The 134,254-nt window shown below is 44.8% G+C and overlaps 2 protein-coding genes and 2 long non-coding RNA genes across 12 annotated transcripts; 2 read left to right on the top strand and 2 right to left on the bottom strand.

Moving 5' to 3' along the window:
- Positions 1 to 28,661: 28,661 nt before the first annotated feature.
- LOC146395150 (uncharacterized) lies at positions 28,662 to 32,646 on the bottom strand. Its single transcript, XR_014832764.1, has 2 exons — positions 32,187 to 32,646; positions 28,662 to 31,468 (listed from the first exon to the last, which is right to left on the bottom strand). It is a non-coding gene; the product is annotated as an uncharacterized LOC146395150 (long non-coding RNA).
- A 3-nt stretch (positions 32,647 to 32,649) lies between these two features.
- On the top strand, positions 32,650 to 77,776 carry INTS10 (integrator complex subunit 10). Of its 7 annotated transcripts, none has more exons than XM_005672659.4 (18): positions 32,650 to 32,850; positions 33,487 to 33,554; positions 34,800 to 34,903; positions 35,726 to 35,865; positions 38,235 to 38,316; positions 39,320 to 39,460; positions 40,168 to 40,339; positions 41,312 to 41,481; positions 42,397 to 42,530; positions 52,235 to 52,388; positions 53,760 to 53,842; positions 55,541 to 55,693; positions 58,485 to 58,593; positions 69,871 to 69,950; positions 71,061 to 71,223; positions 72,441 to 72,534; positions 75,372 to 75,449; positions 77,453 to 77,776. In XM_005672659.4, exons 1-18 carry the CDS (start codon positions 32,722 to 32,724, stop codon positions 77,607 to 77,609), a joined length of 2,211 nt encoding a protein of 736 aa, XP_005672716.3. In that variant the 5' UTR covers positions 32,650 to 32,721; the 3' UTR covers positions 77,610 to 77,776. The 7 variants fall into 7 exon arrangements, 4 of the variants coding, with proteins under 4 accessions (XP_005672716.3, XP_013840464.3, XP_003134249.3 ...); XM_013985010.3 differs by having other exon boundaries at positions 52,232 to 52,388; XM_003134201.5 differs by lacking the exon at positions 75,372 to 75,449.
- Positions 77,777 to 81,018: 3,242 nt separating this feature from the next.
- Positions 81,019 to 88,156, top strand: LOC146395149 (uncharacterized). Its single transcript, XR_014832760.1, has 4 exons — positions 81,019 to 81,101; positions 81,219 to 81,486; positions 84,300 to 85,007; positions 85,220 to 88,156. It is a non-coding gene; the product is annotated as an uncharacterized LOC146395149 (long non-coding RNA).
- On the bottom strand, positions 84,287 to 131,856 carry HGSNAT (heparan-alpha-glucosaminide N-acetyltransferase). Of its 3 annotated transcripts, none has more exons than XM_085004378.1 (18): positions 131,617 to 131,856; positions 124,404 to 124,519; positions 119,730 to 119,866; positions 119,152 to 119,273; positions 114,060 to 114,129; positions 108,593 to 108,662; positions 107,165 to 107,262; positions 104,455 to 104,531; positions 103,431 to 103,461; positions 102,168 to 102,328; positions 100,739 to 100,854; positions 98,680 to 98,801; positions 98,190 to 98,316; positions 96,634 to 96,720; positions 89,135 to 89,212; positions 88,160 to 88,230; positions 87,958 to 88,070; positions 84,287 to 87,124 (listed from the first exon to the last, which is right to left on the bottom strand). In XM_085004378.1, exons 1-18 carry the CDS (start codon positions 131,831 to 131,833, stop codon positions 86,943 to 86,945), a joined length of 1,995 nt encoding a protein of 664 aa, XP_084860504.1. In that variant the 5' UTR covers positions 131,834 to 131,856; the 3' UTR covers positions 84,287 to 86,942. The 3 variants fall into 3 exon arrangements, 2 of the variants coding, with proteins under 2 accessions (XP_084860504.1, XP_084860505.1); XM_085004379.1 differs by lacking the exon at positions 131,617 to 131,856 and adding an exon at positions 130,961 to 131,493; XR_014832740.1 differs by lacking the exon at positions 88,160 to 88,230 and having other exon boundaries at positions 87,958 to 88,155.
- Between the last annotated feature and the right edge of the window lie 2,398 nt (positions 131,857 to 134,254).

Raw genomic sequence — 134,254 nt, 5'->3', positions numbered from 1 at the left:
CTACTGTAGAGCACAGAGAACTGTGTTTAATATCCAGTGATAAACCATAATGGAAAAGAACATGAAAAAGAATATATATACACCTATATATGTATAACTGAATCACTTTGCTGAAGAGCAGAAATTAACACAACATTGTAAATCAACTATACTTCAATAAATTTTTTTAAAATTCTATATCACAACATATAATTCACAAAAAAGAAAATAATACTGTTAAACATGGGTAAATGATTAAACTCGGTCATAATCAAAGAAAAACTGATTAAATACATCTATCATTTTGGTTCTGTCAAACTAGAAAAGAACAAGAAACATCCAGTATTGTTATATAATGATGATGGCAATTTAGTTAGCAGAACCTTTTGTTTTTTGTTTTTTGGGTTTTTTTTTTTTGTCTTTTTGCCTTTTCTAGGGCCGCTCCCACAGCATATGGAGGTTCCCAGTTGAGGGGTCTAATCAGAGCCGTAGCCACCGGCCTACGCCAGAGCCACAGCAACGCGGGATCCGAGCCGCGTCTTCTACCTACACCACAGCTCATGGCAATGCCAGATTCTTAACCCACTGAGCAAGGGCAGGGATCGAACCTGCAACCTCATGGTTCATAGTCAGGTTCGTTAACCACTGCACCACGACGGGAACTCCTAATAGCAAGTGATTTTTTTTTTTGAGCAGAACCTTTTGGCAAAGCAGTTTGAAAACATTCAATCAACTATAATTTAAAAAAAACACATTAAAACTCTAAAACTATTCATTATCTTGAGCCAATAATTTCATTTCTGATAGATCCATTCTAAGATATAATCTATTTTATGAAATTAGATATAAAGAGCTTTATGTGAAAAAGAAGATATAGGGAGTTCCTGTTGTGGCTCAGTGGTAACGAACCCCGAATGAGGATTTGGGTTTGATCCCTGACCTTGCTCAGCTCATTGCCATGAGCTGTGGTGTAAGTCACAGTTGCAGCATGGATCTGGCATTGTTGTGGCTGTGGGGTAGGCCAGAAGTTGCAGTTCCAATTTGACTCCTAGCCTGGGAACCTCTGTATGCCATGGGTGCGGCTCTAGAAAAGGCAAAAAGAAAAAAAAAAGAAAGGGAAAAAAAGGAAAGAAAAAGAAGAAATAATAAATGTCCAACAATACGGAAATGGATAATGAATTATACACATGCATTCAATGAAATATTATACAACCAGTAAAAGGATACTTTTAAAAGACTTTCTGATAACATACTATAAAAGTGACATCAAAGAATACAGAACTGCACAGAAAATTTTTTTATGAAAAATAGAATTCAAAACTATACACTACTATTATAACTACATACTTTTTCATATTTATTTATTTTTGGCCATACCCATGGCATGTGGAAGTTCTGGACCAGAGACTGAACCCATTGCACAGCAATGAACTGAGCCACTGTAGTGACAACGCTGAGTCCTTAACCTGCTGCACCACAAGGAACTCTTACATACTTTTTAAAATGTCTATACACAGAAGGAAAGAATCACAAACTAATATTCCAAATATTACCCAAAAATGGTTGTATTTTCCCCCACATAACTCTACCACAGGCTGGTTCACAGAGAATGTTCAGTAAAAGATAGCTGATATTATTGTTCTTATTATCATTAATGAAACCAAGTATTTTTCTACTTAATGAATGTGTATTACTTAAAATAAAAACTAGCTCTTTGAAAAGCATTAAAAACTGGAGTTCCCATCGTGGCTCAGTAGTAACGAATCTGATTATTATTCATGAGGATGCAGGTCTGACCCCTGGCCCCGCTCAGTGGGTCAGGGAATCAGCATTGCTGTGAGCTGTGGTGTAGGTCACAGACGTGGCTTGGATCCTGCATTGGTGTGGCTGTGGTGTAGGCCGGCAGCTACAGCTCTGATGTGACCCCTAGCCTGGGAACGTCCGTTTGCCACATGTGCAGCTCTAAAAGACAAAGAAAGAGAGAAAGAAAGAGAGAGAGAGAGAAAGAAAGAAAGAAAGAAAGAAAGAAAGAAAGAAAGAAAGGAGGGAGGGAGGGAGGGGAGGGAGGGAGGGAGGGAAGGAAGGAAGAAAAGAAAGAAAAAGAGAAAGAAAGAAAGAAAGGAAGGAAGGAAGGAAGGAAGAAAAGAAAGAAAGAAAGAAAGAAAGGAAGGAAGGAAGGAAGGAAGGAAGAAAAGAAAGAAAGAAAGAAAGAAAGAAAGAAAGAAAGAAAGAAAGAAAGAAGGAAGGAAGGAAGGAAGGAAGGAAGGAAGGAAGGAAGGAAAGAAAGAAAGAAAGAAAGAAAGAAAGAAAGAAAGAAAGAAAGAAAGAAAGAAAGAAAGAAAGAAGGAAAGAAAGAAAGAAAGAAAGAAAAAGTAAAAAAAGAAAAGCATTAAAAACTAGATATTATTGGTGGTGACTTCTGGGTAGTGGAATTATCTGTTTTTTTCCGAATTTCAAACAAGAAGCACATATGGATTACATACATTTTAAAGAGTTTTAATTTTTTAACACATTTAACATGTTTTTTACTAATCCGAACATGCTACTGTCCTCAGATTCACTCAGAGCCAATATATTGAATCATATTCATTTGCTATGTTGATAATGGTCAAGATAAGTGTCCTGGAAACTGGGACTTACACTTTGTACCCAGTAGACATCTGTAAAATTTTACATTTCAAAACTGAATATGTATACATGTATTACCTGCGTAATTTTAAAAATAAAACGAAGAAAAAACAAAAACTGTTTCGTTTTCAGACTATAAGCAGGACGCATAGTACTCTGTCAAAAAATTAATCCAGGACTTCCCCCTGTGGCACAGTAGAAACAAACCCGACTAGCATCCATGAGGATGCAGGTTCAATCCCTGGCCTCGCTCAGTGAGTCAAGAATCCGGTGTTGCCTTGAGCTGTGGTGTAAATCGCAGACATAGCTTGGATCCCTTGTTACTGTGGCTGTGGTGTAGGCCCATAGCTGTAGCTCTAATTTGACCCGTAGCCTGGGAACATCCGTTTGCCGTGGGAACGGCCCTAAAAAGAAAAAAAAATTAATTCAGTAACCACTCAAGTAGTAATCCCAAACAGATACATAGATTTTAGGAAGGAGATTACTGTATTTGGAGGGCAGTTCAGAAAAAAAGAGAGAAAAGCCAGTTATTTCTTCAGTTTGTTTTCTTGGTAACTAGGGCAGCTCTATGAACTGTTTTCTATTATTTTCCAATCCCATCACAGAAAGAGAATTTTCAAATGGGAAAGCAGATGCGCCAAGGGTATAATTAATCTCCCTGAAAAATGTCCCATTAAAAATAACGTCAGGGACATAAGGATAAAATTGAATCCCAACAAAAGCACTAGAAAAATATAAGCCTAAAGCCAGAGTGTTACATATTTTGGTTCCCTTTTCACAGTAATAGGAAAGATTTTGCAATGGACCAAAAATCTCTACAGCTGGAATCTAAAGAGGCCCAGGCAAGCTTGCTCAGAAACCAGTCAGAGTGGGAAAAAGCTTCCCGGGGCCAAAATCACTAATGCGAAGGAATAAGAGTCCCACTGGTGAAAGCTCCAAAGAGGAAAGAGTATGACCTCATGGGATAAATCCTGCTAAATGGAGTCTGTTTTCAACAGCCATGTGTAAAATGAGAAATAGGAGTTCCTGCTGTGGCTCAGCAGTGATGGACCTGACCAGCATCCATGAGGCAGGTTCGATCCCGGGTTAAGGAACCGGCATTGCCGTGAGCTGTGATGTAGGTCCCAGATGCAGCTTAGGTTTGATGTTGTGGCTGTAGTGCAGGCTGGAAGCTGCAGCTCTGATTCAACCCCTAGCCTGGGAACTTACAGAGGCTGCTGGTGTGACCCTAAAAAGACCAAAAAAAAAAAAAATTTCTTTTTAAAGAAAAAGAAATTAATTCTACCAGAAGTAACTCAAGGAAACAAACCTCTGGACAACTGAATGCCGCTAACATTACACATTAACCAAAATGTCTTGTGTTGGCAGCGTTCAGAGCTGCGTTGCTAGCAAGACACATCACGAAGCACCTGAAACAAATCAATCACAGTCAACCATGCAGACTCCACCAGCATCTGTGAAGTGGAAATTTAAACAGAGATAGATTGCTCTTCGTTGGGTTTGATTTGGGGCTCCTTTCGAGTCAGTTGAACTTGATGCAATTGGAAATGTTAACAATTTTTTACTAGACTTTGAGAGCGTAAAAAAGATCAAGGATCTTATTTTCTTACTTTTTTTCCCCTCTCTACACTGCCTAGCATAGATGGATGATGTCTCTTTTAGTGAATCAATAAACCAACTGGGAACATGTCAGCAATCTCAGCAATTGGAAGAGAGAGATCCTCAGACTCAAGCAAATAACAGATCAAATAAGCTGCCCTGATATCTGGATGGGCTAGCTTCAAAAAAAATTTTTTTTTAAGTTAAAAAAAAAAAAAACAGGAGTTCCCGTCGTGGCGCAGTGGTTAACGAATCCGACTAGGAACCATGAGGTTGCGGGTTCGATCCCTGCCCTTGCTCAGTGGGTTAACGATCTGGCGTTGCCGTGAGCTGTGGTGTAGGTTGCAGACGCGGCTCGGACCCCGCGTTGCTGTGGCTCTGGTGTAGGCCGGTGGCTACAGCTCCAATTCAACCCCTAGCCTGGGAATCTCCATATGCCGCAGGAGCGGCCCAAGAAACAGCAACAACAACAACAACAAAAGACAAAAAGACAAAAAAAAAAAGACAAAAAAAAAACAGAACCCTTAGGTGATCCCTAAGAACCATACTTTTTGAGTTACTCTCTACTCAGGAAGAAAAAATTTTGTATTTAATTACAGGGTTTTGTTTTTTTTTTTTCTTTTTTCTTTTTGGCTACACAGCAGCATGTAGAAGTTCCCAGGCCAGGGAATGAACCCATGCCACAGCTGAGACTTGTGCCATAGCTGTGGCAACCCTGGATCCTTAACCCACTGTGCCACAGGGGAACTTTCTAATTAGAGGCTTCGGAAAAAATGTTTAGAAATAAAGGTTCCAGAGGATGTTGACTAGACTTATTGTGGTGATTGTTTTGCAATATATACAAATGTTGAATCATTATGTTGTATGTCTGAAACTGATGTAGTCTCAGAAGTCAATTATACCTCAATAAAAAATAATAAATTAATTTTAAACATTGGCGTTCCCATTGTAGCTCAACAGGTTAAGAACCTGACATAGTGTCCATGAGGATAAGGGTTCAATCCCAGGCCTTGCTCAGTGGGTTAAGGATCCAGTGTGGCCATGAGCTGCAGTGCAGGTCAAAGACACAGCGTGGATCCCACGTTGCTGTGGCTGTGGTATAGGCCGGCAGCTGCATCTCCTACGTGACCCTAGCCTGGGAAATTCCACATGCTGTGGGTGCAGCGTGGCTGGAAAAAAAAAAAAATGTCTTTTGTGTTTTCCTCTTCTCCTTCTCCTTCTCCCTGTTGAAACAATGTGGGCTCTGAGTCATTAGATCATTATGTGGGGCTGAACAAGACGGCATGGCTGTGGTTGGGTGTGCGGGTGGGGCAGGGTGTTGGGTTTGCCCAGCGAGGAGGGGATGGGCCATGAGGAATGATACTGGCAGCCCCACGGGAAGGGCCAGAAGCCACGCGGGGAGGAGACGTCAGCAGGGGGGTCAGCCTGATGCACGATGGCCGATGGCCGGGGCAGGGAGTTGGAGTCCCAGAGGAGCAGAAGGGCGTCTGCCATGGGGGCGGCAGTGGTAGGAAAGGAGATTCAGCGAACAAAACAATGTGCTGAGGATAGTGGGAACCAGGCTGCTCCCTGTCGAGGAAGAGAGGGCCTGCTGGGGAAAGAGAGAAGAGTGGAGGGGAACTTGTGGTTGTGGACTGAAACGGGCAATATCAGTGTGAATTTCTGGGTTTTAAAATAGATAATTATTTAGGAGTTCCTATTGTGGCTCAGTGGGTTAAGGACCCAGCGTTGTCTCTGGGAGGATGCAGTTTCAATCCCTGGCCTCACTCAGTGGGTTAAGGATCTGGCATTGCCACAAGCTACGGTGCAGTTCGAGGAGGCAGCTCAGATCTGGTGGTGTTGTGTCTGTGGTGTAGGCCGGCAGCTGCAGCTCCAATTCAATCCCTACCTTAGAAATTTCCATATGCACAGATGTAGCCCTAAAAAGACCAAAAAAAAAAGTGTATATGTTTATAGCTATGAATGTGTGTGTGAATTTGTATATCAATCAGCTCCAGGAGCAGGCGACTCCCAGTTATGGTGAGCACACCTAGCTCACAGATCTTGATTCTACACTCAAAGGAGCCAGGGCTCAGAGTTCCCATTGTGGCTCAGTGGTTAATGAATCCGACTAGGAACCATGAGGTCTCGGGTTCAATCCTTGGCCTTGCTCAGTGGGTTAAGGATCCGGTGTTACCATGAGCTGTGGTGTAGGTCGCAGACGTGGTTCGGATCTGGCGTTGCTGTGGCTCTGGCGTAGGCTGGAGGCTACAGCTCCGATTAGACCCCTAGCCTGGGAACCTCCATATGCCGGGGGTGTGGCCCTAGAAAAGGCAAAAAGACAAAGGAGCCAGGGCTCCTCGAGAAATGGGTAATTGTAGGCCATTCCCAGAGCAAGGAAAGGACCTTGTGTTAGTCATGAGGCTGCTGTTACAAATGACCACAAACCTGGTGGTTTCAAACAACAGAAATATGTCCTCCCGTAGCCCCAGGGCTGGAAGCCCAAAATCAAGGTGTGGTAGGACCATCCTCCCTCTGGGGGCTCCAGGTGAGAACCTTCCTGGCCCCTCCACCCCTGCTGGCTCCAGCCTTTCCTTTTGGCTCCTTCATTCCCGTCTCTGCCTCTTTCTTCACAGGGGCTTCTCTGTCTGTTTCCTCCTCTTCTGTCTCCTATAAGGACACCTGCCTTTGGGTTTAGTGCCCACTGGATGATCCAGGATGATCTCCTTATCACAAGATCTTTGGCATAATCTCATCTGCAAAAATCATTTTTCCAAAAAGGTAACAGTCACCAGTTCTGGGGATCTGGGCATAGACATATCTTTGGAGGGGGCTCCATTCAACCTGGTGGATGGATGATCCTGGAATATATATGGGGCCAGAAAGTAAAGAAGAGCCCAAAGAATGATGAGCACATGTCAAAAGAACATAGAAGATAGCTTGAAAAGCCTCCCACTGGTCAAATACGGACACATTGAATGTTAAATAAATAATGACAGAGAAGATGGGATTATAAAAAAAGGAATAAAATAGGAATCCATGTGTCCACAAAGATAGAAATAAACAAATTGAGAGTTTGATGAAGAAAGTTTACATGATCTCAGTGGACCTCATCACACAATACTTATCCTTTACAAAGCGAAAGAAGGGTAACTTCACAGTGGAAAAGGCTGAGAAGATCAAGCGAATGTCCCAGGAAGGAGACAAATGGAAGCTGTGCCCCTTCCCAGCTGATTCCGAATGCCATGAGAAGCATCACTTCTGAGACTTTCTTGCCAAACATGCACAACTTAATCTAATTGTACAAACCCCAATTGAGGAATATTCCACAAAACGTCTACAAAGGTGTCATGAGACGAAGAACGGCTGAGGAGTTCTTCCTGATTGAAGGGAACTAGAGAGACAATGAGAGCAATATGCTGCCCTAACCTGGATCTTTTTGCCAGAAAGGACCATTATTGGGACAATCACAAAATCCTGAATGTGATCTAAGGATCAGACAATAGTAAAATATTATAATGGCTAATTTTATGTGTCAGCTTAGCTAGACCACAGTGCCCAGATATCTGGTCAAACATTATTCTGGATGTTTCTGTGAGGGTGTTTTTGGATGAGGTTAACATTTAACTAAGTGGACTTTTTTTTTTTTTTTTTTTTGTCTTTTTGCCATTTCTTGGGCCGATACTGCGGCACATGGAGGTTCCCAGGCTAGGGGTCCAATCGGAGCTGTAGCTGCCAGCCTACACCAGAGTCACAGCAACGCGGGATCCGAGCTGCGTCTGCAACCTACACCACAGCTCACGGCAATGCCGGATCGTTAACCCACTGAGCAAGGGCAGGGATCGAACCCGAAACCTCATGGTTCCTAGTCGGATTCATTAACCACGGCGCCACGACGGGAACTCCAGGTGGACTTTGAGTAAAGCAGATTGCCCTCCATTATTTGGGTGGGCCTTATCCAACCAGTTGAAGACCTTCATAGAACAAAGACTGATCTTTCCTGAACAAAAAGGAATTCTACCAGAAGAAAGACTTCATACATCGCCAGCCATTTTTCTCTGGGTTTCCAGCCAGCTGGCCCACCCTGCACAGTTGTGTGAGCCAATTTCTTAAAATAAAATTCTATCTATCTATACATATCCTGTAGGTTTTATTTCTCTGGAGAACTCTGACTAATGTGGATATCAACATTAATTTCTTGATTTTGATGGCTATATTGTGGTTACATAGGAGAATGACCCATAACCAGGCACAGTAAACAAGTATTCAGGGGTCAAGGAACATTATACTGACAACTTACTTTAAAATAGTTAAGGAGGAGTTCCCATAGTGGCTCAGCAGTTAAAGAACCTGACTAGCAACCATGAGGATGTGGGTTCGATCCCTGGTCTCAGTGGGTTAAGGATCCGGCGTTGCACCTAGCTGTGGTGTAGATCACAGAGGCAGCTAGGATCCTGTGTTGCTGTGGCTGTGGTGTAGGCTGGTGGCTACAGCTCTGATTGGGCCCCTAGGCTGGGAACCTCATGTGCCATGGGTGCAGCCCTGAAAAGACAAAAAAATAAAAAATAAAATAATTAAGGAGGAAAATGTTGACTGTTCTTATCTTTGCTGTAAGTTTGAAATTATTTCCAAATGAAAAAAATTTTAATTCATAAGTGCACTTTTAAAAAGTGTGTTCAAGTACATTTCACCTCTGCAGATACATACAGGTAAATGGTTTTATATACTGGATGTATACAGCATTGCTTATTTACCCAAAACTTCTCTGTTAGACATTTACATTCTTTCCAGCTTTACATTATTCCAAATAGTGGTTCATTGAACATTATTGTAGTGATATACCTGAGTATATTCTCTTGTTTATCTTTTCACAGCTGCACCTGCAGCATATGGACATTCCCGAGCTAGGGGTCAAATCAGAGCTGCAGCTGCCAGCCTACACCACAGCCACAGCCATACCTGTATCTGCAGTCTATGCCGCAGCTCACAGCAATGCCAGATCCTTAGCCCACTGAGTGAGGCCACGGATTGAACCCACATCCTCACAGAGACCACACTATAGGTGTGACCATAAAAAGAAATAAACAAATAAAAATAAAATAATATAAAAATAATGGAGTTGAGTTGTAGGGCACCCAGCTGCCACTGTAAACTTATTGGCTGGTGTGAGGAAACCCCTCATCCCTACACCCCCTACTGCCCAAGCCTCCAACCCCCCACCAGCCACCCTGCTGAAATGGGTGCAGAGCCCTGTACTCAGCCACACTCAGCCACCAGCTTGGAGCAGTGGTGGATGTCAGAGCACAGCCCTGGCCCTTGCCCTGTTTGGTCCCCGAAGTCAGAGGACAGAGAGGCCCAGGCTCACGGCCACCACACCTCACACACTCCCTGTCCTTGCAGGTTTCCAGCATTTAACCTCCTTTGGGGAGTAGCAGCTCATACTTTTGAACCAGTCCTGCCTCTTGGGAAAAGGAGCTAAATGATGATATTAGTCTAATCGGGAAGAATGAGTAGGACCTACAGGAAGGTACTGACAGAACTTAACTGAGGACGCAAGAAAAGACTAGGAGAAAGAAAGAAATATGTTTTCTCCCGAATGAAAACGTTCTAGATTATGAAAACATAATTTCTTCCAAATTATATGATACTCCAGTCGAAACACCCGTGGGATTGATGAAATTACTGTAATATTCATCTTCAAGAATCAATGGGAAGGACTTAAGTAAGGAATGTTGAGCAGGATAAATAACAAAGGAAGGGTCTGCACTTAACAGATACAAAAAGCTGCAAAGTTTGGTCATTAAGAGGGTGATGTGGTCACAGAAACAGACACATGGAAATCATTAAAGGGCTTAGTAACAGACCAAAGTACAGAGAATATATAGTCTGTGATGAATGAAGCCTTTTAAATCAGCACGGAGATAAGTGAGTGACTGGTTTTGAAATGACTACTATTTGTAAGAATAAAACCAGGTCCCCAAATCACAGGAAACACCAAAAGAATTACAGTTGGATTTTCAATGTACAGAAAGAAAGGAAATAATAAATACTAAAAAACAAAAAACAAAAACAAGAGATTGCTTACCTGAGGGGTTTTTTGTTTTGTTTTGTTTTTCATTTGTTTGTTTGCTTGCTTTTTAGGGCTGCACCCGGGGCATATGGAAGTTCCCAGGTTAAGGGTCGAATTGGAGCTGCAGCTGCAGGCCTACATCACAACCACAGCAGTGCAGGATCGGAGCCGCCTCTGTGATCTACACCACAGTTCACGGCAATGCTGGATCCTTAACCCACTGAACAAGGCCAGGGATCGAACCCATGTCCCCTTGGATACTAGTCGGGTTCATTACGGCTGAGCCAGCAAGGGAACTCCCTTACCTGAGTTTAGAATGGAGGAAGCCCTCCCAGGCACACGAGCATAAGGGTAAATCACAGCAGTGCAGTAAAAAGCGATGAATTTGACTCCATTCAAAGGAAGACTTCGGCAAGTCAGGAAAAAAACATAAAAGATTTTGGGAAGATCGTGGCAAAAGAGATGACATAATTTGGGGGACTTCTTGAATCCCCGTGTCATAATAGAAAGAGAAACTAGTCAAAATCATGGCCATCATTTGCAACAAATGTGGGTGACAAGGTATTCCCACAAATCCCTGCCAACTAAAAATTGTCACTTGATATCCGCTTCTACAAGGATGAGGTAAAAGGTCCCTGCAGTGGCTGACCTTCGGCGCACCCTGAAATGAGTTCACGGTGGAGACCAGGAGTGAGGCACTCCATGCTCTGGGGGAAAAACTGGCAGAACAGACCTTCAGATAGATATTTTCAGGAGAGTTCATGAGCCAAATTTCTTGCATCTTCTCATATCTAGAAAGGCACTAAAATCATTAACAGAGACGTCTGCTCCTCATGACTCACAGTAACCTTCTTGTGCTTCTCAGCAGCAACCTTCTACCCAAATATGTGCTTCATTGCACATATCCCCCTCCACCAGAATCATCTCTATACTGACCTGTCCTTCTGCCTTCTGGGAGCAGTTCCTCAGAGCTACCTGAGAGCCTGTCTCCCAGGCTATAGTGCTCATGCTGTCCTCACTGCCCCAAAGAAAATCTTAACTCACAACTCTCACATTATGGGGTTTTTTTTCTTTTTTTTTTTTTCCGGTTAACAATGCAGATACCAGCAGAGAAGGGCAGCCACCAATAGCCACAATATCTGCACGATATTAACACCTTTGCAGGAGGAAGCAGAGGCATCCGTGAGGCATCCAACAGATCTGTGAACGGCAACACCATAAAATAACCCATGGATATTCACTATCAACTACAGCTGGTTACCTTGAAAGCAAAAGCTGAAACTGAAGGGATTTCATTCAATCCTATAGCAGGTAAGCCTAAGAATCCATGTTTAAGTCTGAAAGCCTCAGCCTTTCAGACCCTCTGCACTGTCAAAACTGACCAGCTAGGAGTTCCTGTCGTGGCTCAGTGGTAACAAACCCACCTAGTATTCATGAGGATGCAGGTTTGATCCCTGGCCTCACTCAGTGGATTAAGGATCTGGCATTGCCATGAGCTGTGGTGTAGGTCATAGACATGGCTCAGACCCCATGTTGCTGTGGCTCTGATTAGACCCCTAGCCTGGGAACTTCCATATGCTGTGGGTGTGGCCCTAAAAAGAGGGGAAAAAAAAGAAAGAAACAAACAAACAAACCAACCAACTGACCAGCTAGTACTCCCTTCCAGAACTGGACTCCTGCAAAAAAATAAATAAATTATTAGAAATGGAATCAAGATTGAGTAGAATAAGGACAACAGAGGCAAAGAAAAAACAAGGCACACAAAACTGGGAGAGAGATCTAAGCCAGGAAATTTCAGAAAGCAAACCACCATGGTTTTTTGACACTACACAAAAGCAACAGAAGAGGGAGCCCAGTGAAGTTCTAAAACTTGACTGAAGCACTCTTCCTTCAAAAAGTTCAGGAAAACTAATTTCACATGAAAATGAGCAGCTGACAATGGTCAAGGTTAAATCCCATATAAAACCCAAGTGAATATAAGGAACAGAATAACATCTCGGCCATCAAGGAACACACACCAGAAAGATATGCCCACAAAACACGCCAGGGCTTTTACCTATTATTTCATAATAAACTAAAATTGTAAAAACTCTTTGGAAATCAGGCAACTGAGCAGTTAACTAACCAGGATATGGAAGTTAGACTGTCATCACATTTTTTTGTGATTTTTACCTTTAAATTTTTTTTATTAAAGTGTTGTTGATTTATAATGTTGTTCCAATTTCTGCTATAAAGCAAATGACTCAGTCATACATATATATAAACATTCTTTTTCTCAGATCTTCCATCATAGTCTATTCCAAGAGACTGGATACAGTTCTCTGTGGTGTATAGTAGGACCTCATTACTTACATTCTAATTTTAATAATTTGCATCTATCTTCTCCTCCACAAGTCTGTTCTCCATATCTGCCATCACATTTTTTGAAAGCAACACTTTATACTAGAAGTAAATATAAGATACTCAAGCAAAGAAAATGTGAATGAAGGATTTTATACCTAGTAAACTTTTTTTTTTTTTTCTTGCTTTTTAGGGCTGCATCTGAGGCACATGGAGATTTCCCAGGCTAGGGGTCTAACTGGAGCTAGAGCTGCAGGCCAACGCCACAGCCACAGCAATGCCAGATCCAAGCCACGCATACAACCTACACCACAGCTCACGGCAATGCCGGATCCTTAACACACTGAGCGAGGCCGGGGATTGAACCTGAAACCTCATGGTTCCTAATCAGATTCATTTCCGCTGCACCACAACAGGAATTTCTATACCTAGTAAACTTTTAAGTACAAAAAGTTAGAAAGTCTATTATCAAAACATACAAGAAATCAGGGAATAATTTTCTCATGAGAACTTCCAGAAATATTTATTGGAAAAGAAGCTACAAACAACCAAAAGTATTAGAGAGACATTGACATAAGGATTGGTCATGAGCATTAAATATATGGTTTCTTTAACACTAAGTCTAAATGAGGGTAAAAGACAAAGTTTTAGTACTAAATGGCTATACGCCTAAAAAGGTAAATAATATATAACCACTAAAAATGGGGAGGAGTTCCCATCATGGCACAGCAGAAACAAATCCGACTAAGAACCATGCAGTTTCGGGTTCCATCCCTGGCCTCCCTCAGTGGGTTAAAGATCTGGCATTGCCTTGAGCTGCGGTGTAGGTCACAGACATGGCTAGGATCTGACATTGCTGCGGCTGTGGCTGTGGTGTTGGCCGGCAGCTGTAGCTCCAATTGGACTCCTAGCCTGGGAACCTCCATATGCCATGGGTACGGCCTTAAAAAGTTAAAAAAAAAAAGAGAGAGAGAGAGGAAAGACTGGAAATAGCATAAGTAAAATTTAAAATATATATTCAGTAATCATTTTAGTGATAGTAGTATTAACAGTGCTGGTTTCAGATTATCATGAAATAAGGCAAACATATAATGTAAGATATTCTAATTCCATCATTTCCTGTGTCTTTGAGAACCAGGATATCCAATATGGAAGAAAGAAAATACAGGAATATGGATGAGACTAAGTGAAAATTCTAATTTTATAAATGCCAAATTTCTTTTTTTAAACTCAATTTTATTTATAGTTGTACAACCATCAGCACAACCCAGTTTTACAACCTTTCCATCCCAAATGGCCAGCCCATCCCTCCCCCCTGCTCCGTAAATGCTAAATTTCAAGTGGAACGTGTTTTATAGATGACAGATGGATGTAATTCCTAGACTTGTCCACTGAAAGGGCTTATAAGCAATAACCATCCAAGTGGCAATGGGAATCCATCAAACCCAGATTGTCATCTTGAAACACCACTTCCCGCTAAATCACCACATGAAACAAAACAAATAAATAAAAAGGTTTCTTGAAGTCATGGCTGAAGATGTAGAAGATAAACCTGGAACGTCTTATCACACCAGGTAAAAAAGAAGCTATCACGACATTAAGAAGATTGTACAGGAAGGGTCCATCCAAGACGGCGGCTCAGGAAGCTCCTGAACTCACCTGCTCCTAGGGACACACCTACAACTACTTATGGGAAAACCCCCCCCCCTGGAAGAAATCCGGAGGCTGAGTGGATGAGAAAATAACCACGTTGGAGTTCCTGTTGCAGCTCAGTGGGTTAAAAACCTGACCAGTGTCCATAGGATGTGGGTTCAATCCCTAGCCAAGCTCAGTGGGTTAAGGATCTAGCGTTGCTGTGAGCTGTGATGTAGGTTACAGATGCAGCTCAGATCTGGCTGCTGGGGCTGCGGGGTATGTAGGCCAGCAGCTGCAGCTCTGATTCGACCCCTAGCCTGGGAACTTCCACATGCCACAAGTGTGGCCCTAAAAAGTGAAAAAGAAAAGAACCACATCAAAATGGGTAGAGAGGCGAGGCTAAGACACGATCCCTGCCATAAGCCCCAACCCCTGCATGACAACATAGAATTAGGAGGAAACTCACAACTCTCTTTAAAGACAATGTTTTTATTTTCTGTGTTTTTTAGGGCTGCATCTGAGGCATATGGAAGTTCCCAGGGTAGGGGTCGAGTCTGAGCTGTAGCCACCAGCCTACACCACAGCCACAGCAACTCGGGATCCTTAACCCACAGAGCCAGGGATCGAACCCACATCCTCATGGATACTAGTCCAGTTTGTTTCTGCTGCGCCACAATGAGAATTCCCGAGAAAACATTTTTAAAGTTCTTGTGATGAGTCCCAGCTCTCCCCTCAGGCCTTGGAGCAGAGACAGCCCAGTCTTCCCCTGAAAGAGGACTCTTTGTATATCTTGAAAGCTGAAGGCTGAGGATCAGGCCTCTGATTTAGCACAAATTAAGGGGCTGACTGTGGTCTTCTCCAGAGAGAGGGAGGCCAACAGGTACCATCTTCGTGCTCTCTCTCTGCCTTGATCTCCATCTCGAGTCTCCCTGAAAGGAGCTGGTGCACATGTCTGGTCCCCAGCCTGTGTGGCTGCCACCCAGGGACACACCCCATGACTGACTATCTCTGGGGGCCAGTGGAACATATGCTCCCAGATCCCACAGGACTATAAGATATAGAAAAAGAGTTCTTACTGATTATCCCCCCAAGGCTCAGTGCAGAGACATGAGTCAAAAACACCAAACTCCCAGAATTCCCGCTGTGGCACAGTGGTACTGGCAGCATCTTGAGAGCACTGGGACACAGGTTTGGTCCCCGGACCCACACACTAGGTTAAGGATCCCGCATTGCTGCAGCTGCTTCTTAAGTTGCAACTGTGGCTCACATCTGATCCCTGGCCTGGGAACTCCATAAGCCGCAGGGCAGCCAAAACAAACAAACAAATAGAAAAAGAAACACCAAACTTCCATCTTTCTCTAAAAAGGCCTATTCGAGGAGTTCTCACTGTGGCACAGTGGGTTAAGAATCTGAGCACAGTGGCTCGGATTGCTGCAGCAGCTTGGGTTTCATTCCTGGCCTGGAGCAGAGGGTTGAAGGATCTGGCACTGCCACAGCTGTGGTTCAGATTCAATCCCTGGCCCAGGAACTGCCACATGCCTCAGGTGCAGCTATTAAAAACAAACAAACAAACAAACAAAAAAACTCCTATATGTTTATCTGAAATGCTACAGCCTGAGAGTCAAACTTCTAAATTAAAACACATCGAGGGGGCAAGAACAACACTCTCCAAGATTGAGGAGGCCAGCAGGAACATTTTCACTCTCTCTCTCTCTCTGCCCCTTTCCAAGTTGCCACTAGAAGAGCTGCTGCACCCTGGGTTTTGTGGCTGCCATCCAAAGGACCCATCCCTCGATAGCCTGGCTCTGATGGCCAGTTAGACTTGTGTTCACAGGTTCAATGGGACTATAGCAAACAAAGAAACAGTTCTCAACTGGCTACGCCCCCAGAGCTCAGTGCAGAGGGAGCAGAAAGAAACTTTCTTCCAGTCTTTTTCTTGAAAGAGGTCTATTTCCATACTTGAAAAGCTGCTGCCTGGGAGTTCCCACTGTGGCACAGTGGGATAGATGGCATCTCTGCAGCGCCAGGACACAGGTTTGATCCCCAGCCTGGCACAGTGTATTAAAGGACCCAGCATTGCCACAACTGTGGCATAGGTTGAAACTGCAGCTCAGATCTGATGCCTGGCCCAGGAACTCCATTTGCAGTTGGGCAGCCCAAAAGAGGGGGCAGGGGGGAAGCTGCTGCCTGAAGGTCCAGCCTCCCATCAGCCTGAATCTAGATATGGACTGAAATCCTCCCCTCTTGGACACTGACAGGTCTTGACACAGCCTCAACTCCTGGGAGGCACTAAGAACAAGGTAGCCTGCTTAGACAATCACAAAGATTTGGGAGACAGCCAAGAGTAAGGACAGGGTTGAGCAGTAAGTTTCATTTCCTATAGGAGGCCCCTTTTTCAAGGCAGGAAGAGGTGGCTATTTTATTTAATGCATAGAAACCAACACAGAGAGTCAAGGAAAAAGAAGAAACAGAGGAATATGTTCCAAATGAAAGAACAAGATAAAACCCCAGAGACAGGTCTTAATGAAATGGAAATAACTTACTTTCCTGATAAAGAGTTCAAAATAATGGTCCTAAGGATTCCAACCAAGGTCAGGAAAATAATGCATGAATAAAGTGAGGATTTCAATAAAGAAATAAAAAATATAAGAAAGTACCAAAGCAGGGAGTTCCCATTGTGGCTCAGTGGGTTACAAACTCAACTAGTATCCACCAGGATGTGGGTTCAGTCCCTGGCCTCGATCAGTGGGTTAAGGATCCAGTGCTGCTGTAAGATGCAGTGTAGGTTGCAGATGCAACACATATCTGGCATTGCTGTGGCTTTGATGTAGGCCGATAGCTGCAGTTCTGATTTCCTCCCTAGCCTGGGAACTTCCATATGCTGCAGGTGTGGCTATAAAAAGGAAAAAAAAAAATTTTTTTTTTGGGAAAAGAAAGTACCAAACAGAAATCACAGAGCTGATGGACACAATAGCTGAACTGAAAATTTTAATAGCAGAGTAGGTGACGCGAAGAAAAGATCGGCAAACTTGAAGACATCGGTGGAATTCATTCCATAAGAAGAGCAAAAATAAAAAGAATTAAAAAGTGTGAAAATAGCTTAAGGGACTTATTGGACACCATCAAGTGGACGCAAAATGGCATAGAGGTCCCAGAAGGAAAAGAGAAAGGGGCAAAACGCTTATTCAAAGAAATAATGGCTAAGAACTTCTTTTACCTGGGGAAACAGACATCCAGATCCAGGAAACCCAGAGAATTCTAAAGATGAATCCAAAGGGACTGTACCAAGACACACTATAATTCAATTGTCAAGAGTTAAAGACAGAGAATCTTAAAAGCAGCATCAAAGAAAAACAACTTGCTATATTTCAAGGAACCCCCATGTCCAGATTTTCAGAGAAACTCTGCAGGCCACAGAGAATAATAAAATATATTCAAAGTGCTAAAAGGAAAAAAAAACTGCCACCAAGAGTACTCTACCTGGAAAACTTGTTCTTCAGAATTGAAGCAGAGATAAAAGAGTTTTCCAAACAAGCAGAAGCTACATACGAAAGAAACCAGTGTTGAGCATGAAAAGCTACCTGATGTCACTGATCATCAGGGAAATTTAAATCAAAACCACGTGAGATATCGCCTCTTAACTGTCAGAATGGCTGTCATCAAAAAGATAAGAGAGGACGTGTTCCCATTGTAGCTCAGTGGTAATGAGCCTGACTGGTATCCATGACGATTCGATTCCTGGCCTGGCTGCTTAGGTTAAGGATCTGGTGTTGCCAGTGAGCTGTGGTGTAGGTTACAGATGAGGCTAGATCCCGGGTTGCTGTGGCTGTGCTGTAGGCCAGAAGCTACAGCTCCGATTCAACCCCTAGGCTGAGAACTTCCATATGCTGCACCTGCAGCCCTAAAAAGGCAAAAAAAAAAAAAAAAAAAAAAAAAAGAAAGAAAAAAAAAGAAAAAGACAAGAAATAACTGTTGGCGAGGACATGGAAAAAAGGGAACACTTGTGGGGTGTTGGTGGGAATGTAAATTGATACAGCTACTCTGGAAACAGTATGGAGATTTCTTCAAGAAATTAAAAATAGAGCCACCATACGATCCAGCAATCTTCTGAATATTTTCTGAGGAAATGAAAACATTAACCTGAAGAGATATCCGCACTCTTAGGTTCAATTGCAGCATTATTTACAACAGCCAACACATGGAAACATTTGAAGTGTTCACCCGTGGATGAGTGGTTAAAGCTGTGGTACATATGCGTGCATGGCACACACACACACATACAATGTGTATACACTCAATGTGTGTATATATATATACGCACAATGTATATGTGTTATATGCATGCACACAATGGAATATTGTTGAGCTACAAGCATGGAAGAACACGGATATAACTTGAGGGAATTATGCTAAGTGAATAAGCAAGTCTAGGAAGACAAATACTATATGGTACCATTTATATGCGGAACCTAAAAAAAAAGTCAAACTTACAGAAACAGTAGAAAAGTGGTTTGCGGGAGCTGGGGATGGAGGAAATAAGGAGAGGTTGGTAAAGGCTTCAAACTTGCTGCTATAAGATGGATATGATGAAAAAATGTATAAGATTTGAAATTAAGCTGTAACAGTGATTATATTAAACTATAATATAGTTACTACAGTGACTAACACTATTGTATAACTGAAATATGTGTGTATATACAAGTCTGAGGATTTCTTTCACACTGTATCAAATCATCACTAAGTACATTTTATTTTTTTAACTTTTTATTAAAGTATAGTTGATTTACAATGTTCTGTCAATTTCTGTTGTACGATAAAGTGACACAGTCATATGTGTATATATATGTGTGTGTGTGTGTATATATATATATATATATATATATGCATTCTTTTTCTCATATTATCTTCCATTGTGTTCTATCCCAGGAGATTGGATATAGTTCCCTGTGCTGTATAGCAGGACTTCATAGGTTATCCATTCTAAATGTAGTAATTTGCATCTGCTAACCCCAAAGCCCCAATCCATCCACTATGTACACTTTAAATGCCCTAAAATTTTTGAATTAGACCTCTGTAAAGCTAAAAAATAATAAAACATAACTGATTAAAAAAAACCCTCATAGATGAGGTGGCTTTTATATGTATATATAAAACACCTCCTGGATGAGGTGGCTTATAAACAACAGCCATTTATTTCTTACAGTTCTGGAGGCTGGAAGACCAAGGCAGAGGCACCAGCAGATTCGGCATCTGGTGACAGCTGGCTTCCTGGTCCACAAGCACCTTACAAAGGCCCCCACCTTTGAGGCTCATCACCTTGGGAATTAGGTTTCGATACATTAATCTATGGGGACACAAACATCCCATCTATGGCAGTTATGCGTGGAAGTGATTTTATAAAATCAACACAGTGGTTCTTTGTTGGGGAGGGGAGAGAGCTGAGGCTGGGCGAATGGGGCTCTGGGGAGACCAAAGCTCTGTGTCTTCACCTCATTTAGACATTACAAGGAGGTTTGCCTTAGAACAATTCACAAAACTACATGTTTGTTTTGTGTGGTCTTCTATATCCATCTTCTACTTTACAAGGAAATTACTATTTTTTAGGAGTTCTCTTGTGACGCAGCAGGTTAAGGATCTGGCATTGTCACTGCAGCAGCCCAGGTCGCTGCTGTGGCACAGGTTCAATTCCTGGCCCAGGAACTTCAGCATGCCTCTGGCTCAGCCAAAAAAAAACTATTTTTTAAAAACATCATAAGCACAATGAAAAGGCACACTGGGAAAAGTGTATGCGTATGTATACACACACATATGTATATATATGGAAGCAAAATATTATACTCATTGTATAATAATTTTTTTAACTAATAAGGGAAAAGTTAACATTCCAATTAAAAAATGAGCAACGATGATTCGTAGGAAATCTGCAATGGGCAGTAAACATATCTGTAAATGTTTGATCTTTCTAAAAACAACAATGTGAATGATCAAATTGGAAAAGTTAATAAAATGACAATACTTAATGTTGGGGGTGGAGAAAATTAGCATGCTCCCACAATGCTGACAGGTTTTTTTTTTTTTTTTTTTTTTTTGTCTTTTGTCTTTTGTTGTTGTTGCTATTTCTTGGGCCGCTCCCGCGGCATATGGAGGTTCCCAGGCTAGGGGTCTAATTGGAGCTGTAGCCACCGGCCTACGCCAGAGCCACAGCAACGCGGGATCCGAGCCGCGTCTGCAACCTACACCACAGCTCACGGCAACGCCGGATCATTAACCCACTGAGCAAGGGCAGGGACCGAACCCGCAACCTCATGGTTCCTAGTCGGATTCGTTAACCACTGCACCACGACGGGAACTCCCTGACAGGTTTGTTATAACATTTTTGGAGAGTAGTTGACAACATTTAACCTTTTGAAAAAACTTTAAAATGTGTTCACTTTATTTGAATAATTCCAGGTTTAAGGATATATCCAAGAAGTTTACTGGTGTTCTAAGTGGTTGGGATTCAGCACTTTCACTGCTGCAGGCTGGGTTCAACCCCTGGTCTGGGAACTGAGATCCCACATCAAGCTGCTTCACGCTGTGGCAAAAAACAATAATAATTAATAAAAATGTGTACAAAAGAAACTATCATGAACATCTGAAAGGGTATATTTTACAAAGATGCATCACAAACCATTATTTGTATTTAAAAATCTGGAAACAAGTAAAATGTCCAATTATAAAGAACATAAAGAATTCAAGGAGTACTGTGCAGTCATGAAAAGTAGAAGACTTAATGGCATTGAAAAAGCAAATTTCAAAGCAGTGCCTAGTGCAATACTTTTGTTTCCCTTTATACATTTTTATTGTTCAATATAACACATGAGGAAGAAGGCACAAAAGAAACCGGTATAGTTGATTTACTGCAAAGTGCGTATCTTGTAACCATCACCTGGGTCCAGAATAGAACAGTTCAAGCATCCAGGGTGTCCTCCTGCCACCCTCCTTCCCCAAATGACCCACACTCTGGACGTGCATGTAATGATTCCCTTTTCTTTATAGTTTCACCACTTGTATATATCAGGAAACACTTTGGTTTAGTTTTGTCTGTTTTCAAACTTTATTCAGTGGAACCATAAAGTATGGGCACTTCATGTCTGGCCTCTTCCACTCCCTGACTTTGCACAGAGTGGTGGTTTGTCATTGTTGTGATTTGGAATGGGGACAGCCTTTCTGAGTACTTGCGTGAATAGAGCGCAATACACTTTATTCTGCTCTTGAAGGATACTTGGGGCTGTTACTGATGATGCTCCAATGAACAAGCTTCTACCTGCATTTTCCTGCACGGGCGCACACATTCTGTTGTGTAAATATTTAGGCGTAGGATTGCTAATGGAGGTTCCCAGGCTAGGGGTCGAATCGGAGCTGTAGCCACTGGCCTATGCCAGAGCCACAGCAACGCAGGATCCAAGCTGCGTCTGCAACCTACACCACAGCTCACGGCAACGCCGGATCGTCAACCCACTGAGCAGGGGCAGGGACCGAACCCGCAACCTCATGGTTCCTAGTCGGATTCGTTAACCACTGCACCACGACGGGAACTCCCCAGCTGTCACTTTTAACAGCAGTCTGAGAGTTTCCATTGTTCCACATCCTTAATAATCCTGGGTATTGTCGGTCTTTCTTGATTTAAATTGTTGTATGGTTATAGAGCAGTATCTTGCAATTATAATTTATATTTCTTGATTTCTAATGGATTTATTGGCCATTTTATGAGTGGCCTATTCGAATCTCTCGCCCATTTTTTCTGTTGGATTGTTTATCTGTTTCTTTAAAAGAATAAAATATAAGTGGAAAAAATTTTTAATGACTCCATAGATCATGGTAATAACAGTTATTTCTGAGTGATGGAAATAGTAATTTGTATTTTCTTCCTTGTACTTCTCTGCTCTTTTCTAATTTCCTATAATAATTACATCTTATTTTCAGAACATTAAGTTTTCACAATTCTAATGAACAAAAGCAATGGATTTTATGAAAGATACTACCTAGGGAAAAAGTTTGAATACTTAACTGTTAAATTTATGGGATATTTGGATGATTTATGGTAGTGATTCTCAAACTCTTCCAAGGTGTTCGAGAGCTAAAATTGAAAAATGTGCCCTCTTCCAATGTGAAGTAGTTTCATTTATTTTGTTTAAAGCCTACAACCAAATTTAATATATCAAGCTATCAACCTATATACACATCCGTGAATTATTAATATGCCAAATAGAATCCAGCAGAAACAGATATTATGAGAGAAGTTTGAGCCAAAATTAGGAAATCATACTCCTATATCAAGAATTTCTGGAGTTCCCATTGTGGCTCAGCAGGTTAAGAACCCAACACAGTGTCCATGAGGATTTGGGTTCAATCCCTGGCCTTGCTCAGTGGGTTAAGGATCTGGCATTGCCACAAGCTTCGGTTTAGGTTAGAGATGTGACTTGGATCTGGTGTGGCTGTGGCTGTGGCTGTGGCAAAGTCCTGTAGCTGCAGTTTCCGATATGGGAAACTTCCAAATGCTGCAGGTGCACTGTAAGAAGGAAAAAAAATAATTTCTGCTTTCACTTCCATCAAAACTCCTATTAATGCGGTAGCTTCTAAAATAAAAGTATTCACATCCTGACAAAGTACAGGTTAAAAGGTCTTAGATTTCTCATGCTCTGAAAAATTAATCACAAAATATTAATCGAATAACAACTGTTCCCAATCGTGTGTAGCTTTAGAAAGAATTAAAACATAATGCTTGACCTCAGAGAGCTTGCCATCTGGAGAAATAAATCAAGCCCTTATGAAAATAACAGAATGCATGATGTTGGGAGTCAAAGAAAACAGATTTAACAGTAGAATGGGAGTAGCTGCTGTGGCACAGTAGGTTAAGAATCCAACCAGAGTTGCGGGTTCAATCCCCAGCCCGATGCAGTGCGCTAAAATTTTTTTAATGATGAAATGGTCATAGCAATTTTCTAAAGTAACTCCTGCCTCTGGCCTTGATGGATAGTATAAGTCACATTTATAGTCCCACTATAAATAGCTAAAAAACTAGAAAACATATAAAACAACTATCTTCAAGCACAGGGCTGCAATCCTGGAAGAAAAGAAACCAAGGCCAAGTGAGCTCAAGATCCACCAGGCCTTCTTCACTGGAGGTAGTTTCCAAAACTAGTGCAGGGAAATGGAGGCTGAGCAGGGAACTCTCACTGGAGGAACAAACAAATGAACAAACAAAACAAAACAAAAACAGAGACTGGAATTCAGAGCTGCTAAGGCAGCTGAAATTTGGGGAGCAGTTTATCAGAAAGGAAGGAGCTACAGAGAAAGAATCCCAAAAGTCTGCATAGGGGTTCCCCTGGAGACTTTTGTTTGTTTGTTTGTTTGTTTGTTTAAGGCTGCACTTATGGCATATGGACGTTCCTTTGCCAGGGGTCCAATTGGAGCTGCAGCTGCCAGCTGCAGCCACAGCCACAGCAACACCAGATCCAAGCCATGTCTGCCACCTACACCACAGCTCACCACAATGCCAGATCCTTAACCCACTGATCAGGGCCAGGGGTTGAACCCTCATGGATTCTACTCGGGTTCTTTATGTATTTATTTATTGCCTTTTCTAGGGCTGCACCCACGGCATATGGAAGTTCCCAGGCTAGGGGTCTAATCAGAGCTGTAGCTGCCAGCCTACACCACAGCCACAGCAACTCCAGATCCAAGCCGCATCTATGTCCTACACCTCAGCTCACAGCAACACCGCATCCTTAACCCACTGAGTGAAGCCAGGGATCGAAACCCGCAACCCTATGGTTCCTAGTCAGATTCATTAACCACTGAGCCACGATGGGAACTCCACTACTTAGGTTCTTAACGTGCTAAGCCACAATGGGAACTCTCTCTCTCTCTCTTTTTTTTTTTTTTTTTTTTTTCCCAGCTGTGTCCTAGCATTCGGAAATTTCCAGGCCAGGGATCTTGCCACAGCAGTGACCAGAGCCACAGCAGTAACAACACTGGATTTTTAACCGCTAGGCCACCGAGAACTCCTTCCCTGGGTGTCCTTTTACAAATTCGAAGCTATGTATGTGCAGATGAGGCTCTGAAAAGCCTGAGAAGCAGAGGAGAACTGCTGAGGGACAAGAATCTGCAGAGGAATGTCAGGGGTTTCACAGCCCTGGGGAGACGCTGACTGGGCCAGAAAGGAGAGACTCTGGAACACTCATCTGTAGAAGCAAAGATCATGCCCTAAAATTGAGGGCAAGATGAAACAGACCAGCCTTTAACAAGCCTAGAACTAAAAATACAATACAATACAATACAATACAATACAATACAATACAATACAATACAATACAATAAGGAGTTTCCATCGTGGTACAGCGGAAATGAATCTGACTAGGAACCATGATGTTGTCAGTTCGATCCCTGGCCTCACTCGGTGGGTTAAGGATCCAGCATTGCCATGAGCTGTTGTGTAGGTCACAGATGTGGCTCGGATATGGCATTGCTGTGGCTGTGGTATAGGCCGGCAGCAACAGCTCCAATTAGACCCCTAGCCTGGGAATCTTCATGTGCCGCGGGTGCAGCCCTAAAAAGAGAAAAGACGAAAAAAGAATAATAATAAAAATAAAATAAAATGTTAAGATAAACAAAAAGGTGGCGTTCCCACTGTGGCTCAGTAGGTTAAGGACCTCCATATCGTCTCTGTGAATACGTGAGTTTACCCAGTGGATTAAGGATCTGAAGTTGCTGTGACCGTGGTGCAGGCCGGCAGCTGCAGCTCCAATTCGACCTCTGGCCCAGGAAATTTTTATGCTGCAGGTGCAACTGTAAAAAAAAAAATTAATTAAAAGCCTATAACTAAGTCTTAATAAGATCAAAGTGGTCCACATTAATTTATGCATCTGCAGAAATTAAAATTCAAAACCCTTTTGAAGAAAATAACAAAATCTAGAACCTCTAAAATAAATCATCAAATGTCCAGCGTATGATTGAAAATTACTAGAAACGTCAAGAAAGAAAACATGTAGAGTAAAAAGTAGAATCTGTCAATAGGAACAGATGCAAAATACTATGCCTCAAACACACAATAATATGTAAAAGAATCTAGAAAAGAGGGTGGATAAATGGTGGAAAGAGATAAAGAATTTTGGAAGAATTATAAAAATTATATATATAGTTTCCAGATGAAACTCTAAACCTGAAAAAAAAAAAAAAAACAGAAATAAATATTTGCTGGATGAGATTAACTGAAGACTGGACACCACAGAAGAGAGGATTAGTAAACTTGAAATAGCTCAAAATAAATCACTGAAACAGAAGAAGTAAACTATTAGGAGAAAAAAGAACCAAGCCTCAGTGACCTGTGGGACAGTCTCCTATGGTCTAGCATATGAGTAGTTAGCACATAACCGAGCAGGATCTTCTGGGCCTTCCTGGGGCAGGCCCTTCCCCCCGATCCTCTGCTTTAGCTCCTCTCTGAAGTATAACATGTGTCTTGTTGGAGGTTTACAGAAACATCAGTGACCTGACCTCTGTGCCCAGCTGCAAGAACAAAAGATTTCTGCACCAAGGAGTTTGCAAGAACGACCATGCCCCTCCCCTCACCCCTCCTTCACATTGCCTTTAAAAATGCTTTACAATTGGTTTGGGGAGTTCCAGTTATTTGGGGGCCACAAGGCCCCTATCCGCTTGCACGGCCCTTCACTAAAGCTTTATCTGCTCCAAACGCCAACATTTCAATTTGTTTGGTCTCACTGTGTGTCAGGCACAGGGACTTGGGCTAGAGTTCTAGAAGGATGGAGACAGAAAATGAAGTAGGAATAATATTTGAGGCAGTTTTTTTGTTGTTGTTGTTGTTGTTATTTGTTTGTTTGTTTTTGTCTTTTTAGGGCAACACCTTCGGCATATGGAAGTTCCCAGGATAGGGGTTGAATCAGAGCTGTAACCTCTGGCCTCTACCACAGTCACAGCAATGCCAGATCCAAGCCGCCTCTGTGACCTACACCACAATTCACCACAAGGCTGGATCCTTCACCCACTGAGTGAAGCCAGGGATTGAATCTGTGTCTTCATGGATACTAGTCAGATTCATTTTTGCTGAACCATGATGGGAACTCCTTGAAGAAATTTTAATCAAAATTCCAAATCTGATCAGGGAAGAAACCCACAGACAGGAAAATCAATGAACCCCAACCGGAAAAGAAAATACATCTAGAAAGAAACACACCTAACAAAGAAAACCACACCTACACAGATCACTGTCAAATGGCTGAAAACCTGATAAAGATAAAATCTTAAAGGCAAGCAGAGGCAGGGTCTTGAAGAGATATGGGTCCATAGCTGCATTCTGTACATTCACTAATGGGCGAATTAATAAGCAAAATGTGGCATACACACAGTGGAATATTATTCAGCCTTAAAAAGCAAGGGGATTATGACATGTGATACACCATGGATAAGCCTTAAAGATGTTATGCTAAGTGAAATAAGCCATCACAGAAAGATACAATATGATACCACTTACAGGAGTTACCTAGAGTAGTGAAACTCATAAAAACAGAAAGTAAAGCATTGGTTGCCAGAGGCTGGGGAAATGGAAACAGAAAATTCTTTAGTGGACGCAAAATTTCAGTTTTGCAAGATGAGAATGGAGACTGGTTATATAATGGGACTATACTTGAAACTCTACATTTAAAATTGTTAAAATTGGGAGTTCCTCAGCAGAAACGAATCTGACTAGCATCCATGAGGATGCAGGTTTGATCCCTGGCCTTGCTCAGTGGTTTAAGGATCTGGCATTGCCACAAGCTTCGGTTTAGGTTAGAGATGTGACTTGGATCTGGTGTGGCTGTGGCTGTGGCATAGGCCAGCTCCGATTCAACAGCCTGGGAACCTTCATGTGCCACGAGTGTGGCCCTAAAAAGACACACACACACAAAAAATTGTTAAATCTTATATCGTGTATTTTACCACCATTAAAGTTTTTTTGAGACAAATTTTAAAGAGCAAATATACGATAAAAGATACAGTATGTGCAGACACAATAATAAAAATAAAGCTGACATCTCATTAGTACTAATGAAAGCCAGAAGATAAGGGTAACTTTATTTAGTCTTTTTAGGGCCACACCCACAGCATCTGAAAGTTCCCAGGCTAGGGGCTGAATTGGAGCTACAGCTGCCAGCCTTTGCCACAGCCTCAGCAATGCCACATCCGAGCCGCGTCTGCAACCTACACCACAGCTCACGACAACGCCAGATCTTTAACCCACTGAGCGAGGCCAGGAATCAAACCTGCAACCTCATGTCTCCTAGTCGGATTCATTTCCACTGCACCACAACAGGAACTCCTGTTTTTAAAATTTTTTATTTATTTTTTGTTTTCTTTTGTTTTTTGCCTGCACCTGCAGCATGCACAAGTTCCCAGGACAGGGATCAAACCTGAGCCACAGCAGCCACTGCAGTGACAGCATCTGATCCTTAAGCTGCTGCACCACAGGAGAACTCCCAAGGGTAACTTTAAAGTGCTAAAAACAAATAAAAAGTATCAATTATCGAACTAAAATTCTATATTGAGTGAAAATATCCTTCAAAAATAAAGGCAAAATAGAGGAATGTTCATTATCTCTTTGCTGCCAGGCTGTAACGGCTAAGGAGGGATGCCTGTTCTGCAAGATTCACCCCGTTATCCCTGTCTCCAGGATTTAACAAGAGTAAAATTCCAGAATGGCCATGTATCTACCTGGCCTTAAATAGTCTCTCTGTTTGCCTATTGCTGCAGTGGAGAAATCAGAAACACCTTGAATGAGTGATCAAAATGAACATCACCAGAGAGGGGCAAGTGGACACTGTACGCCCCTAGGCATGATGCCCAGAGAAGGGTAGATCAGGGGTGTAGTGTCCCACCTGGGAATGCACAGCTGAATCTAGTTGTAGGAAGGAACAGAGGAGCCCAGAATGAGGAAGTTTCTATTTAAAAGCAAACAGAGGAGTTCCAGTTGTGGCTCAGTGGTTAGCAAACCCAACTAGCATCCATGAGGACATGGGTTCGATCCCTGGCCTCACTCAGTGGGTTAAGGATCTGGTGTTGCCGTGCGCTGTAGTATAGGTCACAGATGCTGCTCAGATCCTGCGTTGCTGTGGCTGTGGGATTAGGCCAGCGGCTACAGCTCCTGAGAATCTCCAAAGGCCATGGGTGTGGCCCTGAACAGACAAAAAGACCAAAAATAAAAGTAAATGGAGAAGAGCCCTATTCCTCAAAAATGTCAAAGTCATAAAACACAAAGTAAGGCTGTGGAAAATATTTCAGATTCAAGAACACTAGGTAAAAAGTGAACACAATACCTGATCCAAGAGTGGCTCCTTTACTAGAGGAAGAATGCTGTATAAGACATTATTGGGTCAATTAAAAAATTGGAACATAGATATAGAGTAAATGAAACGATTTTATTAAGGTTAAATGTACTGAAGTTATCACTGCACTGTGTCTACATAAGAGAATATCCTTATTCTTAGAAAACATACCCTGAAATATTTAGGAATAAAGGGTCACAACATATACAATTTACTCATAAATTGCTCAGTAAAATATATATTATGCACATATTTATTGAGAGAAAATCCACGCAAGTGATATAAAATGTTAACAATTAACGAACGTGGGTAAGCAGTATGCATTAGCTTGCTAAGGCTGCCAACAAAGTACTACACACTTGGCATGGCTTAAACCTCAGAAATGTACTGTCTCCCAGCCCTGGAGGCTAGAAGTCCAAGATCAAGGTTCCTCCTGAGGCTGTGATGGGAAAATTGTTCCAGGGCTCTCGCCTGCAAAAGCTGCTGGCGCTTTGCTGTAAACCTTTCATTCCTTGGCTTTTAGACGTAGACACATCACTCATCTCCATTTTCATGTTCCCGTGCCATTTTCCCTGTGTGTGTCTCTGTGCTCACATTTCCCCTTTGCATTAAGGACACCAGTCATATTGGATTAGGGCCTAAGCTAAAGACCTTAAGCGAAAAACCTGATCACCTCTGTAAAGACCCTATTTCGAAATAAGGTTCCATTCCGTGGTATCAAGGTTATGATTTCAACATATCTATTTTGGGGATACAATTCAACCCCTAACAGGTGTATGGATAATTTTTATCCTATTTTTATTCCTGTAATGTTTCTGTGTGTTTGAAATTATTTCCAAGTAAAACTTTTTTTTTTTTTTTTAGGAAAAGAAATTCCTATACAACCTAAAGAGTGAATCACAAAACCCAATTCAGGAAGAGAAAAAGTATATTCCAAAGGAGTTGCAGGATTCTACCAACTCACAGCCACAAGATCCTTGGAATGGACAATAAAGGCATTGACCAAATAGGATGGATTATAAAATTAGAGAGGACGAAACTGATCAATATGAGTGCACTTGCCAAGAATTCTAGATTCAACATGTCCAGTAGCAGCCAAGGAACTGCCTGTCAAATGGATATGTTTTGCTCCAATAGGCGTTGTTAGGGGCTGCATACAATATCCCTATTCATCACAGACATTTTGGATGCAATTGGATCTGTTACCATAGCTGCAGCTCTCTCTTTTGCTTTGGTCCTGAAATGGCTGTTAGGGTACCAAATGGTGCTAAGGGTTTGCTTGTACAGCTGATTGAAACCTGGTTCCTAGACGGCCCAGGTTGAGATGCTGAAACTTTCCTAGCATATGTTAGAGGAGTTTGATGGCTTAGTGAGATGGGATGCTGGTGTTAATTCACTATGTGCACCCAGCCCAGCCAACCCCTACTGTACAACCCAGGAGGCCCAGGAATGCTTTAGTGAAGGGAGCACCAGCATCCATAAAAATCATCTGACTGCCCTCTGTAGGCCAGAGATGTTACTGGGAGATACTGCCATTGAATTGGGTATCCTGATTTCAGTGGGAATAATGGGTCCCCTGTGTGGTAGAGGTCAGGTGGTGGCACCTGACCAGCAAGGACCAGCAGGGACAAAGTGGGCACAATTAACATAATAAAGCACAGGGCAGAATGGCCATTGGAGCATTTAGCCTCTCAGGGTCTCTGGCAATTTCTAGTTGATCATAAAGTTCCCAAGAATAAAATAGATGGACAGCTTCCACCAAGGTATGGCTTTATCTAAAAAATTGGAGAGAGTTCCCACTGTGGCTCTGTGGAAATGAACCTGACTAGTATCTGTGAGGATGCAGGTTTGACCCTGGCCTCGCTCAGTGGTTTAAGGATCCAGCGCTGCTGTGAGCTGTGGTGTAGGTCAGATGTAGCTTGGGTCTGGTATTGCTATGGCTGTGGCGTACGCTGGCAGCTCTGGCTCTGATTGGACCCGTAGCTCGAGAACTTCCACATGCTGAGGGAGTGGCCCTAAAAAGACCAAAAAAAAAAAAAAATCAGAGAAAGTCTAGGAGTTCCCTGGTGGCCTAGCAGTTAAAGGATCCAGCATTGTAACTTCTGTGGTGTGTGTTCTATCTCTAGACTGGGAATTTCTGCACACCACAGGTGTGACCAAAAACAAACAAAAAAATCAGAGAAAATCTAAGCCAGGTAAGCAGAAATCTTAGTTGAATGACTATACAGAAAGTATCCAACACCCAGACTCCTGTCAGTTCATAGATCCAGAGTTCCTAACTGGAAGAAGGGAGGTGAAAGAAGCTGAGAACCCAAACTGATACTAAAACCAAGAATTTATTACAGCATCAATCTGTGCTGTTATTACATATCAATCTGTGCTATTCTCCAACAGAACAGCCTCCTTAGTGTTCATTGAATATATATTGTACCTGTTTCAAGCCAGTCACAACATCCAATCCAAGAAAATATACCACAGGATGGATCCAGGGTTGTTAATTTGAACAGTGGATACAGTGGTGGGTAAGAAGCAAAGATGTTGAACATGCTGAGTGTCCAAGCAAGGCATTAGCATGAGTAGGAAGGATATAAGCCCAGGAGGAGGCAGCTACTCTAAGAGGAAAATGCAGGTTTCAAGGTCTGCAAGCTAAAAATCAGGGAGAAGAGGGAGTTCCATTGTGGCTCAGTGGTAACAAATCCAACTAGTATCCATGAGGACTCTGGTTTGACCCCCGGCCTCATTCAGTGGGTTAAGGATCCAGCATTGTTGCCATGAGCTGTGGTGTAGATGGCAGACATGGCTTGGATCTGGCCTTGCTGTGGCTGTGGTACAGGCTGGCAGCTGCAGCTCCCACTCAACTTCCTATGCCCCCGGTGGGGCCCTTAAAAAAAAAAAAAGAAAAGAAATTACTCCTTAGATATGCATCTTAACTAGCGCCTGGATCCTGTTTTTCTCCATCCTGAACTCCCCTCATGAGGCAACATCAGGAACTGAGGGGGTCGTGCTACAGTGGCTGATGGCTTGATAGCAGGCAACACTTTTGGTACACAATGTATATACTGTGCAACGTATACATTCATATTTAACATGTGTACAATTTTTCGATGTATAGAAGTATATAGTAATTTTTTCTTTCTTCTTTCCTTCCTTCTTTCTACAAACAAATCAGCTTTGAATCTCTAATCTTGGATCCAAATAGAAGCTATCAGTGGTACTAGAACTTGCTAAAATTCTTGTGTATAGACTTTGGATTGGAAACTCCAATGAAATGTTTAGAACCCACGTTTTGGCACATTCTTCCTACTAGGCAAATAAACGCCTCTGGCTCCTGAGTGCGGCCTCCCTTCACGAGAGCAGGGAGATTATTTTATTTGGTGAAAAGGACACTGATTTCGATTGGAGGAGATGATTAAACAGCTGTTTTCTGTAGGTCAGCCATCCCCAACGATGTAAACTCCGGCTGGACCAGGATAATCAACTCTGGAGTTCCCCAGCACGCAGCAAAGCACTCTCCAAGGACTATCACCGCAACCGCTCGATAAATGTTTGTTGAAGAAACCAGGGAATAAAGGCGCAACAACAGTGGGACAGGGCGGTACCGAGGCTCCATGGCACCGGCGTTCCCACCGAACTCAAACTGGCGCAGGCTTTTCTGTCCATTCGAACCAGCAGCGACTCCGCGTCAACCTCCGCCCTCCAGCTTCTGCCCCGCCCCAGCGGTGGCTTCAGGGCGCCGGGACGCGCCGGCCACTGGGGGCGGCACCAACCGCCCGCCTCCCGGCGCCGAGGAACCAGGCTCTGCGCATGCTCCCTGGAGGTACCAGGGTCACACCCCAGTCCGCAAGATTGAGAATCCGATTCTCCACGTCTTGGAGGCGACCTGGAAGAGTCTGGACCAACACCCAAGCTCCTCAAAAGAGGAAGGGGCTGGGCGGAGGCGGAGAACCGACACGAAAAGGCTGCTTACAAAACCCGGAAGCCCTTCCGGATCCACGTGCGGACGTCCTCCCGACTCCACTCATGCGCAGTAGCGGCGGCGGCGGCGGCGGCGGCGGCGTCGGCGGCACTAGTTAGTGGTGGTGTCTCCTAGCCGGAAGGTCCGGTTGCCTCTGGGCGCCCGACGCCGCCGGGGTCATGTCAGCCCAGGGCGACTGCGAGTTCCTGGTGCAGCGAGCTCGGGAGCTGGTGCAGCAGGACCTGTGGGCCGCCAAGGCTTGGCTAATCACGGCCCGCAGCCTCTACCCCACCGACTTCAACATCCAGGTGAGGCAGGGCCGCGCGCTCAGGTGGGAGCGCCCTCCCAGCCCCCCTCCGCCCTGCCCGGGGCCGCCCCGCGGGGCGGCACCCAGGACCCCGGGGCCCTTCCCCAGGCCAGGCCGGCGCGGGAGAGGGGAGCGTTAGCATCCTGCGGCCCGGACCGCGCCTCGTGCGGCCGGGGAAAGCTGCCAGCCGGCCCCTGGGTCCGGACCGCGGCGGTGGGGTTGGGGCGGGATGGGGGCGGGGCGGTGTTTGAGGTTCCCACGGGTTAGAGCTCCTGCGCTGTGTAGTGAGCACCAGCGATAACTCTGGGCTGTAGCTATGGAAGGGGATGGAACGCCGCCACATCTGCAGCCAATCAAAGTGTATACGTGTATCAGGGGAACGAGAAGCGCCTAAGCTTACAGTGTTAGACGCCAGGTGCCTTCAGTAATTCTGATCTTAGTGGCCACCTGCTATCTCTGAGCCGTTCCTGCACCCATCTGGGAACCGGGGCTGGGAGTGAGCCTGTTAGCCCTGTGGTAGTGTCTCCAAGTGATGCCTGACTCTGGGACCTCCAGGGGTCGGGGTGGGGGCCGAAGGGGGTGAGCAGGGCTGGCCCGGGGCCAAGGGCCTGACCCCTGGCTCTAACTTGTGTTGCAGTATGAAATGTACACGATTGAGCGGAACGCAGAGCGGACGGCCACCGCCGGGAGGCTGCTCTACGACATGTGAGTGGGGACGCCGCTGGGTCTCTCAGGAGGTTTTGTTCCTGTCCTTGGAAGTAGGAGCTGAGGGAAGATCTTCAAGTTCACCTGCATATGGGGTGCCTAAAGCTTACCCAGTCACGGATCCAGGCCTTGCATTAATTGCTGCCATATCTAATGCAAAGAGGTCTTCTTAGGTTTTATTCGTGTTAAAACTCTACTATCCAGTTTATTTTATTTTGGAAAATTTAACTTTGCAGAAGTTCAGACAGTACTGGAGTGTAGAGAACAATAGGTGGGAGTCCATCCTAACCTTAACCAGAGTTAAGTGTGTGTATATATGTGTCTGTAGACATACAGTACTCATCAGTAAATGGGGGGAGGGTTGTGACAGTTCATACTATTCCCACTTTGCTGCAGCTTTCTTTCTTGGCCCACATGTAGGCATATAGAGATCTATGTCATTCTTTTTCAGATCTGAAAAACATTTCTTCCTTTTTTTTTTCTTTTCGTTTTATGGCTACACTGTGGCATATGGAAGTTCCTGGTCCAGGGATTAAATCCAAGCCACAGCTGCAACCTATGCCTCAGCACCAGATCATTTAACCCACTGTGCTGGGCCAGAGTTCCAACCTAAACCTCCCACAGTTATCCAACTCGCTACAGCTGGATACTTAACCCACTGTGCCACAGGGAGAACTCCTGCATAGCATTTTTTTTAACCACTCTTATTGTTGGACATTTGGATAGTTTTCACCTACTTGAGATAATATTCAGCGTTTCAGTAAGCAGTTTTATAGTCACATTTTGGTGGTTTTTTTTTTTTTTCCCCTGTAAAACTATATTCTTAGATCTTCATGGTCAAAGGGTAGATTTTAAATTTTGATGCACTATGGAATATGGAAGTTCCCGGACTAGGGGTTGAATTGGAGACAGCTGTCGGCCTACACCACAGCCACAGCAAACTGGAATCCAAGCCATGTCTGCGACCTACACCACAGCTCACGGCCACGCCAGATCCTTAACCCACTGACTGAGACCAGGGATTGAACCCACTGATGCTGGTTGGTCTTGTTACTGCTGAGCCACAACAGGAATGTCCCTTAGTTTTTATTTTTATATCTTTATCTTGGTTTGTTTTGGTACGTGATTGTATTCATGTGGAATAAGGTAAAATGTATTTTTCTCCAATGCTAATGTTTTATTTTCTTTTTTTGGATGCTGTATGGAATCTGACATTTTAATTTAATGCATTCATTTTAAAAATAGGTTTGTGAATTTCCCAGATCAGCCGGTGGTGTGGAGAGAAATCAGCCTTATTACATCAGCATTAAGAAACGATTCACAGGATAAACAAACCCAGTTTTTAAGAAGTAAGAATGAAGTGATAATGATGTATAAATTACCATTTCTGGAATACCACATTCTGTGTAGTAATTTCCCCCAAAAAGGTCACATCTGTGTTATTGGTACCCTTGTGTATGTTTTGTTCTTGGCAACTCAAGCTTGTACAAAAGATGCCACTTGGACCCTTGAGCGTTTGCTTAGAACCCTTTACAATTCCTTAAAGGATGTAGATTTATCACTTTGCCTGGGGAACTGAATATATATATATATATATATATATATATATATATATATATTTTTTTTTTTTTTTTTTGGTCTTTTTGCCATTTCTCGGGCCGCTCTCGTGGCATATGGAGGTTCCCAGGCTAAGGGTCCATTCGGAGCTGTAGCCACCGGCCTACACCAGAGCCACAGCAACGCAGGATCTGAGCTGCGTCTGCAACCTACACCACAGCTCACGGCAACGCCGGATCGTTAACCCACTGAGCAAGGGCAGGGATTGAACCCGCAACCTCATGGTTCCTAGTTGGATTCGTTAACCACTGCGCCACGACAGGAACTCCTGAATATGTTTTTAATAAGTTCCACAGTAATCAGAAAGCCTCTGTAGATTAGGCAGATCCCCACGGTACAGGAGAGAAAGTTCTAGTAATTTGTTTTATGGTCATTTAGTGAACATGCCCCGTATGTTCTGACCCAAAAGCCTTCCAGAGTGTAGATGAAGTACAATGATAGTGATTTTTCACTTAGCATATCTCATCCTATGCACAACAGTGTCTTAGTTCCACTTTTGCTTCCATGTTTTCTTTCTGAAAGAAACTTTTAAAAGTGAAATGTGTCATATACAGGTTTATTTGAAACTCTTCCTGGCCGGGTCCAGTGTGAAATGTTACTAAAGGTTACAGAACAATGCTTCAACACTTTGGAACGATCAGAGATGTTGCTTCTCCTGTTGAGACGCTTCCCTGAAACAGTGGTGCAACATGGGGTAAGATTTGATCCTTTCCTTTTTCTCAAAAGAAAAATTGACCGGTGGATTCATTATATGTTTAAGAGCTGTAGTGTGTATTATTTTAAAGAAGAAATTCTGAGGAGCACTGGATAAGATTGAACTCACAGCGAGGAAGTTGTCGTAAAGTTTAAAAGGACGTCCCTGTTACCAAGCTATGAATTTCGAGTTGAAGTTGTCTTACCAGTATAAGGAAACAGTCACCAGGCTTTGACAGTGCTTCTTGTCTGCAATTTGTGGAATACAGTAAAGTTGGAAAAAAGTAATCCATTCCAGAGTTCCCCTAGTGGCTCAGCAGTAACGAACCCAAGTAGTATCCATGAGGACTCAGTTCGATCCCTGGCCTCCGTCAGTGGGTTCCAGTGGGATCCAGTGTTGCCATGAGCTGCGGTGTAGGTCAAAGACATGACTGGGACCTGGCATGGCTGTGGCTATGGTATAGGGCAGCAGCTGCAGCTCTGATTCAACCCCTAGTCTAGGAACCTAGATTTTCTGCGGGTGCAGCCCTAAAAAGACCAAAAAAAAACAAAAAAAAAGTAATCCATTCCATTGTATTCAAGTAGTCCTAAGATGCGTTTTTCACATGCTTTTGCTGTATGAACACTGACTTTCCTCTACTCTGCCCATTCATAGGTCACTGAATGTAGTTCTATGTGCTGTACTGTAGGAGCTTGTTGTGTTTTTTTGTTTGTTTGTTTTTTGTCTTTTTGCCATTTCTAGGGCCGCTCCTGCGGCATATGGAAGTTCCCAGGCTAGGGGTCTAATCGGATCTGTAGCTGCCAGCCTCCACCAGAGCCACAGCAATGCGGGATCCGAGCCGCGTTTGTGACCTACACTACAGCTCACAGCAATGCCAGATCCTTAACCCACTGAGCAAGGCCAGGGATCAAACCCACGACCTTGCAGCTCCTTGTCAGATTCGTTAACCACTGAGCCACGACGGGAACTCCAGGACCTTGTCGTTTATTCCCTCCATGTATAATAATAATAGCTTACATCTAGTAACCCCCACCTCCCAGTTCATCCCTCTTCCAAACCCCTCCGCCACGGCAACCACACGTCTGTTCTCATCCATGAGTCTGTTTCTATTTTGTAGGTAAATTCATTTGTGTCATATTTTAGATTCCACTTATAAGTGATTTCACGTGATGTTTGTGTTTCTCTGTCTGACTTACTTCATTTAGTATGATCATCTGGTTGCATCCGTGTTGCTGTGGGATTCAAATCATTAACTCTCTTAATTCAAACTTTTCTGCTTATTCTCTCCCTCTCCACCCTTCTGGCTGCTGGCCCCCCGTTAACCCTCTCTCTTCCTTCGTGTATTTGTTTCAAAGGCTGCTCTAACAAAGTACCAGAAGCTGGGTGTCTTAACACAGCAAGCTTATTTTCTCATAGTTCTGGAAGCTGGAAGTTCAAAAGCAAGTTATGGGTAGGGCCGTGCTCCCAGTTAGGGCTCTGGAGCAGATGCCTGCCCGCCTCGCCCTGGCTTCTGGTGGGTGCCAGCAGGCCCTGCCATTCCTTGTCTTCATCACTCCAGTTTCTGTCTCTCTTGTCACCTGGCCTTTTTTGTGTGTCTACATCCCAGTATCTTTACATGACTTTCTAATAAAGATGCTAGTCGCTGGATTTAAAGCCCCCCAATCCATTCTGACTTCATCTTAACCAACTGCATCTACGAAGACATTTCTTGTAAGATAAAAAATAGATAAAGTCATGTTCTGAGATTGTGCATGGACATGAATTTGGGGGGACACTATTCAACCTCTTATATACTCCCTGCTCATTACTCTTTTAACTTCCTGTCTCAGGTCATCTTTCACATCGTTCTCCCGCTCCCACCCCCTGCATCCTCAGGTGCTTTGCATGGAAGAGGTTGCAGACATCTTGTTGGATTTTGACAAGCCAGCTTTCTACTGTAGTAGGGCGTCAGTAATGGAGAGGTGGTATTTCCAGGCTGATGGCTGGCTACTCCTGGCAGCTCTTGAAAGTGCTAAGCTTTGTCTACATAACACACCTTGACGTGAAGAGTAAAGTTAGTTTCCACATTTCTTAGAAAAACATCTACGTCTCTATTACCATTCTAACTCATTCCAGTCCTTCCTTTAATCCTTCCTTTAAGTTTCTAGACATCTTGTTAGCATTTTAATTTTATTAGTTCAGAGGAGAATAACTGAGTCTAGTCAGGTGAATGTCGCCGATGGGTGCTTTTGTTTTCATCTTTAAAACGAGAATTTCTTCGGGAAGTTTGAATGTACAAATTATGTGGTAAATAAAATACGCTTTTTTTCATGTAATTCCAACATCTGAAACTGTAACACATTTAAATGATAAATTGTATTTTCATACAGGTTGGCCTTGGGGAAGCACTATTAGAGGCTGAAACTATTGAAGAGCAAGAATCTCCTGTTAACTGCTTTAGAAAATTATTTGGTAAGAAAAATCACATTTTGTATTAATTCCTTAAGGTAAGTAGAATATACTGGAGTGAGTGCCATTTTAGAAATAAGGTTGTTTGTGGAAAGCAGAGGAACTTTTCGCGTTATAGAGTTTAAATCCTTGGATTTTTTTTTTGTTTTTCCTTCAGTCCGGAAAGCATTTTAAGCAACGTCTAAATATTTTTTTTTAATGGCCTCATCCACAGCATGTGGAAGTTCCTAAGCCTGGAATTGAATCCGAGCCACAGCTGTGGCAGTGCCAGATCCTTTAACCCGCCGCGCCGGGCCGGGGATCAGACCTGCACCTTCACAGGGACCCGAGCCGTTGCAGTCAGGTTCTTAACCCACTGTGCCACGGTGGGAACACTTAAACTTTTATTATGTAATAGTTGATACCTCTGAAAGAATATGTGTAACCTTGTACTTAAATATGAAGCACGATAACAAACACCTGAATTTCCACCCGAACATCATCCACAATGTAGAATCTGCCTGAGGGTTTCCTTGCTAATAACTCCATCCACTGATGTCGTTCTGTACTGCGGCTTTTTTTTTTTTTTTTTTTTTTTCTTTTTTCTTTTTAGGGCTGCATTGCGGCATATGGAGGTTCCCAGGCTAAGAGTCCAGTCGGAGCTACAGCTGATGGTCTATGCCACAGCCACAGCAACGCAGGATCTGAGCTACGTCTGTGACCTACACCACAGCTCATGGCAACACCAGATCCTTAGCCTGCTGCACAAGGCCAGGGATCAAACCCTCAACCTCATGGTTACTAGTTGGATTTGTTTCTGCTGCGCCACAACGGGAACTCCTTATTTGGTTAAACTTTTTTTTTTCTTTTTTTTTGGACTGTGGCTTTTAGATAAATGTGCTAGAAGAGTTTTTCCCCCCGCCATATGTTAGATACTACATGAGTGAATTTGAAAGGAAATTTTGTTGCCAGAACCCTAGAAGAGACAAACAACTGAATCAGTTTTTTCTCACTATCCTTTCAACAGTTTGTGATGTCCTTCCTCTGATAATTAACAACCATGATGTCCGGTTGCCTGCCAACTTGCTATACAAGTACTTGAACAAAGCAGCTGAATTTTATATCAATTATGTCACTAGGTCTACTCAGATAGAGAATCAGCATCAAGGTAAGTAGGAGTATCCTGCAATTTATTTTGTTTTCTAAAATGTCAAGCTCAGAAATGCCTAAGCATTCTGATTATTCTCCTGGATGCATGCCAATTTGATAGTCTTTCTAAAAAATGATCCCTAGGAGTTTCTGTTGTGACACAGCAGAAATGAATCCAACTGGTATCCATGAGGATGCAGGTTGGATCCCTGGCCTTGCTCAGTGGGTTAAGGACTGCATTTCTGTGAGCTGTGGTGTAGGTCACAGGCGCGGCTTGGATCCCGTGTGGCTGTGGCTGTGGCTGTGGCGTAGGCTGGCAGCTGTAGCTCCAGTTTGATCCCTAGCCTGGGAACTTCAATATCCTGCGAGTGAGGCCCTGAAAAAAAACAAAAAACAAAAACAAAATAAAATGTAAAAGACAATCCCTAGGAGAAAATACCACAGGTAGGAGATGAGACTTTTCTGAAACCAGTTTTACTCCTCCATTGCAACAGCAAACCTGCCGAACAGAATCGTTTGCTCCGTACGCGTGCCACAGGTCAGAAGTCACCTCCTGCTATACCACCAGCTGGTTGTGGGTCATTAAACAAAGTACACAACACATTGAGATTCTGCGCTCTTGCTTTTTGAGTGTGGGGAGGTTCAGGCATTTTTTTTCTTTAGAAGTAGCGCATAAGTAGTAAGTGGTTATTATTGATTGTCAGCTACTTTTTCCTCACATCTCAGGTGCCCAAGAAACATCTGACTTAATGTCGCCCAGCAAACGTAGCTCTCAGAAGTACATCATAGAAGGGCTGACTGAAAAATCGTCCCAGATCGTGGATCCCTGGGAGAGATTGTTTAAGATTTTGAATGTTGTTGGAGCAAGATGTGAATGGCAGATGGATAAAGGAAGACGGTAAAACAGTATTCATTTCGGGATTGCCTAACAAATTTTCTCATAATGTCTAAAGCACAAAACATGAGTTCCCATTGTGGCGCAGTGGAAATGAATCCGACTAGGAACCATGAGGTCACGGGTTCAGTCCCTGGCCTCGCTCAGTGGGTTAAGGATCCGGCGTTGTAGGCCGCACATGCAGCTTGGATCCCTAGTTGCTCTGGCTCTGGTGTAGGCCGTTGGCAACAGCTCCAATTCGACCCTAGGCTGGGAACCTCTATATGCTGTGGACGTAGCCCTAAAAAGACAAAAGACAAAAAAGAAAAAAAGAAAACACAAAAACACTTTTTTCTTTCTTTTTTTGGGTCTTTTTAGGACTGCACTGGCAGCATATGGACGTTCCCAGGCTGGAGGTCAAATCAGAGCTACAGCTGTCAGCCTACACTGCAGCCACAGCAATGTGGGATCCAAGCTGCATCTGTGACCTGTACCATAGCTCACAGCAGCACCAGATCCTTAACCCACTGAGAGAGGCTAGGGATCGAACCTGCATCCACATGGATACTAGTTGGTTTCGTTACCACTAAGCCATGATAGGCACACCCCCAAAACACTTTTTTTCTAAAAGCATGCAATGTATAGGTACACTTCTCTCTGGGCAAATTCTATATTACTCAGTGTTTACACAAAAGAGTATGGTTTTTCAGTTTATTCCCAGTGGAAGCGTGAACTCTCAAGAGGCTGTTGAGTTTGAAGCACTCCTTGGTGTTCAGAAGGGAGAGAAGCTACTTGGCATGTTTGTGTCACAAACTTGTGGCCTGATCCCTGCTCTAATTCAGAAAGGGATTTGCACGCCTAAGCAGACCGTGAAGGGTAATTTTACATGCCTAGAGCCACATTTGGTAAATGTAAGCATTCCGTTGGGGCTTTTCTCTGGGCATTTTGCTGACGAAGCTGGAGTGATTTTAATGATTTTTATCCTTCCTCTTTCAGAAGCTACAGTGATATTTTGCATAGAATGAAGGATCTCTGCAGATACATGAACAACTTTGATAGTGAAGCTCATGCAAAATATAAGAACCAAGTGGTTTATTCCACCATGTTGGTCTTCTTTAAGAATGCATTCCAGTACGTCAACAGCATACAACCATCTCTATTCCAAGGTTGGTTGAAGAGTTTGAAGAGTGGCCTCATTGGGGACAGTGAGGAAGATGAAAATGTTTACCTTAATGTTGTTCTTGGATCCAAATAACTGCGAGGGTGATGATAGTGCTTTTATTAGTTGGCGGTGGGTTTTTTTTTTTTTTTTTGTCTCTTAGGGCTGTATCTGCAGCATATGGAGGTTCCCAGGCTCTGGGTCAAATTGGCCTGCACTACAGCCACAACAATGCCAGATCCAAGCCGTGGCTGTGACCTACACCTCAGCTCACAGCAACACCAGATCCTTAACCTGTTGAATGAGGCCAGGGATCGAACCTGTGTCCTCATGGATGCTAGTCAGATCCCTTTACGCTGAGACACAGTGGGAACTCTTTTTGGTGGTTTTTAGGTAAGGTCATTTGCGTTAAAAACTCTATCAAAGGATGAAATGGTACTGCGAAACTAAACACAGATACCAAGTGCCTCTATTTTGAAAAAACAGCAGCTATAGCAAAGTATTGATGATTTCACACTTGGCAGTAAACAAAGATTTTTAAAATAATCATGCATATAGAGTGTAGAAAATGTGAAAAGTAGAAAAGAGGGTAAGATCACCTACAATACTTCCAGTGTAGCCTGTGGTATTTCATACATTTGTTTGGAATTTCTAACCATAACTTTGTAGACTTACTTTTTTGGGTAATTTTATGGCTCCAGATACAAAGAAGGTGCTTTCACTTGTAATCCACAGAACCGTTATCATCAGCTTGGGGTATATCTGTGCAGTCTTTTATTTCTGTGTGTCCGTACTGACTTACCCAATTGGGATCAATGACTTACATTTTCATGTGACGGTTGAGTGTACTTCCAGCTGATATCAAGTCCTCCCTTGATTTTTGCGGCCGTCTTCAGTGTTGCTGTTTTCCCTCCCTCCACAGGTCCTAATGCCCCGAGCCAAGTTCCGCTGGTTCTTCTCGAGGACGTGGCGAATGTGTATGGTGATGTAGAAGTGGATCGCAATAAACACATTCATAAAAAGAGGAAACTAGCCGAGGGAAGAGAGAAAACCATGGTAATCCTCTCAGATGCATGTGTTAACAGATTACATGTTTATGGTTTGCTAGAAATGAAATTCATAAAATAGGGCTTTGGAGCTAAATTAATAAAGCTTAGGTCTTTTCATTGTGAGATAGAATTCATGGATAAATTGGTGGTTCTCAGCGGAGAGGTGGTTCTGCTCCCTGGCATATTTGGCAACGACCGAGGACATTTTTGATGGGCATGGCTCAGTGGGGAGGGGTTGCCTTTAGCATCTAGTGAGTGGGGGCCGGAATGTAGCTAAACACGCTACCGTGTGCAGGACAGCACACGACAGAGTTACCCAGCCCAAAAGGCCAGTGGTGCCGAGGTCGAGAAACCCTGGTATGAGTTATTTATACCTGTGTGAATGGTGTTGATTAAAGGACAAAACCAGATGAGCTGCCTTGGACATGTAGAGCTGTGGTGGGTGCTGGCTGCAGAATGGGGAGTCTCTCGGCCACCAGTCAGGGTGGGAAGTCATTACAGCCCCAGGAGAGATGTTGGAAAGGTTTCATGAAGGAGGTGAGCTTTGGGCATCAGGTCAGCCTTGCAGGATGTTTAGGCGGTTATTGTTTGGAATTGGGATTTTGTCAAGAGGCGACAGTTTGCACAAAGATGCAAGAAGCCAGAGGGTGTGAAGAATCATTAGTCTTCCGGTTTGGCCAGGCGGCCGGCCAGCCTGCATACAACACTAGTTTCCAGACTCTTTTTTTTTTTTCTTTTTTGGCTGCCCCACAGCATATGGAGTTCCTGGGCCAGGGATCAGATCCAAGCCACAGTTGTGACCTTAGCCACAACTGTGGCAATGCTGGATCCTTAATTTACTGTGCCGGGTCGGGTATCGAACCCACGTCCCAGTGCTCCAGAAACGCCACCAATCCTCTTGCACCACAGGGGGATCTCCACAGTTTTCAAACTTTTTAAGCAGAGGAATCCTTTCTTGCAAGGAAAGCTTTAGTGGAGGCCTGTCGTGTATCGTGACAGTGGGGACATCAGGACTCTGCTCCCTTTCTTTGTAAAAAGCCCAATGGTGAATATTTTAGGCTTTGCAGACTTTTCAGTCCTTAGTTGCTTGGTTGGTTCCCCATGTCCTCTCACCAGAGTACAAGCTCCACAGGGCCAGTGACCTTGTCTTGTCCACCCCAGTGTCCTGGGCATATGAACAGAGCCTGAGCCCCCAGAGGCCTCTCGTGACATTGTGGTGCTTGAAAGGATTCCCATTCTGCCTCCCGAGTTTGGGTCCAGCCTGTGGTAGAGTTGTTTAGCCTTCCAGCCCCTCTGTTCCTCCTTCCATTTGTCACCTGTCCTGTGTAACCTGGCAGGCTCTGCTCTTGTGCCCTGGCCCTGCAGGCCATCTGGGATCTCCATCCCCTACTCTGCCTCACCTGATGCAAATTCAGCCAGATCTTTTTGTCCCATTGCAGAGGACATACCTGGTGGCCCCGGAGCTCAGCTCACAGACCTGTTGTGTTTTACTCATGGTATTTTGTTTTTGGTAACCTAGCATCTAAAAATTGGGCGCTTTCTCCTCACAATGCAGGTGTCTGCCTCCCTTTAATAACTGAAGTCTCAAATAACGATGGCCCCTGACGGTGGCTGCCCCCTGCAGTGGGCTGGCAGTTCTCCCCGAGACTAAGTGCCCTGGACCCAGGGGGCTCCTCTCTGTGGGCAGTGTGTTCCCACCCACCCACACACGCTTGAGTACCTTCCTGGTGATCAGGCGTCTTGCTTCAGAGTGTACTTTACATTTCAAAATCAATTTCTCAAAAGTTTACAAATAGTTTGGACTCCACACTATCCCCACCACATCTGAGGTCCCCTCTGTAAACTCCTGGTCTCGTTTTGAGGCAAAAATGTGTCCCTGAGTCACCACAGCAGTGAACGCAGCATTCATGTAACTGTGTCTGACTGCCCACTCCCGGCAGGAGCAGGACCCTGGCAAACTCGGATGCCTGGCAGGTGGGTTTGGGGTGCAAAAGGGATTGGCGTGTATGTTACTATTGAGTATGACACTACTACAATATGATGTTAAGTAGGGTGGGTCAGCAAGATCCCCAGCTGTCAGGGAATTGGGTGAAAGGTGAGTTGTGGGACGGAAATGCCAGTTTTTTTCTGAGATTAGCTTAAGGATTGGAGCTTTTTTCTTTTAAACTGTAGTTGATTTAGAATATTGTGTTTCAGATGTGCAGCTTCAGGTTCTTTTCCATAGGTTATTACAGGGTGTTGAATGTGGCTTCCTGTGCTGTATACAGTAGGTCCTTGTTGCTTATCTATTTATATACAGTAGTGTGCATCTGTTAATACCAGACTCCTGATTTATCACTCCCCCTCCCCTTCCATAACCCTAATATTTGTCTTTGACTCATATCACTTAGTATGATAATCTCTAGGTCCATCCACATTGCTGCAAATGGCATTATTTCATTCTTTTTTATGGCTGAGTAATATTTCATTGTGTGTATATATAGTATCATGTTATCTGCAAACAATGACAGTTTTACTTCTTCCTTTCCAATTTGGATTCCTTTTATTTCTTTTTCTTCTCTGATTGCTATGGCTATGTTGAATAAAAGTGGCAAGAGTGGACATCCTTGTCTTGTGCCTGGTCTTAGAGGGATTGCTTTCACCCTTTCACGGTTGAGTATGATTTTTGCTGTGGGTTTGTCATGTATGGCCTTTATTATGTTGAGGTAAATTCCCTGTACACGCACTTTCTGGAGAGTTTTTATAAGTAGATGTTGATTTGTATCCAAAGCTTTTTCTGCATCTATCGAGAAGATCATATGGTTTTTATTCCTCAGTTGTTAATGTAGTGTATCACATTGATTGATTTGCAGATATTGAAGAACCCTTCCATCCCTGGGATAAATTCCACTCACTCACGGTGTATGATCCTTTTAATGTATTGCTGGTTATGATTTGCTAGTATTTTGTTGAGGATCTTTGCATCTATGTTCATCAGTGTTATTGGTCTGCAGTTTTCTTTCTTTTGTGTGTGTGTGTGTGTGGTATTTTTGTCTGGTTTTGGTATCAGTGTGATTGGGGAATGTTTCTTCCTCTAAAGTTTTTTGGAATAGTTCCAGAATGCTGTTAACTCATCTCTAAATATTTGATATAATTCACTTGTGAAGCCATCTAGTCCTGGACTTCTGTTTGTTGGAAGTTTTTTAATCACAGTTTCAATTTCAGTACTTGTAATTGGTCTGTTCGCATTTTCTATTTCTTCCTGGTTCAGTCGTGGAAGGTTGTACCTTTCTAAGACTTTGTCCGTTTCTTCTAGGATGTTCATTTTATTGGCATATAATTGCTTGTAGTAGTCTCTTATGATCCATTGTTATTTCTGTGGTGTCGGTTGTGATTTCTTCTTTTTCCATTTCTAATTTTATTGATTTGAGCCCTCTCCCTTTTTTTCCTGATGGGTCTGGCTAAAGGCTGATCAATTTTGTTTATCTTTTCAAAGGACCAGCTTTTGGTTACATTGATCTTTCCTATTGTTTTCTTCATCTCTATTTCATTTATTTCTGTTATGATCTTTATAAGTTCTTTCTTTCTACTGACTTTAAGTTTTATTTGGGGGGGTTGATGTGATTTTCTTTGTTTTTTTAAATTCAGTGCTTTTATTATATTTATAGTTGCACAATCATCATCACAATCTAATTTTAGAACATTTCCATCCCAAACCCCAGTCCATTCCTCCCCACCAACCTGTCCCCTTTGGTAACCATAAGTTTTTCAAAGTCTGAGTCTGTTTCCGTTCTGCAAATAAGTTCATTTGTATCCTTTGTTTAAGATTCCACATATAAGTGATAACATATGATGTTTGTCTCTCACTGTCTAACTTCACTTAGTATGATAATCTCTAGGTCCATCCCTGTTGCTGCAAATGCCATTATTTCATTCCTTTATTCACTCCTCTGTTGATGGACATTTAGGTGGCTTCCATTTCTTGGCTATTGTATTTAGTGCTGCAGTGAGCACTGGAGTATGTATATCTTTTCAAGTCATAGTTTTCTATGGATAGATGCCCAGGAGTGGGATTGCTATTTTTAGTTTTTTGAGGACTCTCTGTATTGTTTTCCATAATGATTGAACCAGTATACATTCCCACCAACAGTGTAAGAGGGCTCCATTTTCTCCACACCCTCTCCAGTGTTTATTGGGGTTTTTTTTGTTTTTGTTTTTGTTTTTGGTTGGTTGGTTTGGGTTTTTTTGTCTTTTCTGGGGCTGCTCCCACGGCATATGGAGGTTCCCAGGCCAGGGGTCTAATCAGAGCTGTAGCCACCAGCCTACACCAGAGCCATAGCAACGTGGGATCTGCGTGCATCTGTGACCTACACCACAGCTCATGGCAACGCCAGATCCTTAACACACTGAGCAAGGCCAGGGAGCGAACCCACAACCTCATAGTTCCTAGTTGGGTTCATTAACCACTGAGCCTCTCCGGGAACTCCCAGTATTTATTGTTTGTAGTCTTTTTGATGATGGCCATTCTGGTTGGTATAAGGTGGTACCTCACAGTAGTTTTGATTTGCATTTCTCTCATAATTAGTGATGTTGAGTATCATGTTTTTTGGCCATCTGTGTGTCTTCTTTGGAGAAATGTCTGTTTAGATTTTCTGCCCATTTTTGGATGAGGTTGCTTGGTTTTTTTGATATTGAGCTGTGGGAGGTGTTTATATATTTTGGAGATTAATCCCTTGTCAGTCATTTCATTTGCAAATATTTTCTCCCATTCTGTGGGTTGTCTTTTCGTTTTGTTTAGGGTTTCCTCTTCTGTGCAAGAACTTTTAAGTCCCATTTGTTTGTTTTTGGTTTTTACTGTCATTACTCTAAGAGGTGGATCTGAGAAGATGTTACTGTCATTTATGTCAGAGAGTGTTTGGCCTATGTTTCCCTCTAAGAGTTTTATAGTGTCTGGTCTTATATCTAGGTCTTTAATCCATTTGAAGTTTATTTTTGTGTATGGTGTTAGGAAGTGATCTAATTTCATTCTTTTACATGTGGCTGTGCAGTTTTCCCAGCACCACTTACTGAAGGGACTGTCTTTTCTCCATTGTACAGTCTTGCCTCCTTTGTCATACATTCGTTGACCATAGGTATGTGGATTTATTTCTGGGATTTGTATCCTGTTCCATTGATCTCCATTTCTGTTTTTGTGCCATAACCCTACTGTTTTGATGATTCTAACTTTGTAGTATAGTCTGAGGTCTGGAAGCCTGATTCCTCCAGCTCCATTTTTCTTTCTTAGGATTGCTTTGGCTATTAGGGATCTTTTTTGTTTCCAATTTTTTTTTTTTTTTTTTTGGTATTTTGTCCTAGTTCTGTGAAAAATGCCATTGGTGATTTGATAGGGATTGCATTGAATCTTTAGCTTGCCTTGGGTAATATAGTCATTTTGACAATATTGATTCTTCCAGTCCAAGAGCATGGTATATCTTTCCATCTGTTTGTATCATCTTTGATTTCTTTCCTCAGCATGTTATAGTTTTCAGAGTACTGGCCTTTTGTCTTTAAGGTAGGTTTATTTGTAGGTATTTTATTCTTTTTGATGCTATGATAAATGGGATTGTTTCCCTAATTTCTCTTTTTGCTCTTTCATTATTAATATATAGATATGCAGTTAATTTCTGTGTATTAATTTTGTATCCTGCAACTTTATCAAATTCATTGATGCGCTCTAACCATTTTCTGGTAGCATTTTTAGGATTCTCTAGGTACAGTATCATGTCATCTGCAGCAGTGATAGTTTTACTTCTTCCTTCCAATTTAGATCCCATTTATTTCTTTTTCTTCTCTGATTGCCATGGCTAGGACTTCCAAAACTATGTTGAAAAGAAGTGGCAAGAGTGGACATCCTCTTCTTGTTTCTGATCTTAGTGAGAATTCTTTTACCTTTTCACCATTGAGAATGATGTTAGCTGTAGGTTTGTCATATATGGTGTTTACTATGTTGAGGTAGGTTCCCTCTGTGCCCACTTTCTGGAGGGTTTCTATCATAACTTTGAGTTTTGTTCATCTTTCTCTGGTTGCTGTAAGTGAAAAGTTAGTATTATTTATTTGAGATTTTTCTTGTTTCCTGAGGTAAGGTTGTATTGCCACAAACTTCCCTCTTAGAACTGCTTTGGCCCATAGGTTTTTTTTGTTGTTGTTGTTGTTGGTTTTTTTTGTCTTTTTGTTGTTGTTGTTGTTGTTGTTGTTGCTATTTCTTGGGCCGCTCCCGCGGCATATGGAGGTTCCCAGGCTAGGGGTCGAATCGGAGCTGTAGCCACCGGCCTACACCAGAGCCACAGCAACGCGGGATCCGAGCCGAGTCTGCAGCCTACACCACAGCTCACGGCAACGCCGGATCGTTAACCCACTGAGCAAGGGCAGGGACCGAACCCGCAACCTCATGGTTCCTAGTCGGATTCGTTAACCACTGCGCCATGACGGGAACTCCTGGCCCATAGGTTTTAAATTGTTGTGATTGTGTTTTCATTTGTCCGTAGGGTTGTTTGTTTGTTTGTTTGTTTGTTTTTAGGGCTGCACCTGCAGCGTATGGAGGTTCCCAGGCTAGGTATCGAATTGGACCTGTAGCTGCTGGCCTACACCACAGCAGTGCAGGATCTGAGCTGCATCTGTGACCTATGCCACAGCTGACTGCAACACCAGATCCTTAATCCAGTGAGCAAGGCCAGGGATCAAACCTGCATTCTCATGAATGCTAGTCAGATTTGTTAACTCCTGAGCCATGATGGGAACTTCTGTCTGAGGTATTTTTTGACTTCTTCAGTGGTTGTTTAGTAACATTTTGTTTAGCCTCCATGAGTTTCTGGTTTTTACAGGTTTTTTTCCTGTAATTTCTAAACTCATAGTGTGGTGGTCAAAAATACTTTATATGATTTCAATTTGCTTAAATTTATTGAGGCTTACTTTGTGCCCCAGCATGTGATCTATCCTGGAGAATGTTCCATGTGCACTTGAGAAGAATGTGTATTTTGCTGCTTTCAGATCGGATGTTCTATAAATATCAATAAGTCCCTCTGGTCTAATGTGTCACTTAAGGCTTGTGTTTTCTTATTGATTTTCTGTCTGGATGATATGTCTGTTGATATGAGTAGAATGTTAAAAGTCCTCCACTATTAATTGTGTTATTGTCAGTTTCTCCTTTTAGGCTGATAGCATTTGCCTTCTATATTGAGGTACTCCTGTGTTGGGTGCATATATATTTGCAATTATTATATCTTCTTCTTGTATTGATCCCTTGATCATTATTATATAGTCCTTCTTTGTCTCTTATGATAGCCTGTGTTTTAAAGTATATTTTGACTGATAGGAATACTGCAACTCCAGCTTTCTTTTGATTTCCAGTTGTGAAGCATACTTTTTCCATCCTGTCACTTTCAGTCTGTATGCATCCCTAGACCCTAGATCTGGGTCGCCTATAGACAGCATATATACAGGTCTTGTTTTTGTGTCCATTTAGCCAGTCTGTGTCTTTTGGTTGGAGCATTTATTCCTTTTACATTTAAGGTAATAATCAATATATACGTTCTTATTGCCATTTTGTTCATTGTTTTGGGTTTGTTTTTCTGTATCGTTTTTCTTCTCTTTCTCTTTTGTTCTCCTATGATTTGATAACGATTTTAGTGTTGTGTTTGGATTGCTTTTGTGTGTGTGTCTGCATGTCTTGTAGATTTTTGATTTGCTGTTACCATGAGGTTTTGATATAGCAATCTATATACATGTGAGATTGTTTTAAGGTGCTGGTCACTTAATTTCAAATGACTTTCCAGTATCCTGCATTTGTCCTCTCCTCCACTCAAAATTACTGGGTTTGATATTATATTTGTGCGTGGATGATTTCCTACCTTTACTGTATATTTGCCTTCCCTGATGAGCTTTCCCATTTACAGTTTTCTTGTTACTGGTTGTGGCCTTTTTCCTTCCACTTAGAGAAGTTCCTTTAGCAGTGGTTGTAATGCTGGTTTGGTGGTGCTGAATTCTCTTAGCTTTTGCTTGTCTGTAAGGCTTTGGATTTCTCTGTTGAATGAGAGCCTTGCTGGGTAGAGTATTCTTGGCTGTAGGTTTTTCCCTTTCATCACTTGAAGTATATCATGCCACTCCTCTCTGGCCTACAGAGTTTCCACTGAAAAATCAGCTGATAACCTAATGGGAATTTCCTTGTCTCTTTCGTTACTTTTCTCTTCTTGCTTTTAGTCTTTTGTCTTTAATTTTTGTCAGTTTGAAAAATATATATCTTGACATGTTGCTCCTTGGGTTTATCCCCCTATTGTAACTCTCTGCACTTCCTAGACTTGAGTGTTTCCTTTCCCATGTTAGGGAAGTTTTTGGCTAAACTGCCTTCATTTCTCTTCATTCTTTTTTCTCTATTCTGCTCCATGGCAGTGATTTCCCCCAGTCTGTCATCAAGCTCACTTATTGGTTTCTGCCTCATTTATTCTGCTATTGAATCATTCCTGTTTTTCATTTCAGTTATGGTATTGTTCATCTCTGATTTGCTTGTTACTTAAATCCTCTTGTTTGTTAAACATTTCTTGTATCTTCTCAGTCTGTGCCTACATTCTTTTCCTGAGATTGTGGATTACATTTACTCTCATTAATCTGAATTCTTTTTCAAGTAGATCGCCTGTCTCCACTTTGCTTAGTTCTGGGGTTTTATCTTGTTCCTTCATCTGGAACATATGCCTTGACTTCCTCATTTTGTCTAACTTTCCGTGTTTATGGTGTCCATTCTGCAGGTTGCAGGATTGTAGTTTCTCTTGCTTCTGGTTTCTGCCCCCTGGCAGGTAAGGTTGGTCCAGGGGCTTGTGCAGGCTTCCTGGTGGAGGGACTGGTGTCTGCCCACTGATGGGTAGATCTGGGTCTTGGCCCTTTGGTGGACAGAGCCCCATCAAGGATATGATGAGAGGTGACTATGGGCTCAGTAAGACTTTTGGCAGCCTCTCTGCTAATGGGTGAGGCTGTATTCCCACCCTGTTGGTGGTTTGGCTTGGGGCACTCCAGCATTGGAACCTGTGGGCCATTGGGTGGGGCCAGGTGTCACTCCAAAATGGCAACCTCCAGGAGAGCTCATGCCTGTGATTATCCCCAGGACCCTCTGCCACCAGTGTCCTTGCCTTCTCAGTGAGCTGCAACCACATTCCACCTCCCCAGGAGACCCTGTAAGGCCCATGGGTAGATCTGGCCCAGGCTTCTATGGAGTCACTGCTTTACCTTGAGTCTCAGTGCATGTGAAACCTCAGTGTGTCCTCCAGGAGAGGAATCTCTGTTTCCCCCAGTCCTGCTAATGGTCCCTCTGGCCTTTAATGCCAAATGCTCTGGAAGTGCCTCCTTCTGATAGAGAAGGGTGGGGGCCTGATATGGGGCTCAGAACTCTCACTCCTGGGGGAGAATCTCTGCAATATAATTTTACACTTTTTGTGTTGCCCTCCTGGCAGGTATGGGATTTGATTATGTTGCAAAGCGCCCCTTTCACTGTTTCATGTGACTTTGGCTTTGTGTGTACAATATCTTTTTTGGTAGGTTCCAGCCTTTTTTGTTGATGGTTATTCAGCAGCTAGTTGTGATTTTTGGTGTTTTTGTGGTAGGAGGTGAGCTCCAGTCCTTCAAGTCGACTATCTTCTCTCCTGATTTCTCTGTAGGGATGATTTTTATAGCTTTAAACTAACCATGTCCTTCACATTCTCTAAGCAGAGTTCGGACGATGAAGACTGTTCGACAAAAGGAAGGAATCGTCACATTGTTGTCAATAAGGCAGAACTTGCTAACTCGATCGAGGTGTTAGAAAGCTTTAAGCTGGCCAGGGAGAGCTGGGAGCTGCTCTGTTCCCTAGAGTTCCTTGACAAGGGTAAGACTTGCTTGTCCTTTTGTGCCATTCTACTGTTTTACATAAAATCATCATGCCAGAAAAGGTCATTATTCTATTTGAAATGTCAAGGCATTGATGGCTTATTAAATTGATTGCAGTAGTTCACACATTGTATAGGATTCTTTTTTTGAGCAGTGTACCTAATCGGTTATCACTCAGATTTATTCACCTATTAGCCGAGGACACCCTCGTGTATTGGAATCAGGGTTTGGGTGGATTTGCAGGGAGAGTTTTTGGTCTTTCCTTTATAAATTTATATTGATGGGCTTTTTTTTTTTTTTTTTTTTCCATCTTGCTGGGTCATTTTTTGCTTTTATTGTTCTGTCCCATTGCTTTGTATCTCTTTCCACCTATACAAAAGGTAGTGCTAAAGCCTGTTTGGAATACAGAGATAAACTAGAGGGAGTTTTCTCTGTATGAATTTAAAACTATTGAGTATTTCAACATTGTTAAGAGATCACTAGCACTTTGCTCACCAGGAGAGCTTTCTAAACTTTGGGATCAAGGCTATTACTTTCTTTTTAGCCAGTGGACATTCGTCCCTGGCCTGCTTCTGTCACATACCTCTATAGTTCCCTTGTCCCATGTGTCGTGTGGTATTTTCTAAGTAAACATCACATCGTTCAGTTTCTCCTTGTCATGTCTAGAATTGTGGACAGGTGTGTGACTGCTGGAGATAATTTTTTTTTTTTTTTTTTTTTTTTTTTTTTTTGGCTTTATAGGGTCTCACCCACAGCCTATGGAGGTTCCCAGGCTAGGGGTCGAATTGGAGCTGTAGTTGCCAGCCTGTGCCACAGCCACAGCAATGCAGGGTCTGAGCCACGTGTGCGACCTACACCACAGCTGACGGCAACGCCTGATCCTTAACCCACTGAGCGAAGCCAGGGACCCAACCCCTGTCCCTATGGATACTAGTCAGTTTGGTTACTGCTGAGCCATGACGGGAACTCCTGGAGGGGATTTTTTCCTTTAGTTATAAATTGACTTTTTAAACAATGATTGAAACGTTTAGCGTCATGTTTTTATTATTTTAACTGAGTGAAAGCAAAGTAGTTTAAAGGGTAAGTGAAATAATGCGTGAAGAGCATTGTGAGTAGCTCTTAGCATCTTGGGAGGTGTGGGTGCCTGATAAGAACATTGCTTGTATGTTACTAGTAAGCATTCTTCTGCTCCAACTTCACTATCTAACTGAAAAGCTGGACCATCGTTTTAGAAATCAGAGTCTAAAGTTACATCCCTTTTTTGGTAATTTGTTTCTCTGACTGTTGTTCCCTTGATGGGTTTGTGAGTTTTATTCTCCGCTTCCATGTTACATATTTTTGGTAAATTTGCTTTTGAATTCTTGCTCAGAATTTACGAGAATTTGTTTGGCGTGGAAGACAGATACTTGGCTTTGGCTGCGAATCTTCCTCAATGACGTGATCATCTATCAGGTAGTGTGATGTGTGTGCAAGGACCTGTCTGCACCACGCTGTGGTTCTGCGAACATCCTCAGCACGAAGGCATGTGTGTTCCCTCTCTGCACTGGCCCCTGCTCTGAAGATGTGAGTTCTGTCTTCAGTAGCAGAGGGATTGTGGTCCACTTTCATCTCAGAGTAACTCCAAACACAGGGCCACATCTTCTGTGGTACTTATGGTGTGTCCGGTCACATCCCTCAGTGAAAGTAAGCATTCTACTTCATTTTTGTGCTTTTTAGGGCCGCGTGTGCAGCATATGGAAGTTCCCAGGCTAGGGGATGAATTGGAGCTGCAGCTGCTGGCCTACACCACAGCCACAGCGACACCAGATCCTTAACCCTCGGAGCAAGGCCGTAGATCAAACATAGGTCCTTATGGATACTAGTTGGGTTCATTATCCCTGAGCCAGAACAGGAAGCCCAAGGATTTGATGCGATGTGATGCACCTGTGCCATATGGAGGGTCTTAGACTAGGGGTCGAATCAGAGCCACACCTGCAACCCTACACCACAGCCACGGGAACATAGGATCGAGCCACCTCTGTGACCTCCACCACAGCTCATGGCAATGCCAGATCCTTAACCCACCCACCGAGCGAGGCCAGGGATTGAAACCCGCAACCTTATGGTTCCTAGTCAGATTCATTTCTCCTGTGCCATGACAGGAACTCCCCTCCAAGGGTTCTACTTTAAATGAAAGATGAACATCATTTAAAGCTCCCATCGTGGCTCAGTGGTTAATGAACGTGACTAGTACCCATGACATGGGTTCAATCCCTGGCCTCACTCAGTGGGTTAAGGATCCAGCATTGCCGTGAGCTGTGGTGTAGGTCGCAGACATGGCTCAGATCCCAAGTTGCTATGGCTGTGGCATAGGCCGGCAGCTGTAGCTCTGATTCAACCCCTAGCCTGGAAACTTCCATATGCCACAGGTGTGGCCATAAAAAGACAAATAAATAAATAAATAAATAAATGAAAGATGAACACATTTCCCCCCTCCTTACTGCTCTGGTGGAGTCCTTCTGCCTTGCCCTGCTATCCTCAAGCTGCTCATGCCTGGAAGGGAGAGGATTAAGTAATGAGAGAGGCTTTGTTGTTGAAATGGGCATGTTGCTTCTTCCAGCTTTCATAAAAGAGAAGTGGTTTCATTGGCAAAAGATTTATAAAGAAAGGTTATATCCAGAGTTCCCACTGTGGCACAGTGGGTTAAGGACCCAACATTGTCTCTGCAGAGCCTCTGGTCGCTACTGAGGCTTGGGTTCAATCCCTGGCCCGGTGCAGTGGGTTAAGGATCCGGCATTGCCACACTGGGGCATAGGTGGAAGCTGCCAGCTCAGATTCAGTCCGTGGTGCAGGAACTTCCATATGCCACGGTTGCAGCCAAGAGAGGGAAGAAAAGAAAAGAAATGGTATATCCAAAATCTTCTTTATCAAGAACTTATTTAGGCTCAGGAAAGAAGACCAGAAAGAAAAGTCTTTGTATTTAGGAAATACCTCCATACAGACCCTCCATCTGGCTTTAAGTTGGTTTGATTTTGTTGCTCCGTTTCCTTTTCCCCCCTCACATAATTAAGCAGAGGTACCTAATTTGTGGTTGCTTGCTAGTTGCTTAATTAGCTCTGGAGATTTTTTTTAATGGCAGTGTTTTTCCCTCCTTGCTGCTGTGACTCTAAGGGTCAATATAAGAAGGCCATAGCCAGCCTGCACCACTTGGCAGCTCTCCAGGGATCACTTCCTCAGCCACCGATCTCAGGACAGGGGACCTTGGAGCATCAGAGGGCGCTCATCCAGCTGGCCACCTGCCACTTTGCTTTGGGGGAGTACAGAGTGAGTACTGGGTACCCACAGCGTACTCGGCCACACCCAGGGGTGGGGGGTGGGGGGCTTGCTTTCTTTTTCTCGTAGTAGCTTTTTAACCTAGTGGATGTTTACTTGAAGCTTTGATTTTTCTGCCTAGATTTTATTACCTGATCTGCTGGTGATGATTTTGTTTTATTTAATTTCCTCTTTACTGTGGCTTCCTTGAATCCTACTCATTATTCTGTTTGTGAGAAGATGACTTTTACTTTCTTGCCTGGAATCCCTTTAGAGTGGAGCCAGTCCTGTGGTACAAGTGGGAGATGGAGATTCAAGTTAGCTTATCTGAACCTCACATTCTCTCTTTATGTGGAGATGACACTCCCAGGGGTGTTGCAGGAGCGGCATAAACGGGCCTGTCCCCTCGGTGCTGTGAGCCCCTCCTGGCCCACAGTTTCCGTACGCAGTAAATGTCTGTGTTTGGCAAGAGTGATTGACACAGTCTTTGTCAGTCACTCTTGTCAAAAACACGGTTTTGCATAAATTCAAGGCCGCAACGCATAGACTCTTGACTTCTCATTTCTCTATATGTCAAGTTGATTACTTTGTGATTGAAAACCGTAAATTAGGGAGTTCCCATTGTGGCTTGGCAGTAACGAATCCAGCTAGTAACCATGAGGATGTGGGTTTGATCCCTGGCCTTGCTCAGTGGGTTAAGGATCTGGCGTTGCTGTGAGCTGTCATGTAGTCTGGCAACTGCAGCTCAAGTTGAACCACTAGCCCAGGAACTTCCGGAAAAAAAAAAAAAAAAAAAATGAGAAAAACCTAAATTAAGTTTTTAACTTGAACTTTGAAATACGATTTATAATTTGCCATGATGGTTTTTAGAAAGAAACAGCAAGTACATAAGGTGTACGCACCTAAAATTGAAATGCTTTTCTACTGTCGTTTATGTTGTCACCAGTTACACAATTCTAAGTTTCAGTAAATTCCTTCTGAGAACTTAAGCAAGCACATACTTAGCCCCACAGATCCACGTTTATCATACAGAATTAGCTGCACGGCATTGCTGCTCTGCATGGTGATAGGAACATGAAGTACACTGGTAGCTTGTTTGTTTTTTTGTTTTTTCTCTTGTCCTTTCTAGGGCTGCACCCGTGGCATATGGAGGTTCCCACACTGGTAGCTTTGATGATGCGACACTCATTGTCTCTGAGGCTTCGCTTCCCACCTCCCCAGTCACTGTTAGGCCTGCATCTTTGGTTGCTAGCTTACCTGATTCCTGCCTCTCTGACGGCTCGTCTCCAGCTCAGACTCCGCATGTCCACTCATGTCCTTAGGTCTCTGGCCCTTAGATACAGACGGTCATGTCATAGGTGACTCTTACTCGAGCTGATCCTTTGGACTCTTCCAGGATGGCACCACCTTTTACTCCCACTGCCACCACCCTAACCGCTGGTTTTTAACTGAGTTTGTTGCCTGTAACCTTTTCCCCAACCCTATAAGTTATGGTCATTGCTCTAAAACCTTGCTGTCATCATTCCACACAATCGAATATTAGCTCTCTGGGTGGCCCAAGTTGAACTGTGTGCTGGGCTGGGAGCATGAGCAGGTGGATCCCCTGTATTCACAGATGTCTAATTTGAGTGGAGAGAAAAGTGTCAGTATCCGTACAAAACAGTTAAAGATCCAATATTCATGGTATGTCTCAGACCTGTACACAGCAGGCATTTAGGGAAGGGTGGTTTCACCAGGGCCCATGTCCTCGAGGAAGGATTTGCAGAGACAGTTGGCTGGAGGTGGGATGGCAGCCTGACTCTGAGTTAACCCCTGGCCCCACCACTTAGAGCTCTGTGACCCAACTCCAGGGTTCAAGTTCTTAACTACTCAGCTGCCTATCTCTGGAAGCCAGAGCCTTAGGACTCTGGCCATAGCTGGTTCTGAATGTGCCAAGATAACACCACCACCCCACCCCCCTCCCCACTGGCCTCGGGGCAGTGAGCTCTGGCCCCAGGCAGCTAGGCAGCTAGAGCCCCAGGTCACTGCTGCCACCTCTCAGCAAACATACAAATAGTATTTTCTGGGTGTGATAAGATATGGAAAAGGTTGGGAAGCATGGATTGAAGAGTCTGCTTCCTCACCTGTAAAATGGAGATAATAAGAGGGGTTTGCCTGGCGCAAGGAAAGGGCTGTGTCAGCAGCTTCTGTTACTGCTGGAACGTGACTGGTGGACTGACTGATGCCAGGCCTTCCTCTCTGGGTGGAGACCAGCCAGCTCACTGTGGTGTCGTCTGTCCCATTTTATCTCTCTTTCCTAAACCACACCTTCTGTCCCCTCAAGTAAATCATTAAATCCAATACACAAGCCACGCCCCCTGCCCCCCACATTTTTCTCTCCTTCTTTGAAAACCCTTTTTTCTCTTTTCTGTGCTCCCAGTCCTTCCCCCCTTTAAGGCTTTAATCAGAATAATCTTCCTGCCTGAAACTTTTCCTCCTAGCTTGGCCTGTGAGTATTGCTATTTAATTTTATTTTGCTCTGAAAATAATATTTAGTCCTCTACCATATGTCCTATTTTGAAGTTTTGGTCTTTTGTTTTTTTTAACAGCAAAGAATGAGTTCCTGTTCCCTGAAAGGTCGAATATATAGATTTAATCTTGGTTATTTTTCTCCATTCACTGCCAAGCAAACAGTAATGACCTCAGGGAGCTGTGGGGCAGTGCTGCAGACCTATGTGCATATTGCCCTGCTGTGTGCTGCAGACACAGATTCGGTCTCAGAAAGAAAGTTCCAGCTACTTCCTTTTGGTCGTGTCTTCTCTAGATGACATGTGAGAAGGTCCTTGATTTGATGTGCTACATGGTCCTCCCCATCCAGGACGGAGGCAAATCACAGGAGGAACCATCAAAGATAAAGCCCAAGTTCAGAAAAGGTACAGTGATACTCTTCATTTTTATTCTGTAAAAATAGCTTTAGGACCCAAGGCTGGGGAATTTTTTACAATTCCTGACAAGATAATATGGTGTGATCTGCAGAGCTTAACAAATTGTATAAGAAGTGAATTGCCGGAGTTCCCGTCGTGGCGCAGTGGTTAACAAATCCGACTAGGAACCATGAGGTTGCGGGTTCGGTCCCTGCCCTTGCTCAGTGGGTTAACGATCCGGCGTTGCCGTGAGCTGTGGTGTAGGTTGCAGACTCGGCTCGGATCCCGCGTTGCTGTGGCTCTGGTGTAGGCCGGTGGCTACAGCTCCGATTCAACCCCTAGCCTGGGAACCTCCATATGCCGCGGGAGCGGCCCAAGAAATAGCAACAACAACAACAAAGACAAAAAAAAAAAAAAAAGAAGAAGTGAATTGCCCACCAAGCCATTTCTTGGCTTTGATTTCACAAGCAGCTGTAAATCTGTCTTTCTTCCAAAAGTTCTCCTCACTTCCTGAGATTATTCTCTGAATGTCAGTGAATTCCTTTTCCTATCTTTACCAGTCCAAGGAAAACCTGTAATGGTTAGTTGAGGAGGATCTCTTAATATACCCCTCTTGGGCTGTTTTGAGCTTACCTCCAGTTGCTTATATTTGAAAAACTGTATCAACTGAGTTAACATGCTTTATAAGAAAGAAAGACCCACTGTCACTGATCTAAGTTCCACCTTAAAAGTTAGAGAAAGATAAGCTGCTAAATCCAAGCAAATAGAAAACAGGGAATAATAAAGGCAAGAGCAGAAATTAATAAACTAGAAAACAAAACAGAGAACATTAATAGAGGCAAAAGTTGGCTTTTGAAAAAAAAAACTAATGAAGTTGATGAACCCCTAACAAGACTGGTCAGAAAGAAAGTGAATGCAAATTACCAATATCAGGAACGGAAGAGAGAACATCATTCCAGATCCTGCTGAAATCAGGACAGGAATAGAAAAAGCTATGAGTAACTTTACGCCAATAAATTCAGCAATTTCAATGCAATGGAAGAGTTCCTTGAAAAACACAACTTATTAAAAATGACACAATGAAATAGAAAATCTGAATTTTCCTATATCAAAGAAATTAAATTTGTTATCAGAAACTTTCCCACATAGACAACTCCAGGTTCAGATGGCTTCACTGGTGAATCCTATCAAGCATTTAGGAAGAAATAATTCCAATCCTGTATACTCTTTTTGAGAAAATAGAGAAAGAAGGAACACTTACGAATTCAGTTTTAAGACCAACATAACCCTGATAGCAAAACCAAACAAGAGCATTCATTACAAGAGAAAAACATTAAAGGCCAGTATCTATCATGAACATAGATGCCAGAATACTTAACAAAATACTAGCAGGTACAACAGTATGTAAGAAGGATAATACACATATTACCAAGTATACTGGGTATGCAAAAGTGGTTTAACATAGGAAAATCGATCACTGCAGTTCACCACATTAGCAGATTAAAGGAGAAAAATCATAAGATTTTCTTAATAGATGCAGACAGAATTCTAAGTTCCGCCTTATGGAACCTAAGTTCCAATTATATCTGCGTTTATCATTCATGAAAATAATCTTAGCAAACTAGAAATAGGCGAAAGCTTCCTCAGCATCATTCTTAACTATGAATTGCTTTCTCAAAGACCAGGGACAGTACAAGGCTGTCCATTCTCAGAACCTTAATTCAACATTCTGGAGATTCTCTAACCAACATGTAAGTGAGCCAAAAAAATAAAGACTGAAAAATAACTGTCATTCACAGCTGCATATTTGTCTATATAGAAAAGCCTAAGGAATCTCCAAATAGAATAACATCAAAACCCATAACATATTTGGAGATAGGAGTTCCCGTTGTGGTGCAGCAGAAATGAATCCGACTAGGAACCATGAGGCTGTGGGTTTGATCCGTGGCCTTGCTCAGTGGGTTAAGGATCTGACGTTGTCGTTAGCTGTGGTATAGGTCACAGACGTGGCTTGGATCTGGTGTTGCTGTGGCTGTGGTATAGGCCAGCAGCTGTAGCTCTGATTTGACCCCTAGCCTGGGAACCTCTGTATGCCATGGTGCGGCCCTAAAAAGGCAAAATAAATAAAAAAGAAAAAAAAGTACTTGGAGATAAATTTAATGAAAGATGTGCAAAATCATGTTTGTAGGTCAAAAGACTCAGCATTGTTAGGGTACCAATTCTCCCCAGATGTTTTTATAGATTCAGTGCAATCCCAATCAAAATCCCAGCAGACTTTTTTTTTTGGTAGAAATTGACAAGAGGATTCTAAAATTTATATAGAGACATAGTATAGACCAGCTAAAACAATTTTGGAAAAGATGAATGAAACTGGACAAGTTCCCCTACCTGATAGGACTTAATATAAAGCTACAGATATCCAAAACAGTATTGGCACAAGACTGACACATGTGTGGTCAAATGATTTTCAACCAAGACACCAAAGTAATTCAGTGGAGAAAGGAAAGCTTTTTCAGCAAATGGTGTTGGAACAAAGGGATTTTCATGTAGTAAGAAAAAAATCCTCAACCCCTGCTTCATATTCACAGAAATTAACATGAGCTGGAGCAAAGGCTAAATGGAAAAACCAAATGGTAACATTTTTCAGCAGAAAATAAATAATCTCTGTGACTGTGGTAGGTTTTTAGGACACTGAAAGGATTCTAGATGACTAAAGCGTGACAGTTTTGGTAACTGTTGAAGCCCTTTGAAGTATATGGGATTTCATTGTACTGTTCTCTTTACTTTTTATATGTTTAAAATGGTCCATAACAAAAGTTTGGGGGAAAAAAAAAAAGAGACCAGGTCCTTTCAAAAATTACTCTCTGTGGAACAGAAACAGATCAAGAGGGTAAGACTTGACCTAGCTGATATCAAGTCTTATTTTAAAGTGTAGTTTTGGTGTGGAGATTGACCCGTGGAATGGAATAAAGAACCAAGAACTGAGTGGCATTACAATTCAGTGAGGGGGGAGGGAGAAAGATGGTGGACTAAAAGGACCTTGGGCTCACCTCCTCTCTCAAGCACACAAAATACACAACTAACCACTGAACAGCCATCAGTAAAAAAGACTGAAACCTTCCAGAAAAAGTATTTTACTGCCAAGGATATAAAGAGGCCACAACAGGAGTTCCCGTCGTGGCACAGTGGTTAACGAATCCGACTAGGAACCATGAGGTTGCGGGTTCTATCCCTGCCCTTGCTCAGTGGGTTAAGGATCCGGCGTTGCCGTGAGCTGTGGTGTAGGTTGCAGACGCAGCTCGGATCCCGCGTTGCTGTGGCTCTGGCGTAGGCCAGTGGCTACAGCTCCGATTGGACCCCTAGCCTGGGAACCTCCATATGCCGCGGGAGCGGCCCAAAGAAATAGCAAAAAAAAAAAAAAAAAAAAAAAAGACAAGACGCCACAACAAAATGGTAGGAGGGGACACACTCACAATGTAATCAAATCCCCTACCCCCTGTGTGGGCGATCCACAAACTGGAGAATAATTATTATCACAGAAGTTCTCTCACAGCAGTGAGGGCTCTGAGTCTCATCTCATGTCAGGTCCCCAACCTGGGGGTCTGGCATTAGGAGGAGGAACCCCCAGAGCATTTGCTTTGAAGTTAGCAGTGGTTGATTGCAGAAGCTTTGCAGGACTAGGGGATTCGGAGACTCCACTCTTGAAGGACATATACAAGGTTTCACATGCTCTGGGTCCTGGGGCAAAGCAGTGACTCCATAGGAGCCTGGGCCAGACCTATCTTTTTGTCTTAGAGGGTCTCCTGGGGAGGCATGGTATGGCTCTGGCTCTCCCTGGGAACGTGGACACTGGTGGTGGAGATTTTGGAGAGTATTCAGCTACATGAACTGCACAGGAGGCACATATCCTACTTGGGTCATCGGCAACAAGACCCAGCCCCACCCAATACCCCGCAGGCTGCAGTACTGGGACACCTCAAGCCAGACAAACAACAGAGCCCCACCCATCAGCAGAGAGGCTGTCTAAAGTCATCCTGAGCCCACACCACCTCTAGACACACTCCTTGACGGGGCCCTGCCCACCAGAGGCCCAGTTCCATCCACCAGTGGGAAGACACCAGTCCCCCAACCAGGAAGCCTGCACAAGCCTCTGAACCAACTTCACCCACCAGGTATTTGCCAGAAGAACTAGAGTCCTGCAGCCTGCAGAACGGAGACCACAGACACAGAGAGTTAGACAATATGGGATGACTGAGGAGTATGTTCCAGACAAAGGAACAAGATAAAGCCGCAGAGGAGCAACTAAGTGATGTGCAGACCCACAATCTTCCTGAAAAAGAATTTAATAATATAGTAAATATGATCCAAGATCTTGGGAAAAGAGCACAGGCACAGACTGAGAATATAGAAGAAATGTTTAACAAAGAGCAAAAAGATTTTACGAACAAACAAAACAGAGGTGAACAATAACTGAAATGAAAAATAGGAATGAATCAATAGCAGAATAAATGAGGCAGAAGAAGCGATAAGTGAGCTGGAAGACAGGTTAGTGGAAAACACTGCTGCAGAACAGAATAGAGCAAGGATGAAAAGAAATGAGGACAGTCTAAGAGACCTCTGGGACAAGTAAATACACCAGCATTTGCACTGTAGGGGTCCCACAAGGAGAAGTGAGAGAGAAAGGGCCTGAGAAAATATTTGAAGAGAAAAGAGTCCAAACTTCCTAATCTGGGAGAGGAAATGGCCACCCAAGTCTAGGAAGCACCAAGTCCCAGGCAGGATTAACCCAAGGAGGAACACACCAAGACTCGTAATCAAACTGACAAAATTTGAAGACAAAGAGGAAAATATTAAAAGCAACAAGTTGGAGTTCCTGTCGTGGCTCGGTGGTTAACAAATCCAACTAGGAGCCATGAGGTTGCAGGTTCGATCCCTGGCCTTGCTCAGTGGTTAAGGATCCAGCATTGTCATGAGCTGTGGTGTAGGTTGCAGACGTGGCTCAGATCCCGTGTTGCTGTGGCTCTGGTGTAGGCCGGTGGCTACAGCTCTGATTTGAACCCTAGCCTGGGAACCTCCATGTGCTCCTTGGGAGCGGCCCAAGAAATGGCAAAAAGACAAAAAAAAAAAAAAAAAAAAAAAGCAACAAGTAACATAAAAAGGAAACCCCGTAAGTTATCCACTGATTTTTTCAGCAGGAACTCACAGGCCAGAAAGGAGTGGCATGATATATTTCAAGTGGTGAAAAGGAAAATCCCACAATCAAGAATACCCAGCAAGGCTCTTGTTCAGATTCAATGGAGAAATCCAAAGCTTTCTAGACAAGCAAAAGCTAAATGAATTCAACACCATGGAACCAGCTTTACAACAACACATGCCAAAGGAACTTCTTTAGGTGGAAAAGAAAAGGCCACAACCAGGAACATGAAAATTGAGAATGGGAAAGCTCACCAGGAAAGGCAAACATATGGTAAAGGTAGGAAATCATCCACGCACGAATATCAAAACCAGTAATTGTGAGAGGAGGAGGGTACAAATGTAGGATATTGGAGATGCATTTGAAATTAAGTGACCAGCAACTTAAAACAATCTCACATATATATAGACTGCTACATCAATACCTCATGGTAACCACAAATCAAAAATCTAGAATAGATATGCACATAAAGAGGAAAAGCAATCCAAACACAACACTAAGTTATCACAGAGGAGAACAAAAGAGGGAGAGAAGAAAAAAGACTTAAAAAAACAAATCTATAACAACTAACAAAATGGCAATAAGAACATACACACATATCAATAGTTATATTAAATGTAAAGAATAAATGCTCCAACCAAAAGACAGACTGGCCAGATGGATACAAAAATCAAGACCCATATAGATGCTTTTTACAAGAGACCCACGTCAGTTCTAGGGATACATACAAACTGAAAATGAGGGGATGGAAGAAGATCCCTTGCAAATGGAGATCAGAAGAAAGCTAGAGTGTCATTACTCCTATCGCATTACAAAAGAGAAAGAGGAACACAACATAATGGTCAAGGGGTCAATCCAAGAGGAAGATAAAACGATTGTACATATATATGCACCCAACACAGGATCACTACACTATATAAGGCAAATATTAACAGATATAAAAAGAAATTGATAATAACACAGCTAATTCAATGAGGGAAGAGTGGATTTATCCTCGAAGTGCTACTGTTACAGTAATGAAAAAGATATCTCCTTCATGCTGTGCAAAAATCCTTCAAATTTTAAGATTTAAATATGAAAATGAAACTTTTAAACTTTTAAAAGACGGGAGTTCCCATTATTGGAACAGCGATGGCAATGAATTTGGCGATGTCTCTGGAGTGCTGGAATCAGGCTTGATCCCCAGCCCAGCACAGTGAGTTAAGGATTCAGCATTGCCACAGCTGCAGCATAGGTCACAACTGTGGCTCAGATCTGATCCCTGGCCTGGGAACTCTATATGCCACAGAGCAGCCTAAAAAGGGAAAAAACAAAAACAAAAACAAACTTTAGAAGACAGTACAGAAGGAAATCTGTGTGCCTTCTAGTTAGAGAAGGATTTAGGCTACAAAGAGCATGTAACATAAAAGATACTTTCACTGAGGTGCGTGGAATGACTGGCCAGTGGGGACCTGCTGTGTACCACAGCGAACTCTGTCCAGTGTTCTTTGATGGTCTGTGTGGGAATAGAATCTGAAAGAGAATGGATGTGTGTCCATGTATAACTGAATCACTTTGTTGTACAACAGAAGTTATCACATTATAAATTAACTATACTGCAATAAAACTTTAAAAATTGAAAAAAAAGATTAGTGAATTTGTTCATGCCAAAATAAACATTTTAATGAAAGATATTATGATCAAAGCAAAAAGAGAAGCCATAGACTACAAGAAAATTGTTAGGCACATATATACCCAACAAAAACTTAGTATCTAGGAGTTCCCATCATGGCGCAGCAGAAACGAATCCGGCTAGGAACCATAAGGTTGCCAGTTCCATCCCTGGCCTCGCTCAGTGGGTTAAGGATCTGGCATTGCTGTGAGTAGTGGTGTAGGTCGCAGATGTGGCTCGGATCTGGCATTGCTGTGGCTATGGCATAAGGCCAGCAGCAACAGCTCTGATTAGACCCCTAGCCTGGGAACCTCTTTATGCCATGGGTGTGGCCCTAAAAAAGGACAAAAAACAAAAAACAAACAAACAAAAAAAACCTTAGTATCTAGAATTTTGAAACAGCTCCTTAAAACCAGTAAAAAATAATCAAGCTCCCCAACCCCCAACAGAAAAATAAGCAAAAATGTGAACAACAGAGTCCCAGAAGCAGAAATCCCAAATGGCCAGAAACTATTTGGGGAGATTCTCCACCGATTGGTAATGCAAGAAATTCAGATTAAAACAACAGCTACCATTTCACATCAGGATGCAGAGAGTAAGGGGTGGCCACGTGGACTGTCAGGATGTGAAGACACATGTTCCTACGTGCTTCTGGATGGTGTATAAATTCATGTGGTTGCACAGTAATCAAGACAGTGTGGTACTGGTACCAAACAGACATACAGACCAATGGAACAGAACAGAGAATCCAGAAATGAACCCAGACATCTACGGTCACTTAATCTTCGACAAAGGAGGCATGGGGGAAAGACAGTCTTTTCAACAGGTGGTGCTGGGAAAACTGGACAGCTGCATGTAAATTGCTGAAACTGGAACATACATACCCTCATACCATGCACAAAAATAAACTTAAAATGGCTTAAAGACTTAAGACAAGACACCACATAGATAAAACATTCTCTGACATCAATTGTACAAATGTTTTCTTAGGTGAGACTCCCAAGGCAACAGAAATAAAATAAAAGTAAACCATTGGGACCTAATCAAGCTGACAAGCTTTTGCACAGCAAAGGAAACTAGAAAAAGAAAAACAAAAAGACAACCTACAGATTGGGAGAAAATAGTTTCAAAGGATGCAACTGACAAAGGCTTAATCTCTAAAATATGCAAACTATTTATACAACTCAACAGCAAAAAAAAACCCCAACAATCCAATTGAAAAATGGACAAAAGACCTGAATAGACATTTCTCCAAAGAAGATAAAGAGATGGCCAATAGGCACATGAAAAAATGCTCAACATCATTGATTATTAGAGAAATGCAAATCAAAACTATCATGAGATACCACCTCACACCAGGCAGAATGGCCATCATTAATAAGTCCACAACTAACAAATGCTGGAGAGGGTGTAGAGAAAAGGGAACCCTCCTGCACTGTTGGTGGGAATGCAAACTGATACAACCACTATGGAAAACAGTATGGAGGTACCTCGGAAAAGTAAATATAGAATTACCACATGACCCAGCAATCCCACTCTTGGGGCATATATCCAGACAGAAATTTCCTTGAAAAAGATACATGTACCGTATGTTCATTGCAGTCCTGTTCACAATAGCCAAGACATGGAAATAACCTAAGTGTCCATCAACAGATGAATGGATTAAAAAGGTGTGGTACAGGAATTCCCATCATGGTCATGGTGCAGTGGAAACGAATCTGAGTAGGAACCATGAGGTTGTGGGTTTGATCCCTGGGCTTGCTCGGTGGGTTAAGGATCTGGCGTTGCTGTGAGCTGTGGTGTAGGTTGCAGATGCAGCTTGGATCTGGCTTTGGCTGTGGCTGTGGTATAGACCAGAGGCTACAGCTCCAATTCTACCCCTAGCCTAGGAACCTACATATGCCATGTGTGACCCCAAAAAGACAAAAGGACAAAAGAAAAAGAAGATGTGGTACATATACACAATGGAATACTACTCAGCCATTAAAAAGAACAAAAAAATAATGCCATTTGCAGCATTGATGGAACGAGACTCTCATCCTAAATGAAGTAATTCAGAAAAAGACAAATATCATGATATCACTTATATCTGGAATTTAATATATGGCACAAATGAACCTTTCCACAGAAAAGAAACTCATGGACTTGGAGAACATACTTGCAGTTTGCCAAGGGGAAGGGGGAGGGAGTGGGATGGACTGGGAGTCTGGGGTTAATAGATGCAAACTATTGCATTTGTAGCAGATAAGCAATGAGATCCTGCTGTACAGCACAGGGAACTGTATCTAGTCACTTATGATGGAACATGATGGAGGATATTGTGAGAAAAAGAATGTGTGTGTGTGTATATATATATATATGTGTGTGTGTGTGTATATATGACTGGGTCACTTTGCTGTACAGTAGAAATTGACGGGGTACTGTAAACCAACTATAATGGAAAAAATAAAAATCATTAAAAATAAATAAATTCATGTGGTTGCTTTGGAGACCATGTTAACAGTACCAAGTCAAACATCTCTTTACTGGTTATGTACCTCTTCCACATATAGAAGTCAGTGATTTCCAAACTTGGGCCCTCACCTACTGGGTCATGAATTTCAACTAGAAATTTTCTTTTTTAATGATACACTGTAGCAGTGTTATTAAAATAAGTGAGTGTATCTCCAGTAAAAACGATGGGTTTTATTTTATGAAACTTTTGTTTTAAATAGTTGACCTCTGAACAACGTGGGGCTTAACTTAGGAGTTCAGACCCCTACCTCCCCTTGCTCTAGTAGTACTGTTCTCTCAACCTCAATAATGGGAACTGATGGGCTCAGCAGGTTAAGAACCTGACTAGGATCCATGAGGATGTAGGCTCGATCCTTAGTCTCACTCATTGGGTTAAGGATCCGGTGTTGCTGTGACTGTGGCATAGGCTGGCAGCTGTAGCTCTGATTTGATCCCCTAATCTGGGAACTTCCATATGCCATGGCTTCGGCCCTTAAAAAAAAAACAAAAAACTGGAACTAATGGGTGACCCACCCCAGGGCAGGAAGCTGAAACAGTTTGAAGAGAATCAGGGCTCAAACCTGAGTTATTTTGGTTCCACATATTGTATTCTATACTTTAACACAAACTCTTTCACATTTAGTTCATTTAAAGATCTTTAAAAATTCAGCTAGTATATATATTGAGGAAAAACCTATGTATAAGTGGACCTGTGCAGTTCAAACCTGGGTTGTTCAAGGGTCACCTGTATCAACGTCTCTGTATACACAGGGTCCTCATGTTAAAAAGTGTATTTATTTCTTGCTACTTCTTGCCCTTGGGGTAGAGAAGGATTTAGGATATAAAGAGCAGAGACCATAAAGGATAGGGTTAAGGTCTTAGTTTGGAAAGCAACCGCTGCTCAAAGTTTTTTCCATAAGTGCACAAGAAAAAAATGTTATATGTATCTAATGTTATTCTTATATATTAGTGTTATAAGAATATGTATTTCAGCATTGTTTATAATAATAGAAATCTCAGTGTTCACCATAAAAGAGTGGATAAATCAGTAGTGGTCTATGTAGCCTCAGTTACATTGAAAACCAGTGAACTGGAGCTGCCTGTCTCAGTACCAGAAACAGTCTGCAAAAGGATACATTTGCTATGACACCGTTTATGTAGTAGACGGAAAATGTGCAAAACATTTCTCTGTGATGTGTATGAACACAGATCCCTGTTTTAAAAGTGTGTGGGAGTTCCCATTGTAGCTTAGCAGAAATGAGCCCAACTAATATCCATGAAGATGCAGGTTCAATCCCTGGCCTCCCTCAGTGGGTTAAGGATCCTGCGTCGCCGTAAGCTGTGTTGTAGGTCACAGACGCAGCTCGGATCTGGCATTGCTGTGTCTGTGGCACAGGCCAGCGGCTACAGCTCCGATTCGACCCCTAGCCTAGGAACCTCTATATGCCATAGGTGCGGCCCTAAAAAACAAAAAAAACAAAACAAAAAGAAAAAGCGTGTGGTATTTATAGCAGTAATGGACATTTATTCAGAATAGCAGTTACCTCTGGAGGGGGAGAGGAGAATGGGATCAGAAAAGGTTCACAAGCGGTGAACTGAACGTGTGATGCTTTGTATTAAAATCTTTAAAAGCTAGAGCAAATGTCAGCATTTCATAAAGCCGAGGGGCGAGCATGCTGGTGTTTGTAATATTCTCTATCGTTTTCTAAATATTTCAGATTTTCATAATAAGTATTTAAGCAACATTAGGAAAGGAGATTGAGAAATGAAATCTAGAGACGATTCAAAAACCAGTTTCACCTTCACTAAATATGATTGTAGTTTAACTGTATTTGAGATTGTGTGATTGTTGCTTATCTTTTTTTTCCTTGAAGGAAAGCACCTTAAACCTTTGCTTTTCAAAGCTGTTTTCTTTGCTGCTAACAAGCATTCCGTGGACTTCTCTTAGGTTCAGACCTGAAGCTTCTGCCCTGTACCAGCAAGGCTATCCTGCCCTACTGTCTGCACTTAATGTTAGCCTGTTTTAAGGTAAGCTTTCAGATAGTTAGCATGACAGAAACTTAATTCCGAAGATTGTTCTGATGAGCGGAAATGACTGAACTGAGAGCCTTGAGCACAAATGTTAGTATGCTTTCCTTGGAAAGCGCAGGTTGGAGTAGCGAGGAGGGCTGAGCATCAGGCTCAGAGTTAACAAATATTTGTTAAACGTCCACCGCGCGCTAGGCAGAGATGAGTAGGAAATGACCCTGTCCTTGGGGGTTCACAGGTAACAGTGGGGCAGACCTGCTTGCCTGTAGTAGTGCTCAGTGGATGGTAATTAATTAGCAGACAAGTAGACGAGATTAGTTGTGGAAGAAGGCAGCCCGTGTGCTGTTGGGCTCCTAGAGGGATGTGCATTTGTCGTAAAGACGCAGCATCAGGATGAGCACGTCGTGATGCTCTGGCATGAGCAGAGGCCCTCGGAGCTGGGAGAGTAACGGCGTGGAGAGCCTGGCCTGTGGCTGTTTGGAGTGCAGCCCTGGCGTGGACAGGCTTAACTGTCCCCTGGAAGCTTCTGAGCAGGAGATCAGGGAGGGTACTGGGTCTCTACTTTAGGGCAGTAATTCCCAAACCTGACCCTTCATCAGAAGTACCTGGGGTGACAGAAACAACTGACAGTGGTTTTAGGCCTGGCTGCTTGTTTAGAACAAAAAGCCCTTTTTTGCTCACTTCACCCTCTGCCTCCTTCCTGTGGTCCTGCCCCCCTCCCCCCATGTTCTCCTCAAACCCTCTCACCCAAGTGGCCTCTTGCCCTCCACCCTCACCTGGACCCTTCTCCCTGTTGTACAGAACCACTCAGCTTCCTCTCTGCCCTTATCCCCACTTTCAAAGCTTCAGGCCTGCTCTGCGAACCCCCACCCCCACAGATGATCATGTGGGGGGCAGGGGAACCGCTTCTCCAGTTAGTGCCTCCCCCCCGCCCCAACAGCAGCAACTTTTGCAAAGCAAGCTTGTTTTCTGCTCTTCCCTTCTGCCTCCAGTGATCTTTGTCATGCATCTTCCCTGGGCAGCTTTTTGGGGGAGCGGGGTGATGTCTGCCGTGTTGTAGATCACCCTGTGACTTGCTCTCTCCCATCTGCACAAACTCTTGTCTTGCAGCTGCGGGCGTTCACGGACAGCAGGGACGACATGGCGCTGGGGCATGTCATCGTTCTGCTGCAGCAGGAGTGGCCACGGGGAGAGGCCCTGTTCTTGAAAGCTGTCAACAAGATTTGCCAACAAGGAAATTTCCAATATGAGAATTTTTTCAATTATGTTACAAGTATCCTTTTTCTTGTTAAAGCGTAAGAAATTTGTTGTTTTTTTTTTTTTTTTTTTTTTTTAGGATGAATACTTGGTACAAAAATGAATGAACCATTCATTTGGGGAAGATATATTGGTTTCCATGATGTGGGAGGAAAAGAGAAGGAATGGTGATTGAAAATGGGATGGGGCAGTTAGTTGGGCTTGTGAAAGTCATAAAAGATTCAGAGAGGCATCAGGAATGTTGATAGCCCTATTCCATTTTCCACCTCCAGCAGGCACCCCTGCTGCCTGAAGTGAGAGCCTGTGGGCTCTGATAGGCCCAGGGTAGCTGGCTGGGCCACAGCAGGGGCCGTGGGGCATTGGCTGTTCCCCTGGGGACTGCCACAGTTCTGCTGAGTGCCCACTGGAGACACCGCCCAGCCCAGTAATTGCTTTCATGCTGGCATTGGTGTATTTCATCCTGTTTATTAGGGAAAGACCACCTTTGAATCAAAGGTTTGGTGTGTTTTCTAAACTTTTTTTTTTCTTTTTTGGCTGCACCCATGGCATATGGAGCTCCTGAGCCAGGGATCAGATCCAAGCTGCAGGTGCAACCTAAGCTGCAGCTGGGGCAACGCCAGATCCTTAACCTACTGTGCTGCGCCCAGTATCGAACTATCAAACCCAGTGCTCCCAAGACATCACCAATCCTATTGCACCGTAGCAGGAGCTCCCTTATTACATTTTTTTGCATTGCAAGGAATATCATAGCTCTGTCCCGGTGCCCAGAGCAGTATTTTTGAGGAGTATATGCCCCCCCTTCATTTTTCTCTTTTTTTTGTTGTTTTGTTTTGTTTTGGTGTTCAGTGGCTTGATGTGGGATCTCAGTTCCCAGACCAGGGACTGAACCCAGGCCATAGAAGTGAAAGCACCAAGTCCTAAAGACTAGAAGACTAGACCACCAGGGAACTTACCTGACTTTTTTTTTTTTTTTGGTCCTTTCATTTAGCCTTTATGACCATATAGGATCTGTTTAATCATCAGCTGTATGAAGACTATTTCCATCTCTGGGGTAGCTTGTTGGGTATAGGAATCATTAGGCCTGGACTCAGGCAGAACCAGGCTCCAGCCCTAGCTCTGCAGTTGGTGGTGGGACAGCTGTGGGCAGGTTATTCAGAGGCAGCGAGCCTACGTCCTCCTCCGAGAGAACAGGACCCCTTGCTTTCACCCGTGGTTCCCCTGAATCCATCTCAGATATCGACATGCTGGAGGAATTCGCCTACCTGAGAACTCAGGAAGGTGGGAAGGTTCATCTGGAGTTGCTCCCCAATCAAGGCATGCTGATCAAGTAAGCGCCCTGTCTTGTGCTCCTCCGCGCTGTGGTCGTGTGCTTGAGGGAGTATCTGTGAATGTCTGTAGTTTTCAGGCCTTTCATAGAAAGGAATCCAAACCTGCTCTCTGTTCTTGAGAGTAGATTTGATTCTGGGCACCCCTTTGAAAGACTTTCCTTGACTCCATTTCTGATGAAACATTGTTTCATTTGGGTTGGTTCTGTCACTTTTGATACTTTTTTCAGGAGGCATAAGTTTCATTCCTGATAGCTCTTCCAAAACTGACTGCCTGATCCTCTGACTCCTGATTAGACTAGACGTACAGTGCTTTTAACTAAGAAAAGCTATGCTTTTTTAATTGAAGTTGTGCTGCATTGGGACAGCCTGCAGGCTTCATTTACAGACTGCGCTTGGACTTCAGTGTCTGCTGAAGCCTTGAGCAAGCGCCCGGCTCTCACCGGTGCCTGCCAGGAGTGAGCAGGGGGGCTTGTTCTGCGCACGCCTCCCACACCAGGGTGAAGTCAGTGACCATTTATGATTTTTAAATAGCTCATGACCCCTGCTTCTGCCCCTCAGTGCTCATTGCAGTCTGGACAATATATCTGTGCTGCGAGCGCTCTGCCTAGTGTGCTGTCATACCTCCTCCTTTGCGTCCTGCACGGTCAGCATGTCTGTAAGTCAGGATCAGTGTCACTGCAAGAGGCCGAACCCCGAGTGAGAAGAAGGTGTTGCTGAGGCCGAAACATTCTCCTTCCCCCCCGCCCCCACTTGTGAAAGGAAGGAGTTTTCAGTTGAAAGCAAAAATCTACATCTCTTTCCATCTTTGGAGAGTCTTAGAAATGTCAGGAGAGGAAATGAGAGGGGTTCCTTCTGGATTCCCACAGCCTCTGTTGGCACGTGGCCAGCACGGTGCCCTGTCAGGAAGGTGCTTGTCCTTCATCTTGCAGTTGTTATTAAATATTCTAAACATTTGATGTGAAAACGCAAGACCCTTATACATGAGCTGGCTGAGGCACATGGACCAGACAGATGCCCATCTTCCTGCTCCATTGAAAACTCGGGGGAAATAATTGCATGGTTCAAAATATTCTTCACCGTGTTTGAGAATAAAAACGGTTTTTTGACATGGGCCCCAGGTAAACCCCTTTTGTGTTGTGATTTCTATTCTAGGTTTTGAGGCCGGGTACAAAATACCTTTAAGAGCCTTTTTCTTTAATCCTCATTAACGCTCACCATACGAATTACCATAATGTAAAGACAGCCTCCGTAGCATCACCTCCCTTTCCTTTCCTTAGGGTTAAACCTAAGTGTGACAGTTTTCACACCACTTTGAAAATGTGAGAGGGGATTGTCAGAAAATCAGCAGTTGCATCTCAGCCTTGGTTATACTGAACTTTTCTTTAGCCAGGTTGGGCTGCACGGCGACATGGGTCCACACAGCAACCCTGAGGACGAGGGGTGAGGGTTCACGGCTGTCAGGCACCAGATGGTGTGACTGTGAGGGTTGCTTATGGTGGAGCAAGGACCCAGCCCTCCTTCTAGTCTTTTGTGGCGTAATTGCATGCCCCACCCCCAACCCTGGTCAGTATCACCTTTAATTTCATCTAAGTCCCTGTAGAAGACCACTGACCCCCTTAGGAAGCCCTCCATTCCATCCATTTGGAAACAGATCTGGGGACTGTTACTTGGCAAACTGACAGTGCATCTCAGAGCTCATTGGAAACCTGCGTTTCAGTTACCTGCGTGAAACTACAGCAGGAGAGGTGATATGGGAGCCAGAGGGCCCTTGCTCATGGGGATGGGGTTGGGAGCTTGAGGAAAACTGCCATGTTTCTTTTCCCTTTGGGTCAAAAACACATTCTCTGAAGCCACTGTGGACCTTTTGGAGAAGCCCTCCAGCCAAGGGGCAGAGACTCTATGAGCAGTGATAGCCCAGCCTACCCCCATCCCCCCAGTGAGGCTATGAGTCTGTCCTGGTTGTGGCATCTGGGCTGCAGGTACCACACCAGTGCCAAGGGCACCAGGGCCCAACTGGCAAGAGGGACGAGCTCTGTTACCTACACATGTTGTTCTCAAGTATTTGCTTTTTGGTGGGCTTTTGGGGGCCCCACCTGCAGCATGCAGAAATTCCCAGACCAGGGATCAAATCTAAGCCTCTGCAGTGACAAAGCAGATCTTTAACAGCTAGGCCACAGGGGAACTCCTCTCATGTACTTTGAAATGGAGAAATGTCTGTTCACTGATGCTCACAGGAGCCTGGTAGTGTTAAGACCCACTGAACCGGGAAAGTGAGTCCCGTGTGTGCCCTGAACCGGGAGGCTGGTGTTGTGGTCTAAGGTCATCCCTGGCGGCTCACGTGCACGTCTTTGCCGAGACAGAGTTCCGCAAAGCCAGGGGCCGGACTCTTGTTCCCCACTTGTTCCTTTTCTCAATACTTGACAGTTAAACTCAACCTTTATCAAAAACACTGCCAGCCTCTCTAGTCCTCTTGAAAGGGCCTCTTCAGTTGGGGTCTTCAATCCCATCAAAGATGGTCCTGAAAAGACGCTGGGTTTCTTTCTGGGGTGGACCTAAGTGTGAGAGGAGTGGCGCGCGGAGGGCCGTCTCCCCACGGCCCTCGCATCTCACTGTCCTCCTTCCTGGTGGCCGCTTTTTATACCAGAGCCCAGTGGGCTGAGCGCGAGGACCTGGGGCCGAGAGCCATGGCCGTGACCGGGGCCCGCAGTGCCCAGGCCCGTGGCGGGTGGTTCTCTGTGACCGCTCCCGTCTCGCGCCTTTTCTCTGGAGTGTTGTTTGTAAGTGCAGGCTGAGTCAGTGTGGGTGTTTGAATGCCGCTGTTTGCTGTTTTTTAAAGGCCTTCTAGCCCTCCCATGGGGTTACTGCAGCAGGAATTCTTACCTGTGCTTCAGCCCAGCATGCAGACTGCCGACAGGTACCGAGTGGACACACCTGCTCATAGTGTGCTGTTTGTCGACATGTTTTACCGCCCATGGTTTTCAGCTCTTTGTTCCTCAGTGCTCTTTTTCATGCTTTATTTAATTTTTTAATTTGTTCTACATTCCTTGGCAAACCATCTGGTTGTAATATTGTAACATTTCTTATTTTTTTTCCATAAGTTGCCAGTGTTTTTGTGTTCGATTTAAAAATCATTATGGATCTGGAACCAAGTGAGTTATGTGAAGCTGTGTCAGATTAAGTGCACCGTAGATGAGGCCCTCAGCTGTGATTCTCTTTTGATCGGATGTAAGGCATTTGGTCATAAATATTTAAGGATGCTGAAATTTATTCTAAGTAAATGTTATGCTTAGAGTTTTCGCGTTAGTGACCAGTGCTGAGGTTCTGGTCTAAATGGGTGCTGGCACAGTATTTTCCGGCCACAGATAACTGTTTTCTTCAGACCTTGCGTTTCTGAACTGAAAATATTTGGTAGTCGAAACACCACATTGATGCGCTGTTTTATCCTGGCCTTAAGCCACAAAAGCTAAGTAGTTCTCTTTTTCATCCGAATTTACCAGAGCGCTGAAGGCTCTGATAGAAATACAGTTGAGGTGCACTGCTCTTACACATGGAAACTGCCACTGGGCCGTGACCAGCAGGACACAGCATTGTATTCTGTTTTCACTAGGATGAAGGGGAGCCAGCCAGGCCCCTGGGCTCTGGGTCGGCCAAACGCCAGTGTCTTCGGGTCAGTCGATGGTGGGGTGGGGGGCTCCCATTTTGGCGTGCAGCCCAGGTCCCCCGAGAGCCGCACAAAGGGGCTGCCTCTGTCCCCATGGGGCTCCCTGGCACCATGTCCCCACTGCTGAGCTCCCTGGCCGGACCTGATGAGAATGGTGTTCGGCCCACGTCTGGGCTCTTTCCCTCCGTAGTCCTTTAAGATGCCCTCGGGCATTGTGGGTGTCCCGTCACATCTTTCCTAACAAAGCCTGTGGTTTTTTTTTTTTTTTCTTCTGTCACACTGCAGCTTTATAACTTCTGTTGTATTCATTTTATACAAAAAGAAACCTCTTAGAGTGGTTTCAACAGTTTTATCTGGTCAGTACCTGAAAATCTCGTACAATTTCTAGTAGTAGAAATTTTAAATCCCTGGGACTGTGTCTGAGGCCAGTTAGGCAGCAGGGGTGGGGAAGGGAGGAGGCTGCCCTTGGTCTGAATCCACCAAGTGCCCGAACGAGGAGGTGAAGCTCCTTTCCTTTGAATTGAAGCCTTTGAGTTTTGCCAGGTTTTTCTTTTCCTTCCTTTGTCTTGACGTCCCCGAGGGTCCTGAGATTTCCTTTGGCATTTCATTCTCTGAAGCTCACCCTCCAGGGTGTGGTCACCACCCCCTCCTGTGCCCAGCTGGCCTCCTCGGGCCCCAGCGTGGGTTCCGGAGGCTCCTCTCCCCACCTGTGCCAGGCTCTTGTCCCAGGACCCCAGCCCCTCCTGCTGGTCCAAGAACAGACGTGAGTCTGGTGGGCTTGGCACTGGAGGAGCTGTCCCGTCCTGGCACTGCGGGGAGAGAGGCACACCTGCGACCCTGGTGCCGGGCACCCATCCCGGGACCACGGCCTCCTCCACACTCAGCTGGCCTGGCGGGACCTGAGTTGTGTGGCTAGTGTGGCCTGGACCCAGTGGGCCCAGAGCAACCAAACTGTGCCTGAGCCACAGAGGTATGTGCAGCACGGTGGCGCTGTAGGATCAGGCGCCACAGGTAGCATCTCCTGAAACAGTTAGATGTTTACAAAGGCCTTTTGTCCAGGGGGAACCATGTCCCTCCAGGGTTAAGTCTTTCTGAGGAGGAAGAGGCAGCGGGGCGTTTGGTCAGGGCCTCTCTGTTTTTAATTTTTCACGTACACTTAGATGTGAGGCAGGCTGTACTCCTGCCCCAGGGTTGCTGGCCCGATCCCCTGATGCCCTGCTCACCATGGCATCGTTTGTCTCCCTGTCACCGCCCAGGCACCACACGGTCACCCGGGGTATCACCAAGGGCGTGAAGGAGGACTTCCGCCTGGCCATGGAGCGCCAGGTGTCGCGCTGTGGGGAGAACTTGATGCTGGTGCTGCACAGGTTCTGCGTCAACGAGAAGATCCTGCTGCTCCAGACTCTGGCCTGAGCGGCCTGCCCTCCCGCCCTTCAGAAGCGGACCGCCTGAGCTTTCACGCCCTGGTTGCTTAGAAGTAGTTCCCCAGAGTCTGAGAAGCCATTTCTATTTTTGTCATGTTTTGTAATTTTTGTAAAACAAAAGTTCCTGTTTTGTAAATAAAATCATCCTAAATTTGGGTTTTGATTTTCATTCTTAGTTTCCGAACCAGAATGTGCTTTATTTAAAAAGACATTTCCTTCAAAGATGTCAAGATTTTCTCTTCTTTTACCCTGTTAGGCTTTGGTGAGTGTTGTGCATTAACATGGTACTAGACCTCTTCTTTGGAGAAGTTTTAAGATCTAGAAACTTTGTGCCAGAATGAACTTGAGTGAACTTGTGCTGAAGACACCAGGTGGGGGTGGGGGGGTGGGGGTGTCCTGCCCAGCAGTGCAGGAAGGAAGTGGCGGGCACCGCCCCCACCCTGACCCCGTGCAGCCCACTGTCACCCGAATGCCCTGCCTGAGCCGCATGGCCTGGCTTCCAGCCCTGCTCTGCCCAGCCCTTTACCAGCCACGCACCAGGGACAGGTTCATTCCTCTGTGCCTCCAGCTTGTCGTGGGGAATAGGGGCACCCGCCCTTCCCTTCCAGCTGGTTGTACAGACAGTGACATGCCTGGGCCAGGGCCTTACACCTCAGTGCAACACCAGGGTCGGGGGTCAGGTTCATTTCATTTGCCGTTCCTGAAGTATATCAGGTAAGCACCACAGTGAACAGTTGTTTCTAGGAGGAATTAAAAATGGAAAAGCTATTAAGTCAGATGTATTTCAGTGAAACTTAAAAAACACAGAGATAAATTACGTGCATGTATGCATTAGAGAATACACTAAACTAAGGAAAATGTTTTATTTTTTAAAAAATGAAGTTTTATTTTTGTTTTTGTGGTTTGTCTTTTTAGGGCTACCCCCACAGCATATGGAAGTTCCCAGGCCAGGGGTTAAATCAAAGCTGTAGCTGTCGGCCTCCACCACAACCACAGCTACGCCAGATGCGAGCCACATCTGTGACCTACACACAGCTCACGGCAATGCTGGATCCCTAACCCACTGAGCGAGGCCAGGGATCGAACCCAAGTCTTCATGGATACTAGTCGGGTTCTTTGCCGCTGAACCACAATGGGAACTCCAAACTTAAGTATTTTGGGAAAAAATGAAAGAGTTAAGATGTTCAGTTACTGTTCCCAAACAGGTTCCTCAGCCTGACATGCAGCAGGCCAGACCCTAAGATGGCCAAGGTTTGCGGCCGAGAAGGTTTATTCCTGAGACAGCCGACCAAGGAGACGGGAACAAGTCTCAGATCTGCCACCCCAAAGGTGAGGGGCTCGGGTATCTATGGTGTAAGCAGGGTGGTCTCGGGCATGGGGAAGAAGTAGGGTGGTGGGGGTCTCTGTGCAGAAGGCCATTTGCGGGACCCCTGCACAGGCCTCGTTCAGAGTCAGTTCATGGGTGCCTAGTTCATCTTGCTGGGAGTAGTTGCCCCAAGTTCCTGGGTGGCAGGAACCTGGGTGGGTGTGCACTTAAAGAGGAAAAGAGAAAAATAGCCAAAGTGGAGTTCCCATTGTGGCGGAGTGGTTAATGAATCCTACTAGGAACAATGAGGTTGCGGGTTGAATCCCTGGCCTTGGTTAAGGATCCGGTGTTGCCGTGAGCTGTGGTGTAGGTCGCAGATGTGGCTCGGATCTGGCGTGACTGTGGCTCTGGCATAGGCCGGCAGCTGCAGCTCCAATTAGACCCCTAGCCTGGGAACCTCCATATGCCACGGGTGTGGGCCTAAAAAGACCAAAAAAAAAAAAAAGCCAAAATGAGCTTGCTCGGTGAAAGCAGGCCACAGATTGAGGTGTTGTAACAAGTTTGCATCCCTGCTGTTCAGAGAGAAGTTTGGGAGCTTCTATGAGTCACCAGTTTGTCAGTCCTGTGAGGCACAGCTTCTTTACTTCACATAGAAAGTTTTAGAAGCCCTTTCTATAAAAGACCCTTTTTGGAGGGTGTGGGGCGGGGGCAGTGCGTGCACAGCAGGGACAACGCCAAATCCTAAACCACTAGGCCACCAGGGAACCCCAAAAGACCCTTTTTATAGATACAGTAAAATCAGTAAAGTAGTTCAGGTAATAGACATCAGGATTTCAGAAGACATTCCCACTAGTGTTCATGACGGTAATAGGAGGTGATCGTGGACCTTAAACCATGTTACTGTAAAAACCATGCTGTGTGTTATTCTCCACCAGCTTTCAAGTGAAACGCTTTGGTACCTTTTGGTTTCATAACCCTTATCGCTAGATTGGTGTTTGGGGTCAACACACATCAAAACAATAGGCACCAGGTAAAGAGGGACAAGTCTACATTTTTTTAAATTATTGGTGCTACTTCTGTGCAGAGTCTCATGGGAGGGCCTATGGAATAGGATGGTAACTAGGCCAAGTGTGCAGATAAGGAAGGGCTTGGACCACTAGCACGTGAGAGTCTGGCCAAGCCCAGCCGCCTTCCAGCACCTTAAGGTGTGTCCCAGGACAGCCCAGGCCCCCTGAAACACCTGCCTGAGAAAGCTGCAGTGGCCAGGAGAATTGACTATAGCTGAACACGGTGATGAGCCCCTCCTAGAGCAGTCACTTAGAAAGCTGGCTGTTATCAGCCCTTCCTCTGCTCTCTGAGCTGTGAAACCAGCACCCAGAGCTGTTTCTGAAAGGCAGACATCCAGGGAGGACCAGAGCCTAATTCCATGAGTACCTTGCTCCAAATTGCACATCTCCTGCCTTGAAGAAGTTTGCTTCTCCACCAGAAAAGTGCCAGCGAACAATCCAGGTGACCCAGTCATGGGACCAACCCTTCCAGCCGCCGGACCTCTCTGGAACCAGCCAGCCTTTTTTTTTTTTTTTTCCTTTTTAGGGCTGCTCCCGGGGCATGGGAAGTTCCCAGGCTAGGGGTTGAATAGGAGCTGCAGCTGCTGGCCTACACCACGGTCACAGCAACACCAGGTCCTTACCCACTGAGTGAGGCCAGGGATTGAACCCACATCCTCATGGATACTAGTTGGGTTCTTAACCCACTGAGCCACAACGGGAACTCTTGGAGCCAGCCAGCCTTCAAAATCCAGCCTTTTGTTTCACGTCCCTTCCCTCCCGACCCTCCTCCCTGATGCCCCCAATTGCTTTAACAGCCGCTGGCTTCATTTATCTTCCGCTAGAGCAGGCTTTGCCTGTGATTTGTTAAACAAGCTGCCGCCTGGGCAGAGCTGTAACCGGCAGGATTTGGATGGAGGTACCAGTTAACAAGCCAAACTTGACATTCAGGAGTTTAATCCAATAGAAGAACTGTCTTAGCGGGAGGGTGTGACCACTAATTGGATAACGTGCAAGTACATAGAGCCATGAGAGGTGGGAAACTCAGAAAAAGAGCTGCTCTCTGTAGAGGAAGTTGGAGTACTCAGGACAGAATCCCACCAGAACCAAGACGGCAACTACAGACATGGTAGGAAGCCAGCCACTCGGCAGTGTGGGGAGCAAGGCCAGCTGGCCTCGCAGCCGGTGCTCATGGATTCTTCTGCAAAGGAAGGCCAGCGCATAATGGCATCTTTGTCTCTTGCAGTGTTCTCACAAACACCATTCGGTAAGGAGCTTATGGAGTCTGGGACATTTTATGACATAATGCAAATATCCAGCATTTCTATCAACTTTGAGTTTGGAAATTCCTGTAGCCTGAGGAGAAACAAGTTTTGGAACTAATGCCCAACACAAAAACTGATTACCAGGAAAAACGTTGGCTCTACACTGATGAAAACGAATTATACAAATACGTAACTAAAAGCAACCGCTGGCGACACGTTTTCCCACCAATTTCAAAGTTTAAACAGAAGGTATGCTAAAAATCTCAGAAGTTGCATTGATGGTTTTTTTTTTAATTCTTGAGATAAATTTTATGTTACATGTGTATTGTACTATGATGATTTTTTATTTCCTTTCCATTATGGTTTATCTCAGGATTATTGAACATAATGTCCTGTGCTCTATGGTAGGGCTTTGTTGTTTATCCATTCTGTTTATATTTGTTTTTATCTACTAACCCCAAACTCCCAATCCTTCCTTCCCTCAATCCCTTCCCTGTTGGCAACCCATGTTCTCTATGCCTGTGAATCTGTTTCTGTTTTGTGGATCTGTTTATTTGTGCCATATTTAAAAAAAATTTTTTTGCCTCATCCGTAGCATGTAGAAGTTTCGGGGCCAGGGATTGAAACTGCACCACAGCTCATCTGTTCTGAGAGAAGCTTGGGAGCCTCTGTGAGTCACCAGTTTGTCAGTCCTGTGGGCACGGTTTCATTACTTTGCATAGAAAGTTTTAGAAGTCTTTTCTATAAAAGACCCTTAGGGGGACAGGGCACATGCCACAGAAGTGACCCAAGCCATAGCAGTGACAATGCTGAATCCTTAACCATTAGGCCACCAGGAAACTCTGAAAGACCCTTTTATAGACATAGTAAAATCGGTAAAGTAGTTCAAGCTGCTGCAGTGACAACACCAGATCTTAACCCACTGAACCACCGGGGAACTCCCTTTGTGCCATATTTTAGATTCTGCACATAAGTAATATATGATTTTGGTCTTTCTCTTTCTGACTCACTTCACTTGTTTGATAATCTATAGTCATATCTATGTTGCTGTGAATGGCATTATTCTTTTTCTTGGCCGAGTAGTATTCCGTTGCACACATGTACTACATCTTCTGTACCCATTCATCTGTTGATGGACATTTAGGTTGTTTGCATATCTTGGCTATTGTGAATAATGCTGCTATGAACATAAGGGTGCATATATCCTTTCTATTTATGTGTTTGTTTATATTATAGTTGATTTTCAATGTTGTGCTGCTGAATGTATCTTTCCTATTACAGTTTTGGCTGGATATATGCCCAGGAGTGGGATTGCTGGATCATATGGCAACTCTTTTCAGTTTTTAGAGGAACATCCTCATCCCATTTTCCATCGTGGATGTACCAATTTACATTCCCACCAACAGTGTAGGAGGGTTCCCTTTTCTCCACACCCTCCCCAGCATTTGTTATTTGTAGACTTATTAATGATAGCAATTCTGACCAGTATGAGACAGCACCTCACTGAAGTTTTGATCTGCATTTCTCTAGTTATTAATGATGTTGAACACTTTTTCATGTGCCTGTTGGACATCTGTATGTCTTCTTTAGAGAATGTCTATTTAGGTCTTCTGCCGATATTTGATTGGGTTGTTTTGTTGTTGTTGAATTGTATAAGCTGTGTGTATATTTTGGAAGTTAAGTCCTTGTGGATCACATTGTTTGCAGATATTTTTGTCATTCAGTAGGTTGTCTTTTCATTTTGTTTGTGGTTTCCATTGCTGTGCAAAAGCTTGTAAGTTTGATAAACCCATTTGTTTATTTTCGCTTTCTATTGTCTTGGGAGACTGACCTAAGAAAACATCGGTATGATTTATGTCACAGACTATTCCGCCTCTCTTCTCTTCTAGGAGTTATATAGTGTCATGTCTTACATGTAAGTCTTTAAGCCATTTTGAGTTTTATTTTTGTGTATGGTATTGGCTGGAGTGAAGAGAGGTAAAGTCTAAGACCAGTCATTGATTCACTTAATTATAAATAGGAATTGGGAATGTCAAGTTATCACATCCCGACTCTGGAACAGTCTCTGCCCTGTTACTCAGGAACTCCCCCCTCCCCATAAGATGTATTGTCCCATGTGTTTTCTGAGGCCAGTGTTACAGGGGCTTGTCCCCGCCACTGTTTCCTGCTCTCCCCCTCGTCCCGTGTGTTCCTGCCCCTCCCCAAGGAGGTGATGCTGTCCCCCACTCAGCCCTGGGCCTGGGCAGTCCAGGCTCCCTGTCTTGCCCAGCTCGGCAGTCCAGGGAGGCACCTGCAGCCAGTGAAATGTGCAGGAACAGCGGCTAAGCGACTTCAGGGAGGATCCTCTGCAGTAAAATCACAAGGTACAGAGGGACACCTGCTCCTTCCCGAATGTAACGTCTGCTGGGCGTGTGGCTGTCGTGACGGCAACCGGGTAGGCATCTCAGCCGTGAAGTGAGGGGGCTGAGCCTTGGGGCTACCTACGTGAGGTGACTTCCTTATAACCTAGCCGCATCAAGAGTTCCTGCTGCCTACGGCTCAGGACCCCCTGACAGACGTACTCTCCAGGCTGGGAAATGTTTCTGGAGAGGCGCAGCCCAGCCTCACCTGCTGGGCTTCAGGATGACCCAGCTGTGATCACCCACGAAGATTCACTGCAAGAGAAGTGTTTCCTCAGTGTGACAGCTCGCTCACACACACACACACACACACACACACACACACACTCTCTCCAGATACACACCAAATTATATCAGTACTTAAAAAGAGGAGTTCCTGTTGTGGCTTAGCGATAAGGAACCCAACTAGTACCCATAAGGATGCGGGTTTGATCCCTGGCCTCGCTCAGTGGGTTCAGGATCCGGTATTGCCGTGAGCTGTGGTGTAGATCACAGATACAGCTCGGACCTGGCATTTCTATGGCTGTGGTGTAGGCCGGCAGCTGCAGCTCTGATTCGACCCCTAGCCTGGAATCTTACATATACCACAGGTATGGCCCTAAAAAGAAAAAAAAATTATATATATATATGAAACAAACCACTACCACTGCTTTGCTTTAACAGGTGTTTATTTAGCACCCGCTCTGCACGAGGCACTGTGTTGGTGCCGTGAAGAACATGCAGGTGGACGAGGCGTGGCTCCTGTCCTCTGCAGGCTCACTGTCCAGCATGGGAACTTGGTCATGGACACAAGTGACCGTCACACCAAGGCAGAAAACAAATAATGCTACAAGATTGGCCTCCACCAGGTATTAAGAGAATCCAGAGGAAGAAAATATTACTCTGAGAATAAGAGATTACAGAAGGTGCCCTAGAGAACGTGACAGGTCAGATGTGGATGGGAGAAAACGAAGAGGAAAAAGCAATCCAGGATGACCGCACGCAGAGGCAGAGGCAGAGGCCCGCCTACCACTGCTGATGGAGGTGGTCGGGCCAGGACTCGTCGTGTGGGTCCAGGGCTGGGGAAAGACACCAGCGGGTATGATATGCTCGGCTCCGTGGAGGATGCATCCATCTGTAGCAAAGCTGTAAAAGGAGGTGCTTTGATCTGATCTGTTTTATGAAGCGTAATCTGAGGGTGACAGAGTGACTTTGGGGAAAGAGGCCGGCTTAAAAATGATTACAAGAGTCTGCACAAGCATAACAGGCAGTGACCAGGAGAATGAGATGTTCCAGGTGGGAGGTGGAGACAGAATTGAGAAGATTCAGTGACAACTGACCGTGGGAAAGACGACAGCACTTTTGTACCAAGACGACCATCCACAGAGCCAGGTCAGTCCAGCGGCGGGAAGGGCTGCATTTGGGAAGAGACGGGGGAGGGGCCTGGATGCTGGCGGGCATCCGGGGGTCCGAGGGCGGTCACAAGTTGGAAGGAGAGTTCAGGTAGAGATGGGGTCCCCGCAGGGACGACAGCGGACGTGGTGGGACAGGGCCCACGCAGAGGGTCCCAGGTACAGCCCGGTGCCACGTTTTCTTTCTCACAGGAAATTCCCAGGTACAAGGATGCCTCCCATGGAAGACCTGTTTCTCGCTGTGTTCTCCAACAAGTCCTCATTCTGGGGATTCCGAGCAGGAAATCTGCCTCCACCGCGAAGGGTCATTCTGAAAAGATTTACTCCCGATGAGAGGTTTTTTTTTATTTTTATTTTTTAACTTTTCGTGGTCATTGATTTGGAAGAGTTTTCTGTAATAAAAATATTTTTCTAAGGATTTCAGAAAAGCCAGCGGTGCAGGCCACCCCACTGAGCCTCAGAGCTGGCGGGGAGCGGGGAGCCCAGCACCACCTCCCTTGTTGCTCAGGGACTTGCCTGACATCGCGCACGGCAAGGACGGCAAAGCAGGAGCCCAGGAGAGACCGCAAGCTCCTCTCTTCCTAGGGACAGAGGCTGGCCCTGGGGACCAGATACCATCCAGATACACGGAGAGAAAGGCCCCCAAGTAGGAGGTGAGTGGGTAGGCTGACAGTTAGGCACCTAAGTAGTTAACTGTAAGCAAGAGTGGCTGCGAATAATACATCTATGGTTTTAACTGTTTTTAAAATGGAGAAAAGGAGAAAAAACAGCTTCTGATAGAAAGGCATTTTGGGGGAGTTCCTGTTTTGGCTCAATGGTAACAAACCTGACTAGTATCCAGAGGACGTGGGTTCAACCCGTGGCCTCGCTCAGTGGGTTAAAGATCCAGCGTCGCCATGAGCTGTGGTGTAGGTTGCAGACTTGGCTCGGATCCTGCATTGCTGTGGCTGTGCTGTAGGCCAGTGGCTCTGATTTGACCCCTAGCCTGGGAACCTCCATGTGCCTTGGGTGCAGCCCTTTAAAAAAAAAAAAAAAAAAAAAAAAAGCCTTTTTTGAATATGATCATAACTTTAATTCAACCTGGGTTTTTTGGTTTGTTTTCATTTTTTTGGCCAGGCCAGGGGTCAGATCTGAGCCACAGTTGCACCTACACCACAACTGTAGCAACGCCAGATCCTTTAACCCACTGTTCGGGGCCAGGGATTGAACTTGCATCCTAGGGCTCCAGAGATGCTGCTGACCCTGTTGCACCACAGCGGGAGCCCCCACTCTGGTTTCTGATACAACATCGCTATGGTTGGTGCGTATCCTACAGCGTTTTCCCTAATTTGAGCCTTTTAAAAAACATGCTGTCATTCAATTAATAAAGTTTCTTCCCTACTGCTTAAAAAAAAAGAAAGGCTTTTTATTTGGCCCCACCGGTGCCCTACAGAGCTGAAAGGAAATCACTTGGACTTTCTTGAACTATTAAGCTGTACTTCACCAAAAATCTATTAGACTGCGCTACTGCACATACACCCAGCGAGCGTCACAGCCAGCCACGGCGGCGAAGGTGGCACCTTGGTCGGTGTGGATACGAGAGGAGAGGCAGGTGCAGGCAAAGAACATCAGGGAGCAGCAGACCGTGGATTGTGTTGCCCGTCACAGAAGCAAAATGGCCTGGTGAATTCCCTTCTGAAAAATTAAATGAGACGTTCCAAATGCATCCATTTCCATAGAAGATGGAGAAGACAAGACAATTACGTTTCAGGTATTTAAGTCCCACGTCCACAGGCAGATTCGCAGGAGCCACGTCAGCCTCCTTGTTGATAATCTGGAAATTCACAGCCCAGCCGCTGTTTTAACGAATGACTCCTTTTAATGATTCCCCAGGCCCTGTCGTCTGCCAGTCACACATCTCATCTCAGCCGGAGCCTCAGATTTTCCAAAAGACGTTCTTCTTGTAGAGGACGTAGGCGATGAGCACCCAGAGTGCAGTGGCGACTATGTTCTGCACCAGATGCTCCCTGTGGGACTGGCTGTCCCCCAGCCTCCACTGGAAGGGGAAGTAGTTGGCAAACACCTCGTGGCCCACGTACACCAGGATCGAGTTCATGCCTGGGGAGACACAGCGGTCATCGGTCTCACTCGGGAAATCTGACTTCAGTGAAAAAAGAAAAGGCGCCCGCTTCTGTTACGGGCTACCTCCAAAAGTAAGTGGTGTGTATCTTAGCTACTGAAGTGCAAACTATATCAAGAAAAGTAGCAGAGGCGTTCCCACTGTGGTGCAGCAGAAACGAATCCGATTAGCATCCATGAGGATGCGGGTTCGATCCCTGGCCTCACTCAGCGAGTTAAGGATCTGGCATTGCCACGTGCCGTGGTTTAAGTCACAGATGCGGCTTGGATCCCAAGTCGCAGTGGCTGTAGCGTACGCTGGCAGCTGCAGCTCCGATGAGACCCCTAGCCTGGGAACTTCCACATGCCGTGGATGTGGCCCTAAAAAAAAAAAAAAAAAAAAAGTATTAGAAACTATTCACGTTGGAGATGTAATTGTGGACTATTTAATCTGAAAGGAATGCCAGGATTATTAATTTATAGACCAAAGAGACTATTATTGGACTCGGAGGCTCAGGCGAGTCATGAAATTATCTGCTGCACTCGTCTCAGGCGAAACCCTCGCATCCCTGGGGGCATCTCTCACGCATCAGGTGTAAAGCAGGGCATTTCCATCAGAAAGTGCGGCCCCATTTCTGAAGCCTTCGGAACTGGATGACGTGACTGAAGAAGCCATCGGAGCATTGTTTACGACCCCACAACCTAAATGGTAAAACGAGGGGGTGCTGCCCGGGAACACACCAGGGACACCCTGCTTGGGCCCCCCTCGGACACACCCAGCCCCAGCTGCTTGCAGGTCCCCTCCTCCGCACGGCCTGGGGCAGGGGGCTCACCCGGGTAGAAGAACGGGGTTCCTGTCCACAGTCCCTTCACATCCACAATGGGGTACAGGACCAGCAGGATCAAGAAGGCAGAGGAGCTCAGCGTGGTGACGTAGGAGGTGGACCTGGGGGACAGCGGGCGTCTCAGGGCTCCGGAGAGCACTTCTGACGTCAGCCCAGTTGGATGTGCACATGACACGTCTGCTGTACCTACCAGAGATTTTTGTTCACTGGAATAAAGCCTTCATTTTCAGAAGCTTTCGTCAAAGCAACAGAAATAAGCCCCTGTGAGGGGAGAGAGGTGTTAAAGTTTTTTACATCATCTTAGGAAACAATTGCAGTCACTTTGCTGAACAGCACAAATTGATAGGACATTGTAAATCAATGACAATAAAAAAATTTTTTTAAAAGAAACCACTGTGGTTCACAACTGAAAAATATGAGCCACTAAGTTGCTTGGGGAGGACTGAAAATCGTGCTCGCCATTTTTTTTTAACTGGAAAAACATTTTAAAGTTGTACAACTGAGTTCCCCGTGTGGCTCAGCAGGTTAAGAATCCAACATAGTATCCATGAGGTTGCGGGTTTGATTCCTGGCCTTGCTCAGTGGGTTAAGGATCTGGTGTTGCCATGAGCTGTGGTGTAGGTCGCAGACGCGGCTTGGATCCTGAGTTGCTGTGGCTGTGGCGTAGGCCGGCTACAGCTCTGATTTGACCCCTAGCCTGGGAACCTCCATATGCCACAAGTGCAGCTAAAAAGAAAAATAAATAAAAAATAAATAAATAAATGTTGTACAACTAAAACTATTCTCCAAAAAATACCTCTCCAGCATTGCTCTGAGCTGAAGGTAAACAAACAGATCAATGAGAATGAATCCTGGGAGGAAACCCACCTGCAAGGTCGAGGGTTGAAGGAAGAGCTTTATCTTTTGCTACCTGTGAACCTGTTATCATTGGCCTGGTCCTTCTGGAAAAGGTCCCAGAAACCCACACCCCAGCTCCATTTCTTCGTGCATGCGTGGATTTATTTATAAAACATTTTCCTGAGAATTGGGCTGTAGTTTTTTCCTCTCTGCTACTCAGAGGAAGGCTGTAACAATCATGACGTGACAGCTCTATCCCACTGCTGCCCAGTGTGAAATAAATGTGTGTGAAGAGAAGGAATTTCAGTGAAAAACATGGGTCACTCACCAGAAAACACCCCCAGGCGGCGAATCTGATCAGGATGCCTTTGGTCCGATCCTTGTAATACAAGAGTATTTTCCCTGCCTGCAGAAGAGAACACAGTGTGACCAAGAGACCCGCTTACGGGGTCTTCTTCAGATTCATCCACCATCCTAACCACTCAACAGACAGCCTCAGCTGCAGGTAGTGGGGTCACAAGGAGAGTGAAGGAGGCCCCTGCCTGTGGCTAAGTGCAGGCCGAGAGGCACAGGGACCCCTCGGGAGGGAGGTGGGGGAGGCGTGCAGAGGAGCTGCTGACCCGCTGAGGATATGGGCACGAAGCAGGACCAGCGCTTGGGCAGGATGGAACAGCGAGCACGGAAGCATGTCATACAGGGGGAAACACAGCCTCCCTGAGGTGCTGCGGGTAGTTCAGAAGGGCTGGGGTGGGGAGAGGTGGGCCTGCAGGTCTTACTTTACTTTAAGGCACAAGCTTTCTCCCCTAGGGGAGGGGAGCCAAGGAAAGTCACTTTTTCCCCCCACGTAACAAGGGACCAGCTCAGGCTGGCCTGCTGGATAGTCCCGTCTGGCAGGGACACAGAAGGGGGACAGGGGCAGGGTGGACCTGGAGGCCGGGAAACATTTTTAAAAACAGAAAAATCTGGGCTTGGCATAAAAATCCCCCCAAAGTAGGAATTAGCTTCTGAAAACGCTGAAGAAAGTGTCAATAATAATTTATCGGGGCTCCAATCAAGGTGGTGGAGTAGCACGTGGGACCCGCCTCCTCCCACAAATGCATCCAAAAATGCATCTACTGGTGGAACAGTTCTCCCAGAATACAGAACACCTCCTGCGCACGAGCCGAAGACCTCAAACACCTGAAAGGACAGGAAAGACCTCCACGGAATGCGGTAGGACGGAAGGAAAACAAAAGAGGAAACAGGACGGGACCTGCACCCCTGAGAGGGAGCTAAAGGAGAGGAGAGGTTCCTGTACCCTGGGGAGCCCCCTCACTGCTGGGGGGGTCAGCCGGGACTGAAAGGGCGCTTCAGAGGCTCAGAGGAGAGCTCAACAGCTGAGTTGTGGCGGGTGAGACAGAGACCAGCATGGAAGGCCTGTGCCACCGCCCTGCGCACCCCAGCCTGATAGAAGCATCTGCTAGTACAGAGGTAGTGGGGAGAGGGAGGCTGGAACTTGGGGTGTAGAGGACAGACGGGGGAGAGGACTGGCGTTGGCTGAACAGAGACAGTCTGAAGGGCTGGAGTGTGGTACAGTCGTAACTGGGAGTGTTTACGGAAGAAGCCCAGACTTGTCATAGAGGCAAAGTGCCACTGTTAAGTGGCGCTTGAAGCGGGGGGGGGGGGGGGGGCATAACAGCTTCTTTCTCCCTGGGCCAACCCCTGCCTCCGCAGCTCCGGAGGCAGATGCCACCGGGTTGCTCACATGCACAACACGCACATGGGGGCTGGGCTGGGCCAAGGTCTGAGCTGCTTCTATGGCTCCCACAGCGGGTCCAGATGTGCAAACGACTGCAGCCCTGGGACCTGACTTCAGGAGATCTTTGCTGGTGGCCTTGTGAAAACAATGCAAGGAACACCACGGCCGATTGCTGGCATTCCCATGGTTGGGTGGGTCCAAGGGTGGTGCCAACAACAGTGTACTTTGTGTGCCTGCATAGTGGGAGACAGATGGCACAACAGAGCACACCCACAGGTGAACAGCTCGGGCAGAGGAATACTCAGGGGCTCCTCTCCCGGTGGGAGTGCTCCAATCCCACCTACCTCATGCTCCAGCTCATAAATGTAGCTCAGAAATGGAACTGGGGAATTCTACCCTAAAACTAGGGAACAGATCTGGTCCCTGACAGGGCAGTGAAAACCACAGAGCAAAGAGGAGGTCCTGCTCATATCCACTGCAGGCTCTGGTCACCACACCAGTCACACCTCCTACCAAGGTGATAATGGCCAGCACAAACTGAAGAAAGGAGTGGCAGGCATCCACACTAAAAACAGCTCTTGCAGAGTTCCCGTCGTGGCTCAGTGGTTAACGAATCCGACTAGGAACCATGAGGTTTTGGGTTCGATCCCTGGCCTTGCTCAGTGGGTTAAGGAGTCAGCGTTGCCAGAGCTGTGGTGTAGGTTGCAGACACGGCTCAGATCCTGCATTGCTGTGGCTCTGGCGTAGGCCAGCAGCTACAGCTCTGATTAGACCCCTAGCCTGGGAACCTCCATATGCCACAGGAGTGGCCCTAGAAAGGCAAAAAGACAAAAAAATTTAAAAATTAAAAAAATTAAAACAGCTCTTGCAACAAAAATATTAAACCTACACAGGGACACTCCCCATAAAAATAGCCCTCCAGGACCAGCGTAAATAACTGCTTCCCCTAAACTCATACAGTAAGAAAAATATAAATTAAATGAAGACACATAGGAACCACTCCCAATTAAAAGATCAAAAAATTCCCCTGAAAAAACAATGAAATAGACCTTTCAGTGTGATAGACACTGAGTCCAAACAGGAGATAAAAATACTGAAGGAATTAGGACTATTGATAAAAATGCAGATTACCGTTAAAAAAAAAAAAAAAAAAGGAGCTAGAAATCATGAGGAGCCAAGATAAATTACAAAATTCATTTGCCGAAATGAAAGCTGAGCTAAAGATGATGAATAGCAGAATGAATAATGCAGAAGAACAGATAAGTGATCTGGAAGATAGAATAATAGAAATCATTGAATCAGAATGGTGGACAGAAAGCCAAATGAAAAAGAAAAAAAAAGTCAAAATAATATAAAAAACCTATGGGATAATATAAAGTATGCCAAGCTATGCATAATAGGCATCTCAGAAAGAAAGAAGGAGAAAGGGGGATTGAAAATGTATTTGAAGAAATATGGCTGGAAAAAAAAAAAAAGAAAGAAAGAAATCATGGCTGGAGATCCCACTATAGTGCAACAGGGTCGGCGACATCTGTGGAGAACTGGGACTCAGGTTTGATCCCTGGCCTAGCACAGTGGGTTAAGAATCTGGCATTGCCACAGCTGTTGGAGGGGTCACAACCACAGCTTGAATCTGACCCCTAGCCCAGGAACTCCATATGCCGTGGAGTGGCCAAAAAAGAAATTATGGCTGAAAACTTCCAAATCTAAAGAAGAAAACATCCAGATACAGGAGCCACAGAGGATCCCCAACAAGATGAACCCAAACAGACCCACACCAAGACATACTATAATGAAAATGGCAAAAGTTAAAGAGAGGATTCTAAAGGCATCAAGAGAAAAACAAAGGGTTAGTTACAAGGGCATCCCCATAAGGCTATCAACTTATTTCTCCACAGAAATGTCACAGGACAGAAGGGAGTAAATGGAAGGATACAATCAAAGTTCTGAAAGGGGAAAATCTGCAACCTAGGATATTCTACCTGTCGAGATTATCATTTAGAGTAGAAGGGGAGATAAAGAATTTCTCATACAAGCAAAAACTGAAAGAATACTGCAATATTAAACCTGTCCTACAGGAAATATTGAAAGGTCTTCTCTACATAGAAAAGAAGAAAGAATCTATAGGAAAGAGAAAACCACAATTGGAAAATCCATCACTTACATAAGCCAGTACAAAGATTTGTTGTTGTTGTTGCTTTTTAGGGCTGTACCTGTGGCATATGGAGGTTCCCAGGCTAGGGGTCAAATCAGAGCTACATCTGCCAGCCTTTGCCACAGCCACAGAAACACCAGATCTGAACTGAGCCTGTGACCTACACCACAGTTCATGGCAATGCTGGATCCTTAACCCACTGAGTAACGCCAGGGATCAAACCTGAAACCTCATGGTTCCTAGTTGGATTTCCACTGCACCACAATGGAAACTCCTACAAAGATTTTTTTTAAGAAATCGAAAAATTTCTGTGAAAGTGATGATAACCATGGTGAATAGCAAAAAGATGAAGATGTAAAAGAGGACATCCAAATCATTAATGTAGGGGAGGAAGGAAAGAAAACTTTTTTTTTTCCCTAGAATGGGTTTGAGCCTTTATGACTAAGGCAAGTAGATATAAAAAGGGGTTAACATGCTTAAAAAACAGGTAACCACAAACCAAAAACATACAATAGATTCACAAAAAACAAAAGGAAGAGAACATAAGCATAATACAAAAGAAAATCATCAAGCTGCAAAAGGAAAAAGGGACAAAGAAGAAATATAAAATTAATAGGAAAACAAAGTTTAAAATGGCAATATACATCTATCAATAATTATCTTAAATGTCAATGGACTAAATGACACAATCAAAAGACACAGAGTAGCAGACTGGATTAAAAAACAAAAAACCAAGAGCCTACACTATGCTACCTACAAGAGACCCACCTTAGGGCAAAGGACACACAGATTGAAAATGAGGGGATGGGAAAAGATATTTCACACAAATGGAAATGACAAGAACACAAGGGTTGCAATACTCAGATGAGACACAGGAGACTTTAAAATAAAGGCTGTAAAGAAAGATAAAGAAGGACACTATATAATGATAAAAGGATCAATACATGGAGAGGATGTTATACTTGTCAATATATATGCATCCAATATGGGAGCACCCAAATACATAAAACAAATACTAACACACATAAAGGGAGAAACTGATAGAAATACAATAATAGTAGGAGGCTTTAACATCCCCACTCACATCAATGAACAGATCTTCTAGACAGAAAATCAATAAGGCAACAGAGATCTTAAATAATACACCATAAAACAATTAGACTTGATATCATCAGGACGTTATATCCAAAAAAAGCAAAATACACCTTCTTTTCAAGTGCACATGAAACAGTCTCTAGGATTAACCACTTGCTAGGGCACAAAACAAGCCTCAACAAATTTAAGAGTATAAAAATTATTTCAAGCATCTTTTCTGACCACAACAGCATGAAACTAGAAATCAACCACAGGAAAATACATGAAAAATTAGGAGACTAAAGAGCATGCTACAAAAACAACAACAACGGGGCACTGATGAAATTAAAGAAGAAATTAAAAATGCCTTGAGGCAAATGGCAATTAAAACACAACCATACTACTCAGCCATTAAAAGGAACGAAATAATGGCATTTGCAGCAACATGGATGGACCTAGACATTATCATGCTAAGTGAAGCCAGCCAGACAATGAGACACCAACATCAAATGCTTTCACCGTCCATGTGGAATCTGAAAAAAGGACAGAATTAACTTCTTTGCAGATATTGACTTACAGACTTTTAAAAACTTATGGTCTCCAAATTGCACCTCACAAAATCAAATACTTCGGAATACACCTGACCAAGGAGGTAAAGGACCTATATGCCGAGAACTATAAAACTTTAATCAAAGAAATCAAAGAAGATGTAAACAAATGGATTGGGAAAATCATTATTGTAAAAATGGCCATACTACCCAAAGCAATCTACAGATTCAATGCAATCCCTATCAAATTACCCATGACATTGTTCACAGAACTAGAACAAACAATCCAAACATTTATATGGAACCACAAAAGACCCAGAATCGCCAAAGCAATCCTGAGAAACAAAAACCAAGCAGGAGGCATAACTCTCCCAGACTTCAAGAAATACTACAAAGCCACAGTCATCAAAACAGTGTGGTACTGCTATCAAAACAGACAGACAGACCAATGGAACAGAATAGAGAATCTGGAAATAAACCCTGACACCTATGGTCAATTAACAAGGGAGGCAAGAACATAAAATGGGAAAGTCTATTCAGCAAGCATTGCTGGGAAACCTGGACAGCTGCATGCAAAGCAATGGAACTAGAACACACCCTCACACCATGCACAAAAGTAAACTCAAAATGGCTGAAAGACTTAAATACATGACAGGACACCATCAAACTCCTAGAAGAAAACAGAGGCAAAACACTCTCTGACATCAACATCATGAATATTTTCTCAGGTTATTCTCCCAAAGCAATAGAAATTAGAGCAAAAATAAACCCATGGGACCTCATCAAACTGAAAAGCTTTTGCACAGCAAAGGAAACCAAAAAGAAAACAAAAAGACAACTTACAGAATGGGAGAAAATAGTGTCAAATGATGCAACTGACAAGGGCTTAATCTCTAGAATATATAAGCAATTTATACAACTCAACAGCAAAAAAGCCAATCAACCAATGGAAAAATGGGCAAAAGACCTGAATAGACATTTCTCCAAAGAAGATATACAGATGGCCAACAAACACATGAAAAAATGCTCAACATCGCTGATTATAAGAGAAATGCAAATCAAAACTACCATGAGATACCACCTCACACCAGTCAGAATGGCCATCATTAATAAATCCACAAATAACAAGTGCTGGAGGAGCTGTGGAGAAAAGGGAACCCTCCTGCACTGTTGGTGGGAATGTAAACTGGTACAGCTGCTATGGAGAACAGTTTGGAGATACCTTAGAAATCTATACATAGAACTTCCATATGACCCCGCAATCCCACTCTTGGGCGTCTATCCGGACAAAACTCTACTTAAAAGAGACACGTGCACCCACATGTTCATTGCAGCACTATTCACAATAGCCAGGACGTGGAAACAACCCAAATGTCCATCGACAGATGATTGGATTCAGAAGATGTGGTATATATACACAATGGAATACTACTCAGCCATAAAAAAGAATGACATCATGCCATTTGCAGCAACATGGATGGAGCTAGAGACTCTCATACTGAGTGAAATGAGTCAGAAAGACAAAGACAAATACCATATGATATCACTTATAACTGGAATCTAATATCCAGCACAAATGAACATCTCCTCAGAAAAGAAAATCATGGACTTGGAGAAGAGACTTGTGGTTGCCCGATGGGAGGGGGAGGGAGTGGGAGGGATCAGGAGCTTGGGCTTATCAGACACAACTTAGAATAGATTTACAAGGAGATCCTGCTGAATAGCATTGAGAAATTTGTTTAGATACTCATGCTGCAACAGAACAAAGGGTGGGGGGAAAAAAATGTAATTGTAATGTATACATGTAAGGATAACCTGACCCCCTTGCTGTACAGTGGGAAAATAAAAAAATTTAAAATAAATAAATAAATAAATAAATTTTAAAAAATTAAAAAAAATAAAAACTTATGGTCTCCAATCCGGAATACCTAGAAAAAGGGCTGACACCTAATAAACTGGTACTAAAAGTCAAACAAAGCAAAACAAAAAAAACTTATGGTCTTCAAAGGAGACAGTTTGGGAGGGTGGGGGGATGCCCAGGGGTTGTAGGTTGGAAATCCTATAAAATTGGATTGTGAAGATCATTGTACAACTATAAATGTAATAAATTCATTGAGTAAAAAAAAAAATAAAAACACAAACACAACCATACAAGATCTATGGGATGCAGCAAATTATAAACACAATTTATCAGGCCTGAAATACACAGAAGATATGCTTCCAATTACTTATTTTAATCAAATGGTTTTGCAATTAGTGATAAATCAGTCATCCCTAACTGTCAGAAAAGTGCATCTGAAGGAAACAAATACCTGAACTCCTAAATATGCCATCAAGATGGAGTTGATGGTCCCCAGGATGCCTTCAGGGTCGTAGGCCACCTTGGTGTGATAAAGCACCTGAACAAGAACAAAAAGGCAGCCCTGGCTGCAGCAGCACACAAGCAACTTGGAGGCAAAATACAAACACAGGTGCCCCCAGACTCCACAGGTTTGTTTTTGATGCAGAAATTCATTGTCCACTTGTGGGAATTACAGGCAGAATGCTTTTTTTTTTTTTTTTAACAATGATTCCAGCCAAGAACGTGTATGGCATGTGACACTCAGGAAGGGAACAGAGATGTGAGCCTGGCCCAGCACAGCCACCTCAGCTTCCGGGGGCTCAGGAGATAGCGCTGGGCCCCGCACCCCCCAAATGATGCCTCTCTAACCAGGATAGAACATGTCTAATTTTTAGGTTTAGTCTTTGTGGTCAACCCCACTGTAACATCAACAGCTTCCTTTCTTCTTTTAAGCAAATAACATTCAAAAATACATTCATATTGGAATTCCCATCATGGCTCTGCAATAATGAACCTGACGAGTATCCATGAGGACATGGGTTCGATCCCTGGCCTCACTCAGTGGGTTAAGGATGCAGCGTTGCCGTGAACTGTGGTGTAGGTTGCAGACGCAGCTTGGACCCTGTGTTGCTGTGGCTGAGGCATAGGCCGGCAGCTGCAGCTCCAATTCAACCCCTAGCCTGGGAACTTCCATGTGCAGCGGGAGCGGCCCTAAAAAGAGGGAAAAAAAAAATCCATATTATTTTATTATTAAAAAAAAGTGTTACTGTAGAAACTGTAGAAATCTGGAACTACACATTATAGTGAATGCCAGGGGACAGGGGGCATTATGGCACCACACTGCTACCCCCCCACCCTCCCCTTCAAGGACTATGGCAGCCACAGCCACCAGAGGGGACTAATGGCCTGAAGCTCTCAGCCACCTCTGGCTTTGTCCCTGCTGACGACAGCTGCCTCTGCAGGAGGTACCACCTTGCTGGGACAGCTCACATCCAACCCAGGATGTCAAGGGCCGGACCCCTCGCCCCACTGACAGCAATTCTGAGGGGCCACCCCATCCCCCAGGAGACCAAGCAGGGCCTTCATTGCCAGGTGCCAACCCCAAAGCACCACCTGGCAAACCTCCCACAGGGAAGGTCTGCCCCAGGACCTGAGATGTCCAGGGAGGCACTAGGCTCCATGCTGGATGCCACACATTCTCACTTTAAAAGCCAACGAAAGGTTTCCATTCTGCCCACAACCTGCATTAAATTGACATCTCTAGAGTCGGTCAGCTTTGGAGTTCCCTGGTGGCCTAGCAGTTAAGGACTTAGCATTGTCACTGCTGTGACTCGGGTTCAGTCCCTGGCCCGGGAACTTCCTCGTGCCACAACCATGGCAAAATAAATAAATGAATAAATAAAGTCAGCCAACTCTGCGGAAAAGATTGGTTCCCATCCCGTTCTACTTCATGGACCAGCTCCAAGTTGGCCCTTTCTCCCCAGAGCCCCTAAGCCCCCAGCTCCGAGGACGAGGCGGGCCACTCACCGCCGGGGAAGGGTGCTGGTAAAGGTGGTCGTCCCCCAGAAGCAGGCGGTCAATGTAGCCAGCAGCTCCTCCGGTACAATTTGGATACTTGCCCAGGTCGCCAATGCCGCCGGGGCCCAGGTAACCCCTGGGGGATCGAGAACACGAACTTCACCAGCCAGACTTCCGAAGGGAGGAGGGGACACGCTGGCGATCTGCACAGGCCACCAGAGACCCGTGCATACCTGGCAACCCGACGACCCCCGGGCGCCCCTGACTGGACAGCAGCCCACACGGAAAGGCCCAGGAGAGACCCGGCTTCCTCCACACGACTCCCAAAACCTCACAGAGACAGTCCTCCCACAGGCACCAGCCTCCCTCCCACACGAGGCACATCTCAGGAGCAGAGAAGAAGCGAACTCTGGACGTGGGAGCCCTGACCCCACAAGCCAGGGGCTCTGACTCGGCAGAAAATGACATGCAGAAAGGGCATCCCCACGGGCTCACTCACGTTGGGCAGCCGGGAACAGGTAAGAAGAACGTCAAGGCCAGCCAAACGCCTTCCAGCACCAGCACAAAGAGCCACTGGGGCCAACTGGATGTGACGTCCAGCAGAGAAAAGCAGCTTCTCTCCTGACCAGGGCCGCGGGGTGGGGACGGGGGGCAGGAGGATAAAACACATGTGAACTAAAGGCAGGTGGAACGGGTGTGAACTCACACACAGCACGCGTACTGGGAAATTGCCAGGCATGCTTCTCTCGGCCCTTACGGCAGTAACACAAACTAGCTGCATGTTTGTTTCACATGTAGTATGTGGTCTAGAGGTTCCAGCTCTATGAAACATCACAGTGGAATGTCAGGTAAGAAATCAGTGGACAGGAGTTCCCTGGTGGCTCAGTGGGCCAAGGATCCGGCATTGTCACTGCTGCGGCACAGGTTCAGGTTCAATCCCTAGCCCAGAAACTTCCACTGCTGAGGGTGTGGCTAAAAAACAAAAAATCGCAATTCTACTCCTATACCCAAGATATTTGAAAAGAGATGTTCATACAAAATCCTGTACATGAATGGACAGGGAATCATTACTCACAACAGTCAAAAGGTGGAGACAAGTCAGATATCCATCAACTGATGAATGGATACAAAATGTGGTATATTCATAAAATGGACTATTATTCAGGAATAAAAAGAAATCAGGCACTGATGGCATAACATGGATAAACCTTGAAAAATATCATGTTAAAGGAAAAAAAAAAACAGAATCAAAAAGCTACCTACAATTCTAGTGTATGAAAGGTCCAGAATAGGAAGCCCCGGAGACAGAAAGTAGATCAGGGGTTCCCCAGGGGTGGGAGACCTGGGCGCTGGGGAGCAACTGGTAGTGAGGACAGGGTATTTTGGAGGGTAATGAAAATGTTCTAGAATCAGACAGTAGCGATGACTGACTCTGAATATACTGAATTCCACTCAACTTTACACCTCAAATGTGTGAGTTTTATGGTATGTGAATTATATCTCAATAACCCCCTTTTTTTTTTTTTGGCTTTTCTTTTCAAAAAAAAAAAAAACAGATCTTAGTTTCACTGATCTTTCCTATTGATTTTCTGGTCTCTATTTCATTTATTTCTCCTCTGATCTTTATTATTTCCTTCCTTCTATCCCTACCTCAGCTCCTTCCCTCCAAGTTAAACCTTGGCAGCACTTTATAGACACAAAAACATTCCCAGAGTCTGTGTATCTTGTACCACAAAGAAATGTAAAAATGGGCAGAAACGCCCCTAAGAGGCTGAACCAGCAAACCAGACGTGATGTTATTTAATGTCATCAAAATGCACTTGATTAAAAGAAACAAACATTTATTAGGAGGGTAGCTCTCATGTTATGTGCTTTCTACCACAATAAAAAAAGACTGACATAGGAGTTCCCTGGTGGCCTAGCAGTTAAGGATCTGGCATTGTCACTACTGTGGCATGGGTCCAGTCCCTGGCCTAGGAACTTCTGCATGCCACGGGCATGGCCAAAAAAAACTGATATAATCTTTTTATATTAAGTATTAAGTAAAAATAACTAATTGAAGGAGTTCCCACTGTGGCACAGAGGACGAAGAACCTGACTGCAGCAGCTCGGATTCAATCCCTGGCCTGGGAACTTCCACACATCATGGATGCGGCCAGGAAAAAAAAAACAAAACTGGAGTTCCCACTGTAACTCAGCAATAACAAACCAGACTGGTATCCATGAAGATGTGGGTTCAATCCCTGGCCTTGCTCAGTGGGTTAAGGATCCGCTATTGCCTGAGTCTCGGACGCAGCTCGGATCTGGCATTGCTGTTCCTGTGGCCTAGGCTGGCAGTTGCAGTTCCAATTCAACCCCTAGCCTGGGAACTTCCATATGCTGTGGGTGGGGCCCTAAAAAAAAAAAAAAGAAAGAAAGAAAAAAGAAAAACTAACTGAAGAAGAGAAAAAAGAATGCTTTTGACTAACAGAGTCTGGTAGGCTCATCTTGCAGTCAGAGCTGAAGTTCTAACAGCTCTACAGGGACACTCCCCCCTTGTTGAAAGCAGGGTTTCTCACCGAGGCGCAGCTCTCAGGCACAGGCTTGGCAAAGAGCAGCTCCAACACCGCGACCACAAAGTAGGTCACCCCCAGCCGCTGGAGCACGCCGGGGATGCGTGCCTTCTCCCAGGACACTGCAGGGGATACCAGAAGGGGGTGTGAGCCAGCCTCCTCGCTTCCCCCCACCTCCCCCTAAGGGAAGAGAACTCCTCATGTGCCCTATGTCTTTTTCAGCTCCTGAAGGTGGAAGCCACGTGGTCAGGAGCTCGAACACCCAGGAGCGGGCCAGCGGGAGGCTGGGCTGAGAGCAAGGATCCTGCTTGGTTTGGGGATAAAATGGGGATGCCCCCAGCCCTTAAGTCACCCCCTGGCCTTTGCCATCAGCAGTGTGCATTCAACTCCCGCCATCCAGCAGCAACCCACAGACCCAGCGCAAGTCAGGTACCCACAGCCCTGCGAGTCACCCTCTGAGGACCTCCACATGGGTCTTGCTGGGAGCACCCGCCCACTCTCTGAAGAGCCATCACGTCAGCTTTTCTGTGCCCCCTCCCCTTAAAACCTCACCCCCTCTTCTTCTCTAAAGTCTGGTGCCTTCTGTGTGACAGGTTCATCTGGCCACCAGCTGGGTAACTTTGTCCTCTCTTGCTAATGACACTGTCAGTCCCTTGAGGACAGTGACTAGCGTCCTCCTGGATCCTGACACTGGTCCCAAGCACAGGGCTCACATCCTCCCCGCAGCTCCCTGTGCCTCCCACACGCTCGGACAATGACAGAGATGTCACTCCTTCCTGGCGGCCGGGGGAGTCCAGGTGATGAGCAGGTGGGCTTGTGAACAAAATAACAAAACCCCAGCGTGGGAGGGGGGTCTGAGCTCCAGCAGCCTAGTCTGGTCCCTACCCTGCCGGCCACCACTACACTCGGAGGGAGCCCTCACTCGCCCCCTGTCGCGCAGTCTCCCTTTGTACAAATGAAGGGTGTGAGGGACTCAGACGCACCTCCTGGGTCTAAAATTCCAAGACAGTAATACCCCAAGTCGGGGAGTTCCCTTTGTGGCTCAGCGGAAACCAATCTGACTAGTATCCATGAAGACACAGGTTTGATCCCCGGCTTCGCTCAGTGGGTCAGGGATCCGGTGTTGCCGTGAACTGTGGTGTAGGTCACAGACATGGCTTGGGTTTGATGTTGCTGTGGCTGTGACGTAGGCCAGCAGCTGTAGCTCTGATTTGACCCCTAGCCTCCGAACTTCCAATATGCCCTGGATGCAGCACTAAAAAGACAAACAAACAAAAAAAATGCCCGCAGTCACACATGCATTATATATACTTTTCTGTTAACTGTTCTTTTGGCAGGTCCCTGAGATGCAGGAACCACATCTCTTTCAAATTATAACATGTATCTCCCCCATTTCAACCTGAATCTATTCTGACAGAGGGGAAAAGATACTTACGTGGACCAAGGCAGTAGTTGGGGTTCACAATGATGATTCCGATGCAGATTAACAGGAAACTCCTCCACACAATTTTCCCCAGCAATCTGAACTTGGAACATCCCCGCTGCAGGATGGAAGTCATCGACAGGAAAATCGAAGTTCCCATGATAAATACAAACCTACAACGACAACAGCTGTTACTAGGTGGACACTTCCAGTTGCTTCTGTCTCTGCATTATCGGTGTTTTATAACCCACTGCACAGGAGAAGCAACATGTGATTTTTTTTTTTAAGGAATCAATCACTGGAACAACATCAGGGAGTTCCCTGGTGGCTCAGTGGGTTGAGGATCTGGTGTCACTGCTGTGGCACAGGTCCAATACCTGGCCCAGGAACTTCTGCATGTCATGGCCCAGCCAAAAAAATAAGTAAATAAACAAAAACAGAAATATCATCAGGTGAGCAGAGGGGGAAGAATCACACATTGGGCTGCTGTGCACCTTCATATCCTGTCTTAGGAGGAAACCCTTCGGAACTCAGTGCAGTTTCCAGGAACAACCCTCCCATTTGGTCACCAAAGACAGGCTGCTATGGGGAGTTCCCACTGTGGCTCAATGGAAATGAATCCGACTAGTATCCATGAGGACGTGGGTTGAATTTCTGGCCTCACTCAGAGGGTTAAGGATCCAGCATTGCCGTGAGCTGTGGTGTAGGTTGCAGACTTAGCTCAGATCTGGGCTTGCTGTGGCTGTGGAGCAGACCAGCTGCTGCAGCTCCGATTCGACCACTAGCCTGGGAACTTCCACATGCTGCAGGTACGGCCCTTAAAAAAAAAAAAAAGCAAAAAATAAATAAATAAAAATAAATTGTAACTTACTACTGTCACAGCTTGTCACATAGTTCTCAGAATTCCCTGATACCAATACACTGCCTTTTCTTTAGGAGAGATGATTCTTACACTTATTTATCAAGATTAGTGGTTTTAACTACACATTGAGAATTCCTGATTTCCTACAAGATGCCAGGAGCTTGTCTATCACCTCCACACTAACAAAATGTTTCCACCAAAGTCACTCCTCTTTTATTTGCACATGTCATATAAGCGTGAGGCCAAGCGGGAGTGTGCTTCTGGAGCACGGCTTCCAGCAGGACCTGATAACCTGTGGGCAGCACAGGCCTGTGGCCCGGAACTCAGGGCTACCGTGGGGAAAGTCCAGCATCAGCTGAAAACAAAACCCTACAGACGGGCCGCAAAGAGCAGGTGGCGGATTTGCAACTCACCACGGGAAGACGAGGTCAGCCACGGTCAGTCCTGTGGAAACACAGGCAGGTGGTGAGCAAAGGACCTGAACATGGGTGATTCCTCCCCTGGGTGGCTTCCTGCTCCCACTGAGGGGGAGGGACTCCTGAGAGCCCGGAGTTGGACACCAGGCGGAAGTGTGCAGACAGTGTGCTTTTTTTTCCCATTTTTTTTCTTTTTGGGCTGCCCCATAGCATATGGAGTTCCCAGGCCAGGGATCAGATCAGAGCCGCAATTGTGACCTAAGCCACAGCTGCATGGATCCTTAACCCACTGTGCCGGGCTGGGGATCAAACCTGTGTCCTAGAGCTCCCAAGATGCTGGCGATCCCGCTGCGCCGCAGCGGGAGCCCCAGCAGTGTGCTATCTTAAGCAGCGCTATTCAAAATCCATCCTAGGGAGCTCCCCGGTGGCCCAGTGGTTAAGATTCGGTGTTGTCACTGCTGTGGCTCAAGTTCAATCTGTGGCCCAGGAATTCCCACCTGCCAAGGGCACAGTCAAAACAAACAGAAATCCATCCTAAACTGACCACCGAGCCATATTCACAGCCCAGCCCACAACACCCCAGGGGGACCATGAGCAGGACGCCCGTGCGGCTACCCTATAAAGCAACAGAGACGTGCTCCTGGGGCTGGTACGGGTGACTAGGACGGCTCGGCTGCAGGTGACACATGCTGCTCACCAGGTGCCCTCATGATACAAACAGACACTGAAAGAGCAAGAAACTACCGTTTCTAAGGCAAATCCAGACAGAACGAGGGCCATTTACAACCTAGTTCCTTCTGTAGAGCCCTGTGGCTCCACAGACAAGAACTTCCAAGACTCAGCTATACTGAAGCATCTCCGAGCCAGACACCCAGAAGGACAAAACCGAAAGCTGACTGAATGATCTCAGAGGCCTCCCGTGGGGACTGCTCTCTGGAGCTCTGGCGGGTGCCCAGGGGTTCTCCCACCCACTGTGCTTGGGGCCCCACGTGAGTAAGGCTCCCTCTAAGCAGCATCTTACCATTCCAGCTGGCATGCTTGAAGTACCAGTACTTCCCCCCTCCGTAGTTGACAAACACCATGAGGATGAGCGCTATCCTGCAAAGCAGACAGAGACGTGCTCTCAGGGCTGGTGTGGGTGACAACGATGGCCCAGCTGCAGGCGACACGTTCGGCTCACTATGTGTCGTCACGATACAAGCAGACACCGAAAGAGCGAGAAACTACCACTTTGAATCACTAGTTAGGGCCCCACACTAAAGTGCTGCTGCAACATTTCCAACATGGTTATCTTTTTTTCTTCTTTTCAGGGCCACACCTGCGGCATACGGAAGCTCCTGGGCCAGGGGTTGAAGCGGAGCTACAGCTGAGGCCCGTGCCACATCCAAAGCAATGCGGGATCTGAGCTGTGGCGTGACCTACACTGCAGCTCATGGCAATGCCAAATCCTTTAACCCACTGAGTGAGGCCAAGGATGGAACCCACATCCTCACTGATACTAGTCAGGAGTCAAGTTCTTAACCCACTGAGCCACAACGGGAACTCCTAGACATGACGTCTTAAGAAAACTTTATGCTGACACTAAACCACGTAACTTGAAAACAGCAAAGCATTCCCCATCACTCCGTTTTGTGCTAATTCTTTGGGTGTCTCGGGTTAAAGACCTGTAGCAGGAGGGGACAGTCTTTAGGGTCAAGCCCTCGGCCCCTCTCTCTTAGGAGCCATTCACCCTGAGACAAGCCTCCTATCAGTTCTCTGTGAAGGAGGGAGACCCCTAACCCGGGGGCCAGAGGCAACACGATGGTGAGTAACATGCATCACAGCCCCTAACTGATCCTTGAAACATCTTTGGCACTTAATTAATGTCAGCTCCTGTCCACCTGTGAGCATCTCTGAACGAAAGAGGACGATAGATTCTGCAGGAGTTCCCGTTGCGGGTCAGCAGGTTAGGAACCTGACGTAGTGTTCATGAGGATGTGGGTTCGATCCCTGGCCTCACTCAGTGGGTTAAGGATCTGGCATTGCTACAAGCTGCAGAGTAGGTCAAAGATGCAGCTCAGGAGTTCCTGTCGTGACTCAGTGGTTAACGAATCTGATTAGGAACATGAGGTTGCGGGTTCAATCCCTGGCCTCGCTCAGTGGGTTAAGGATCTGGCATTGCCGTGAGCTGTGGTGTAGGTCGCAGACACAACTTGGATCCCGTGTTGCTGTGGCTCTGGAGTAGGCTGGCGGCTGCGGCTCTGATTGGACCCCTAGCCTGGGAACCTCCATACGCCAAGGGTGCAGCCCTAAAAAGACAAAAAAAAAAAAAAAGATGCAGCTCAGATCCTGTGATGTAGGCCTGCAGCTGCAGCTCCAATTCAACTCCTAGTCTGAGAACTTCCATATGCCACAGATGCAGCCCTGAAAAGTAAATAAATAAATAAATAATAAAATAGATTCTGCATATGCTGTTGTATGACACTAATTCTGCAGAACATGGGGAACAAAGACCTTAATGCATCAGTGGGGTGATTTGCAGGAACTCTGGAGCCCAACTGCCAGGATTCAAAACCCACCTAGTTCCTGAGGGACCTCAGGCAAGTTACACAGTGTTGCCGTGAGCTGTGCTGTCGGTCGCAGATGTGGCTCGGATCCTGCGTTGCTGTGGCTCTGGGTAGGCCGGCAGCTACAGCTCTGATTCAACTCCTAGCCTGGGAACCTCCATATGCCGCGGGAGCGGCCCTAGAAAAGGCAAAAAGACAAAAAAAAAGAATACTTCAAGTCCCTGTTGTGGCTCAGCAGTAATGAACTCGACTAGTATCCATAAGGACACAGGTTTGAACCCTGGCCTCACTCAGTGAGTTAAGGATCCAGTGTTGCAGTGAGCCGTGGTGTAGGTCACAGACAAGGCTCGGATCTGGTGTGGCTGTGGCTGTGGTGGAGGCTGGGAACTTCCATATTCAACCTCTAGCCTGGGAACCTCCATATGCTGTGGGTACAGCCCTAAAAAAAAAAAAAAAAAAAAAAAGACTACGTACCTCATAGGATCCCTAAGAGATAAAATAAACGAGGACAAGTTGGAGTGGGGCCGGGCACACAGGGAGGACCCGCTGTCAGCCATCGCTAGGACTAGTATCATTACTGAGGTTGGTCCCTGGCTTCAGGGACACACCAGGAGCACTCAGGGCTCTGGGAAGGCTGGCCCAGAGCTCTCAGGTTGTCACAGGGTCTACAAGGCCTCAGTGGGTAGGAACAGATGACTTGGCACCTACGTATTTCTTTTTAGGCATACAGTTATAGGCTTTCTGTTCAGAGTTCGGTCCTGGCCTTCATCCTCAACCCAGAATTAGAGAGTAACAGCTATCCCCTGTGACTCTGGGTCTGCTACCCAAAGGGCCTGACGTTCCAGCTGCCTGGCCAGTGCGGGTGAGGAAGAGGGCGGCCACCTGCCCACACATGGGCCCACAGGAAGCTCTGTACTAACGTGAGAGGCTTCTCAGGTCCCCATGGAGCCTATTCTGGCCCCCCCACCCCCCTGTTCCTGCCTAGGGACATGTCACACAGGCTCTTGGGACAGCTTCCAAGTCAGGAGCAGCTGCTGATTTATCTCTACAGCAGGAACTCCTTTCTAGCCCAGAAAGTAAACGATTCATCAAATGCCTTAGGTTGGCAGTGTGCGTATGTGTGAACCTGCCACCTGAGGTGGCCTGTGCCCCGCCGCCCGCTGGGTCCCCAGGGGCCCCACGTACCCCCGGAATGTGTCCACGCAGCGGAGGCGCAGTGGGGCCGCCGACAGTCGCCAGGCCTCGGGTTGAGGGTCAGCTGCCCTGCTTGGAGAGCCCAGCTCCTTCCAGAAAAGGGGAGAAAGACTAGACGGTTCAGAATGCTAAAGTGTCAACTACACTTTTCTGGTTTATTAGGGAAGAAATGAGCAAAGTGGAAGGCAAGGATGGCTCTTCTGGACAACACTGTAGTTTGCTTCTGTAAGACTCCGCCTAGAGGTTTGGTTTTTCACCTTATTTGGTTTTGTGCCTCCTGCTGACCTGGCAGTGGCCAAGCCGATCAACGACCACAAGGGACATCAGGAACAAGGTAAGAGCAAGTATGGCCGTAAATGGACATAAATATGGCCACAGGAAATGATTAACACAAAAAACATGTTCGGTCGCCACAGCAGGCCATCACTTTTATAGATTTTTTTTCTGGCCATGCCCGTGGCATGCAGAAGTTCCTAGGCCTGGCGCTTCCACTGTGGCTCAGCAGATTAAGAACCCAACATAGTGTCTGTGAAGATGCAGCTTCCATCCCTGGCCTCGCCCAGAGGATTAGGATCTGACATTACCAGTAGCTGTGGTGTAGGTCACAGATGAAGCTCAGATCTGGTACTGCTGTGGCTGTGGTGCAGGCCTGCAATTGCTGCTCTGATTTGACCCCTAGCCCAGGAACTTCCATGAGCCGCAGGTACGGCCTTGAAATGAAAAAAAAAAAAAAAAAAAAAAAAGGAGAGAAAGAAGTTTCCAGGCCAGGGATTGAACCCATGCCACAACAGCAAAAGCAGTGACAATACCAGGTCTTTACCCCTTAGGCCACCAGGGAACTCTATAGATTTACTATTGGTGCCTCTTATTCTTTTGTTTCCATCTTGATACTCTCTACTTAACTGGACGAATTAATAGTGCTGCTGGCAGAGTGAAAACAATCTGCACACCCAGCATCACGATGAAGCCCAAGCTCCAGCCTCACAAAGAAAGAGAAAGGACTGCACCCTTTACAGAGGCCAGAGGAGACTGCTATTTATTAAGAATGCAAGACACTGGAAGTTCCCCTTGTGGCTCAGCAGAAACGAATCCGACTAGTATCCATGAGGATGCAAGTTTGGTCCCTGGCTTCACTCCGTGGTTCAGGGGATCTGGAGTTGCCATGAGCTGTGGTATAGGTCACAGATGCAGCTCAGATTCTATGGCATAGGCTGGCAGCTGCAGCTCCGACTGGACCCCTTCCTTGGAAACTTTCATATGCCACAGGTGCAGCCCTAAAAAAAAAAAAAAAAAAAAGAATGCAGGACACACAACCTGGCCTTCCAAAACATACGATAATAAAGATTATTCAATGGGGAACTGTCAATTCCAAATCTAGGAAACTACCCAGAGCACACATGATGTGCTCCAATAACTCACAGAATTGATGAGGCGATCGGTTTCCCGCGTGTTTATTGCTTTAGAAATCCAATTATGAAAGTCTTCCAAACTGTAAATAAATAAAAGGCTCGGTTAACTGACTTTCTTTGGCAGCATTTTCAGAATGATAGCAATTTGAAAGAAAATTAAAGTTCACATTCTATACAAGTTAAAGAATTAGACATTTTAAAGTTTTTTTAATGAAGCAAAAGTAGGAATCAAAGTTTACAATAGCAGTACTTTCAAATGCTCAACCCTGACAGCATGGGTTCCTCATTAATGAAAGAAGAATAAAGACAGTTGCCAAGGGGGAGGAGGAAGGAGTGGGATGGACGGGGAGTTTGGGGTTATAGATGCAAACTATTCCATTGAGAATGGATGAGCAATGAGGTCCTGCCGTACAGCCCAGGAAACTCTATCCAGTCTCTTGGGACAGAATATGATGTGAGACAGTACAAGAAAATGTGTGTGTGTGTGTGTGTGTGTGTGTGTGTGTGTGTGTGTGTGTGTGTGACTGGGTCACTATGCTGTACTATAGAAACTGGCACAACTTGGCACCACTGTAAATCAACTATACTTTAATAAAAAAATGAAACAGGAGTTATTGAGGTAACAATCCTGACTAGTATCCATGGCTCAGAGGCAACAATTGTGGCTCAGAGGTAACAATCCCGACTAATAGCCAGGAGGATGCAGGTTTGATCCCTGGCCTCCCTCATTGGGTTAGGGATCCGGCGTTGCCATGAGCTGTTGTGTAGGTCACAGAATCTGCGCGGATTCTGAGTTGCTCTGGCTGTGGAGTGGGCTGGCAACTGTAGCTCCAATTCGACCCCTAGTCTGGGAACTTCCAAATGCTGCAGATATGGCCCTAAAAACAAAATAATAAAATAAATTAGGTTTCAATGATTAAAAAAAAGAAAGGCTGAAGCTACCATCTCTGCTGGATATAAAAGAAATTAGGGAATTCCCATTTGGCCCAGTGGTAAGGAATCTGACTAGTATGCAGGAGGATGCAGGTTCGATCCCTGGCCTTGATCAGTAGGTTGGGGATCTGGCGTTGCTTTGAGCCATGGTGTAGGTTTCAGACTCAGCTAAGATCCTGTGTTGCTATGGCTGTGGCTGTGGTGTAGGCCAGCAGCTGCAGCTCCAATTCGACCTTTAGCCTAGGAATTTCCATATGCCTCAGGTGCAGCCCTAAAAAGACAAAAAAAAAAAAAAAAAAAAAAAAAGTTATATGTTGAGAACTGGAAATCAAACTTGTGTTGAAGATAATTCCCTATGTGTTTGTCTTTAAAATATACCATATTACCCTGTTTGAAAAAATTATTTTGGAGAATAAAAGAACTTAAAACCAAAAGAAAAAAAATAAAAGGAGCCTTCATTCAACAGTGTCGTGAGGATGAGAGGTGATCATTATTCCCCATGACTAGAATTCTGATTGACAACATGTTAAAGTCAGGACAGCAAAAGGCTGCAAATAACCACACGTGCTCAATGCAGCAATGACTGATCACGGTGTCTGCAAGCTGTGAGAGATGAGCTACGGCTGTTAAAACAGCAGGAACAGTGCAGCAACGTGGATGGACCTAGAGAGCATCATGGAGTGAGTCAACGACAAACACCGTTGGGTATCACTTACGTGTGGAATCTAAAACACGACACAAAGGAACCTACCTACGAGACAGAAACAGACTCACAGACGTACATACAGAACAGACTTGTGGTTGCCAAGGGGGAAGAGGAAGGAAGTGGGAGGGACTGGGGGTTTGGGGTTAGATGGCAAATTACTACATACAGGATGGATAAGCAACAAGGCCCTACTATACAACTCAGTGAGCTCTATTTACTACCCTGGGATAGACCATAGTGGAAAAGAATTTTAAAAGGAATGTATATATGTGTATAACTGAGTCACTCTGCCGTACAGCCGAAATTTGCTTAAATATTCTTTATTCAAGTATAGCTGATTTACAATGTTATACCAATTTCTGCTGTAGAGCATAGTGACCCAGTCACACATACACATATTCTTTTTCTCATAATATCTTTCACCATGTTCGATCCCGAGAGATTGGATACAGTTCCCTGTGCTGTGTTGTAGGACCGCATTGCTCATCCATTCTAATAGTTTACAGCAATAATTAACACAACATTGTAAATAAAGTATACGTCAAGAAAATAAATTTTAAAAATGTAAAAATGTAAAAAATAAAACAGTAGGAACAGGATAGTCAAAGTGTACAGCTGACTTTCTCTCAACCCTGATTTTATTAATATTTGTCTGCTCTGGAAAAAAAAAAAAAAAAAAGAATGTCCATACAAAGAAATATAAATACAAACAGGGAGTTCCCATCGTGGCTCAGCGGTTAATGAATCCAACTAGGAACCATGAGGTGGCGGGTTCGATCCCTGGCCTTGCTCAGTGGGTTAAGGATCCGGCGTTGCCGTGAGCTGTGGTGTAGGTTGCAGACGCGGCTCGGATCCTGCGTTGCTGTGGCTCTGGCGTAGGCCAGTGGCTACAGCTCCGATTTGACCCCTAGCCTGGGAACCTCCATATGCCGTGGGAGCGGCCCAAAGAAATAGCAAAAAGACAAAAAAGACAAAAAAAAAAAAAAAAAAAAGAAATATAAATACAAACAGCAAAACCCAGTATTCCAGACTCGATGGCAAAATAAATAAAAATGGGTGTATGCAAACTGAGAAAGTCTGAAAGCGACCTTGGAGTGATTCAGACAGTTACTGTGCTGGGGTCTCTCTCTTGGATCAGTGGTTTAGTGCCTAAAGATATCCAGATAAGATTAAATTGATTTACACGAGTAACAAAAGATAAATACATTAACTCGTTTTTTTCTTTAAAACAACGAGAGTTCGGAGTTCCCGTCGTGGCGCAGTGGTTGACAAATCCGACTAGGAACCATGAGGTTGCGGGTTCAGTCCCTGCCCTTGCTCAGTGGGTTAAGGATCCGGCGTTGCCATGAGCTGTGGTGTAGGTTGCAGACGAGGCTCGGATCCCGCGTTGCTGTGGCTCTGGCGTAGGCCGGTGGCTACAGCTCCGATTGGACCCCTGGCCTGGGAGCCTCCATGTGCCGCGGGAGTGGCCCAGGAAATAGCAAAAAGACAAAAAAAAAAACAAAAAAAAAAACAAAAAAAAAAAACGAGAGTTCTTAGGAAAAATCAAACAGTTTATCTTAGCTCTTTCACACAATGTTTTCATTCTGAGTTAGTTTACTTCTCCCCTTCTCTTTCTTTAAATTTTTCAGTGGAAACGAATCCTGATTTCTAAGACACTAAAGATTGCTTAGTGACCTGATGGGGTAATACCATTTGTTATTTACAACCCCTGAAATTTTCTAGGATGGTTTCACTTTCATTTTGTGCCCCTAAGAATAAGAACAGGAGGAATTCCCTGGTGCCCTAGGGATTAAGGACTTGGCATTGTCACTGCTGTGGCTCAGGTTCAACCCCTGGCCCAGGAATGTCCACATGCCACGGCATGGTCAAAAAAATTTAAAAAAAAAACAAGAACTTTCCAAGTTTATGTCCCCACATTTGATGATTAAAATCCACAAATCCTTTCTCAAACTCAACAACCATGGCAAACTCAGAGCTCCAGGCCAATTTGTTCTTTTTCAAATAATAATGATTACCTTGCATTTTTTATTTGGAATATGAGAGCAATTAAATTTGTCCTTTTAGTAGGTACATGTCTTTGATGAGAAAATCAAGAGAATGCATATCTTTGAGTATAAATCATCAAGGGCTTTCCAGTGGAAATTACACAAAACATTTCTAAAAACTGAGTCCTTTTATGTACTGTGCTTCTAGCTCTCTTGATACTGAAACATGTAATAAACTTTATGTTACCAGAAATTGCAGACATTGAAAATAAATCTTCTATTTAAAAAAAAAAGTATATGTTAGCCTGGCAAAAAAAATGCATGTTTTGGGAGTTCCCGTCGTGGCGCAGTGGTTAACGAATCCGACTAGGAGCCATGAGGTTGCGGGTTCGGTCCCTGCCCTTGCTCAGTGGGTTGACGATCCGGCGTTGCCGTGAGCTGTGGTGTAGGTTGCAGATACAGCTCGGATCCCGCGTTGCTGTGGCTCTGGCGTAGGCCGGTGGCTACAGCTCCGATTCGACCCCTAGCCTGGGAACCTCCATATGCCGCAGGAGCGGCCCAAGAAATAGCAACAACAACAACAACAACAACAAGACAAAAGCCAAAAAAAAAAAAAAAAAAAAAAAATGCATGTTTTGGAGTTCTTGCTGTGGTGCAATGGGATCGGCAGTGTCTCTGGAGCACTGGGACGCAGGTTTAATCCCTAGCCCAGCACAGTGGGTTGAGGATCTGGCATTGCCCCAGCTATAGCTTAGGTTGCAACTGTGGCTTGGATCTGATCCCCTGATCCCTTGCCTGGGAACTCCATATGCCGTGGGACAGCCAAAAAAGAAAAAAAAAAAAAAAAAAGCATGTTTTGCATAAAGTTTGCACATTTGAGTTATTCAATAAATCATAGGATTTTTTTCCTTTTCTCATTTTTGGTCATGGACAGTTCCACACATATACATACACATAAGCAGACACTGCAGTATAATGAACCTGCATGGACCCATCACCTACCTCAACAAGTGTCAGTCTTACTTCATCTATGCTCCCACCCACTGCCCCTTTCTCCTGCCTTGGCTTGATTATTATTACTTTTTTGGCTGCAACTGCATATGCGGAAATTCCTGGGCCAGGGATCAAACCTGAGCCACAGCAGTGACAATGCCAGATCCTTAACGGCTGGGCCACCAGGGAACTCCCTGGGCTTTATTATTTTAAAGAAAAGTCACAGACATCATACCATTTCACCCAGAAATACTTCACCATAAATACCTTTAGTATCACTAAAAGATAAGGATTCTTTATTTTTAAATGTAACTACCATACTATTACCACATTTTAAAATATTATCAATAATTCCTTGGGAGTTCCCACTGTGGTGCAGTGGGTTAATGATCTGGCTTGTCTCTGCAGAGGCACTGGTTCAACCTGCAGCCCGATGCAGTAGGTTAAGGATCTGATATTGCTGTGGCTGTGGCATAGGTCGCAGCTGCACCTTGATTCAGCCCCTAGCCTGGGAACTTCCATATGCTGTGGGTACAGCCATTAAAGAAAAAAAAATTCTCAATATTATCAAATATCCAGTTCAATTTTCCTATCTTTTCTACAGTTTAATTGCTCAAATCAGTATCTAAACATGATCCATATATCCAGTCATAAAAATATATATATATTTTAGGAAGGGTGTACCTGCGGCATGTGGAGGTTCCTGGGCCAGGGCTCGAATCCACACCACAGCAGCAACCTGAGCCACAGCAGTGACAACACTGGACCCTTAATCCAGGGCAGCACAAGGGAACTTCCTGAACATAGTTTTCCTATATTCTATTTTTCCCAACGTGTCCACCCAAACCCCTGCTCACCTCATCAGGAACCTTAGAAAGGACAGCACAATGATGAGTGCCAGGCCGACAAGGAACGCAATACACACAGCTGCAAAGAGAAAAGACACGTCGTCACCAAAGGTGTGATTCTGAGCATCAGTGCAGTCCTGTCATTACAGTTAATGACATTAAGTTAAAAATGCAGACAAATACAAACGGAAACAAATGAAGGGAAAGTCTATATCCTTATGCTACATTTCCTGTTAAAACTGAGAACACTCTTCATGGGGTGGGGTGGGTTAGGGGGGGAGTTGTCATCGTGTACTCCAAAAGTACAGAGAACAGTACAATAAACCCACATGCACCCATCACCTAGGTTCTAGAATTATCAACACTGCGTGTATTAATTACTACTCTCCCCTTCTCCCCTCCTTGTGTGTTTGTGTGTGTGTGTGAAGTATTTTTAAGCAAGTTCCAGATACCAGGTTATTTCTTCCCTACATCTTCAGGATGCACACCTGGGACATGATGAAGCTCCTGACGTCACCCCTGAGGAGGGCACAAGAGTCACTTCTGCAGGACTCCCCTCGAGACACTCCACCCGAGACGCCCAGCCTCTTCCCAGTCATGAGAGGGCAGCAGGCAAACCCAAGTAACAACATTGGCCAGTTCTCCTCAAAAATGTCAAGGTCAGGAGTTCCCGTTGTTGCTCAGCAGTAATGAACCCGACCAGTCTCCTTGAGGATGCAGGTTCGATCCCTGGCCTCACTCAGTGGGTCAGCGATCGGCAGTGCTGTGAGCTGTGGTGTAGGTCACAGACGTGGCTCAGATCCCAAGTTGCTATGGCTGTGGTATAGACCGGCAGCTGCAGCTCCAATTCAGCCCCTAGCCTGGGAATTTCCATATGCAACAATCGTGCCCCTTAAAAAAAATATATATATATATATGCTTTTTGTAATCCCTGTATTCAGATCAGGATCCAAGCGAGGTTTGTACTAGTAAGTGTCTTAAATCTCATGCATCCATCAACAGCCACGGTCCCCTATCAGCACATATCATTCGCATTCTTGATCTGCCAGGACACTTGTGCCTGGGCTTGTTTGGTCCTCCATCCTCCAAGTGTTCTGTAAGTGGGAGATGAGCTGTCAAGCCTCGGCTGAGAAGCTCCCCGGCAACACTGTGCAGGGGCTCTTTCCCACCAGGAGAGAACTTCCTGCTTCTGGCCATGTGCCTGACACATGCATCCAGCTGGGGACAGCCTGCCCGTAAAGTTCCCCTTTCATCCAGTGATTCCACCCACTCATGATTTTTCCTTGAAACAATTAGGTCATTAGTTGATGCAAAATATTCTGCCATTCTGCCACATTTATTAGCTGGGCTTTTCTGTAAAGGATCTACCTTCACCATCTAGGACTATTTCTTTATCATAAAAATTCAGTCAAAACAGGACTGCTGGGATAGAGGATCCTTCCTTTCAAGTGACAAATTTATTTTTTTTTCTGCCTTTATTTTAAAAAAAAATTTTAATTAATGTACAGTTGATTTACAATGTTATGTAAATTTCTGCTGTATAACAAAGAGATTCAGTCATACACATACACACACACACACACACACACACACACACACACTCACTATGTTGGGTTCTTAACCCAGTGAGCCACAGTGGGAACTCAAGTGACAACTTTTCTTTTTGCTTTTTAGGGCTGCACTAACGGCCTATGGAAGTTCCCAGGCCAGCAGCTGAATCAGAGCTGCAGCTGCTGACCTGCGCCGCAGGCACAGCAAATTGGGATCCCAGCTGCATCTGTGACCCACACCACAGCTCACAGCAACACAGGACCCTCAACCCACTGAGCTAGGCCAGGGATCAAACCTGCATCCTCACGGATACTAGTCGAATTTGTTACTGCTCAGCCATGACGGGAACTCCTCAAGTGATAACTTTAAATCATACCAGTTAACATCAGGTATCATTGTGTACTTGTTCTCTCCAAAAGCAACCAAAGTATTGCTTTTACTTTTGTTTGGGGAAGGGGACCTTGTGCCTTTTAGCTTCATAATGAACTCTTTGGTTTTTGAATATTCAATGTATTTCCATCAATTACATTCGTTATTCTCGATCCCTTTTTTTTTTTTTTTGGCTGCATCCACAGCATGTGGAAGTTCCTGAAACAGGGATTGAACCCGTAGCACAGCAGCAACAGGAGCCACTGCAGTGACAGTGCCTGGCCCTTAACCTGCTGCACCACCAGAGAACTCCTCCTGATTCTTTTTTAATGATTAAAACTGCCCTTTCATGTTGGCTCTTACCAGTGTTCTTCTGACACGACCCCACAGTCTGCAACAGCAGCACTGTGAGTAGTTCTTACTTCTCGCTACAGTACCAGGGATTTCTGACACTAAATAGGGGCTAAGAGTGACAGATTTTCTCCAGTGATCAGCGAATGAATGATCCCTCCTTAGCCCAAGGGGATCTGGACTGTCAAAGATACATACAGGAGGAGTTCCCATCATGGTGCAGTGGTTAACGAATCCAGCTAGGAACCATGAGGTTGCGGGTTTGATCCCTGGCCTCGCTCAAAGGATTAAGGATCTGGCGTTGCCATGACCTGTGGCGCAGGTTGCAGACACGGCTCGGATCCCTCGTTGCTGTGGCTCTGGCGTAGGCCGGTAGCTACAGCTCTGATTCGACCCCTAGCCTGGGAATCTCCCTATGACACGGGAGCAGCCCAAGAAATGGCAAAAAGACAAAAAAAAAAAAAAAAGAGATACATACAGGAAACACTGTACCCTAAATCCTAAAGCAAGGAAGGACAATGGCCAGTCAACTGTCCTATTTCTAGTTCTTTTTCATTGCATTAACTTTTTTGGCTTACTGACACTTCATAATTAAACTAAGTGACAATTATGAGACTATGTTGATATTTCAAATAATTTTTCATATATCATAGAGTTTTCTTTTTTGGTCATACCCATGGCATGCAGAAGTTCCTACGCCGGGGATTGAACCCATACTACAACATCAACCTGAACCACTGCAAGGACAATGCCCAATCCTTACCCTAGTGCGCCACAAGAGAATTCCATAATTTTCCTTTTTAAATGTTATTTATTTATTTATTTATTTATTTATTGGCCGCATCTGTGGCATATGGAAGTTCCCAGGCCAGGGATCAAATCTGAGCCACAACTGCAACCTCCATCACAGCTGCAGCAACAGCAGATCCTTAGCCCACTGTGCTACAGTGGGAACTCCTAATTTCTTTTTATTTGCATTTTAGGACCACACAGGTGACATATGGAAGTTCACAGGCTAGGGACTGAATTGGAGCTATAGCTGCCGGCCTACACTGTAACCACAGCAACACAGGAACTGAGCTGAGTTTGCAACCTACACCACAGCTCTGGGCAATGCCGGATCCTTAACCCACTGAGTGAGGCCAGGGATCAAACCCACAGCCTCACAGTTCCTAGTCGGATTCGTTTCCGCTGCACCACGACAGGAACTCCTATTTTTTAACTTTATTAAAGTGTAGTTGTTTCACGATGTTGGGTTAATTTCTACTGTACAACAAAATGATTCAGTCATATATATATTTTTTTCATAATCTCTTCTATTATGGTTTATCACAGGATATTGAATTCAGTTCCCTGTGGACCACAGTAGGATCTTGTTTATCCATCCTATATATACTAGTTTGACATAATTTTTTAGTATACGCCGATGACCAATAACTACATTATAAATATACTCTAACTACATTCCAGGATGTACATTACCCAAGGTGTTACAAACAGTACTCAGAAACTAAAACCTTTGAAAATGCAAACTTTCAGCCATGACAGGACACCATCAAACTCCTAGAAGAAAACATAGGCAAAACACTCTCTGACATCAACATCATGAATATTTTCTCAGGTCAGTCTCCCAAAGCAATAGAAATTAGAGCAAAAATAAACCCATGGGACCTCATCAAACTGAAAAGCTTTTGCACAGCAAAGGAAACCAAAAAGAAAACAAAAAGACAACTTACAGAATGGGAGAAAATAGTTTCAAATGATGCAACTGACAAGGGCTTAATCTCTAGAATATATAAGCAACTTATACAACTCAACAGCAAAAAAGCCAATCAATCAATGGAAAAATGGGCAAAAGACCTGAATAGACTGTTCTCCAAGGAAGATACACAGATGGCCAACAAACACATGAAAAAATGCTCAACATCGCTGATTAGAAGAGAAATGCAAATCAAAACTACCATGAGATACCACCTCACACCAGTCAGAATGGCCATCATTAATAAATCCACAAATAACAAGTGCTGGAGGGGCTGTGGAGAAAAGGGAACCCTCTTGCACTGCTGGTGGGAATGTAAGCTGGTACAGCCACTATGGAGAACAGTCTGGAGATACCTTAGAAATCTATACATAGAACTTCCATATGACCCTGCAATCCCACTCTTGGGCATATATCCGGACAAAGCTCTACTTAAAAGAGACACATGCACCCGCATGTTCATTGCAGCACTATTCACAATAGCCAGGACATGGAAACAATCCAAATGTCCATCGACAGATGATTGGATTCAGAAGATGTGGTATATATACACAATGGAATACTACTCAGCCATAAAAAAGGATGACATAATGCCATTGGCAGCAACATGGATGGAACTAGAGAATCTCATACTGAGTGAAATGAGCCAGAAAGACAAAGACAAATACCATATGATATCACTTATAACTGGAATCTAATATCCAGCACAAATGAACATCTCCTCAGAAAAGAAAATCATGGACTTGGAGAAGAGACTTGTGGTTGCCTGATGGGAGGGGGAGGGAGTGGGAGGGATCGGGAGCTTGGGCTTATCAGACACAACCTAGAATAGATTTACAAGGAGATCCTGCTGAATAGCATTGAGAACTATGTTTAGATACTCATGTTGCAACAGAAGAAAGAGTGGGGGAAAAACTGTAATTGCAATGTATACATGTAAGGATAACCTGACCCCCTTGCTGTACAGTGGGGAAAAAAAAAAAAAAAAAAAAAAAAGAAATAGCAATAAAAGACAAAAAAAAAAAAAAAGAAAATGCAAACTTATAAAATCAACCAAGAGCATGTACTTACGAAGGTTACTGTCAACTGGCTTCTCGTTGACAACCAGGTCACATGCAATTTCACTGACTCCATCATGGGTGTGCTTTACAAAAAGAGAATAGTTTCCAAATTCTCCAAATTTGTACTCCAGCCTACAACGATCAGAAAAGAAACATTGTTAAGTTAAGAAATAAGGAGCTGGATTTTGGTAACGTTATCCAGGCAGAGTGACAGCCATTCCTGGGTACAGGTAAGGGACGATGAAGAAAGACTTTTCCTGTGGCATACAGAAGTTCCCAGGCCAACGTCCAAACGGAGCTGCAGCTGAGGGCCTGAGCCACAGCCACAGGAACACCAGATCCAAGCCACATCCGTAACCTACACCACAGCTAACAGCAACACCAGATCCTTAACCCACTGAGCAAGGCCAGGGATCCAACTCACATCCCCACAGAGATAACATGGGGTCCTTAACCCACTGAGCCATGAAGGGAACTCCAGAGAGAGATTTTGAAAGAAGAAAAAGCCAAAAGCTAAATAGGAAAAAAAAAAAAGAGAGAGAGAAAAAAAGGCAGACTTCCATAGGTCACATCAAAGCAGGTACGAACCTACAAACTTCCTTTTCCTGCGCAGTGTCATTAAGCTGCAGGATGGATCCGTGCTGGGTGCTCACGGCCACGGCTGCAGTGCTGGGCTTCCCGGGTTTCCCACCCCAGGAAACGTTGACCAGGACCTGGAGCAAGCACTGCACAATTAAAGCACAGCAAAGGGTTAGGGTGTTGAAAGTCTGTTGTTGCTGGACATGCAACTGAAGACCCTGGGGTAACTTTTCTTTTAGAGGTATAAAAACCTTGTAAATTTCAATAGCATAAATAAAATGTGTCTATATAACTAGGTATTGCTATGAATCTGTACAACCTTTATTTAAAGGTAAATTCTTCACTTGATGAACAAATACATTAACTCTCGCATTCTACTGTTTAACTTAATATTATTTAACAAATAAATTTCCACGATTCTTCTCAATTTGCATATTTATAATCTCTAATGGTTACACTATGTTCCGTCAAATACTCTAGTTATGAATATTTAGTCAGCTTTCAAAGTTTTGGGGTTTTTTGCATAAAACATATAAATTGTTTTAAAAGATAATTCAGTTATATAATAGGATAATAGAGCTATACTTATATTTGTAATTTATATAAGGTGTATTGCTTTGAAAGGTACATAATTTAATTATACAAAACATGTTTTATTATGTTATATATTACAATATACTTGTAATTTATATAAATTACATTGTTTTAAAAGATCTACACCTGATATCCTTATTCCTTTCAATTCTTTCCCCAAAATTAATTTCCAAAAATGAGACTAAAGGATAAAAAATAATTATTTTAATGGTTCTTGTTACATATGGCCAAAGAGCACTCAAATAAGAAAAATGACAATATATTTATTTCTTATTAGTCTTACCAGGACTTATTCCTTTTGTTCAGGTACTAGGTATTTATGATCTCACAGGATTAAGATTATATTTTACATTATCAGTAGATTAAATAAATCAATATTCTTTTGCTATTTTATGTTCCCTACAGTGTGAACCATCTGGTAGGCACGAAATTTCCTCAAATATAATCTTAGAAATGTACATGTCCTCATATACCGTAATATTAAACTTTTTACTTTCTCAAATACTTCCCCATTCTAGTGCTTTCATCTTGTTATATTCTGTTGTTTTTGCTGGCAGTGCCTGCACCATGTAGAGGTGCCCAAGCCAGAGATGGAACCTGAGCCACAGCAGTAACAATGCCAGATCTTTAACCCGCTGCACCTCCAATTTTTTGAACTTTAAATTGATCACTTGTGGAGTTCTTGTTGTGGCTCAGTGGGAAAAAAATCCAACTAGAATCCATGAAGATGTGGGTTCAATTCCTGGCCTTGCTCAGTGGGTCTGGGATCAGGCATTGCCCTGAGCTGTGGGGTCAGTTGTAGATGGGCTCAGATCCTGCGTTGCTCTGGCCGTGGTGTAGGCTGACAGCTGCAGCTCCAATTGGACCCCTACCCTGGAAACTTCAGCCCTAAAAAGTGAACAAAGAAATAAACAAGTCATTTGTAACTGTTCATTGGACCATAATGTTGTTGTTGTTGTTGCCCTACAGCATATGGAGTTCCTGGGCCAGGGATCAGATCTGAGCCACAAGTGTAACCTACTGTGATGCTAGATCCTTAACCTCCTGCACCTGGGTATCGAACCCATGACCCAGCACTCCGGAGATGCTGCCTATCCTGTTGAGCCAAAGCACAAAGTCTGGACCCAAATTATTTTAATGTCAGTTGACATATACATCCCATCTTCTAATTTAACTAATTTCCATTGTTCCCTTAAATGTATCAATAATTTATCAATCATATGACTTTTATTTTAGAAAACCTTCTCTTGACTCATGCTTATTTCTATTTTTTTCTTCATTTGCAGTTTCCATAGTTATTATTTTTAGTGCTTCCCTTTTTTTGTTTGGATGATGACACTGCACTGCTTTCCAAAACCTTGAGATCTTTACTCAGTAGCTTTGCATTTCCCCTTTTCATTTTGATTAACATCAAGCAGGATCTGGAAAACAAACAGCCTGTGAAGCTAAAGCAAGGGGACCCAGCATTTCCACATGGTAGCTGGGTGACCAGGAAAGAGTCACTTTCCTGCTCTTAACCTCAGCATCACCACCTGTGGAACCCATATATCCTGGATTGTTGTGAGGATTAAACGAGCTATCACATACCTGATATACAGAGCAGGCCCTCAGCAAAGCGCAGCTGCAACTTCTTTTTTTTTTTTTTTTTTTTGTCTTTTCAGGCTGCACCTGTGGCATATGGCAGTTTCTGTGGCAGGGTTGAATCACAGCTGCAGCTGCCAGCCTATACCACAGCCACAGCATTGCCAGATCTGTAACCCACTGAACGAGGTGAGGGATGGAGCCCACATCCTCATGGATACTAGTGGGGTTCCTAACCCGCTGAGCCACAAGGGGAACTCCAGCAACTGCAACTTGCACTACCATTATCTTTATTGTCGGAAACATTTAGATAGAAATTTTCATAAGAACTGCTTCGGCCAGGTCAAAGACCTTTCTATGAAACATTGATGTTTGTATTGTATCTCCTATTATATTAGCTTTTGTTGTGCAAAGATATGAGATTGCAGAATGAATAATCTCTGATTTTGTATTTATTTAGTCTCTTTTGATTTAACACATAATTGATGTTTTGTTACATACAGATATTTTTGAAGTTATCAATTTTTTCTATTTAATTCAAGGTTCTTTGAGGTCCTTCTTGTGATAAAAGTCTTCTCTTGGCCTACCTTTTTAATATTACGGACACTGTATGTTTCACATTACTTTACAGAAGGTGTCAGGTACTGCTCCATCATCTTTCCAGCTGATACCCACACTGACAATGAGGATTTAAAAAAAATTTTTTTGGCCATGCCCACAGCACATGGAAGTTCCCGGGCCAGGGATTGAACCTGCCCCACAGGGGTAATCCAAGTCATTGCAGTGACACACCAAATCCTTAACCTGCTGTGCCAGGACAGAACTTCTAAATTAACTCCTAAATTTGGGGTTTTTTTAGCTATTTACACTACACAGGTCACTATCCATTAAAATTCCTCCTCTGAAGGTGGCACTCTGAAGCTCTTGATTTGGAAATAAAGAACATTTCATTTTATGTGGAAGAACGGCCTTGTCCTTAAAAAGTAGCAAGGGCTAGCATAGGAGTAACACCTTCAGATAAAATAAATCCTCTATCTTAACATATACACAACTATTTATAAAAGAGTTAATCAAAAAGCACCATGTAGCACAGAGAACGCTACCCAATATTCTGCGATAATCTATGTGGGAAAAGAATCTGAAAAAGAATGGACGTGTGTACATGTATCACCGAGTCACTTGGCTGTACACCTGAACTGAACACAACATTGTAAGTCTACTAGGCTCCAATAAAATTAAAAACTAATTAATTAATTAAATCCCTTATTATCAGAAGGGCCCATCTCTGGACTCACGGCCTCCACAGTCCCCTCCATGCAGGATGCCCCATGTCTCACTCCTTTCCTCTCTGGTCCAGCCAGAGGGTTTTGCAGCGGGCAGAGGCATCAGATAAAACACACCCATCAACTCTCCTCATCACCAAGAACTGGTATTTATTTACTTATTTATTTTTGCTTTTTAGGGTGGCACCCACAGCATATGGAAGTTTCCCAGGCCAGGGGTGGAATCAAAGCTAGAGCCACCAGCCTACGCCACAGCCACAGTAATGGGGGATCAGAGCTGCATCTGCAACCTACACCGAAGCTCACAGCAACAGTGTATCCTTAACCCACTGAGCGAGCCCAGGACTGAACCTGTGTCCTCATGGATACTAGTAGGGTTTGTTACTGCTGAGCCATGACAGGATCTCTGAGAACTGGTTTTAAAAAAATGAGGTGTTCTCTTGAGGCTCAGCACATTAAAGATCCATGATTGTTGGGAGTTCTCATCGTGGCGAAGTGGAAACGAATCTGACCAGGAATCATGAGGTTGTGGGTTCAATCCCTGGCCTCACTCAGTGTATTAAGCATCTGACGTTGCCATGAGCTGTGGTGTAAGTTGCAGAGGCAGCTCAGATCCTACGTTGCTATAGCTGTGGTGTAGGCTAGCATCTGTAGCTCTGATTAACCCCTAGCCTGGAAACCTCCATATCCCGAGGGTGCAGCCCTAAAAAGACAAAAAAAAAAAAAAGACGAAAAAGAAAGAAAAGAAAAGAAAAGAAATGGATGCTACCCACAGCCAGGCATTCTCTGAGACTCTGATAGTACTACTTCTGCATCTCTACATAGCCTGTTAGTTCTCTCACCTATATGCTGAAGTTAACATGTGAAGGATTTTGGAGTTCCTGTCATGGCGCAGTGGTTAACGAATCCGACTAGGAACCATGAGGTTGCGGGTTCAGTCCCTGCCCTTGCTCAGTGGGTTAACGATCCGGCGTTGCCGTGAGCTGTGGTGTAGGTTGCAGACGCGGCTCGGATCCCGCGTTGCTGTGGCTCTGGTGTAGGCCGGTGGCTACAGCTCCGATTCGACCCCTAGCCTGGGAACCTCCATATGCCGCGGGAACGGCCCAAGAAATAGCAAAAAGACAAAAAAAAAAAAAAAAATGTGAAGGATTTTAGGTCTGACAGCACCAAGGGTCATACAGACCAGCCCCAAAGCCAACAATACTAAGCAGCACATGGTACCTACTTGGTAGCAGCGCTCAGAACTCCAGTAGACAGTCAAGTTGGTCCCAGGCAATTCATTATGGATGAGCAGCAAAGCCTGGTCCATTTTCAGCTCCACATGCCTTTTTCTGTCTAAGTCTGTGAAAATTAGAAAAAAAAATTAGGGAGTTCCCATCATGGCTCAGTGGTAATGAACCTGACAGGTATCCATAAGGATGCATGATCGATCCCTGGCCTTGCTCAACAGGTTAAGGATCCAGCATTGCTGTGAGCTATGGTGTAGGACACAGACCTGGCTCAGATCCTGTGTTGCTGTGGCTGTGGTGCAGGCTGGCAGCTGCAGCTCTGATTTGACCCCTAGCCTGGGAACTCCCATATGTTGCAGGTGTGGCTCTAAAAAGCAAAGAAAGAAAAAAAGAGTTAAAAGTAAATAAATAAAAACAATGAAAAACAAGGCACCTAAAAGAGACCAAGTGCATCTGAGTGAACACTGGCTTCTCAGGAGTGCTTCTCAAAGACTGGCGTCTCTTGTTCCACACGCCATGTCCACACAGATGCATGCACCCACACACTCAAATGCACCCAGCCCCCCTCCTTCACATGGGCCTCTACTGCAAACAAGGATTCAGTCAACAGCACTCACGCTGTAACTACATGAGCTACACTCATGGTGTAAGAGGCAGTATGAGGTCCTTACAATCATCGCGTGCCAAGGCGTGACAGGCGCTGAATTTAGTAGTTCCCATATACTTTCCATCTGATAAGATGACAGCCAGGCATTTTCTCCAGTCTACAGAGGAAGAAATTCAGGCTCATGGGATGACTAACTGCCCTTGGCCAGAGAGTTGTGCGGTGAACTCTGAAACTGATGTGAACCAAATGCGTGACTTTCCCAACACCGCAAGTGTCGTGGCACATGTTAATCAGCTCTGAGCTGGGACGGGCCGCTTGTGAGACCTGCAAGACCCCAGACCAAAGGGTCAGGACACATGGGGGAGCAGGGGCCTTGGGGGGGCTGCATGTGCTTTCCAAGCTTGCTCGATGCCACTTTGGTTTGGAGCTCTGCATCTCTGGGGTTCCATGTGAGATATAAGACTGAGAGAGAGAGAGAGGGTACATCTGAAGGGAGAAAGGGCCACTGCTCCGGATTCCTGGCCCCATCACTTCATCAGACATGCTTAGGATTCCACACAGACCAGGCACATTCTGCCTCTAAGTCTGCCGACTTGGTATGAAAACAAAGTGAACTATGGTTGGCTGAAGTTCAAGCAAAATGTTTCATCCAGACCAACTGGGCCATTTACATCTGTTGTATGAAAAAGAAATTACCTTCTAGCTCCTAGGCAAAAGGAAAAAAGGAAAACTATTTAAAAACACAACCTGGAGTTTCCATTGTGGCACAGAGGAAACGAATCCAACTAGTATCCATGAGGACGCAGACTCTCTTGCTGGCCTCGCTCGGCAGGTTGGGGATGCTGTGAGCTGTGGTGTAGGTCACAGACGAGGCTCAGATCCCAAATTGCTGTGGCTGTGGCACAGGCTGGCAGCTGTGGCACTGATTCAATCCCTAGCCTGGGAATGTCCATATGCCGTGGGTATGGCCCTGAAAAGCAAACAAACAAACAAACACAAATAAAAACACAACTAGAAAGGTAACCATCTAGCTTTTTTTTTTTTTTTTTTTTTTTTTTTTTCGGTCTTAGTTCAGTTTTTTTGGCTGCACCCACCACACAGGTTCCCAGGTCAGGAATTAAACTCAAGCCACAGCAGCGTCAATGCCAGATCCTTAACCACTGGGCCAGGAGGGAACTCTTCTCTTTTATTTTGTAACATGAAAGCTTAATTCAGGACTCCCGAGTACCTCATCTGGAATGGTTAATGCAGGAAATTTTTTTTTTCTTTTCACAGCTGCACCTGCAGCATATGTAAGTTCCTGGGCCAGGGGTCAAACTGGAGCTGCAGCTGCAACCTACACCACAGCCACAGGCAACACTGGATCCAAACCACATCTGTGATATATGCCACAGCTTATAAGCAACATTGGCCCCTTTACCCACTGAGCAAGGCCAGGGATCGAATCCATACCCTCACAGAGAAAACGTCAGGACTTTAACCCACTTAGCCACAGTGCAAACTCCTAATTTGGGAAAGTCTTCACTGTAGCCAGCCTAAATCCCTTGTTTGAAAGGTTTATCTTAGGGGTCCAGTTGTGGCTCAGCAGTAACAAACCCGACTAGTATCCATGAAGATGCAGGTTCGACCTCTGGCCTCACTCACTGGGTTAAGGATCTGGAGGTGCCATGAAGTCTTGGCTCAGATCTGGCATTGCTGTGGCTGTGGTGTAGGCCTACAGCTGCAGCTCCAATTCGACCCCTAGCCTGGGAACTTTCATATGCCTCGGGTGCGTCCCTAAAAAGACAAATTAAAAAAATAAAAGTTTATCCTAATTCACCCTTATTTAGCTCTCACTGAAGACAGAACACACAGTATATAACTCTTAATAATCTACTGTAGCTTTCCCCCCGAGACTAAAGCTTTATTAAACACTTTTTCTGTTCTTTGGTGTCCCTCCAGTGGAAGCACTGTTTGGGCTGGGAGTGCAACATGGTGGGTTAAGTGTGTGGACCCCAAATTGGGCCAACTCGAATTTGAATCCTGCCCTGCCTCAGTGTTCTCATCAATAAATCGGGGTGGGGGGGGAGTTCCTGTTGTGGCTCAGCAGGTAACGAATCTGACTAGTAACCATGAGGACGCAGGTTCAATCCCTGACCTCGATCAGTGGGCTAATGAGCTGTGGTGTAGGTCCATGTTTTGGATTCCACGTGGCTGTGGCTGTAGCACCGGCCAGCGACTACAGCTCCTACAGCTCCGATTCGACCCCTAGCCTGGGAACCTCCATATGCCACAGGTGTGGCCCTAAAAAAGTAAAAAAAAAAAATAATAATAAATAAATAAATAAAATAAAATAAATCAGGGGTGTGTATTTCAGAGGATTGTTGGGGAGGCAACAATTGATAATATATGCAAAGTGCTTGGCATGGAACCTCAAACAAAGTGTTTTGTTTCGTTTTCTGGCCACACCACCGATATGGAAGTTCCTGACCCAGGGATGGAATCTGAGCTGCAGCTGCAACCTACTCCACAGCTGCAGCAATGCTGGATCCTTCACCACAGGGGTGCTCCACAAGGTACATGTTGACAAATGGTGATTCCAACAATCCAGGCCACATCCAACTGACACAGGTGCCTTATCAGAATCAGGAACATAGGGAGTTCCCATTGTGGCTCAGTGGTAATAAACCTGACTAGTATCCATGAGGATGCAGGTTTGATCCCTGGCCTTGCTCAGTGGGTTAAAGATCCAGCATTGCTGCAAGCTGTGGTGTAAGTCACAGAGGCAGCTCGGATCCAATGTTGCTGTGGCTGTGCAGTAGGCCTCAGCTGTAGCTCCAATATGACCCCTGGCCTGGAACTTCCATATGCCTCGGGTGCAACCATAAAAAGAGAAAAAAAATGAATGAATGAATTTCTAGGAATGGAACTTTTAACCAAAAATAGATTTTTTAACAGTTTTTCTTAGGTTTAGCCAAATTCCTCTCCAATTTAGTGGGACTGATATATAAGGACAACTGTGGCTCACCAGCTCCCAGGTGACACGAGTAACTACACAATTACTGTGCACAAGGCCCCAACAGCCTTATGACACAGCTGCCACCGTCTCTGTTTTCTGGATGAGGCATGTGAGGCCTGGAGAGGTCAAGCAACTTGCCAGAGGTCACGCACCAGTGCCACCAGTCAGACCAGCCCCTAACCTCTATGCTTCCGCTCTCCTGAGATTAAGCTGATCTGTTCCCTAACAGCTGGGCTGGTTTACCGTTTTCCCCTGCTTTTTAGCTAATGTATAGAAAATATAATTTCCTGGGAGTTCCCATCACAGCTTAGCAGTAAGGAACTCAACTAGTATCCATGAAGACACGGGTTCAATCTTTGGCCTTCCTCAGTGGGTTAGAGGATCTGGCATTGCCATGAGCTGCAATATAGCTCAAAGACGCAGCTCGGATCTGGAGATGCTGTGGCCAGCAGCTGTAGCTCCAATTCAACCCCTAGCCCGGGAACTTCCTTATGCCATGGGTGTGGCCCTAAAAAGAAAAAGAGGAAAAAAAAAAAAAAACCACACCACAGATCAGAATCTCTGACCAGCCAGTGTGATTTGACTTTCTGTATTTTTTAAATTGAGGTACAGTTGGTTTGTATTAGTTTCAGGTGCACCACATAGTGATTCAAAATTTGTATAGATTATATTCCATTTAAAGGTACTATAAAATATTGGCTATATTTCTGATGCTACACAATATATCCATGTAGCTTATTTTATACATAGTTTGTACCTCTTAGTCCCCTACCCCTATCTTGCTCCTCTCCCTTGCCTCTCCCCACTGGCAACCACTAGTTTGTTCTACCTACATCTGTGAGTCTATTTCTGTTTTGTTATATTTATTTGTTTTATTTTTAGCATACAGTATTTGCCTTTCTCTGTCTGACTTATTTCACTAAGGATAACACTCTCCAGGTACACCCGTGTTGTTACAAATGGCAAAATTCCATTCTTTTTTATGGCTGAGTAATATTCCATTGTATATAGGCATATACATATTGTATATATGTATACCACATCTTCTTCTGTTGATGGACACTTAGGTTGCTTCCATATCTTGGCTTTTGCAAATAGCACTGCTATGACATTGAGGTGTACATATCTTTTTGAATTAGTGTTTTTGCTTTTTCAGATATACACCCAGGAGTGGAACTGCTGGATCATAAGACAGCTCTATTTTTTGTTTTTTGAGAAATTCCATACTGTATTCCACCATGGCTGCGCCAATTTACATTCCCACCAACAGCGTACAAGGGTTTCCATTTCTCTACATTCTTGCCAACACTTGTTATCCTCCCTAAAACAAGATCAACCAAAAAACCTCCCAAGTAATGCTACTGTGCAGCCAAGGTTAAAGAAAACAGCTTGCATTATTTGAACTTTTATTTATTTATTTTTTTTGCCACACCTGCAGCATATGGAAGTTCCCAGGCCAGGGACTGAATCCAAGCCACAGCTGCAACCTATACCACAGCTGCAGAAACTCCAGATCCTTAACCCACTGGGCCAGGGCTGGGGATTGAATCCAAGCTGCAGCAGCAACCCAAGCTGCTGCAGAGACAAAGCCAGTTCCCTAACCCATTGTGCCACAGCAGGAACTCCTGGACATTTTTTTAAAAACCAGTGAGTCTGTGGGATTAGCAGATGCAAACTATTACATACAGAATAGATAAACAACAAGGTCCTACTGCAGAGCACAGAGAACCATGTTCTACATTCTACGATAACCCATAGTGGAAAAGAATATGAAAAAGAATGTATACGTGTCTGTATATGTGTATACACACACATATATATAACTGAATCACTTTGCTGTACAGCAGAAATTAACACAACATTGCAAGTTAACTATCCTTCAATAAAATATAAAAAAAACCCAATGAGTCTATAATCTGAATCACATACACACGCAAAGGACAAAATTCCCCAGCCACCTGATATGATGCTGAAATTGAAACTGAGGCTCAATTTCTAGAAAAAGCTGCCAACTTCCATGCAGCTGACCTTGGAAATACCAGGGCAACCTCAAGGAGCATTACATACTGAAAACAACCCCCTCCTCCTCTTCCTGTGTCTTGGTGAAGAAATAAACCAAAGTCACCTTTCAACAGTGCCCAGGGAATTGTACTGCTTGTACATTAGACTTTTACTTCACTTCCAAATATTTCATTTCTGGTTCTAGCTCTCTGCTCATAAGTGTCTTTGCTGAGCATATCTTAAAAGACATATTACTTTTCTCTTCAAGTAAACTTGAGTCCTCAAATCATATAAAGGTGGAGCTCTTATTAGGAATCCATCCAGACCAAACCTGGACTCCAGGTGGCACTAAAAGCCCAGCTGTCCTCGCTTTGTGGTAGTTCGGGGTGGATAGCTTCGGAACCCTACTAGTATGTTCTCCCTCACTACACGGAATCACCGTTTAGAAACCACCTTTTTCTTGTAGTCCTGATCATTACCATTGACGACAAAGTACAAAAAGAGAATGCTGTATGGGATCTGTCCCTGTCAAGTTGTGACGGGGCGAATTACATAACCTCCTGAGGTCTGTTCCTCAATTATAAAGGGAGGGAGTGGATGAGATCCCAGCGGGAGTAGACAGGTATAAAACGTATTCAGTTAATATGCTTTTTCAAAATTCAATTCTGTTTTCATCCTACAACATTTTGATTGGGTGGGAGGAGCAGTTTGAACCACACACACTAACACTAAAACCCCTGTGATTTGATATGGAGAAGGGGATGGGAGGAAGGGAAGGCAGGTGACTCAGTTTCCCAGGTGATAGATAAGGAGATCTTCCCCAGAATCACGAACCGGATGTCCTGCACTTGGCTAGTCCCACCAACCCGGACCACAGCATCCCCTGGAAGGGACTTGGGACTAGGGTCCTGGTCCAAGTTGTTGTAGGGGAAGACCCTGGAATTTGCCTTTTTTTCCATTTCCCTCGCGAGCTCCGAGACTGGCAAGCTGAGGAAACGCTCGCTGAGCAGAGGGCCGCTTGTCCCCGCCGGACGTCAGCATGACCCTCGCCGGCCCCTCCTGGGCCGTGGACCTCGCCCAGGGCTTCCCCGCCGCAGCCCCGGCGCTTCTCCGGTCACCGTGGAAGCGGAATCGCCCGGCGGAGCTGGGGAGGCGCGCTTGAGATCCAACACCTCGTCTCCGCCCCCAGCTCCCGAGGCTGCAGCAGCCCGCAGCCCAGCCCCGCAGACTCGGCTTCTCTGTCCCGCCGCGCACCGGGCTGCACACTTGGGCCGCGACTCCCGCGGATCGCCTTGATGCAGCGGAGGATGGAGGGCGCCGTCCCGGCTCTGATCAGCTTTGGATTTGAGGGGCCACAGGCCTCCAGGTCAAAGCACTCTATGGAGGCCGGGGCGCCCACCTCGCCCTCCCGCGCCCTCCCCCTGGTCGGGCCGCCTTCGGATGAGGGCCGGCCTCCTCGCACAAGCCCTGGCCCAGCTGCAGCGGCGCAGCGGAAACGACACGGGAGTTCCGGGCGCCGCTCCCCCTCTGAACCCCAGCCCGAACGCCGCCCCAGGGAAGGGACAGTCGCCGCCCCGCGGGCCCAGCCTTAAGTCTCACTTACCTGGCGTCGGGGAGCTGCCGGGGGCCAGCAGCGCGGCGCTAAGCACGGACGCGGCCAGCAGCAGCGCAGCCAGCGCCCGTCCTGCGCCCCGAACAGCGTTCATGCCGCCGGCTGCCCCGGGCCGCCGCCCCCGCGCCGCCGCCGCTCGGCTCCGGACGCCAACGCCGCGCTGCCGGAGATCGCGTGGCTCCTCCGCAGACTGTAGCGCGCCCGTCATCGCCGGGCTCTTGGCCCCTCGCCCCGCCCCGAGCCGCCGCGGGGGCGGGGCGAGGGCGGGGCGGGGTTGGGACGGGGGGAGTCCACCAAGCCTGGAGCCCAGGCCCCACCCGCTGAGCAGGGCTCTAATCCCGGCAAGAGAAGCTGAAGCGGCTTAGCTGCTGCTCCCGGGTCCTCACCACCGGCTGAGCGACCTTCCGCTGAATCCCTGCGTCCAGCTATTCACCCTGCAAACGGGTGTTAGTGCTCTCTGTCCACTGTCCTGCAAAAGCCACGGTAAGCCAGGCAGGCAGAGTCCCGGCCCCCAGAGAGTTTACTACCCAGAGAGGGAGTTGCAACATAAAAACCACCGTGTGCTACCACCCCTTGGAAGAGCTCCTTGCTAGTCCCTGATTGGCAAGTTCAAGGCAGGCAGGCACAATGACCCCCCCAATTCCACTACTGACTTTGCGCCCAGAGAAACTATCACACTTTTAAGGGAACAGACACAATAAAGCTTTGTGGCGGACTTTGAAATTGCAAACATTTGTAAATGATCTAGAGATCTAAGTGCCCATCAATGGAGAAAGTGGATAAATTATGTTGCAATGTACACAGCAGTAGAAGTGATCTAGTTACCCGTGTCCACATAAATGAATCTCAAAGTAAGGCTGAGAGGGAAATACAAGTTGCAGAAATATCTTTGTAATAACATACATAGAGAGTAAAGCCAAGAAAAACAATACTTATGCACCTGGAATAAAAGTGTAAAGACACACATGGTTGGAAATAGGGAGGGTGCACAATGTTGAGAGCCAGCTTTACAATAGCTTCAGCAGCAAAGTTTTATTGCTTAGCTAGGGTGATAGGTTTATGGGTGCTCTCTATGCTATTTTTTATACCTGTCTGTATATCGAATTACTTTTTAATTTTGTAAAGCTACAACACAGTGTGATGAATGCTGTGTTTATAGAAAGACAAGATGCTAAGGAAGCATTTGGTGGACTCGCCTAAGCTAGTCTGGGAAGTCTCCCAGGAGAACTGACATTTAAACTGAGTCCTAAGGGATGTTAGCCTGGAAAAGGGAGGAAGAGTGTTCCTAACAGAAGGAACAGCCTTTACAAAGGCTCAGAGAAAACATGGCTCAGTGCAGGAACTGAAAACGACCTGGTGTGACTGAAGAATTCTGTAAGGGGAAGGAGGTGACAGGAGGTTTGCCTGATAGTAGAGCCACAACTAGGCTTCCTCTTCTTTTTCTTTTTTCTTTGTCTTCTTAGGGACATACCCACAGCATATGGAAGTTCCCAGGCTAGGGGCCAGATCGGAACCTACACCAGAGCCACAGCAATGTGGGATTTGAGCCGCGTCTGCGACCTAAACCACAGCTCACGACAACACCAGATCCTTAACCCACTGAGCGAGGCCAGGGTTTAAACCCACATACTCGGATACTAGTCGGGCTCTTTACTGTTGGGCCACAATGGGAACTCCTAGGCTAATTCTTAAGGTCAGCAGAAAGCTGTTGAAGGGTTTTAAGGTAGAGAATAACTTTCAGGAGAGTTATGGTCATGAACTGCCTCATCAAGGTCAGTCACATAAGTTTTCTCAGCCTCTATGCCGGAGGCGGGGGAAGAAGTCCAGTTACTCCCTTTTCCTCCTCCCCTTGCCCGCACTTGCCAAACTCCCAGGAGTGGAGGGACACTGGTATATAAGCAGTATGGCAGGACCATCACCAACTGGACATCTATTGTCACAGTTTCTCTAGTCCCCACAAAACCAAAATGGGCCATGGGGCCCACTGGGCGGATGTGTCAGGTAGGATAGGATAGGAATTCTGTCCCAGGTGACTCACAACAGGCCATTTATCAATACCAAAAACAGGAGGCCTGTGATCAAACAATTAAGAAACATGCAGATACCAGAGGAATGATCTTTGGAGCATCTCCCTATAAACTTTTTCACATGCAAATAAGGCATCCTCACCAGAAAGCAATCAGAGGGTCCAAATGCACCCCCTTAAGCACGCCCGATGCTGGGGTTGGGACAGGAAATTAGTGGGCCTATGGCAAGGAATTTGGGTCCCCAAATAGGTCCACGATATAGAAATATAAGGACAGACCCAGTTGCAGCCAGTGAGTCCCTACCCAAGGCAGCCCACTCTCTGAGGGTGTAAATTAAACTCTCTGTACACTGCTACCTGACTCTTGATTTCAACCTTCGAGGCAACTGGCAGGAGTATTTTTTTGCTCAGGCCACGGACAGGAATGGCTCATTAAAAGAGCCCAGGTCAGAGCTGTTACACTGAGGTGTCCATTGAAAGCGAAATTTTCTTCAACCCAGAACCACTCTCATCCTGAGTTGATGGCTCCTGCCCAGAGACTGCCTGCCTCCATCCCTGTGCAGCAAGACCCTTGTGTCTATCCCGGTGCTCCTGCAGCACCTC

Source organism: Sus scrofa, chromosome 17 (assembly GCF_054392235.1).
Source record: "Sus scrofa isolate SSC_HxYL_T2T_F1_AM1 chromosome 17, Sscrofa_HxYL_maternal_Yorkshire_Landrace_v2.0, whole genome shotgun sequence".
In the NCBI taxonomy this organism is placed as follows: domain Eukaryota; kingdom Metazoa; phylum Chordata; class Mammalia; order Artiodactyla; family Suidae; genus Sus; species Sus scrofa.
The sequence above is the reverse complement of the archived record's forward strand: the minus strand, read 5'-3'. Positions and strand labels throughout refer to the sequence as shown.

Excerpts from the sequence above, each read along its gene's own strand:
- HGSNAT (XM_085004378.1), bottom strand. The coding sequence starts at position 131,833 with ATGACGGGCGCGCTACAGTCTGCGGAGGAGCCACGCGATCTCCGGCAG. Across the intron at positions 98,317-98,679 it reads CCTGTTCCCGGCTGCCCAAC|GGGTTACCTGGGCCCCGGCG; the intron begins GTGAGTGAGCCC and ends TCGATCCCCCAG. Across the intron at positions 88,231-89,134 it reads CCGCCTGGGGGTGTTTTCTG|GGGCTTATTTCTGTTGCTTT; the intron begins GTGAGTGACCCA and ends CTCCCCTCACAG.
- INTS10 (XM_013985010.3), top strand. The coding sequence starts at position 32,722 with ATGTCAGCCCAGGGCGACTGCGAGTTCCTGGTGCAGCGAGCTCGGGAG. Across the intron at positions 39,461-40,167 it reads GATAGAGAATCAGCATCAAG|GTGCCCAAGAAACATCTGAC; the intron begins GTAAGTAGGAGT and ends CTCACATCTCAG. Across the intron at positions 41,482-42,396 it reads ACAACCATCTCTATTCCAAG|GTCCTAATGCCCCGAGCCAA; the intron begins GTTGGTTGAAGA and ends CTCCCTCCACAG.